The sequence below is a fragment of the Cyrtonyx montezumae genome, unplaced genomic scaffold, assembly GCF_038088225.1.
Source record: "Cyrtonyx montezumae isolate F1298 unplaced genomic scaffold, pur_monq_1.0 scaffold_13, whole genome shotgun sequence".
Lineage (NCBI taxonomy): Eukaryota > Metazoa > Chordata > Aves > Galliformes > Odontophoridae > Cyrtonyx > Cyrtonyx montezumae.
The window spans coordinates 22,855,440-22,968,637 of record NW_027071859.1 but is presented as its reverse complement, the minus strand read 5'-3'; the positions used below and the strand labels follow the sequence as shown (position 1 = coordinate 22,968,637).

Genomic DNA, 113,198 nt, shown 5'->3' with positions numbered 1-113,198 from the left:
TGCTACAGTGTCCAGTGTCCATGTGTATCTCTATCCATTTATTCCACATTAGTCTCCCCTGCAGAGCTTGCAGTGCTTCTTTAAGTAGACAGTGCAAAAGCTAAGCATTCCCTTGGATCTTGAGATACAGAGTGAAACACTGCAAGATGTACAGGAATTGTAACCTGGCTGGTGAGAGCTGCATGGTTATCCCGTTACCATTGCACTCATTCTCTCTCCGTGTAGCCCTTCTGTTTGCAGAGCTGTGGTGAGAGAAGGGAGTACTTAGAAGAGTTGACAGCTGCTGGATGGGGAATACTGGCAGCACTCACCTGTCTGATGTGGCCCTTAGTTGCAGTGGGGGAAGAAATGCTGATATACTGATGGAAATCTTACTAGGAGCACCACTCTTCTCTACCATGTAGCTGTTACTAGGGCCAGAAAAACCTATCAGCAAACTAATTTACTCTCTGGAATAGACTATCTCATCTGTTTGGATTCTACTTCCTACTTCACGTCTACAACAAATATGAGGCTCAGTGCCCTTGTTGTGTATCCCTTCTTCTACTGCTTGAAGATTGAGTATTGATGTTTCTATCAGTAAGGAAATTACAGGGTTGACTGGACATATATACCTAGGTGCAATTTAATGGGTTGCAGTATATAAGACATCTGAGAGTCCCTTTCACCCTTCAAATATAAAGACTAGCTCTCTGTGTAGCATAAAAAAACAGGTGATGCAAAGGGCTGTAGTTGCCTTCTATAAATAAGACAGAGTGAATGGTAGGAGAAAAAAGTGCTGCTTATATTGAGTGATATTACTGTACAAGAAGATAGGTGTAATCTGATCACAGGTGAACTGCAGTGGAAAGCAAACGGAGAATGATAGTTGGGAGCAGAGCCTCTGGCAGCTGCCAGCTCCTCATGTGTCACTGCCCTCATGAAAAGCACAGACTATGGATCCCCAAGCATCTGGAACAGACCCAGCAATTCCACTCACTTCTTTGAGTAAATCCCATGTTATGTATACAAATACTTCCACTGTTCTTCTTTAGCACTTGGAATTTTTGCTTCATATGTATAGAACTTCTACTAATGTTTGTTAACTGAGCTGTACAAAAGTAAACTTGTAAGCAGAGGTAGGCAAATATTCTCAAGTGAAAAGTTTTTCCTTGTTTGTTCCAAAAAGGAACTCTTGTCAGAAAGGAAACTGAGTGGGAAGGTATTCACCAGCTGGATGAAGAATCATGTGGTTCTTTGTGTGTGGGAGAGAGCACCAACCCACAGCTGCATGGGAACCAAATTCTCACCTGGGTTACTGTGATCAATGATCATAATAATCTCTACTTTTCCATGCCAGTTCCTGCAGGTCCTGGAGCGCTGATGAGGTAGGCAAAGGTTGGTGCTTTCAATTTGTCAACTCTTAAGTTTCATCTGAAAATGAAACAAGGTATTTTAGATTATTATGTTTCTGTGAAATTGAGAACATTTCCCACACAAGTCTGTATTTGAGTTCTACTGGTTTCAAGCAAATCTTTAGGAATCTAGTCCTGAAATGCTTTCATTTCTGGTAATGCGGGATCCTTTCATATCATATGGATTAGCTACAAGATGTGTTCCTTTTCTTATTCTCTGATTAAAAACTAATGTATCAAGGTACTCAGAATCAGAGGCTACTTTTGTGGGGATGGTTGATCACCTGAGTGGACATCCCAGGCTGAAGAGCTTGATAGGTAGAGCTCAGTAATTAGTTGTAATACTAAAATGTCTGAAAATGTGAAAAAATTATCTATTTGAAGAGTGCACTGTTATACATCGATATAAGATTATATGAATACTTCTTGCAAGCTTATGTAAAGTGTGCATTAGTGGTAAAAATTGTCATTGATTTCAAGGAGAGCAAAGAGAAAAATCTTAACACTGGCTCCAAAGTCTTCAAAATTGAGAGGAACTTTTCTCAGCATTCTAGCAATTTATCCATCTGTTGTGCCCTTATGCCAAGAAATACTGTGTTTGGGAGAAGTGAAATTTCAATTTCCAGTAAAAATATTTTGATTCTGCAGAACTTTATGCATACATAACAAAATGTTCCTCTGTCTAAATGTTTAAAACAAATGTTTATACAAATTGTCATCTGTTAAAGTACCCTGAGAGCCCTGGGCACTGGGTGTTGACAAATGGAAACTCATTTTCACCATGAGTGTACTAGTGGGAATTCTTTTATGGTTAAGGGAAGTTTTCCAGCACATCTCTGAGAAGCAGCAATCTCATTTGCCATGCTAGATCATCATGTATGCTTGTTCACTTCGGTTTCGAACAATCTCAAATAGCCACAGGATATTTTCTCCACTTTCCCCCTCCTTCCCGTGAGTTCTTAGAAGTCTTTCTGGAATAACTTACCTTAATGCTGTGAGGGGAAATTCCAAATTCAATTGGAAAGTTCTGTTTTCACATCGGCATTACAAATGTTGTCAATGGTCTCTTCACAAAGTCAGCCTGAATGTCCTCTTGCTGTTCTCATGCATGTGGAGTTCCCTGTCGGCCTGGCCTTGCCTCCAGGTTTTCCACACCCATTCAGGTTCAGAAAGACAGACACTCTGGGACCACGTAGGGTTGTATTCACCTGCCCAGGTGCCATGTTGATACGAACTATACACAGTTAGCTGGCAGATGCCTTAATCTCAGCCAGTGTGCAATCTCTTTGAGAAGCAGCAGCAAGTTCTGTTGCAGTGCTAGAACTGCTGGTGATGTGTGGTTTGCACGAATCCTGACCCATCTTTGAGTCTGATCTGAGAGACTCAAGGAGTTTGGGTATCAAGCACTTCTCACCAAGAAACAGTGGGAGCACAGATACAGTTAATTTAGTATAAAACAATTTTTTTTTTCAGGAATAAAGAAATATGCAGAATTTAGGAATTAAAAAAACCAACAACTCCAATCTCTGTGTTATACTAGTTCACTTCTAAAATTGCCTTTTGTGCTGTTTAAGTTTGTTGGAACAAAATGAAAGTACACTGGAAACCAGTGTTCATTTCATTTATTTGTTTTGCTCAGATAATTACATTTCTTCCAGTAAGTGCCACATAACAAAAGGCAGCATGTTCATTGTGTGCTCACAACTGCTGTGGGCCACGTTTCAGTGCTGAACTTATAAAAAGAAAAAAAGAAAGGGGAATAAAAGGCTAGGTTAAATGTGGTCTGTCAGAACATAGATATTCTTTGTAATTTCTTTTTCAAAGGGAAAATAAGTGTGACATTTAAGTTATTGCTATAAACATAATCAGATGTACATATATGCATAAAAATAAACCTAGCCAGCCTGGGATTTTAAATGACACATCATCATATTAAAGTAAGAAATGATAGAAAAGGAAGTAAATAATTACATGTTTTTAAAAGAAATTAAGTACGTGACAATTTCTACAGCAGATTTATGAGGAATAATAAAACAGAACCATAGAAAAGCACTGATTTTGAAATGCTGGAGTCTGGCAACTTTTGATTTACAAGCAGAGAAAAGGAGGATTTTGCACGCAAAAAAAAAAAAGGCAAATGAAGGAAAAAAATGATAATAAATTACAAATCATGTACGCATCTTTGATAAATATTTTATGTGGAGCAATTGTAGAAGAAAACTGAAAGGGCTGCATTAAAGGTTGGGTGTCCTAGTCAAGATAATGGATAGGGGCGCCCTCAGCAGTGACTTCCTTACTTTCTATATTGCTTGTCCGTTGCTTCATGGATTTGGAGAAGCACACGTGTACGTTACATGCAAACAGATGAATAAAGTCCTCAGGGTTGTTAGACCTAGAAATGCCTGTGTGCTTCAAGCTAGGCATGTGTAAGTGCTTTACTCATTTGTGTGGCCTTTTAAATACTGGAATAAATATTGTCCAGAGCGGTACACAGGATGCAGTGTTTAGCAACAACTTTATCAAGCTTATAAACTTCTGAGCTGGGATAAAATTATCGTGTGTTCGTTGCTATTTTCTTCCCGTGGATAGGCCGTTCTTTATGTGAAAGTATTTCACTACAGACATAGCTGGGACATCATAGTCTGCAAGAAAAACTCTCTCATTGAAAATATTAATTTAGGTAGTGCAGCTAAGTCCCAGCCCTTTTCTGAAGGAAAGCAAAACAAAACAAACCCCCGAAAATACAACAAAAAACTATAACCTTTTAGGCAATGTAGAGATTACTGGGAGAAATAATGAAAAATTTGTATGTATAATGATGCCGGTACTGAAAAGAACATTTCCAAATGCTTCCAGCTGTTAGAGATAATAACTGTGACCTAACATGAGGTGCTGATCTCACATACTAATAAGTTAACCATTAATTAAAATACTTTTTTTTTTTGCTTCAGATTTTGTTTTGAAACTACTACTAAAATGAAGTTATTCAAACTTTCTGAGGGAAGCATAGTAAAATTCCTGGTGAACCAAATCACTCAGTGCTGAGTAACTCGCTTTCATTGGTATAAACACCTTCAAATTCATCAGGCAGAAATTCAGTGGGCTCTGGACAAGGTTTTTGAAATAAGTGTTGAAATTGAAGAATGGAGACAAATCAATTCATTTTAAAGAAAACTGACTGTCTGTACAGTACAAATAGGAATCATAAAGATTCAAAGCAACAAGCTGAAAGTACACTAGCTGCTGCCTGGCAATGCTGTTGCTCATTCTTTTTTTTGTTTTGTTTTGTATGTTAAATGTAGTCCAAAAAATTACTGACAAGTTTGACAAGTAACTTGAAAGCTAAAGGAGTGAAACGTTACTACAATATTTTTAAGACAAAGGAAAACATCCCAGTGTGGCTATTAGTGCCATAATATAATGATGTCTTATTTGTTTTATCAATCTAACAGGCTCTTATAAGCCAATAGTCACAGGAAAAAAATGGGATGGATAAGCAAAAGTGTCATCAGTGATTTACATCTCTGATGGCGCCACAGATTTATTTGATGGCATTCCTAGATAAAGCTAGAAACAACTTTATCGTGAGCAATTTTCCATGCATTAGGGAGAGGGGAAAGTTCTTTCCTGTTCTCCCAGCAGTTTGTGGTCGAAACACGGTAGTCTGTTTAAAAATTTGTTCAGAAAAAATATACCTATCATTCAGGAGACTTTGGTACCATGAGGAGCACACGTACATTTTACCTGCAAATTTTGTTTTTAGCTATAGAGCTCATGTCTGTCTTCTCCTTGCTGTGAGCAAGGCAGTGAACTTACTGAACTTTCTCTTTTCTGTGCATATTCATTCTGAATGATATATTCTGTCATGAGATACCTCCTTAAGCTCTTCAAGAAGTTTGAAGCTCAGTCATGTATGGATGTCAAGGATAGTCCCTTGTGCTTGTGCTTCATCTGAGTCTTCATTTCACTCACAAAAGAAAATAGATGCAGCTTGTTAAAGTGCAAATATTTCTGAGTATTTGGAATATCCAGTTCTAAAGAATGTATTTTAGGTGTTAATACACAAGATCAAGTTTGTGATCTTTCTAATTTGAAAGCTTGCTTAACTGGGGGTTTGGAGTAGATGATCTCTAGAGGTTCCTTCCAACCCCTGCAATTCTGTGATTCTGTGGTTAACACAAGGGGGCATCCAAGTACATGTACCAAGGACATGTATCAAGTCATGTTGGCTGAAAGGCAGTGCATTACCATTCCAATGGCTAATCATATTTTACGTCCTTCAAGTGTGACTCTAATTAGAAACAATACAATATTTATGTCTTCCTAAGTAAAAATCAATTCAGAATTTGGAGAAGAAGAGTGTATAATAAAAGCTATTCAGAAAGAACGGAGTTGACATTGTTCCCTGAATTATAGTTGAATGAGCATTGCAGACATAATTCCCAGGCCCCTCAGTACAACGAGTGTCTCTCCTGTAAGAAAAAAGTTAACTTCCAAGTCTGCTTTCTGGATGAAGCTGTTTTGCTGTTTTTGGTGGCTGCTTTTTATTTGTTTGTTTGTTGTGATTATCTCCCTTGCAAATTGGCCAATGGAGAAATATGTGGATAGGAGCAGCAGTATTTCTTTGATGAGTGAAAAAGTTGTGTCTGATTTCTCACTCACTTGTTTTCATCTCCCCCAAATACCTCAATCTGGATGTGGATTCCTCACTGATCTTATATTTTCTAAACTCTCTAAGTTAATTTGTTCAGATTCCTCTTCATTATTTTATAGTTTTCACTCACATGTTTCCTGAAATATCTTTTTTTCGGCTTCAGATGATGATCAAGATTAAGAAGTTAATGGTACTTTCTAAAGGAGTTTTTCAATATCATTCCTATTTCCTTCTTTTTGAGCTTCTCCTAGTTGCATTATGACCTGAAAGATATAAAGGGCAATGTACTTTGGGTGGTTCTGCTTGAACAGAGGGTTAGACCGGATGGCCTCCATGGATCCCTTCCAACCTTAACCATCCCCACAGTTTTGTGTTTGTTTTGTCATTATGTAGTGTTTTATGTTTTCTGTATTATGTCTTCTGATGTGCTTTCTACTTTAATAATTTCCAATCATATTTGAATTTTGGCTGTAGCTGAACTATGAGTTAATGTTTTCACAAGTGTATAAAAATAACTATGAGATCTTCCAGGAGCAATAACAAATTCAGATGCACCTCTGTGTATCTGTGGTTAGGCATTTTCCCTACCCTACATTCATTACTTTTCATTTATTGAATAATGACTTTCATCTTCAGACAATTCAATTTCCTGGTAACTCATTCTAGTGAGAAGTTTTAACTTCTCCATTTAGTCATTTTTTTAGATTTGGTGATCATGAGTACGTGTCATCTGTGAACTTTGACACATCTGTGAACTCAGTCCATTTTCTACATAATTTCTGAAAATGTGGAGCAGCAAGAAAAACCTCAGAGTAGATTTTTCTCATCTCAGTGCATTTATTTATTTCTGCCCAGCTTTCTATTTTTTAACCAATTGTTGATCTCCTGGAAGATTTGTTCTCTTGGTGCATGGTAGTTTCTTTTCTTTTGTAGTAATAAAGGATTTTGCTCAGAAGCTTTGAAAAATGTGGCATCCTGTATTCTGATGATCACGCTTACCTGCATACATATTATTTTTTGTTGTTGTTGTCTTGCCATGATTTAACATTTACAATTTTAATACTTTTTCCTCTGGTATGATATCAACTTTCTTTAAACTGTCTTCTTTTCAAATACTTTATTTTCTCTTTTTCTGCTATTTATCTGTACTCTTTTTTTTTTGTTGTTGCCTCTTTTGCTGAGAGCCTAACCTGCTGTTCAAAATCAAGCCTGCAAACCCTTATAAATGTTTATTTTGTTTTATTTTTTTTCAGTGAATCTTCCTGTTCAATTGTTTTCTTCAAGAAATTTCAAGTTAAAGTAGGAGTACCTCTAGGCGAAGAGGAGAGCTATTTTTCCTTTCTGCATACTGTTCTTGTAGCTACATTTTCATATTTGTCCTGTGAATTAGTCAGGAAGTTCCATTGCTACTTTTCCTTCTATAGATTTTCTACACTGATTTTGGCAGTCATATAGTCAAATATTTCTGAGGGTTATTTTGAAATTTCAGGATTGTTTTTTTTTTTTCTTCCCAGAAATATGCTTTAAGCTATATAGACTTGTTGAAAGCATGAAAATAGTAAACAACATTTTCTCCATGGAATACTTTAAGACTTCCGTGTTCCACAGTTCACATATTCTATAAAGTATTATTGTTATAATCCAAGTATTATGACTGCCTCAGAGAATGTTTAAGCAATTAACCTATCACATTTCTTCTTTATTGCAATGTGCAGCATAAAAGACCTTAAATTATATATCTAGGGGATATAAAATTTAGCTCTAAATGTAAGTTTTCTGTTTGACTTGAAGATACACTTAACAATATTCTGATTTTGAAACTGCTCGTACAAAACAAGTGTGAGAGCATTTGATTCCTGGTCTAGACAGAAGATTTAGAAGGTGGGCACCCTACCTTAATCTCACTGTCACATGTTTGAATGCTGATGTTAAAGAAGCTGCTTTGAATAAGACACCTGACTGCAGTACTTGCTCATGGTGTTGTGCTCCTACCATGTTACCGATGTGTACTTTACAAAGTAAAAGTAAAGTATGAGTGAAACAAGGAGAGGAAAAGTAAACTATGAGTGAAACAAGGAGAGGTGGAACTCCTGGATAGCCTTGTAGCTGGTATTTAGCTGGGAATTTGAGGGCAATGAAGCCTAGGAGAGTGCTGAAACTCCTTCCCGAGTCAGGCTGTTCTGCCTGATTTCTGTGTTACAACAGATGCTGCTGCAGTGGTCTTGTGGATGAGCTCCTGCTGTCAGGAGTTTGTGTCAGGCCTGGCTCCAGCAGGGATCCTTAGCTGAGAACAGCCTAGTCCAGGAGTGTTTCCTGCTCAAGAAATAGACCAAATGCTGTTTCTTTGTACTGCTGGCATCACATGGCTTAGAAGTCCTTGGCCATTCCCTCCCAGAGAACCTGAATCCAAACCATCTGTGTATGTAGTTAAGGGGGGTCCTTCCCCTCTCCTAGGGCAGAGTGGGAAGCCCAGGAAGCATGGTGTACCTCCTGGGCCAGAGGTTATGCTTGGAAGTAGCTGGGCCAGACACAGAGTGCTGAAATTAGGCCAATAGCTGCCAATGAGGCCAAAAATATATCCTTGGTACGCCTATGCATGGATAGTGAAGAAAGACTTAAAATTTAAACACCAGATCAACTTCACATTAGTTTTTAAGGATCAGTATAATAAATGTTTGGGTAACTTCAAAGGAGAAGACAAGACACTGGTGTGGCCAAGCCTCTTCCTGGATCAGGCAGTGGCCAGCTGGGGAAGGGGAATTTTGGGATGCTGGGATTCAACCAAACCATTCAATTTATTGTTTTGTGGGCCTGGCCAGTGCTGTTGCTGGACAAATTCCAGCCCAAACAACACCAATTAACAACCATTAACACCACTGTAGTATTAAGAATTAGGTATTTTATTACAGCGCTAAGGGATATTTCCACCTAACGTAAGTAAGTTATATACATTTGGTAGACATTGCACACCTATGCCTGTGTGTTTGGAGAGTGACCTGTAGTTGTCTTGAGATTTCTTCCCCACCTCTACCATTCAAACCTATTTGATCAGTTAACAGCAGGGCTAACCTCCTTTCCTGTAGGCTAGATAGATAGTTCTGGTGCAGACCTGTTCCACAGTGAAGCAGGGAATCACTTTGGCTGGTCAGGGGAATCCTGGCAGAGGAGGGAGCCTCAAAGATCTGCCAGGCACCATTTTCCCTCTGAGAGCAGCTGACAGAGCGGTTGATGGGGCAGGGCTTGGTACAGTGGCAGGTATTTAAAAGTAGCCAAACCACCCCTTTTTGTCTTTCCTGAAAAGTCAAATGCATCAACAAGTAAATGAATAATTGAGCTTACAATCCTCCAGCAGCACAGAGTTCAGCAGGGCCCATTGGAGATGATGTGTTTCTTTGACAAACCACAATGATGGGGCATTAATGACAGCCCATGTCAGGGTGGCTTGTACTGAGGGATCCCCCACAGAGGCAAAACACTTCCCAAAAGAAGCACAGAGAAAAACAGGGAGCCCCAACCCATCCTATCCCTCCCAAGTGAGAAGAGTAGAGCCTCTGACGAGTGGCGACTCTGAGATGGTGTGGGCAGAGCTGAGAGAAATGGTGACCAAACCTCTGTATATATTAATGCTGATCCCAGGGAACACAATGACCCAGGAGTTCTGCGAACAGGATGGGCAAACAGGGCATGGCGCGGCTGCTGGTGTGGCTGTTGATGTACCCTTTTGTGCAGCTGGGGCAAGCAGGGCAGGCAGGCAGACTGCAGTCCTCTTCCCCACTGAAGAGGTCAACCTACCTAATACTGTTCTCATCAGTGAAGCTAGGCAAGCCATGGTCTCTGAACGGCTGAAAGCCATTACCAAGAAGACTGTTGCAAGTCAGATGGAGTGCCCGTGAAAACATGTGGCTGTCTGGGTCTGCAGAGAGCGCCTAAATCTGTACTGGGATGAGTGCCAAGAGGTGGTGAGGATACCCTTATGTGTGATGTGAGCAGGTGGACAATCTTCTCTGACTGGTAGCACAACTACAGGAGCAGGTAGAATGATTAAGAAGCCTCAGAGAGTGTAAAAAGGTGATTGATGGAGCCATCCCCTTACATCCCTGCAAGTGAGGTGCAGGGAGAACACTGCAAGTAGCAGTGGATCCCCTACCCTCTATCAGCCAGGCAGAGGGAGGGAACCTGGAAGACAAGGAGGGATAGAAACAGGTTGCCTGGGTTCTATGACCACTCAATTATGAAGTTCACGCTCCTGGAGGATATCAGATAGGCAAAGAATAAAATCTCAGGAAATCAAGGCCCTACACTTGTATTTGTTGAACCTCAGGAGGTTCTCCTGGGCTTGCTGCTAGAGCCTGTCTAGGTCTTTCTGGGTGGGTCTTGTCCCTTGGGAGTTGATGTCATCACACAGCCTGATGTTATCTGTAAACTTGCTGAAGGTGCAATTGACCACTGTCAATGTCATTGATGAAAATGAGCACTGGTCCCAGTACTGAACCCTGACGGACACCACCCATCACCAATCTCCATCCAGACATTGAACCATTGACCACCACTCTCTGGGTATGATCTTGCAACCAGCTTCTCGTTCATTGATCAGTCCACCCATAAAATCCATATTTTTCTAGTTAGGAGAGAAGGATGTTATGGGGGGACAATGTCAAATGCCTTTCTGATGTCCGTATGGATGACATCAGTGTCTTTCATGTCATAATCCAACGATGCAGGTGCACCTTAATAGAAGACCACTAAGTTAGTCAGGCAGGATTAGCACTTCGTGAATCCATGCTGGTTGTCTTGTATCACCTTTCTCTTTTCCATATGCCTTAGCATAGTTTCTAGGAGGATCTTCTCCATTATATTCCCCAGCACAGAAGTGAGGGTAGTTCGCTAGGTCATCCCTTCTACCATTCTTAAAAATATTTATGACATTGCCTTTTTTCAGTCTCCAAGGAATGTATATGATACAGAAGGGATGAGAAATTGAAGTAATAAAGATATTCAGGAGAAACAGAAAAGCGTAGAAACAGAAAAGCTGAGATAATTTTAAAACCACTTATCAGTTGTACCAATCAAGTATACATGGAGATGACAGATTAGGAAAGCCTCCTTTCATTGACCTTTTGTATTATTGGAGAGCACTGTACCATCATGCAAATCTAATTTTCTAGCTGTGATATTCTTGTGGGAGAAGAGAGGAGGAAGATAGGAAGAACTAGACTGAACTTAGCCCTGGGCAAGTAATAAATAAATGAGATGGGTTCCATATACACCTGTCAACGGTTTATGGGCAGGTTCGGCCCAGTTCCGTGACGATTGGTGCGGGGGACCCACGGACCCACGCCCCAGGAAAGGGGAAGGGGGAAAGGGAGAAGGGAAAAGGGAGATGGGCCTAGGAACAAAACAGCGGCAGCGATCTGAGGAGGAAAGCTAATTTACTAAATAAGATATCAGAAAGCAAAATAACACAATATAATACAATATAATTGGAATTAAAGCTAATAAATCAAATAAAATGAGCAAGAGAGAGTCCGATAAACCGAAGGCCTTACGCTAACGCTGAAGGCGGACGGCAGCGAGCACCCACTGCTGAGTCGATCCCAAAGGAAAGAGAATGTCCCGTGACCGCAGACAGTTTTTATCTTTTCCTCTGAGCGTAAACACGTAAGAACGCAAAGCATCGCAAAGTCCTCTGGGGAATGGAGTTCTTCTTCTCTTCTGAGACAGGTATACCTGGAACTATCGATGATCCATGGAGCTGGAACATTAACTCTTTAACTCTAAATGCACTACATGATGTTATGATGTGGAATACCAGTACCAAAAATCATAAAACCATGACATTCCACCCCTTATTCCACATCACTACATCATGTTTGATATATATGTATAGAAGAACAATGATTAACATGCATTAAATACACACACACACAACATATATAAGTATATACATGGAATTAACGACTGCACTCGCCCAACATCAAATTCCCTTGTGGTACACACTGAACATCCCCATTCTTCTGCATCACCCACCAAGTGGACCCAGGTCCCTGAGCAAAAACAGTTCCACGGAGAGGTTTACCCTTTCCAGAAGCTGGAAGGACCCAAACTGTTTTTCCCAACATGTTCTTTACATGTACTACAGGGACCTTATCTCCCTCTACAGTAGGTAGAGATCTGGATTGGGCAGGACCATCGCGATTGATGGATCCTCGAGTGTTGACCAACCAGGTGGCTTCTGCCAAATGCTTCTCCCAGTGCTTAAATGTTCCGCCACCCATTGCTTTCAACATGGTTTTTAACAACCCATTGTACCTTTCAATTTTACCAGAAGCTGGTGCGTGATAGGGGATATGATAAATCCATTCAATACCATGATCTTTGGCCCAAGTATTTACAAGAGAATTTTTGAAATGAGTCCCATTATCGGACTCAATTCTCTCTGGAGTGCCATGTCGCCATAGGACTTGTTTCTCGAGCCCTAAGATGGTGTTTCGGGCAGTAGCATGGGGTACTGCATATGTTTCAAGCCACCCAGTGGTTGCTTCCACCATGGTGAGCACATAACGCTTACCACTGCGAGATCGTGGCAAGGTGATATAATCAACCTGCCACGCCTCCCCATATTTATACTTTTGCCATCGCCCTTCCTGCCAGAGAGGTTTCATTCTCTTAGCTTGTTTAATTGTGGCGCATGTATCACAGTCATGGATAACCTGTGCAATAGCATCCATAGTTAAGTCCACCCCTCGGTCTCTAGCCCATTTATATGTTGCATCTCTTCCTTGATGGCCAGAGGTCTCATGGGCCCATCGAGCTAAAAATAATTCACTCTTGTGTTGCCAGTCCAAGTCTGCTTGAGCCACCTTAACTTTGGCAGCTCGATCTACCTGATGGTTATTTTGTTGTTCCTCAGTTGCCCGGCTCTTAGGAACATGAGCATCTACATGGCACACCTTTACAGCCATATTCTTTATTCGGGCAGCAATGTCTCTCCACAGTTCAGCAGCCCAAATAGGTTTACCCCTCCGTTGCCAACCATTTTGTTCCCATTGCTGTAACCACCCCCATAAAGCATTTGCCACCATCCATGAGTCAGTGTAAAGATAAAGCACTGGCCACCTCTCTCGTTCAGCAATATCTAAGGCCAGCTGGACAGCCTTTACCTCTGCAAATTGACTTGATTCTCCTTTTCCTTCAGTGGCCTCAGCAACTCGTCGTGTGGGGCTCCACACAGCAGATTTCCATCTGCGGTGCTTACCCACAATGCGACAGGATCCATCTGTGAACAGGGCATATCTCTTTTCATTGTCTGGTAGTTCATTATATGGTGGGGCCTCTTTGGCACGTGATACCTCCTCTGCTGGTGTTGTTCCAAACTTTTTACCTTCAGGCCAGTCCATGATCACTTCTAGGATTCCTGGATGACTGAGGTTCCCCATCCGAGCTCGCTGTGTAATCAGCGCAATCCACTTGCTCCAAGTGGCATCAGTAGCATGATGGGTAGAGGGAACCTTTCCCTTGAACATCCAGTTCAGCACTGGCAATCGAGGTGCCAGAAGGAGCTGCGTTTCAGTACCGATTACTTCGGAAGCAGCTCGAACCCCCTCGTACGCGGCTAAGATCTCCTTCTCAGTTGGAGTGTAGCGCTCCTCAGACCCCCTGTACGCCCGACTCCAGAATCCAAGGGGTCGGCCTCGGGTCTCTCCAGGAGCTCTTTGCCACAAACTCCAAGTGGGACCTTCCTTTCCAGCAGCAGTGTAGAGGATGTTCTTTACATCCTGTCCCGTCCGCACTGGCCCCAGGGCCACGGCACGGGCTATCTCCTGCTTAATTTGCTCAAAAGCCTGCTGCTGCTCAGGGCCCCACACAAAATCATTCTTCTTCCGCGTCACCCGATAGAGAGGGCTCACAATGAGACTGTAGTTTGGAACATGCATTCTCCAAAAGCCCACTACACCCAAAAAAGCTTGGGTCTCCGTCTTACTAGTGGGTGGAGACATGGCAGTGATTTTGTTAATCACATCTGTAGGGATGTGACGACGTCCATCTTGCCACTTTATACCTAGGAACTGAATTTCCTGTGCAGGCCCTTTCACTTTGCTTCGCTTGATAGCAAAGCCAGCTTGCAGAAGGATCTGGATTATTCTCTCTCCTTTCTCAAAAACTTCTCCTGCTGTATTGCCCCACACAATGATATCATCAATGTATTGTAAGTGATCAGGAGCACCGCCCTGTTCCAATGCAGTTTGGACCAATCCATGACAAATGGTTGGGCTGTGCTTCCACCCCTGGGGCAAACGGTTCCAGGTGTACTGAACGCCCCTCCAGGTGAAGGCAAACTGAGGCCTGCATTCTGTGGCCAAAGGAATTGAGAAGAAGGCATTAGCAACGTCAATGGTGGCATACCACTTGGCTGCTTTTGACTCCAGTTCGTACTGGAGTTGTAGCATGTCTGGCACAGCAGCACTCAGTGGGGGTGTGACTTCATTCAGGCCACGGTAATCTACCGTCAGCCTCCATTCTCCACTGGCTTTACGCACCGGCCATATGGGGCTGTTAAAAGGTGAGTGAGTTTTGCTGATCACTCCCTGGCTCTCTAGCTGACGAATCAGGTTATGAATGGGGAGCAAGGAATCCCTGTTGGTTCGGTACTGCCGTCTGTGCACCGTTTTTGTAGCAATCGGTACCTGTTGCTCCTCCACTTGGAGCAACCCCACAACAGACGGATCTTCTGATAGGCCAGGCAAAGCAGACAGCTGCTTAACGTTGTCTGCGTCCACAGCAGCTATTCCAAAGGCCCATCGATACCCTTTGGGATCCTTAAAATATCCCCTTTTGAGGTAATCAATACCAAGTATACATGGAGCCCCTGGGCCAGTCACAATAGAATGTTTTTGCCAGTCTTTACCAGTGAGGCTTATTTCGGCCTCCAACATGGTTAACTCTTGGGAACCCCCAGTCACCCCAGAAATATAGATTAAGTCTGTCCCTTGGTGACTCGAGGGCATTAGAGTGCACTGTGCACCAGTGTCCACCACTGCCTTATATTTCTGTGGTTCTGATGTGCCAGGCCATCGAATCCACACAGTCCAATACACTCTATTATTCCTTTCCCCCACCTGGCTGGGGGGCAGGGGCTATTGTGGCTGGTAGGTACCTCGCTCAGTTCTGAAGAAGTACCGTTCAGACAGGAGGGTGTCTCGCTTGGACTGGATGACATCTTGTTGAAAACGGAGGTTGTCTCGCTCGGTCTGGAGGGTGTCCATGTTGGATTGAAGAGCTTGTTGTTGAGACTGGAGGGCATCTCTCTCAGATTGGAGGGAGTCTCTCTCAGTCTGGAGGGTGTCTCTCTCGGATTGGAGGGCGTCTCTCTCGGATTGGAGAGCTTCTTGTTGAGACTGGAGGGTGTCTTTCTCTGTCTGGAGGGCGTTTCGCTCGGATTGGAGGGCGTCTAGATTGGACTGGAGAGTCTGATTGTCAGCTAAAAGACTCTCTTTCTGGATCAGGAGACTGTCCCTTTCGGCTCGGAGACTCTCTCGCTCTATTTCAGAAACTCTATGCCTCTCTGGGATAGTATTGAATAAGGCCCGGTAAGCATAAGCCAGACCCCAAATAATTTGGGCCTCCTCAGATCTGTTTGAGCCGCAACATCCCTGTCTCAAATATCTGCTTAAGTTCTCAGGATCTTGCAGGTGTTCAGGAGAAAAGTTCCATGACACCGGTGATGCCCATTTCTCTAAAGTCTCTCCTAAGTCCCTCCAAACTCCCTGCCAGTCAGTATTCTCTGGCTCTGGGGAGGGTTTTCTCAAAATAGTATAAATACAAATACTGAGTAAAAGTACATTCAGGGAGACTGATACCACAGTCATAACAAGCATTGGATGGGCTTTCAGAAAACGCATAATGAATTCAAAGGAGTGGCCAGGAGTCTGTTTAAAAATCACAAGTTCCATAGAGTTAGCAACTTCATCTGGAGTTACTCCCTCTGGAACAGAATGCCACATCATATACAAAAGCCAGGTAGGTATTTCCATCAGTGTTTTTAGTTTATCATACAGAGACCAAGCTCCATGGATCAGACTGGCAAACTTAATTAAGTCCCAGTACGTTCTGAGCATTACAAGGGAAAAACCGATGAAATGCAGTCCCTTTAAGACCAGTTTAAAAAGAGAAAGCATTTTTTTTTCCTTTCTAAAACTAGCTGGCAGTACCCAAAAAGTTTACAAATATCCCAGGACAACTGGCAGTACGCCCAGACTTCAAGGTCGTGTTTTGCCGTACAGCACCTGCAGTACAGATAAGCCTGCTAACGAGAGACAGAGATTCACTCTAAAAGTATGTCTCTGCTTGGCTCAGGCAGCTGGTTTTGCCCCACGTTGGGCGCCAAAATGTCAACGGTTTATGGGCAGGTTCGGCCCAGTTCCGTGACGATTGGTGCGGGGGACCCACGGACCCACGCCCCAGGAAAGGGGAAGGGGGAAAGGGAGAAGGGAAAAGGGAGATGGGCCTAGGAACAAAACAGCGGCAGCGATCTGAGGAGGAAAGCTAATTTACTAAATAAGATATCAGAAAGCAAAATAACACAATATAATACAATATAATTGGAATTAAAGCTAATAAATCAAATAAAATGAGCAAGAGAGAGTCCGATAAACCGAAGGCCTTACGCTAACGCTGAAGGCGGACGGCAGCGAGCACCCACTGCTGAGTCGATCCCAAAGGAAAGAGAATGTCCCGTGACCGCAGACAGTTTTTATCTTTTCCTCTGAGCGTAAACACGTAAGAACGCAAAGCATCGCAAAGTCCTCTGGGGAATGGAGTTCTTCTTCTCTTCTGAGACAGGTATACCTGGAACTATCGATGATCCATGGAGCTGGAACATTAACTCTTTAACTCTAAATGCACTACATGATGTTATGATGTGGAATACCAGTACCAAAAATCATAAAACCATGACAACACCACACATACTGGTACAGAATGTGCATCACAACAGCCTTGGGGTATGTGGTCTCTTACAAACATCTGTATTTTATGAGCTAGTACAAACTAATTTGGGGCATGCTAGTGTTTGATGCTGGTTGAACCAGCTGTACTTTTGGTTGCATGGAATTCTGTAGTTATTTCCTGTCTAATTTATCTTTGCTGTTATCGAATCGGGTCATCAAATGAAAATATGGTGGGTGCTCAAGCCAACTGAAAAGAATAGCTGCTGTGGTCCAAAGCAATAGTTAGCATCCTTACAGGAAACCTAGTTGCTGGAGACAGCAGCAAAAAGCTTTGTCTTTCTTTGTATGTACCTAATTATTATCCGAAACAAATTCTACCTAATTTGCAAGAATTCACACAGTAGCATATTTTGGCCACAGACTACTCCAAATTAATCATGGCAGATCAAGACAGAATGTCTTAAGTCTGTCAGAGTCAAAAGAGTCAGAACATCATGATAGTCAGTCAAGACCTCTACACATGCTGAAGATTAATTTCTTTTAATGTATTAAATTCTTTGCTACTTTTCCTTCTTACTTTTTTTCTTTAATTTTTCAAATACATTGCAGGCAAAACAAACTATAAAACTACGTAGCATGTGTTCTTCCAGGCATTTTAAATTGCCAGGAACCATCTAATATCTAGCCAAATTATTTGCACAGTTTGCTGAGTTGGAAAAAGTACATGTAACTGACACAAAATTAAGCAGCTTCTGTGGGCTGCTGATCTTTGGGGATTCTTACTTGAAACGATTGAGCTAATAGAACTACCACATGTGTTGGCTACCAAAGTGCATCTTGTTACTCATTGCTATGTTCATTGCCTATGGAAACTTTTCTGCCTAATGTTAAAACATGGCACTTCTTTCTGTAAATATTGTAAGAGTTGGAAACTTCCTTAGTAAGAAACATTATTATAGTCTCCAGTCATATTTTAAGATGATGTGTTCTAAGTTCACTTATACTGTCTCTCTTAAACATGTAATTATAAATATATGAAACATTCCCTGCAGCAATGGCAATGTGTGTCAAAGTCTGTTTCTTCGGTTTTTTGGTACTCTCTCATGTGCTTTGGTATTTCGTAATTATCACCAGAATCTTTGAGGAAAACTTGATTTGCAAGAAAATTATTTGGATGATACAATCCATAGTGATATAGATAACTTGTCAAATCCTTGCTACAAGGTTGCACAATACATAACACTCAGAGGATGTGGAATCAGACAAAAAACTACAGAAATCATTAAAATCCGCATTATTCAGGCTCTTTTCAGGGAACACAAAAGAAACAGCTTTTTCCTCATTGATTCCTAAGCAAGACAAAACCTAATCAGTGGAAAAACTGGAACTCTTCAGTCTTCTAGTCTTTCTAGATGCTCTAAGGAGCATCTGTCTATGACTGTTCACCTTGTATTGCCTTTTATCCAATTTAATTTATTTTTAAGGTTCTACCAAGTAAAAAATGGCAGTTACTCAGTCTTCACTCTTCATTCACATAAATATGAATCAGAAAAGAGCATAAATACTGCCATGCCGAATCAGATCAATTGTACATTTTGCCTTTTGTTTTTTGCCAGTAGCAGACTCTTAATACAAATTTCATAGAAATAGATTGTGCTTAACATGCTCATTTTCCTGGAATAAGTTTTTAGCAATCAGTGCTTGTAAGCTTTCCTACACTACAGGTCTCATCTTGAACTATCATACTGAGTAGCTTTTGACTAATTTATTCTCCAGGAGAATGAATTTTAATGCCTTTTTGGACCTTCTGGACTCCTGACCTCCACAACATTCTATGGTAATGAGTTCCAGAATTTAATTTTACATGAGTTTTAATTATGTGTAAAAAATGACTTCCTTTGTTTGTTTTAAACTTTCTGCCTGGTGAATAAATTGGGTAGTTCCTGATACTTCCAGTAAAAATAAATAGTAAATAGTGCTTCTCTTTTCAATTTCTCCATGTATTTCATGTTTTTGTAGACCTCTATTATCTCTCCCTTTTGTTATTTATGTCTAAACCAAAGGGACTGTCATCTCTTCCTCCATTAAAATGACTTCACATCTTTGCTCATCTTTCTTTTCAAGACGTATAAAGATGACAAGGTTAAGGTGATGATGCACTTGGTGATAATAACTCATACTAAAATGACAGTGACCCCATTTCTTTTCCATTTTAGTTGAAATTCTGACTAGTCCGCTCCTTCTGAATATTGTACTGTCTTAGAATTAGTTATTCCTTTTATCTACACAATTCCTTATATCTCTAGACCATTCAAGTTCTATGACAAGTGCATGGCTTTAACTTCAAAGATTCTTGTTAAATTTCTGTTCTGGAATTACTCTAAGATCTTTATTTTCCTTGCCCCAGTCTAGTAGCAGTGTATTTATCTATGGTTATGTTTGTATCTAAGAATTACAGAGTGTAATGTAACTGCTAAATGTTCTCAACGGTCTGACGCAGTCACTCCTAAAGCTAAACTGTTTTCGTTACTTGCTTAGATAAGAATAGGCTACTATTGCAAATAGCTGATTAACAGAATTCACACCCATAGAAAATGAGATTTCTGTGTCCAGCTTTGTGTCATGCAATAAAGACATCTAAGTAACCTGATTTGGAGCTGGCAGCTGCTTTGCGTGTCACCATCACTGACTGAGTCAGACATAGGCATGTGCAGAAAGAGTTTTGGGAAGTGATAGAATCAGAACTTCTGCTAAAAGTGCTGTGCACAGAGAAGTAATTCAAACTCCATATGTTTTATGTTTGCTTTTGTTTCCAAACACGGCTCTCATTCTTAATCAAAACAATCATAACTTCAACAAATCCTGTTTTTATCACATTTATGCTTTTGTCCTCTTTTGATTCAATGTTGCATTTTATGATGTAATTCAGTGATCCTTTTCAATTAACATTTATTGGGTGTATAGAAGTTAATCTGTGAAGGAAAGCAAATGTGTTGTTGTCTCAGTGACATTAAAATATACAGCTTGTCAGTGTGAATGTGAACCTTTTGGGCTTTGGTTTCTGTTATATTTCCAAATCAGGTTCCCTTGGTTTCTTCAATCTTTTGGTGATTTTTGGTCAATTCCATCTAGTTAGGAATAAATTTTAAGTACTCTGGAAATTGGACTATGTTCAAACTATAAAATAATTCACAGTTTGGTATGGTATTTATAAAAATCTTACTTTGATTCAGCTAAAATTGGGTGTATTTTTCTGGAATCTGAATACCTGTGTTCATGGGAAAAAAAAGAAAAAAAATCCTGTCTGTTTCCATGAAATCAGGTAGAGTGATTTTCTTCCATTCTGCATTATAAAATTAACAATGTTCAGCAATTAATTGAAATACGAAGTCTTGTAGCAGTTAGTTGATGTTCTAGTAGGACCAAACTGTGATCTTAAATTGTTCTGTGCCTATGAGGCAAACATTTTGTGCACCTACCCTATCAATATGAATCTCTCCTTGATCCTCCTGCTTTATGTAGAAATAACAGTGACCATAGAACCATAGAATCACTCAGGTTGGAAAAAACCTAATTCTAACAACCCTCTGCTAAATAACATATCAAGCTGAGAAAATATTTTGGAGAGGAAAATGTAGTTCTCTCACACATAGCATATGGAATGGTTTACTTTTTGTATGTTAAAATGTTTCTGGCTCAGAAAGAGATGTCATAGGCCAGCAAAAGATCTAGACAATTTGACATTACACCTAGATCTGAGGGAGGGTTTGAAATTGCAGAAGTTCACAGTAGTATGAGTATGTTTATCTCAGTGGAGGTTTTCAGCTCATCCTTTTAAAGAGTTTCTGAAACAAAAAACAAACCCCAGAAACCTATAGTCTGTGTAAAAGTGCATGACTTGCCCCTAGAATGAGGCTTGGATGTGGGCAGGCACAAGGAGCTGAGGAGCCGAGGCCACTATACACTTGAGGGTGCTGCTACTAGTGAAGATGCAAAAGATCATGAAGGAAGGACAGATATAAATAATCATTTAATTATTTTCTGTCTTTTTAAGTAAGTTCTTTGATTTAGAACAGCTTAGTTCTGAAACAGACTTAACAGCTAACACTCAAGAGTTTTTTGTGCAAACTTCTTTCAGTTTGCATTGTAAATTGCCTGTGAGACATTATTTTCTCAGCTATACATGCAATATTTATATTGCAATTTTGTAAAGTTAATGTTGATAAATGGTTTTGCAGAGATTGTTGCTGCATGTGATACTAACAACCTCTTAAGTTTAAATTAAGAGGATGACAGGTCTGTTTCTTTGAAAATATCAATATCTTATATAAAAAGATTTCAAGGATTTGTGATGATAATTCCTAAGTACTTTCAATTAATATTCTGTAGTAATTATTTGAGGTACTCTTTGAGATGAAGTCTGAAAATGAATGCAAACTTAGTTGAAATGAATGATCACAATATTTTAATCATTTTCTTTCAAAAGGGACATAAACTTCAAAAAGCCTTAAGTTAAATGACATTTATCTTATTAGACAAATTTTAAGAGAAGTATATAGACCCATACAGAAAAATATATAGACTTGAGTCTTGTCAGGTTCAAAAATTTGTAACTTTTTTTTCTCCATTAGTAGTGATGACTAACTTATTATTCATATATTTGCATCTAAGCTATATATTGGAAGACTTTGCTTCAGTTGAGTCCTGGGTAATTAACTGAAAGATTTCTTGAGGGTGGAGTTAAAATATACTGTTCTCAGAGGCATTACTTGATTTCCTGCTTTATGTGAACATAGAAACAACATGGGTAAAATTTAACACTTGTCCAGGGAAGCCTAGAAATTTACAAGTCCATAGTTCACAAAATCACCTCTGCTGTGGGAAATAAACATTATCTGAAAAGTAGAGGTGGCCTGTACTTCAGTTTTTTCCTGAGTATTTCTCAGGGATGTCAGTGTTTAAAGTAACAATACTTACGATGGGATTTGCCCAACTATTATCATTTTACTTAGATCTTACTCTTACATTAATTTCTTACAATTCAGAATATTTTTAATGTATTACTTATTGCAAAACGAAGAATACCCCTCAGCTTCCAATACTATGCGATGTCTCATGGAATTGTAGAAACATCTAGGTTAGAAAAGACCTTCAAGACCACCAAGGTTAACCATCAAACTGACCTACTGACTCCCGTGACTAAGCCATGTCCATTGCTGATACACTTACATAAGTTCATAAGTTCATAAGTTCATAAGTTCATAAGGTTGGAAAGGACCTATAAGATCATCTAGTCCAACCATCCTCCTATCACTATCTCTACCCAACTACTAAATTAAGTCCTTAAGCACCTCATCTAAACGCTTCTTGAACAGTGCTAGGGATGGTGCCTCAACCACCTCCCTAGGCAGGCCATTCCAGTGCCTGACCACTCTTTCAGAAAAGAAATGCTTCCTGAGGTCTAATCTAAATCTTCCCTGGCGCAACTTGTGGCCATTCCCTCTCGTCCTGTCATTACTTATCAGGGAGAAGAGGCCTACCCCCTCCTCACCACAACCCCCCTTCAGGAAGTGGTAGAGTGCAATAAGGTCTCCTCTGAGCCTCCTCTTCTCCAGACTGAACAATCCCAGCTCCCTCAGCCGCTCCTCATAAGACTTGTGCTCCAGACCCCTCACCAGTTTTGTTGCCCTTCTCTGAACACACTCCAGGGCCTCAATGTCCAGGGACAAGTCTCCAAGGGACAGGGACTCTGCTACAGCTCTGATCAGCCTGCTCCAATATTTGACCTTCCTATCTATGAAGAAATTCTTCCTAATATCCTACTGAAACCTTCTGTGGTGCAGCTTTAGACCATTGAAAGGTCTGTAGGTCTTGAATAGCACTAGGTGTCTATGTAAGGACAGTTAAATGAAGAGTTTTTTGTTGGAAAAAAATGATGCTTTCATTTATTTTAGAGAAATAGCTTATATGAGAAACAAAATCAGGTGAAACACTGTTAATTTTTGAATTACTTATTTTTTTCCCATGTCTTTGTCTGTACTCTCGACAGGAGCTTCTGGAAAATAATGAAGCATTTATCCTTCAAATGCATCAAAAAGAAGGGTTTGACTTGAATGTTATATGCACAGAAGTTACAGCCTTATTGCCTTATCCGAAGTCATCAGAGTATAGCTGTTGCTATTTCCCAATCAGAGAACTTTCTAGGGAGAAAATACTTGGGAAACTGATGGAAATTCATCTAGAGTCCTAGGAAACCTACCCCAGCATTGCTGCCTAGTCATTTCAGTTGATATATTTGGTTCCCCAATAAATTAAAGCAGTTGGAAAGACTCCAGTAGATTCCAATGGGATTACCTCAGGCAACTGTAAGATTGCAGTAGGAGTGATGAGCTTTTGCCTAAAGTAGAATTTCTTTAGAAGTCTATATAAAATGGTACAATAGAATCTAGGAGATATTCAACTTAGTGACATATGCATGACTTCCTCTAAGTATCATCATTGCTGAATACTAAGCAGTGAATGGAACTGAGATCTAATTAATATTTGATGCTTACTGAAATGAGTAGGTGTAGAAGTTTTGTAGTATAGAGGTGCTAGAGAGCTGATAAGGGCACAGGAATGCAGCTATATGCACTGTAGTAATCTCACTGACACTTCTAGGATTTTATTTTCATAAGATAACCATTTTTTCACTAAATAGACAATTGCAGATGTCACTTCTATTGCTCGTAAGAAAGAAAAAAACCACAATCTCAAAGCAAGTCTCAAGAGTTCTTCACTGAGTGCTGTGTTAGACTCTTCACCTCTCTGTCTCTGAAGCCATGAATCAGTGCAGACTTCCCATGAGCAGTCAAAAATACTTCACAACATGTAAATGATATGTTAGAAACAATTATCCACTATTCATTTTCCCTGAGGTTTTCTGAGCCTTTGCACTTAATTATATGACCTGCCTTATTGAACTCAGTGAGACTACAAGCAAAATGTTTAGGATTGAGCCATTTGTAATAAGTTTGGTCTTTGGGGTTTTCTCATTGACTTATTGCAATTTATAACATGCTGTAGGTTAGGTAATATTTAAAATACTTCTGATATAAAATATTAAAAGATGAAATTGTGGTTTTGGACTATTACTGGCTAGAAAATTTCAGATTCAGTAATGAATGTCCTGAAATCACAGTCAATCCAGCAAGTAACCCCATAGGAGCACTCATTTTCTGGCCAAGCATTAGTTTTTCAATACTCACAGTTTGTGTTCACATTTAGATTTTCCCCAATGGATAATAATTTCTAACAATATGGATTTATATTTCTATCTTTCCTCAGGGACTTTCCAGCTCTCTGAGGAATGCCATGAAGATGTTTTACTGGATAAAAGCATGAGTTGTGTCCCCTGGGGGTCTGTACTGGGACAAATGCTCTTCGATATCTTTATCAATGACATTAACAATGGGATTGAGTGCACCCTCAGCAAGTTTCTGGATGACAACAAGCTCTGTGGTATGATCAACAATCCCAAAGGACAGGATGCCATCCAGAGAGACCAAGACAGGCTGGAGCAGTGGGCTTTGGTGAACCTAATGAAGTTCAACAAAGCCAGGTGCGAAGTCTTGCTCCTGTTTTGTGGCAACACTCACTGTCAATACAAGCTGGAGGACAAATGGATTTAAGAACAGCCTTGCCAAAAAGAACTTGGGAGGTACGGGTGGATGGTAAGCTGGATAAAAGGCAGCAATATGTTCTTGCAGCCCAGAGAGCCAGCCATATCCTAGGCTGCATCAAAAGAAGTGTGGCCAGCAGGTCAAAGGAGCTGATCCTGTCTATTCTACACCAGTGAGACCTTACTTGAAATACTTTGTTCAGACATGGAGTTCTCAGCACAGGAGAAACACTGACCTGTTGGAGTACATACAGAAGAGGGCCACAAAAATGATCCAAGGGCTGGAATACCTCTCCTACAGGACAGACTGAGAGAGCAAGGGCTGTTCAGCCTGGAGAAGTGAAGGCTCTGCTGGAGCACTGATACTGGCCATGTGAAGGGGCATGGCCAGCCCTGGAGAGCACAGGGGCACCAGTGTGACCAGAACTCAGAGTCCACCCCTCTGTAAACTCAAACCTACTTGGAGATCACCTTCATTTGGAGTTTCTAGTGAACCTTGATCCTCAGAAAGGCTAAACTTTTCCTTCTTTACTGAATTGTGACGGCTACCTTTCTTGTGAGATCTGAAACTGGTTAAAGGCAACTATCCTTACAGGGGCTATAGGAAAGTAGGGGCCAGATTGTTCAGCAGGAAAAGGTTGTGATAGGATAAAGGAAAAAGATTTCAAACTGTAAGGAGGGACAGTTAGATTGGATGTAAGACAAAATGTTTTTTATAATAAGAGTCGTGAAGCACTGGAGCAGGTTGCCCAGAGATCTAGACGTCTAGTTCCTGGAGATGAGTTCAAGATCAGGCTGGACGGGCTCTGGCCTACCTGACCTCACTGTTGATGTCCCTGTTCATTGCAGGGGAGTTGGATCAGATGACCTTTAAGCGTCCCTTCCAACTCAAATGATACTATGATTCTATGAGAAGGTTAAGTCATGAATGACGATTGGTTTTTTCAAATGATTTTGACTGCAGTGGTCCACCATGTATGAGCGTATTATATTGTGCATAGAGAATTAGACAATTTCATATCATGCATGCTGACTGTGTAGAATCAGCACTGACAATCTTGCATTGTTATTTGTATATGGAAGTGCTTCAGTTATTGCATTAATCTCCTATTAGTTTCTTTTCCTTTTTGCCAGGAAGCATGATTTTTCTTATATGAATTACTATTATTCTTTTTTTTTCCAACACTATTATTTTGTTTAGCTAAATTTTGAGGCCCTCTTAATTATCTAGAAGAAAATCTTGGCAAGAAACAAAACAGATTTTGAATTGCTTTTCAAAGTCCATTTTTACACCCTTTTAAAAAGACCAAGAAAATATTTCAAAGGAGTTCAAAGAGAGGGAGTAGAACATTTGGTGCAGATGTGACTTTATGACATGTGCCTGGAAATGAATGGTAATGCAGAATATGCATTTTGACTATCGAATGTAAACAGCTTTGTTTCTTGTTGTTTTTAAGGTTGTTTTTTTCTCCTCAATTTATTTCATGGCATGTGTTGTCTGAATTTCAGCAGATGGATGGACTATGGGCTTTGAATTATTTAGTTTGTTGTGTGACATTAAATCTGTGATGAGTGTTACACTGATAATATCCTTAATTACAGCTTTTATTCTGTTGCAATTATTTTAATAGATTATGTGAAACTTATAATATGAAGTAGCTATTGCAATGCAGTTGGATGTCTTGCATATTTGTGGGTTTGTATTTAATAAAAGCTGAGCTGATGCTGCGGCTTTGAGGCACTGAAAAATTCTGTCTTCTGTTGCTCTGCCTATTTGGCATAGTCGTCTCTAGGATCCTCATGAGATATTTGTCAGATATCATGGTAAGACTGACAGTATACCATATAAGACTGATTTTATTTTATTTTTCCTAAGTATCCAGACTAAAGAATAACACACCAGTGCTGAGCTTATCTTCTGAATTATACATCCTTTCTTCTCTACTCAACTTCTGGCAGTCAGTGGCTTAGGGATTTCCTGGACTAGAGACAGCATCTGGGCCATCATATTTTAATAGCCATTGGTGGAACCTTTCTCCATGAATTTGTCTAGTCTCTTTTTCAAGTCCATTTATGTTTTGGCTGTAGCAACATCCTGTGGCAATGAGTTCCAAAACTTAATTATGTGTTGTGTGAAAAAGGACTTCCTTTTGTTGGTTCTTAAATACCAGCTATGGGCGAAGTGTGTTCTCTGCTGAGTGATAACATTGATTTTTTTACTGCTCTGGGAAGCAATCACACCCTGGACAATAGATGTTCCCAGTAGTAGTTCAACGTGGTTATATGTGAACATCAGTGAGAACAGTGACAGGAGAAAAGAAGCGTGCAGTGGTTCCAAATTTATTTGACTTTGTTCTGTCATTAGGTTACATGTGAGAAAGTGATACACTTAGATAGGAACTGCTCTGCTGGAATATTTATTGATGATGTTTAACAAAGTGGACAAATGTTTATGGAAGGCTCTTCCTTTTCCCTTGCTTTGCAAATGAACTGAAATACAAACTGAAATCCACTGTACATGGTTATATGCAAGTTTCCAACTCTGTGCATTTAACAACACATAGTTAAGATATTAGGCACTAAACACTTGTTTGCAACACAGAAAGATTGTTGTCTGGCCCACATAATGTACTTATACTCAATACTTCTGTTACTAACCATGTTTTATTTGGTTAAAATAAATTATCTTCTCCATATACACTGAAATAATTAGAATTGCTGTTTGCTTTGTCTTTTTACTTAGGTAGAAAATAAGAATATAGGGAACTTTAACACCATATTAAAGAAATCAGTGCTTGAAAGCTAGGAAAAAAAAAATTACCTCGCTAGATTTTCATATTCTTGCATTAATATCCCCAAAAGAGATTAGGACAAATATATGTTCTGTGTTTTGTTGTTGGTTTGTTTGTTTTCCTGTAGCATGTCTAGTTAATTTTGAATTGCATCAAGTTGTTTGTTCTTTAAGCTTGCATCTGCAGAGCAATCTTATATTTTTCTTTTTTAAAGAAAAGTACAAGAAGTAGTTTTGTTGCAGAAGTAGATGAAGGTCATTATTTTCACCTGGGTTTTGACTAGAAGACTAGACTGAAATTTCATAGGGCTGTCACCAACTGAAGGATTGTGCAATCAATTTTCATTAGATTGAACATTTATGTTAATACAAGCAAATACAAGCAAATACAATACAGTTAATACAAGCAAAAGCTGACCACAGAAGTGTCTCATTTACTATCTGATTTGAAGGAAAAAGCAGGTAATGCTTTACATGGCAGTGACAAAGCCTGTCATAATATCACTAACCCATGGAAGTTTGTTGAGCTGAGGCCATGAAAATGCAGCAGATAGATATTCTATATTACTGGAATATGTTTTGGAGCAGACATGTGGCACTCTCTATGCTGTTAAATTGTAGACATCTGACTCAAATACCTAAGTTAGAGGGCAGTCTGTCATCTCCTATACAGGAAACAGAAGAGAAAAGAAAGTATTCAAAGAATTTTCTAGATATTCTTCAAGCACTTGAACCAACTTCCACAGTTTATGCTAATTTGGGAGGTCAGCCTGCAATAGCCTCAGTACAATTTAATTTAAATTTCAAATGCAAAATAATTTCTAATGATTTCTTTTCATCCCCTTTTTTTGCTGCTTCATAAGAGACCAGCATTCCTCTTGCTTGTAAATCATTCATTAACAAAGTAAGTTGTTCAGTCTTGTTTTCTTTTTATTTTTTTATTATTAGTTTGGAAATGTTACATTAATTGATCAAAATGGAAACTGCTGAGAATTGTTCTCCAAAACTGGCATTATATGCATAGGTCTATTCATTTTCCTCATGGTAAACAATTTCATTCTAGTGTTAAACTGAAGTATTTTAATAATGCTTGCTTTCCTGTGTGATCATTGTAAGCTGGCATGTATTGAAAATTATGACATTTACTTTACCGATTTACCAATGCAACTGTCTACTGCAAAAGGAACTTATAGGCAGAACCTCAAATGTAGCTTCCTCTTTCTTATCCAGCATCTCCCTTTGGAAATGTGGTATAAAGAGCCTGTATCTTCAAGTGTGACAATTGAAAATCCTTTTGCAATTAAAATGTGACCCCATCTGTACAGACACAGCTGAGCTCGCTTAGACAAATTGGCTTGGATGGTGGTAGCAGCCTTGATGCCACAGAGATGACACCACAAGTTGCCTTCCCAGGTCAGCTGCTGGTCAAATGTGTTTCTTTTGGGAGGGATGCTATATGTATATGTATAAAAGAGCTGGTTTATTAATATTCCCTGCTTTTGTTTCTTTGACCTAGACTCTTCCTATGTTCTTCTAATATGACAGTGCACACTAACCCATTAATATCAAATTGATATACAACTGAAGTTGTTCTGCTGTTAAAACAGGAGCCAGGCTCCCTCTGAGGCTCTTTAGAGCTCTTATTGCACATCTGAAGGCAAAAGTATATCCAGAATCCCTAGAAAATATTGAAGCATAGAGAGAACAGAATGTATAACTTATAGTTTAAAAATATTTAACTTTTACATAAAAACCACTAAGTCCCTATATTAGGAGGAGTAAAAAGGTAGAATGACACAGAAAATTTATTGGAAAATATTTGTAAGTATTCAGGACAAACTTGAAAACTTCTATCCATATGGACAACATACGTATACAGTAGATGAAAACAAGATGCATTTTCCAGTGACCAGGCACATAAAATTTATTCATTAAATGCATTTTCTACTGATAGTTGTAAGATATATTTCTTAATGTTGATGAAACACAAAGTTATTTGTTTATTGGCTGAACTAAGCAGATAGAATCAGCACCTGTAGTAGCAAAACTTGAGATGGTATCCCATATGGCATCCTTTCTGAACCCAGTTTTCTATTACTTGTATGAGGTTGCAAAGGAGAAACACAGTAAACAAAAAACTTCATGTTTATTAATGTTTACTAAAAATGGAGGAAAATGAACACAATGGACAAAATGTGTGTTTTGTTTTGTTTTTAATAGTGACTTTTTCTTATTCAAGTAGTAGATAACTCAGTGTTTAGATTTTCCTTTGAAAGGTTTATGTCATTTTGTAAACTGCTGCTTTTACAAATGTGTCATGACTTGATATGAACATCAAGACCTTAATAATTGTATGTGGAATGACCTTCTGAATGGAAGATGAGTTTGAAGACATGATTGATCCCTGAGTTATCATTATATTTAAAATGTACTTTGTCATTCTTAGCAGACTTTTAAATTTTGATGTTGTGGCTTATCCTGACAGGTAGCTCAGCACTATACAACTTTTGGGAAAGGGGGAAATGGGGAAGAGAACGACAACAACAACAAAAGAACAATTTAATTTGAAAAATAAGAAAATAAATTTAAAAATCTTAACAATAGTAATAAAGAAAACCTGATGCACCACTAGCTGACCAGTGCCCAGCTAGCGATGTCGTCACTCTGGCCAAATACCCTGAGTTTAATTGCCAAGCCTGACACCACATGCCATGAAGCATCTCTTTGGCCAGTCAAGGTCAGCTGTTCTGGCTCCCTTCCCAGCTCCTCACTGTCCAGGCAGCACTAGAAGTTGAAACATCCTTGGTTCTGTGTAAGCACTGCTCAGCAACAACTGAAACATTGGTGTGTTATCAACACTATTCTCATCCTAAATCCAAAACACCACGCCAACTGTTATGAGGTAAAACTAACTCTTATCCCAGCCAAAACAAGCATGTTTGATTCTTCCATTTGTTGAAGGGTAGTGTTGCATGACCTAAAACTGCTTCAAGCAGAGACAAAAAGAACTGTTGAGTTTTAATCCATGTGATCTGCTGCCACATGAGTAATGTGGAGAATGAAAGCCTGGAACAGGACAGGGAGTTACACTATTTTTTTTGTATATTGTAAAACAGTGTTTACACTCTTGGAATACTAAGGACACTATGTAGCAGTGAAGCAGTTTCAGAAGGAAGCTCGTCTCACTCAAACTTTTTAGAGAGCTTCAGGTGACCATTCCTATATTTTTCCATAGGGTACAGAGAGATGCCCACTCCTGACTTCAAGCACGCATCCATGATTTTTATTTCAAAAGTTAAGACAAATAAATATGGTTTACAATTTTCCATTGCTTTCTTAAGTGGATGAAGAAATTTTGGACATGGTGACTTATAAAGGAATTTTGTGTGCGTGTGTGTAAGAAGTGCGTATTTTAGGTGGACTTGAAATAACCAGAAAGTAATGCATACTCAGTAAGCAGAATAAGCAATAAAACCTGTGCTTGTGGTGGGAGAAAGTAGTAAGAAAATAAGACCTGCAGTTCTTCAATGGAAGTGTGGAATGTGCTGTAACAAGACACTCTGAGCAGTGCTTGCAGGAAGATAAAGCAAGAATTCTGTTTTTATCTTGAACATGACACTAATAAGGGTAATGATATCACAGCCCTGATCAATGCAATTCTGTGGCAATCAGGGTTGTGATGTACGTGGGTGGAGCTTATAAAAGCTGTTGAAATATAGGCAACTGAAATTGCACAAAAATAGAGCTGTTGTGATAAGCAGCACTAATACTAGCTTTTAGCTGGGTGACTAAGATGGGACCTTTGGATGAGACAAGAAGTATTTTTCTAGTGATTGCTGTACAAGACTGACCCTGGGAGAGAGGTTGGATCCACACTTACTCTCTGATGATACTTAAGTCCCTGCTTCTTATAGATAAAGATTACATGAACTGTAAGAGAATGTTTGTGTCTGGAAATGAAACCCCAGTTCATGGAACAAGCATTTGTATGGACTTTTCTTCCTGAGGGAGAGTGTGATTCTTAGTAAGTCTGAAGACTAATTTCAGTTTTCTTGCCTGCTGAAAGAACAGGACCAAAACCAATGCACTGTATAGAGTTGAAGAAAGGAATGTTAAGTGATTAACTGTTATTATTTAGGTATGGTAAGTAATCAAGATTTTTAGACTTAAGCCTTCATTCCTATGATTGTAAAACACACCGCCACCATGAAAACATTGTGCCAGTGTGGCCTAGCTGTTTGCTATGTTAAATACAAGGTGTGAGATCTAAGAAACACTTATGCATTCAATGCATAAGTGCTTGTTAGAGTTTCACGTATGCCTTTCCATCCTCTGTTGGCCATTACTACGCACCTTCTCTGGTAATTTTTTAGAGATCAAAAGGTTTAATATGAGTATGAATGTAGCCCTGTTGACTGACTTGCTGATTTATGGATGAATGTTGTTCTAGTATGAGTCTTCATTCTGAGCATCCTTTAGGTTAGACTTCTTTAGAAAATCTCAAAGTATCCACAAGACAGTTGCTCATATCTCAATTTAAGCAAATGAAGTAAGCACTACTAAAGATTGCATTTTATAAAAAATACTGAAATTCAAATTCTACCCTGTTGACCACTGAGAATTCAGATGAAGAGACAAATCTGTTCATTGGTCAATGTCTTCTTGATTGATCTCACTTCAGTAACAGGCGAATAAGTACAGACCTATAGGTCAACTACTCAGCAGTAAGTGGCAATGATCTAACAATCTCCACAGAACAGTTTGTTCAGCCATTTTTAAGAATACATTGCCATCTGGTGTACAAATTTTTGCACTTGTCTTAACTATTTGAAATATGTCCTTGAGCAGAAGAATCTTCCATTCTTTGAAATTTACTTGCTGGAGTCAACCTATTCACCTCAGTGAAATAAAACCTGTTATACCATTCAATGCCAACTGTGTCATAAAGATTTTCTGAACCTCTGTGAGTTCATGCAATTGAAAGAACACACAAAAACTATTACAGAGACTAGTTACATGCAAGGACTACTAGACCCCATTTGACTTAAATTTCTCTCATTTTATTGAGGAGCTAGGAGGGTTGCAGTGTTGTTACTGGTATTATCTTGTGGAAGGGGAAGTTTAAAAATAAAGGAATCAGATCTTCAGAGCAGATTTTAGGGGATTTATATTAAATAACAGTTTGAATCCTAATGTCTAGTTTGATTATGTTGCATCTATGTTCATAAAAGTCAAGGTTAACAGCAATTATTGGATAGTTAATTTCATGTGATCTTCTACTAAGCATCTCAGATTTTTTGTTAGACCTTCAGAATACCTGTCTCTTCTGTCAAAAGTTGGTCATGGGTGATTTTCTTATTATGAAACCTGGTAAAATTGGCTCCTCAGATATTACATTTATGATGTGGTAGGCATCGTACACGGATTTGCCTGCTAGCATAATGCCTGTTTTTATTCAGAAGTGCAAATAAATGGAAATGTATTAAAAATAAAATCAAACACCCCTCAAGCCTGGTTCATAACTCACTCCCAAGTGATTACAGTCTGATAAGAGATAGAACAGTCCCTATTTCAAGCTTAATTGTGGGATCAGTCCCTGTTTCACACTTAATTGTGGGATCAGCTCTGAATTTTAGTGTAAAGAATTTTTAAAGGATTAAGTTTTTAAAAGTCGCATTTTTTAAAAATTATTTCTAATTTGTGTAAATTTTAATTAAATGAATAGACTTTATCACAGTGTACTTGCTGCTCTGTGCCTTTATGAAGTCTAGCACAATGGGATCCAGTTTTCCTTGACCATGAAAGACTACCATGCTAATAAACATGTTTAATGCTAATCTTCCTTATCTTGGGTTTTTGAGGACCTCATTTTCTCTTCTCATGGAATCTGAGGAACAAGCACATGAGGTTACTGGGTCAGGCTCTAGTCCTCCTAACAATGAACACTGATTTGTTTAATGTATCTGTCAGGATTTGTTTGGCTTTACATAATTACTTCCAGGCTTATCTATGATAACTTAATGGCTTACTTCTGCTGTGACCTCTTTGATAAGGTTATATATTAAAAAAAAAAAAATCACCAGTTACGTAAGAGGATGTGGGCTGTATTTTAAAAGATATTTACTTGATTAAATGGTAATTAAAAAAAGAATGTAATTAAAAATACAATTATGCCTAGCTCTTGTTCATTATGACTCCTGTGAAGGTTAAAGATCAGTCCATGCAATTGCTTATAGTGGTCATTAGTGTTTATGACATGTAAATTACTACATGTAAGCACTGCACAAATAAAGTACGACAAAGTAGCTCTTGTTGTCCTTTTTGAAAAAGTTGATGTCTAAAGTAAACTTGCACTTAAATCTCTTCCCATCTTTTTGTCCCAAAATTTCTCGCTACAGTCAGATTGAAACTTACAATAGTAAACTGACTCTTAATAAGACAGTGATTTTCAACAAAAATGAATGTTTTGGCATATATTGCTAGGTTACTCTGATTGTTTTAAGTTGTGTTTAGGGATAATTAATACTTTAAGTAAAGTTAATCCCTGCAGTATATGAGGATATAAAGATATAGTCTCACTCTTGTTGGAAGATGGTGAATGTTCACATCTCCTAATGAAAGAAAGCAATGAAAGAAGGAAGGTTCCCCAGACCCCCAACCTCTCTACGACTACTTTATCTCATTCCTGTTAAATTAAACTTTGCACCTGATTGTGAGTGAGTCAGGAAAACAGGAAAATAAACATGCTATATTTAACTATAAATGTGAATAGGAAAAACCTAAAGCTGTCTAGTAAATCATAAGAATCAAGAAAAAAATGTCATTTCGTGATTAAGTGTAGACATTTATTTCTGCTTCCTCATCAGGATGATTTGCAACATTATCTCTAATTTTCTGATTCACATTATAATTTTTAAATAAGATTGCAGTCTGTGTTTTCTAATATACCCATGCAATCATGGTGACTTAATCAAGGAATAAACATGCATTTTGTTTTCTCACTGAACTGTTTTTTCACCCAAGACAGAACCTAACGCTGGAAGTCATGAAATCTTGATGTCACTTTAGACACTTCTTGGTCAATTTTAATATATTTGAAAAGAAGTCTTATGAAGCTTCAGAACAGATGAGAACTGATGACAACATATTTAACAATGATCTTGGAGACACAGCAAATTGTAATGATATATCTATACAGAATCTTCTTGCATGCCTGTAAAAACCTTCCAGATTATGAAATGAGCTTTTTATTTTTCATGGCATTTTTTAAAAACTGTGATTATCCTGTATAACTTCCGGGGAAAAGAAGTTTCTTATCTAGTCACCTCATTATGTTATCTGTGCATGGTCGTGATTTTTGATTCTCTGTTAAAGATTTGTAATCAGTTTTGAATGGCAAGGTAGTTCAGTTCAATTGTGTTTGTATTTTCAAGCAAATGAAGTTCTTAACAGTCCAATAATGCTGAAAAGAAATGAAAACTAATTTTTGTGACAGTTCAATTCTATACATAAACTCTCTTTTGTCTTTTGGAAATAGAGTTGGCTATGAATTCATCTTATTCTATCTTCTAAAAGCTTGAATGCTGCAGTGCTGTTTGTGCCAGATCTAGATCTCTCCTCATCTATATTTCTTTCTCTGGAGTTAAAAGTTGTGCTTCATACCAGCTGCTTTAGTAGCTCATGTGTAGTTGTTTTTTTTTTTTCCTTTTTCAGCCAGTTAAAAAGAGCAAACAGTAATAAACACCCATCATGAACGTGGAAGATTGGTAGTTCAGTTTCTGTTCTATATCAAGGATGAGCTGTACCAGCTGTAGCAGGTATTCGCATGCCAGATGAATCTCCCAAACATTTCTGTGCTGACCTTTGGCTGTAAGTATGCTCTGAACAATCCTGTAGGTTTAAGTTCCATTAACAAATTGGGTGTTTTCTATAATGTTAGGTCTGTAAATGACAGCAACTGCAAATTGCTTGAGAAACTCCATAGTAGGAAGGGCACTTTCCTGGGTGACTGAAGAGGACTGCAGCTTTGAGATCTGAGCTAATTCAACTCTGGCTATCCCCTTCCTTCTTCTCCTACTTGTTTTCTGTTAGAATTATATGGAGTTCAGATGTAAATATAGAATAATTTGCTTTACTTCTTTTACCATTTGGAAATTTGGCATGCAGGGCAGATAATACACATCTGAATGTTAACTGCTAGCACTGGAATGTAGCTGAAGCCATCCTGTGGTGTGCTCCCTGTGAATGTGCATGCCCCCAGCACTACCCGAAGCAGGATCACTACTGGAAGGATCAACCACTGCATACTCAAGGATGTAAAGTCCAGAGGCCTGAAGCCCATGTGCTGTTGGTAGGGATGCAGGGTCCTCTGAGGGGTGAGATGGGGGCTGCCCCTTGCCACACATAGCTGGTTCCAGATTGCTCTAGTGCAGAGCATGGCTGTGCCTCACAACCAAGATGGCAGCATATTTGAGAAAGGGTACAAAAGCAGAGTGGGGCACAGAGGGAGAGCCTGAGGCCAAACGAAAAAGCAGAGATAACAGCAAAATCAGAAGAGTAGGATGTGCTCCATGATGGACCAGGCACACCCCTAGAGGGTCTGAAGGCAAAAGTGGACTCACAGCAGGGCATGGGAAAAGTGAGAGAAGGGAGCCACAGATAGAAACTACTGTGCATTGACCCCAACCTCCAAACAATCATTGCCTCAGAGAAGGCATAGACACTCCTCTTTGCAAAGACTCTGTGGATTTGTCATTTCCTTTACTGCTTGGATGTGGAAATGTGGAGAAACACTGCTGGAGCTCTCTAGTTCTGTTGCTTTCCTCCAGTGAAGGTACCCAGGCTTCCAAGGCATATTAGAGGTCAGGTTTGTGATTGCATCTGTAAATACAGTAATACATTGGTTTTCTTTGGACTGAATAGTTTAAGATTCTCAACTCAAGCTGTGCTTGAGTAAATATTTTTAAGTTGGGCATTCTGATTATAATAACCTACAAACAGCTAGGAGGCTACTTGAATGCACAGGACCGTTATTCGGAAGCCTGTGAGAAGTTTTGCCCACTAGATGGCAGAAGATACTTTGGACCAGAATATTTAGCAATTCATACCCAGATTATCAGATTTAAATCCTCTTTTTGATCCAAAAGTGAGGAGTTTCTATTTATTAAAAGTATATTTTGTAAGACGTTAACCAGATTCCCTTGATTACATAGGTCTGCATTCTCTGAATTATTGCAAACAAATGTTAGAACATAATCAGAAAAGTTTGACTACAAAATTCACTTGTATTTATGTGGCATCAAAGCTACATGTAGCTTGGAGAAATTTCAGTATGAAATAAATACACAGAAAACACAACTGAACCAAAAGATGTTGCAGAGATACAATGAAACTGATACAGATATTATCACTGCAGTCTTTCCTTTACAATGTGCATCTAGTTTTGAGACTGTATGTACAGTAAACTATATGTATTTTAAATCCTTTGTATTAGGTAGCATATCAAGTTGTTGTATGACAATTTTTTGCAATAATTGTTATCACTAACACTTTTTCACGGAGGTTCAATTCAATGTGGCACTAGTAAAGTGCTGTGACAAAGCAGTAGATCTTATTTTGCCAGCTTTTCCTAGAGCAATTGCAGATTCCAGTAGCTGGAATCTTCCCTGAATAATGCTGCAAGTATGCACTGCATGTATGCATAGAAACCTCCCCTCCCTCTAGCATACATGCATTATGTAAATATGTATCTATATTTTGATTTAATTTTCTCTAAGTGCTTCCTCAGACTGCCAGGCAAACACTGCAGTTGCTAATGCCATTGTTTACTGTGGATATTTTCCATACAAGTTTGGCGTCGGTAACATCTGCAGGCTGGAAACACCGGGAAAACCCAGCTACCTCTCAGGCAGAGGGTGAGATAATACATTCTGAGGAAAGCAACAAAAGTTTCAAAGACTTTCACTTCAGCACTTACCCCGTCGTTTTATACCTACAGAACAGCTGAACTGCTGAGCATCTATAGGAAATTTCCAAATAGGAAAACACTCGGAGTCCATTTAGCTTGCATTAATTAGCTAATACTCAGCGAATGCATCTTGGTGATTTTAAATGTTTCCTATACATTATGTAAACTGCGAATTATTGAGATGAATAGAATCACCCATGCTTTTAATATTGCCTTTTAATATTCCTTCAGATTTTCTGAACTGCTTCTTCAGGGCAATGCTTTATATCCTGGCTCTGCCTCAGGCTGAACTTTGTGGAAATTTTTGACTGAGAAGATTCAGTCATTTCCAAGAAAGCTTAGGGAAAATGAGTTAGTTATTCCATGTTTTTAAAAAAAATGTCTGAGATATTTTCTGTGAATGACTCTTGCTGTCTGATACAGGGTAAGAAAATGCAGTTTGGAGTCAAAGTATGACTTTTATTATTCATGGGAAAATCTGTTTCAGGCTTATTCAAAACCACTCCTTGCACAAAGGCAATATATTCTCAGTATTTTCTCCCTTGGTTTTAGTAGATGATGTCGACAGAGAGCTTAATTAGACACTGCTTGTTTCCTTGTGCTGGCCAGAGACCGAATGCATGGAACTATGGCCAGAGATACAGAGAAGAGAACAGTGTATTCATCACTCCCAAATTCAGATGCCTGCATCTGAGTTAGCCACTGTTACTTGCATAGGCTTTCTTAGACGCAGCTCATTTAAGTATCTTTTAAACCAATAAGATGAGGTGCTGCCAGAGGAATAACCTAGTTCAGATATATGCACATATTTCTAAGCTAGATGAATCTGACCTGTTGACTTGTGTAAGACAGCGAGATATGCAGTTCTGAAGAAGGCTGGGTATGAACAGGGTGAATGTTCTCAGCGTAAATTAATTTCAGGTACCTTTTCTTTCTTGATAATGATGATTTCCTAACAGTACCTGAAAACACCTCCATACTTTTGGCATCAGACATTGTTCCTGATAAATACCCTGAAGCTACCCAAAGATTTCTGAATTATTAGCTAGTATCAGCAAGAACAAAACGTGGATGCTTTTATCAAAGGATATTCTTCCTTATACAGAGTAATTTGAGGAAGGCCATTGTGTAACTTTAAACTACTGCTACAATATGCTGATACAAGCAAATAATTACTTTTTTAACTTAGTAGATACCTCCCTTTATTCTGCATGCTATTTATTATGTTTTTTACACTCTTCTTTATTCATCCTTTTATTCAGCAAGCAATACAAACATTGTCAAACTTGGTTCCCTTGTTTTGACTGATGTCTCTTTTGTAGAAGCAATATTTTATATTAACTGTATTTCTTAAATGATCTCATCCTTGTTTTTTCAGCTGGTGTTTTCAAGTCAATTATTTCACAAATTACATATCTCAAGAAACAACTAATTTATCAATAACTTGCACTGTAGAAATCAGTTAATAGCAGTTAATAGAAACCAATTAAGCTAACTAAATATTTTATTCACAAGCTGGAAGGAAGTTCTCTGGACAGTGTAACACTGCTCCTCTCTACACTGCTTTAGGCAACTTTTCCAGTGATATCTGTAACATAGAATTGTATCATAGTCTAAAAATGTCTTTCTTGTGTATGATTTTTTTTACACACAAGGAAGAATTTTGTTTAAATGACTGCCTACATGATATTTTCCTCTTTTTTTTAATATGTATTTTATTTTTTTTTCTATATGCCTACACATAAAACAGAGGGGAAGTGTTAAACAAAGGCAGTGTTAATAGTTCCTTCTGTGAACTAGCTTCTCCAGATGACAGTTGCAACCGATCTGAGACATACTAGAGCTCCATGAAGGTTAAGTCTTCCCTGACAGAAAGCAAGGAGCAGCCAGTAACTCCGCTTTGTGGTTGTGGTTCTAAGCAGGTTGTAATGCTCTTGTGGATACCATATAGATATTGAAAGAAGTCTTACACTTGAAACCAGTTAAAAAATCAACTATGCCATTTGGGGGTAAATTTGGGACTATATTTCCTTTGTTGTTGCTGTAAAAGATAACAGAGTACTCCTTTATATATACGTTTCCTGTCTGTCTCCTATAAAAATCTTGGCTCTTAGTTTGCTTTCATGTTAGTAGAAGAAATTAGTTCCAAATGACATTAAGAATCAAAGAAGCTCAGCAAATTAAGGTGCCTTGAAAAATCTGTCACATAAATCTAATATAATGGATTGTTAAGTCTTGATAGCAAAACAAACAAAAACAAAGTTCCGCCTCTGCTAAAATTTCAGTATGGTGCTGGAATGGAAGTAAGAGCTTCCATGATATGAAAAGGAATCCTGTTACGAGGATAAGTAATCAACCACCTGGGAGAATATAAAACTAAAATGAGAGGTGTCCACGGAGACACAGCAGCACTGCCAAGCTAAAGATTTAAATCCAAATAAAATATTACAGTAGTCTCAGGTGATAGCATCCATAGAAGTTTGGACTTCATTAGGGGAATTGAAAAGCTTAGAGCTGTTTCCAGTAATAACACTCTATTTAGTTGGTTAAATTAAAGCCAAACTAATCTCCTTTCCATGAAGTGTTTGAGCAAGCTGTAGAAAACTCTCCCATCAGGATCCGTGTAGGAGGGAGAAGTCTCATATAAGTAACAGTGCATGACTGAACTCGAAGTCTGCACCAGCCTGGCAGTTGCCATTTGTACTTTGGTGTGGTCATATCTCTCAACATATTAAGCAAATCTAGGACCTCTCTGTTTCATCCTTCTGCAGATCTTATAAAATCAAACTTCTGGAGAGTGTTTGGATTCAAAAGTATCAGCTTTAGTCTCGTAAAGAAAGTGGTGAGTTCACAATTTCAACAGAAGCTGATGGAATTTGGTTTAAAGGAACTAGAGTAAGAGTTTTCCTTTTCATGTGGCATCCTCTGTGTTTTTTTCATGTAGTCCTCAATTGCTTAGAAAGATTCTTAGGAAACATTTAACTAGCCAGACTTAAAATGAAGAGGTGACTTTGAAGGAACTATTGATGTAGGAAGCAAAACAAATTCCACACATCACAAATCACTGAAAATAAACCAAACTAAGCAAATATCATACTTCTTTGTAGTTCAGGGAATACCAAAGAGAGAAAATGATTTTGTACAGTGTAATCCTTCAGCAAAGCCTTTCTTGAAAAATATGCTCACAACATGTTAGTCAAATTATAAATACCAGGGTTTATTGGTGATTAAACTTAATCAGTGTCCATCTCAGTCTTTGTCTAGCTGGCATTAAGCAGCACTGTTTCCCTTCATTCTTTGTAGTTTTCCATGACACTTCTGAAATAACTCTCAGTGATACAAAAAATGTGTTTTCCAATTTCTCTAGCATTTCAAATATACATATATTGCCAGACTGGATAAATAGTCCATGTTTAGATTTACTGAGAATTTTACTCTAGATAACATTAGAGTGTGTCCAGCAAATATGAGATCGATGTCATCATCCGCTGAAAGCCCAAACACCATGTTCTGTATACAGAGATTTGGCAATTACATTAAAATAAATCTTGAAAAATATGAAGTGTCTGTTGGCTTTTTTCATTACTTACTGTATTCTACAACTTATCCTGTAAATTACTTAAGAGGAATTGACCTCATTGAATTTCAGCATGTATTTGAAGGGAGGGCTTTGCTGAACTGGGTGTCTTGCTTGTGCATAAAGATTTACTGTGCTTTTGTTATATTATTGATGTTTCTTATGCTCGTCACCTTTGCTTTCTATCTTAGATCACTTCTGACTTTTAAAATTATCTTCGTTTTGGATTAGAAGTGAGTAGTGTAGAATTTCAAATTTCAAAGCGATAAGGGTCCTGTGGAAATTATGTACGGGAGGTGAGAGAAATAAAAGATGGGAAGGTCACACAGAACTGTCAAGAACCAAACTAAAGAAATTGCCTTCTTAAATAAGTGCATTTTAACATGAACTGGCTTCTTCCTTCAGTGTGGTGCCGCCACGTCAAGAAATGTCCAATGTGATCCATTCAAAGCTTATTGGAAGTTTTTGAAAATGTGCTAAATCTTCTCAGGCTTGAGGATGGAGTTCTGCAAACACATAAAAATGAACACGGCACCATTAGGGCTGCAGACTCCCAGAAGTGCTGTTCTTAACTCGGTTATGTCTACTTTCCATAGTAGGATAGAAGATTGCAGACCCATAGCAGGAATGCTTGTCTGACTTAAATTACTCCCACACTACACACATCTATAGGCTGTGGAGTTTAGCTGGACTACATTGTTAGTAATGGAAAAATTACTGATTTTAGGTTGCTTTTCTTCAGATTGACAGATGAACATTATGGATATGATTATACAGTTGTGGAACAGACCGTAGTTTTTTCCTGGGTCATAGATAGACACCTAAACTAGAGGATTCTTCTGTACATGTTGAACTTAGCAGTTAAGAGAGCAGAAAGGCTCATCCTGATGAAGTCTCAAGTAGCTTTCACGTGTCTTTAAAATATATGATGATAAATATCTTTGTAGACTGAGTAGCTGTGGAGAAAAAAAATAAATTATATAAGCAAACTTAATTGAAAATAAAATTTTTAAAAAGGAAAAATAAAAGGAAAAATAAAAAGCGAGAAATATCAATGATTCAGCTGATTTTCATGTCAAATGTAGGTTTATTTTTATTTTTATTTTTTTCCCCCATAGTTGAGGATATTTATGCTCTTCAAAGTACCTTGTGTTAAAGTAACCCATGTTGTATAACACCATTAGACATAAGGGTGCTCATGTAATCACTGTTTTACTGATTTAGTAATTTGTTGCTTAGCTAGTACTGTCTTGCTTGCTTCATTCCATACTTGCTTTAGCACTCATTCCAGATAATACATATTACTATTAAACTGTACACACTGAAAAATGATAAAGAACCTAAGCTAGCACTTCAGGCTGAGAAAAAAATATGCAGAAGATTTGCTCCTGAAAAGGATGCACTCTTAGACCCTAAATATTCACAAAAGTTTTGTTCTCTAAAAATGGATTTTCTAAAAGTAATGCCTACTATTTTATTATGTTGGACCACATCAGAGGCAGATGTTGGTGGTAGGGCATTAGAGGCTGAGAAATCCCACAGTGAATTACATTTTATTGTCATGAGAAAGATGGCAGCAGAGGAGCAGCCTGATAAAATGGTGACTGATGTGGAAGTGCAGATGAAGAAAAGGTATGTCACTGAATGCCTCCATGTGGAAAAAATGGTAATCGTTGACATTCACTGATGCTTGTTCAATGTTTACGGAGACCAAACAGTGGATGTGAACACAGTGAGGAAGTTGGTGGTGCGTTTCAGCAGTGGCAACAGTAACAGTGGGTCACCTCTGCTGGCACAGATTTTAATGAGTGCAACATGTAGGCTTTTGTTCATTGCTGATGAAAATGCAAATCTCATCGTGGTGACTGTGTTGAAAAATAGTGCTTTGTAGCTGAAAATTTGAATTATCAAATAGTGTTACTGTGCTCTAAATAGGAGGCATTACTTTCAGAGCAACCTACATATAAAATGCTTTCATTTTAACATTCCTGAAACTGTTAATCAAGGAAATCAGATTGTAATTAGAATATAGACAGTAAGCATGTGCTTAATGCATATAGCATATTTGCAAAACAATTTGTTAATTCACACTTTTTTCCTATTGCATACAGAGTTGTGTTTTGGTTGCTCTTTTTTATTATTTTTATTTTTTTATTTTTAATAACCATGTATAGTTCTCTTAAACCATGAGAGTCTCTTTGGAATAGAAGCCTGTTTATTTTATTGTGCTCTGTTTAGTTATTCTAAAAAAAAAAAAAAAGTTACAGACATATAATTGTAGCCATCTGTTGTGTTTTAAGTCCCATCTAGCCCAAAAGTCAAAAAAGTCATGGCAACGACTTATAAAAACAATGGCAATAATATGAACTCACTATGGTTACTGGAGAACCTTTATTTCTCCCCTCAAATGAAGTAAGTTTCCTCAGAGAATTATTTAATGTTTGATTTATTTCTTTATTAAATTTGCCCACAGTATGACCAGTTTCTCTATCAAGATTGTCATATAGCTGTCTCCTTATAGTAAATCTGTATGTCTCCACAATGTTGAATTCTGTGATTATACAAAACCAAACTCTAAGGGAAGCCACAGTACTTGCCATATATTACTCTAGCACAGCCATCAAGTAGGATTAAGATTGTTTAAGAAAATTTATTAATGGAGCTGAGTAAAATGTATCATATCATATATTTAACCCATACCCTGACAGATATAAAATTCATTATTTATGGATTTTAGATATTTGAAGAGTATATTTGTTTTATTAATTCACAGAGATACTTGGTAAAAAGACTTATCAGTGAATTTCATCAAAATGTCAGTGACTTTTACAAGAGGTTTTTAATTAGAATTGTTACTGTATTTTGCTGTCTTCTAGATGTATCTATTTTGAAAGTGTACCACAGTCATTGTAGTGAGGAGTGGTTCACTGTGTACATACAGGTATTTGTAGTGTGAGCAGTAAATACCACGCTTGTGTTGAAAATGACCTCTAGAGGTACTGGATAAAGTCAGATGGATGGATGCTTTCTGCTACTGCAGATTACGGCCAAAGTGTGTTTAATTTATTCCTTTTTCTGTATACTGATGGAGGAATCACATGATACAAATACATGCAAATTGTTTTTTCATAATAATTCCTACATCTACCTCCTGCTAAACAGAAATGCTGAAGTGCATTTGGGAAGGAGAGCTGTCTGTTTTAGTTGAATTACAGATCATCAGATTCTAGTGGCTGCTAACTACCTGTTAAAGTAAGGGTGCTTAGGACACAAAATGTACAATAGCTCTGCCGGTCTCACTCTTTTGAGTATGTAGGTCCTGTGAGACTCATGCAGCGCCCGTCATTCGGCAGAATGGATACGATCCCAGGCCACCTCCGGTCTAGAGGTGATCCATGGACGAAAATGATGTTTCCTCCAGGTAATTGAGCAGTGGGCACTGCTGCATGGACCCTATGAAATTTCACCGCAGTCTGCAGCAGGGAACTGGATTATTTCTGTAAAACCAAATGTGGCACTGTAATGGTGGAGCTAGGAGAAAACAGAGTTTGGTTTCAACGTTTTTAAACCACCTCATTTTGAAATAATAGAGGTAAGTTAATGGTCAGTGTATGCAGATATTCAGTTAGCTAGCAATAATCTTACTGGCCAATAATTCAAATTCCTGTAAAGGAGAGGTAAAATAGGAAATGCAAATAACAGGGTGTGTGCAAACTACATTTAAAATAATGTCATGTGTTGGCCTATTTTTTCATCTGTCATTTATTGCAGTAAGGAAGATGGTATATGAGTGTCTCTGCCTTTACTTGAATCTTTTGATAAATATGTGTACTGAGCATGGTAGTAAAATCACACTCACTAGTACCTGCCCCATACTACACTGAAAGTGGTGGTGTGGACTTGCTTTTACAAGTGAAGTTATTGCTAACATTCTTTTCTTCAGGAGTGTACAAAAATATCCATTCTTTTGACCTAAAAATTTCTTATTAATGGAATGATAGCAACTGCAAAATTTGGGTCAAAATATCGACTATGATTTCCTTTTTCCTGAAAAGCTTACAGTGAACAATTCTTTGTGTGATCAGATTTTCTTTTTTTTTTTTTTTTTTTGAGTTGCAAAGAAAAACTTTCCATACAGTATCATTTTCTCAGCAAAATGACTCATTGGAGTCCTTCCCTTTTTTAGTTGTCCTACTTTTTCTTTTATCAGACTTCTAATTCTCTCTCATTTGAAATATTTTTCCTAGATATTAATAATTATTTCTTGTTTGTGTGTGCATTTGAGTCACTGTCTCTTGAATCTTAGTGCTTAAAGTTATCTGCAATTGAGATATTCCTTTTATTACTTTTTATTAAATAACACAGTAAGTGAAAATCAATTTATTTTACATAATTCATATTAAGTAGCCATTTATTTGCTATTTCATTAAACAAAACTTTCTCAAGCTTCTTGTATTACTACATTAGAAGCAGTCAGTGTGCAAAAGTAAGGCATGTTTGTGGCTCAGAAGACAAAAGGAGCATGAAACTGGAAGGAAAGTGTGCCAGACTCATGTCTGATCAGTAGTGCTGTTGATAACCTCATTTGCTCATCATCTGCTTGCAGCTGGGACTACGTTATGCAACTGCAAGAGTTTCTGATTTTTTTAATACTGTGTCATCCACAGCAAAGAAGAGAATTAATTTTAGAAAAAAAGGAAAGATCTTAAGATGTTTGTATTCAGTTTGTGAAGCTCAAATACCAGTGACACCAATTTAAACTTAATTGGGATGTTTGGGGATGACTTACTTAAAAGCAACCTTATTTAAAAAAAAAAACACAAGTATTTAATACTCCTGGAAATCAGTGATTTAAGTCTCTAATCAGAGATCTCATCTGCTAAACAGGTGGTTGTACAAACCATTTGAAAAGTATTTGCAGGATCAAAATATCATGGTTGTGTGTTGTAGTGTTTGGAATTTCAATTTGTTATGAGCTCCTCTTTCCCATTTCAGTTCTTTCAGCCTCTGGTTAATATTAATCCTGGCTAATGGTGCAAACATTCTGGGTGTGATGCAACAAGACATAAAAGCTTGTTCATAATCTGAAGTATTCAAGTCATCCTTTTAACTGATAAGTATGTGATTAAGTGCTCTGCTGGAACTCTGCCAGAGGACATTTTACTGCTAGCTAGAATGAATTTACTCCCGCACTGTATCACACGTCTTTAAATCCTGCTTGGGACAAGCCTTCCCTCTGCAGGATAGAGCTGGTACAGTGTGGACTGGACTTTTATCACACTGAACAGCCTGATGGTGTTCAAACCATCTGACAGTGCTACACAAAAAGAGACAGGGATCATGATCTGCAAGTAAATAAAGAAATCAGGCCAATTTCCACAGTTTGCATGAAGCAAACATCTCCCACTGACTTAATTAGGTGCCCTGCCTGACTATAGGCTGCATGATTTGGCCAATGTTTCCTATCATTCCACTGTTATGACAGAAGTCACCAGAATAATTCCAGCTGAGAAGCAGTCGTGCTCCATGTTTTGACTGGAGGACAAATGGAGGTCTGCTGCAGAATCTGCATGCACATTTGCAGCGGCTAATGATATGACATAATCGTGTTGCTCAGCTCCTGTGGAGCTTCCAGATTTAATGACCCTTTTATTTACATGACATGAGACAGAAAAGGCTTCTTGTAAGGTAAACAAGATGAATCTTTTTGTTCTTAGCTCTTTTATACGTCATATGTAAAATTCTGTTTCAACAAATCCCATAAAAATAGTATTTTATTTCAAAACCCTTAATCTTTTATTCTATTTGTTATACATATATATTTCTATCGTTGATATCTTGCAGCAGAGATTTGGTTTCCTGTTTACATATCATTCTTAGGAGACCGATACCAAATTCTGGTTTCTGCCAAACACTCATATTATTTTTAAGTATCTCTCTTCTATTATTGAATACACTGAATCTTGACAACAACTCAAGTTCAAATTACAAGACACTTCAAGCAGAAAATTTCTGGTTTTCAAGGACTTTGACACATTTAGCTGTTTTCCTGACCATAGAATACAAATTCATCCTTTTTTACTTGCTTTTTCTGGCACAAATTTTGTAGATATTATTTCTGAAATTAATCTTCCTTTTCAGATTTTTTTTCTTTTTTAAAAGGGCTTATTCACTCCTCTTCTATAGCAGAAAATAACAAACTGACGAGGTCAAATATACCCTCCTAGGAGATGGACTTTACTGGTTTCTGCTTTCACCTTTGCAAGCATCCCTTTCTGGGAATTAGAAAAAGGCCCCAAACCTAAAAACATGTGGAATTGATAAACATGATGTCAAGGCAATCAGTTTAGTCAGTTTGGATAAAGGAGTCAGATGATGGGGCTGGTGTTTTCTTTCTTTTTTGTTGTCACACACAGCCTGTTCATTGGTCCCTCATGTTTCATGCATGATGAAATATATGCAAGGATCAGATAAAGAGGTGTTTTAGCATATGTCCAACGGGAGAAAAATTATATAACTGAACCTACAGTAGCACTTAATGCAATAATTCTCCATCACCAGTCCTCAAATGTATTGGCTTTTCTAAATCCCCATGTTTGTGCTGCATGCTCATTCCTTGCTCTTACCTCCACTCCCTGCCTGCACAGCATTGGGTGCCTCTCCCCCTGACATCTTGTTCAAGGGTACAGCTCCCCTCCTACTGCATCCCCCGATCAGGACTTGCTAAAAAGAGTCACTACCGCGCTTGAAATCTTACCTTTCAAGCTTCTCTTCTTCTTGAGATTAAAAGCAGAATGAGAGTCAGCATTCAGAAAATCTTCCACCACTGTGTCTACTGGATTTTGCTGTTCTTTGGACTTCACTGGACCTTGGCTAGTTGTAGGTATCCTATGCTCACACTCTCTAGTCTTTCCAGTCATCCTATAGTTTACTGCTTGTTCACCAGTATTTCTGCCTACTCTCGGTTGCTGAAGAATATTTTGCTCACACAGTTGAAATCAATGTCACCTAATAAATATCTGGTGAAGAGTGATACTTGAGATATTTGAAACCTCAAAAATAGATTTTGGAGGAAGGCCTGTGATATAATTTCTTAGTGTTTTCTATTGATTTTCTTGCTATTTTTCTCTCTTACATTTCGCTCCATTTGTTCTCCAAGGACACAAAATGAAAACAAACACCCCATTTCCATTTTCATTCAGCTGTTTGGCCATTGTTATAGCTCTTTGGTAATTTAATACAGATAGCTGTTTCAGGACCCAAAAGGAAATCACAAGACAGTGCAATTATTTTCTTCTTAATTTTTTTTTTTCAAAGCATGCAGTGATAGATTATCTCCTCTGCTCTTTTTCCTGTGCTACGCTTGCAAGATACAAAAGGCAGCAGTCTTGCTGAGTGTCCTCTTGGCAGGAGGCACACACTTCTGCAGGAGGAAGCAGGGAGAGATCTGCTGGTAACACTGACTCCTTTATCTCTTTCTTAGCCTGGGAGTGTGTCGGAGAAAAGAAAGGAAGTGACATAATTAACTTTGATAATCTCTCTGGTTGGTAGATGGGCCCTGGAGAAATGTCTGAGTAGTGTTTGTTAGAACAGCATAATTCCAAGGCCAGTCAGAAATAAGGTAACTAAATGAACTATTATTAATGTGACCTAAATCCTCACTGTACCAATTCAAGCCAGGCATAGAAAAAGTATGGTGAGAAACATAGCCTTTTAGTCTTGACCTGCTTCAGTTTGTATTCTGCTTTTGGAGTAAAAATATTAAACCACGTGTTCATGTGTATGTGTGGCGTTAATGCTGTGTCATGTTGAAGTACGCACATGCTGTTGAGAACTAGTTGGTTTTGTGCATATCATGGTCCATCTCTGAATATCTAATTACCGGTGCGGTTTTCCTGTCAAAATGAAATACCACAACATTTGTGGAACATACATGTGAAGATTTGACACTGTTTGTGGTTGTTGGCCATGCATATATACACATTCTAACACCATTAATCCACCTGAAAATAAATCAAGAAACAAATGTAAAGCCCCAAAACTCACAGAGCTTATGAGGCAAGCCACAGGCAGCCAGCAAGGATCTAGCCATGCCTGCCAGTGAGTGAGGTGGGAGCTGTGTCCCAGCTCAGTGGCACCAATAGGGGCAGCAGGCTGTGCAACATGGCACTGCGGAGCTTGACATGCACGGGATTCCTTGGGCCCTGCGGCCTGGCTTCAGGATGCTGCTGGGTAGCACTTGGTGTAGGTTGTGACTGTGGAGACTGGGAGATGGAGAAGTCTTGGTCAAGAGGAAGCGTGGTGGGCGTCCATTTTGCAGCCTGCACTTGTCTGGGGCACAGATGAAGAGCATGCTTTTGGATTTAAGGTCTGTGTGGGACAGATTAAAGCAGATCAAACTAATACTGTAGTATTATACTTCCCAGAGACTTAAACTGTAAACCTTTTCTGATGAGGGGAACAAAAATCTCCATTAAAAAGTACAGAACAACTGAAGTCACCAAAAGACAGTTAATAATGACCTATAAAATGCATATGATCTTCCAGTGAACAATATAAAATTCATTTAAAATATTTAACAAAGGAAGACTACTACAGGCAAGAGTCTCTTTTACAAGAGCGTCCTGGCAAGAGGGGTAGCATAACAGTCAATTATTACAAACAAAATCCAGGTTTCTTAATTAAAATACAAAATACTGGCTCTGCTGTGTTGCCTGTAATAAGTTATGTCTTGAGAAGACTGTAATTATGCTGGCGCCTGCTAGCGCCGCCATAGTTAAGTCTGTCACCATTTCCATTATAAACTCCATTTTTGAACAATTTATAACTTAGCCATAAAAAATAATTTTGGATTGAAACTTGGCAAAGAGGTTCTTAGAAAAAACTTCTATTACTTTTTTTTTTTTTTTTAATACCAATAATCTGTTTGGTCATCTTTTAGTTTTTTGAGGAGAAAACTAAACAAGCCAGAAGTTTTATGGCTTTGAAGCTTTCTGGCCATTCTGTAGTATAAATATACTTTCTTTTTTCATCAGCATCAAGAGTATTCTTCATTGCTTGGAAGCGGGGAATCTTAGCTCTTTGAATGTCCATAAATACAGGAAAACAAACTTTAGCATTCCTTATGGAAATAGTGAAGACACGTTAACATTACAATGAATAAATGAGAACAGACAGAAATTAGTTAATCCTGGGCCTCAGAAGAAATCATTGCAAAAGGTTTCTTTTTGTGAGACAGCTTAGCTCCCAGCAGAGCCCTGCAGCACCTTCTTGTGCCAGAGGAAGACATAGCTGGAACCAGAGGCAGCAGTATCACAGAGATCTCAAGTGGAGAGGGCCAAACCTGAAGCTTTCTTAGCAGCCCCTTGTATATGCTTCTTCTGGAGGTGCTCACAGGGCATTGAGTAAAAGATTTGTCAGAAAGTCATAGAATGTTCTCAATGACTTGTTTCTGTGTACTTTTTATCATCAAAGATAGAAAGAAAACAATGAGCCCTGAACATACTGGACATCTGCCCTGAAAAAGGGCCACGCGAAGGTATACCTGTGTACCTGGGCTATGCTGAAGCTATTCTTGTTAGCATTATTGATGTAACAACTAAAAAAACTACAGAAGTTCCCTGTGTATCATCCTAACCTGAGCTATAAATGAATGAAAAACAGTTTATTTTTATGACCCAAGGCTGAATTTCTAGAGAGACAGATACATTCTTCGATGAGTAATACTGAACAACGAACAGTAAAAATCCTGAAAATATAATTGTGAAACTACTTCCCAAAGGAAAAAATTGTTCCACAGTCCCAGTCTCCATCTGTAGCTGTCTTATAATTTACACGGCTTTAGTAGAATTCCTCTAGGACATACCATTTGTTCCAAATTAAAGGTCTGAATGCTAAAAAAGGACCACTGTAGGTAGTGAACGTAAAGAAGAGAACAGATGGACCACTTGTATGTCTCTACATTATTTAGATTACCATGCAGTTTTGGATGCAAAGGTTATGATCTAAATTATTCTTTTCTTGCCTAAGCCTGTTCACAAGGGACATGAATTACTCTAATTAACATCATATAAATCCTCTTTTCAAAATTCCAGCCCCATGAAGGAAAGATTAGCAGCTGAAGTGATCTTTTAATGTCAATATACAGAGTTTAGTACAGAGTAGGTAAATGCTTTGTCTAGTATTTCAATTTTTGCCAGCCATTGTAACAGAGCACTGAGGAAGACAAGTGAGTTTTCTTGGTTGACAGCACAGACGGTCTTTTCATGTTATTCCTTTGCTTTGCCAGCTTACCACACACTGGTATGAATAGACTGTTTGTATTAGTAAAATTTGGCAACCGTTGCTTACTGTTGGTTAAAAAAAAATTCATCATCTGTGGCAAGTTGTAATCATTTTGTTAGATTAAGGCAATACTATGTGCTAGAAGGGAATATGGCCTGAGGAGAGAAATTCAGACAGGCGTTATTTCATTTCAAAGACTTGTGTTATGGCCACTGCTGCCACATTGCTCCTGCATGTTGTCTATTTGAATGGATTCTGCCGCTGAGAATTCAGATATTTCTGTGTTACATTACACACTTGCCTGACCCAGTTTGGTTGCTATCCTGTTTGGGGTTCTTGAGGTGATAACTCAGAGCAAACACAAAGGATGAATTCTTGTTTTTCTGAATAAGGTAGTAAGAAAACAGTGCCAGCACCTGTTACTAATATTACTGTACCATTCACAAAAATTTCAGGTATTGTATTGATCATTCTTAGTCAAGCTCAGTGTTGTCTCTTCCATTCAGCATTCTGTAGCTTGACCGTTGCCAATTCCTTAGCTGGATCAGAGCTACACCCACAATGGATCATCATGCATTAATAAGTCCACATAGAAAGACCAGTCGATATACACCAAAGACTTCAGGGTGAATTTAGTCTTTGTCAGTGATCCCATGCACATCTTCTACAATCCTCTTCAGATAGCAAGAGGTGACTGGTCTCTCAAAGACTGCATGATTCATGGTAATGCTCATTTAATTGAATGTACTGGAGAAGCAGCTCCTCTTTTACTGCCTGAGAGGCCAGCTGATCCTTTACAAAAGGTAAACATATTTCTAAACAAAGGAAGTCTTTTTAAAAGGAGAAAATAAGATCTGTCTGCAGATATATGAGTAGGGAGAGAAGAAACGTGAAGGACAGGGAAAGAGTAAAACAATGGGGATGGTGAGGGATAAAGAATTGAAGTTTAAAAGCTGAAAAGAAAGGCTGTGTGGCATCAGAGGCAGTGTATCCAAAAGCAAAGAGACATAATGGGAAGAAATACAGGAAAGAGAGGAGTAGCACATACAAAACAAGGCACAGGAAAGGTATAAAAACAAAACTGCAATTTATAGAATGACTGTGAGACTGTTGCACTGTACAGTTGCCAGTAGAGGTGCTAAAGCCACAGCTATAGAGCTCAGTGGCAAAATGCTCAGGGGAAGAAATAAATCGTAAATTGAGACAGATTGAACGTTTCAAGAAATGAACAATAGTGCAATGCAGCTATTTGAAGGGAATCATCATAGGAGTGAATTTTTAAACTTCTTTGTAGCTGAAAACAAAAAGGCAGCCAGCAAGAGGCAGAAGAGTTTCCCCAAAAAAGCAGAGGGAACAGTATGGGAACAGCAGAAAATTCCTACGGAAACGCTGTAGCCAACAAACAATGAGAGCAGGTACCAGTGTGCAGCTGGGGCACAATAAAACCCTTCTACAAGCTGAGCCAAGAATAATCTTCTTAAAAAGTGCTATAGTTTGCTACTCAGAAATGTTGCTCTTGTCCAACTGTTTTGTATTTGCCTCAGTGCAGTTCTCTTTCTTTTCCTTTTTTTTTTTTTTTCTTTTAACTAATTAGAGGCTTATTGTAAACCAAAGGGGATTTCTGGGAGCTCTTTGGGTTTGTAAATTATGCAAATGACAGCACTCTGATGTTGGATCATATTATTAATTGTATATTTTGTGGTTCATGTATTCTTGAGAGTACGTGTGAAACAAGTTCTTTTTTACTTTCTCAGTCCTCAAACACAGTAAATTATAAAAAGTCTTCAAGCAGATTACAGAATGATTTCTGTATTTTTTTTAATCTTCAAAAATGAGTGCATTGTTAATGCTGCAGACTATTTTGTGCTGAAAGCTTTACAATATTTTGTGCATGTGAGGAACAGAACAAATTTCACAGATAATTATATTTTAGAGCTGGAGTTCTTTCTGCAACTCTTAAAATATTCTATTAAATGCCATCTGTATAATGCCTGATGACTTACCTCTTCAGCTGATATGTGATTTTGCAGGAACTTCTGAGGTTCAAAATGAAAAACTATTTTGCTACGAGAAGCTGATTGGTAACCAAAAAAATTACTCTATAATGTCAGTATTGAACATTTGTATGTAGCAAACTTTGCTTTGCAACACATTCTTCTGACTGTAGCATAAAATAGAAGTGCTCTCCCTATATAATGCTTAGCAATCATCAGGAATATATGTAAAGCGTACAGACCTTGGTTTAAAAACCAGTGGTTACTCTAAAATTGATGTTTGAGAAGCACAGCACAGCTATCATCCTTTTCCAACATGAAGCTTAATAAAGTAATTACACAGAACAAATTTTCTGTTGCAGCAATGGTAGTGTTTCTGCATGTTAAATGATTCCTGTCTTCCAAGTAGCAAACACTGTGAGAGTATCGCAAGTTAAAGAGTTTTATACAAATGTACTATGCTTATAATATTGTAATCAATTTATTTCCCAAATGTCAATTTCTGCAGTTGATGCAGCCAGTTTTCACACTTTGTCAATTATAAGTGGAATTCCCTATGCATTAGGAGACATGTATTTCACTGGTACAGAAAAATATGTCTATTTTTCTTTAACACTCTTGCAGGGTAAAAATAGAACATTCATAGACCATTCAACTCAATGAATTAAGGAAAAGAAAAGCAAAAGATGTCATACATGTTTGTTTTGTTGCTTGGACATTTGGAACGTAGAAATATAGGCACACTTATGCTCAAAAGCTCATATAACTATAGCTGATGTCCAAACCATTGTAAATTCAGCTTAGAGGCAAGTAGTATAGCAGATATGCCTGACAACAGTGTATGTATAAAACGTTTCTGTCCAATGAAGAATATAGAAGACTTGTTTTCTATTTTGTCAGGGAATCTGTAATTTTTAACCTTAGTTATTTTCCTGCTTTCGTGAAACCTTTTTATAAAAGTCATTCTCCATACATCTTTTTTCAGCATTAACCTTGCAGAGACAGCAACGATAGACTTTTAACAGTGGGTCATCTGTTTATGCATTATATAAATGCCAAGTTTAGCTGGTCGTTAAGAGGGAAAGAACCAGCAGAATCAATCAGCTTGCACGTGTATGCTTCAGACACAGACTGCAAAGATCTTGGAAAGGATCTGCCTTTCATTCTTTTTTGCACGTGGCAGACAATCATGGAGACCCACTCTTGTGGGGAACCTCTGCCATGTCTGATATGACAGTAAGGATTCAGTGAGTTACTGTACTCAGCAGCCCTCCACTGATTTTATTTCTGAGTAATGGGTACTGCTCATAAAATCGACCTCATCCTTCATGATTGCAGTGGCCTGTTGATAACAATATTTATTTTCCACTGTTGCAGTTTTATGATCGATTGCAATCCAAGTCTGTTGAGATCTGGATTTCCAGGTTTCACGACTTTAATTGTGATATTTGCTGTAACACTGTTTAGGTTGGTGCAGCTGTAAGAAGCTCCAAATCTCATTCTGCATACATTGTTTAAGAAATTCACATCTCCTTCCTGCATTGTGCTCCCTGCAGTGCCCACACGGTGCTCTGTTGCTGCGTTGCCTCTGGGACCCTGACCCATTATGCTCCTCTGACAGAGATCTGCCACAGCATGAGCTCCCCTGAATGTCATTTTGGTTTTCCTCTTTATTTTCTCTTTTTTTGTTATATACCAGATAAGGACTGGTCAGGTGATTTCTCATGTTGCTTTCTGGTTGAGCATCTGGGGATGAAAGAATGTCAATCTGTGTGTATGTTTCATAATCTGGAATTTCAGTTTTGGATGCAGGGTAAAGCTAGAATCTCTGGGGCATCTTTTTCAAATTGTCGGGTCTGATTCTGGGTCAGTAATTTATACTGACCTCAACTGTTATTTGGATTTGAATGTGTCTGAACATGGCATGAACATGGCATTTCTTTTAAGTTTTGATATTATGCAAACAAATCGGAATAAGTTTTTGTTGTAAAACTTAAAATGTAGATCTAAGGTGACTTTTGAAACTGAACCCCAAGCTAAACTGAATCCAGATAGCTGTGCCAATATATTTTTATATATTATAAAATAAAATATCTTGACATGCTGAAATTGTATGTGGTATGTTTCTTTGGAAGTAAATTGGTTCGTATTGGAAATATGAAATGGGACCTATCAGCTCTTACAGAGTTCTTTTATTCCTCTAGCAAAGGCTTTCATTCTTAGAGCTGGCTATAGCTGACATACATGAGAGATCCACATTAGCCATTACTGTTTATGGAACACAGATTTATTACATAAGGTCACTGTGTTTATGTTAATAACAACATGTTTATTTTTATGCTCTACTTATGGACGTTTGATAGCTCAGTGTAGAGAAGGTTACTGTAAAATAAATCCACTGTATTATTTTGCAGCCTTGGTTGTGGCTCTGTCTGAAATGGCAAGAGCTATTTTCATCATCCATATGATTACTAGGTTGTCCTACCTTGTTTTTATCTGGAATCATGTTTACAAGTTAAAAACATCCTCAAACTTAGAGGCGCTTTTGGCTTTTTCAATAGGATGAGATTAACTAAATACAGAACTGCAGACACTCTAGTGGGATAATATAGGAAGTTTCTATTGCTGGTCATACTGATGGGCTGAGGACTTAAATCCTCTGAGCAATCAATCTACGGGCTTTTATGATTGCTTAGGGAAAAAAAGAAAATATATTGCTGGAAAAGAGAATTAAACCTTGTTACAAAATACATGATGGGCTGATTCAGAAAAGACATACGTATGGTAAAGTCTCATGTATCATTACAACTGTCTGAGCAGAACAAGTGAAAGCAAAACAAAAACGGAAATGATGGTTTTCTTTTAACAGATGGATTTTGGCGGAAAACCTTAATGAGGGAAGAAAGCATATGCTGATTTTGAATGTTTTTCCACTAAGAATAGCAGAGCTTTTTCTAAATAGCTTCATTAATTTCAGTGTTAATCCAACAGGTCTAGTATGAGATAAATCCTTCCTTGGTAGAAGCATTGTATATTACACGTGCTGATTTATGAAAGAGAATCAGCTATAATCTAATGATAGTTGGACTGGACTGTAAATATAGACTAGAAGTCACAATATATGAGAAAAGCTCATTTGTACTTAGTATACTAGATAAATTCTTCCTGGCTTCTTAGGGTGTGACTGTACTTGCTGTCACACTCCCAAGTTTACTCAAGGACTGTGTGATTTGCTGAGTAGGTGCTAGTCATGTAAGGAAAAACCCGTCAGGATGCATTTTATATACCTGTTTTTTTTTTCCTCAGTCTCATGTGTTTTATTAACGTTTTTTGTCCTCCCCCACCCCCACTCTCATCAAAGACAAATCTCCCCAAGATGAGGCAAACTGTAGGAGTGAGAAAATGTGACCACAAACAATCTGAGCGGTATGGAATTTAACACTGTGATATTGTTTTAGTGAGAGGAAAACACAAGTTGCTGGCTCTCATAAAATCCGAAGCTAAATACTAAATGTGAGTGCAGCAATTTTAAAATCTGTTTTTCTTTTTTCTTTTCCCTTCAGTTAAGCTGTTTCTTTCTCCAGTTAATAACAGGTTGCGGGATTAAATCTCAGCTTTTGAAATTTACTGGGAAATGTAGTATAGCAATTTATGAGTCAAAATCTACTTTGAATGAATTATCATTGCAAATTACAATTTATGAAAGTTGTGACTCTGACCATAATTACAGAGTTGGCTATGCACAACTTGAAATCTTACTTGCTGAATAAATTTGTTTTCATTCAGAGTGCATTCTCAGCATTTTTAGAGAAGGGGGGATCAAGCCTAACAGACAAAATTTCCTACGGAGTTTATTAAAAAGGTCACCTTTATTTGCTAATCTTACCTAAAATATAAACACTTCTTGAATTAATGAGATGCTATTTTGGTCTGCTATAAGGGTTTCATATCCAAGGTTACGAAACTATAGACTCCTGAGTAGACTCGCAGGAGCTTCCACATTACACCAAGCCTTCAGCTATCTACATATCCTAAAAATGCTAAAATTAAAAGTGCTTGCTTGGATATTCCGCAAGCTGCCAGGAAAGAAAAGCAGTCAATAGGTAAATTAAGTGCATTACTGTAAATTGGGGGGTGGGGGGAGGGGGGGGAGGGAGGTTTACAGCTTCGTCTGGCAACAGAAGGGTTAAGGACTTTTTTGCTATACCCGTTTCAAATTACAATGAGAAGCCTCTTCTTTCCCAGCAGGGTTGTGCTTACATTAGTCTTTAGATCTCTCTTGAAGAGAGCTGTTATATTTGTGCCTGCTTGAGTTGGAAATAACAGTTAAGAAGCTGAAAAGGGTTGGATGGATTTACAGAAGGTTTTTTTTTTCAAGTAAATTCAAGGCAACACATTAATTTGATTAGTACATGCTTTAGAATTACTTTACACTCAAGCGCTTCAAAAGATGTTAACGTTATCACCAGGCTGCTGGACAGATATGTGTTACACCATCAAGGTACAGATCAAGACTAATCTGTGACTCAGGATTTATCTTGGGAAGAGCGCAAGGTGTACGAAGAACTCAGAATAACAAGGGAAGATAACTCTGGGAACTACAGTGTGTCAGAAGAACAGCTCTTGCTGATACAGCTCCCCACCCAAGACCTGGTTATCTAAGGTTTATATAGGAATGCCTAGGTCAGCTGACAAAATACTGGTCTTCTGCTCCATAAATGCAGAAAAAACGATAACAACAGTGGAAAATTGGAAGTCTGAATTTCAGCTTTCTTAGAAATAACTGCAACCTGACACATTCCATAATATTTAAACAGGGTGGGGGGAGAGAAATCACCAAAGATGTTACGTTTAGAGATGACATTGACATGAAGAATAGGTAAATTTTGTTTTTCAGCCACTGGGAAAGCAGACCTCATAGGAACTCAGGACAAGTAGGAGAAAAGATTTTTTTTTCCTTGTTCTTTTTCTTTTCAAAGATGAACCTAACTGCACTCAAAGCTTTCGTGGGCTTGCTCTGGAATTGCTGGGTTCTGGTGGGTCACGCACAGGGAGGTTTAGGAGACAATCATGTCCATTCGAGTTTTATTTACAGGAGGCTGCGGAACCATGAAAGAAGGGAGATTCAGAGAGAGATTCTCTCTATCCTGGGTCTACCTCACAGACCCAGACCATTTTCACCAGGAAAACAGGCTTCTTCTGCACCCCTTTTCATGCTGGACCTGTATAATGCCATGACAAATGAAGAGGATACTGAAGAGCTGGAGTATACACAGAAGGGATCCATGGCAGGGGAAAGCAGAGGGATGCGCAAAGGATACTCTGCCTCTCCAAATGGATATTCACGGAGAATACAGTTATCACGCATGACCACCCTGGCCACACAGAATCCACCCTTAGCCAGCCTGCACGACACCAACTTTCTGAATGATGCTGACATGGTCATGAGCTTTGTCAATTTAGGTATGTCAAAGGTTTTGTTGTTGTTGTTGTTGTTGTTCTTTCTGCTCTGTTTGACGAACTGTGAGGCTGAACTTGGAGGGCTGAGAGAGGAAAATGTCTCAGCCGGAGCGTAACCTGTTCTAAAACAGCAGGATTGGTCCCTGGCTGCTGTGCCACTAGCAAAAGAAAAGTTGTACTAACGGTGAAGTAGCTACGTTGTAGGTGGCCATGGAAAAAGATTTTTCTCACTGTTTATATAAAGTCAGTTTCTATAACTCCCCTCCGCTGGCTTCTGTTTTCTTTCTTTCATTGATGTAATGAAAATTCTAGCCTTAGGCCAACTAACTCCTTTTTTTTTTTAAATCTCAAAAATCAAACACTTATGCCTATTGCTCGGTTATTTCCCGCACTGTTTTGTTTAAAGCTCAGACATGAACAAACATCAGTTGTTAATATTTTAAAGCCCAGAATGTTATGAAAAGGGAAAAGTTAAGCCATTTCTGGGGGAAAGAAAAAAAAAAAAAAAGAAAAAGATTTCTTAGGTTATTTGGGATTTTTTTTTTCTGATGGTAAGAGTCAGATTTTTATTATCTTTTCAGCTGGCTGGCTGGATTTTATATAATCTGTTTCTGTTTCTTTGTTATTTCTATTTAATAACCACAGACTGTGTTTTACTACACGGCCATGGTGCTCAAAGTCTGCAACGGTTCTTATTTGCTGCCATTAATCAATTAAATAACAAATAGAGAATTAAACACCAGAAACATGCAAGCAAAGAATGCTTTTGATAACTGAATCATATCAGACACAAAACCTGACAAAACTAAATTATATTGGCTTCTGAGTATAATAAACATGCTAACCAGTTATGCTGTGGTTAAAAGAGCAGTTACAGATTTCTTTAATAGAAGGCAAACTAACTCTCATTAAGAAAGCTGCAAATAATTCATGAAATGTATTTACTATTTTTATAAGTACTTTAAATGCTGCAGGACTCATAAAGCTATCTAAAAACTTCTTGTTTGATCTGAATAATAGGAGATTTAATTGAAAACTTCTCAGTAAGCTCCTACAAAATCTGATAAAACCTTGCTTTCCAGGATAACACTTTCTGTAGAAACTTTTTAAACAATGGCACATGTTCTAAAATACCTTCTGATTATCACACATGCTCTATACCTTTTATGTCTACCACGTTTTTAATCCCTGCAGCAGGATGTTTCCAAACATAAAACTCCTCAACAGCTAAAATCTCTGGGAAAAAAAATGACACCCTGGAGTTTAGTTGGCATAATAATAAAATTGCATTTGTTTGGCAGATTGGGGAGGTTTTAATTCTAAGATCTTTTTTTATTAGGGGTAACATATGTCTGAACTCTAAATACAGTTGCTTGTTGCTCTTGCTCCTGAAATAGCAGACTAGAAGAAAATAAATATCTCTGGTTTTGGAAAGTGTGTTACTCATCCTTAAGAGTTACTTCTTATCTCTGCATTTCTTTTATCCTCGGACAACTCGATTTGCCCAGAGTAGCTGGAATACACTCAGTTTAAAATGGCAATGTTACAAAGAAAAATTAGAAATGCTCTGATCTCTTAAGCATTAGGCAAGGTCCTGATCCTGAAAATTTTTTTCTCACTTGTCCTGTGAAAAATCCTCCGTGAATATGTTGCAGACTATTTCATCAGTGGTACTGATGACTGATGGCTGTTAACATGGAACCTACTCTTTGATTTCAAGTAACATCTTTGATTTCAGGAGGACTTCTTGCACTTCACGAGTCTCTCAAGGGTCAGTGTCAGACGCATGCTGCGCTTCCCCAGCTGAAACTCCTCTCTGGGAGGCTGCAAGTTTCCAGTGTCTTATCTTATAAGTTTCTAATATAGTCTCATTTTGTTGGAAAGGTAGAAATGCCTTGAGAATGTTATTAGGAGAAGTTTAAGTCTGTGTATATTTCATCTCATGTTTAGAAGCTGTGAAAAGTAGGGGTGAGTGTGTTATTTTTCGAGTGGGTATGGTTAATAGACTCAATTAGCTTGCAGGAAAAAAAAAGTAAATGCCAGTTTTTGTTTGTGCTCTGTAAAATTAAAATATGTCACAGCTTTTAGTGAGGCTAAACCCTAATTCACTTCAAATGCCCTTCTATGCTTGTTGGTTATTGTGGTTTATCACATATTCCACCATGTAGCGTGTATAAGAAATATTGATGACTGATGTAGATTAGCTTCAACGTTTTTATTAAACAATCCTATGTTTCGGTATAATTAACATAATAACAAAATAAATCATGGAAGCAGGTAACCATTTGGTGTGATTTATGCCACATAAGATTGTGACAGATGAGGGCAAGGTCTTTTAATATACAAGGGGAAAAAATATGCAGTGATAAGTGAATGCTAACGCTGTACCTTAAAATCAATAAATGCTGGTGCAGCACAGTAATAATTCAAAAGGTTTTAGATTTGAAGCCCCAGACAACTTGCTTCAAATTAATCTGCACTGGAAAAACTATTCACCATGTTTATACTTGCACACTATTAATTACAGAAGGTGTAATTATAAAGCTTTATTAATCATCTTGATATTTTAAATTGAAATTTTTGTATATAGTTGCAGCCAGTTATATTATTCTAAGATAAAAACATTTAAACAAGAAATATGTAAATGAGATCTTTGATAAGAATTGTTAAGCATTTAATTGAAAAGACTGAATAGGATTTAAAAAGTAAAGTAAAAAAATGGGCAAGAACAAATAATGTTATAGTAAAGAATAAAAATTGGAACGTATGCATTAATTCTGATAAAAAAATCAACCTGTCAGAGCTGTGAATACCAAAGCAAATTTAAAACATAACCATCAGGGGAATCACAAAATCACTGAATTGTAGGGCTTGGAGCTGCAATTATAAGCCCGGCAAGCAACCACGGAGAAAAACAAGATTGCATTTACTTCTCCTGAAGTTAAAATTGTAAACACCTGCTCCTAACACCAGAATTTCCATTTCTTTCTTTCTTGAAAGATACAGCAAGACAGAGAATATGCCTTGTCCTGTGTTTTGTGCTGTGTGCATTGGCAGCTCTCCATAAATATTGATGACTGTAGCAGAAGAGTTAACTGGGGTTGGTCCAGCAGTCAAAGAATAAATCCTCCACTAAATACACTGGGGTTTTCAAAGATCTGATTATATCACCTACAAGTTCAGGACGTTGTTTTCCTCACTGGGTGTTTTTTATCCTGTTGTTATATTTTATTATATTGTTGCAAATCCCTGACTGTTTAGAGTTCTGGCATCTTCTTTTTGGCTGATCTCCTAAAATGACATATATAGGATACCCTGTACTTCAGAGAACAGAGAAATAATGCTAATGTAGCTCTACTCACTTTTCTGCTCACTCAAAATTTAGTTGAGGAAGGACCTTGTTAAGATAAATGTTAGCATTCCCACTTCTCACCTCTCACCAAAAGAGAGGGCTCAAATAAAAACATATACATGCCTGAGACTGGGAGAAACAGCAGCACTTTTTAAAACTACATTTAAGAAGTTCAAAGACTCAATTTTACATTAGCATCAAAGTGATCATTAAATCCTCTGGACTTGCATGTTTCTTCTCATGCATTTCAAATGTTCTGTATTTTCATTTGTTTGCAAAATGAAATAGAAATAACACAAATAGAATAATAATACATCTGCAACAGATTGCTGCATTTGCTAAGCAAATTTGTTTTCTTTATATTTTTCTGTGAATTTATTCATGCTCTATATATGATGGAGATAAATATATGAAAGCTTTGTGGGTTTTTAACATGCTTTATTTTCTTAGCATCTAAATTAATTTCAAAAACTCAAATGTGAAGATCAGTGTAAAATTTGTCCCTTTGACCTGCCCCATGCTAATTAAGATGATGATTCAATACTATACAGATATTTAGAGTTATAAATTCACCATCAAAACACCTTTTCTTCACACTCAATATGATTCTGTAATTTTAATTGACATCGTTAATAATTAAAAAACATGCTCTCTGTGGTCAATTCTTAAATCAGACATGGAAATCTAAGTGATTATTGCTTATTGGAGGCACAGAAGACTGTTCCTTTTAGTCCAGTTTCTCTACCCCAAGGTCGCACACTGTCGTGTTCTTTAAAACACTGAACAAATACGTAAATTCACGAGATTTACAGTCCATTGTGTTCAGCCAAGAAAGCTAACACGGCATAGCATAACTTTTATAGAGCTCCTTTAAGAATCCTACAGTATATTAATCCACAATGAATACCTGTACAAACATATTTTTGATTCATCTGAGAAAGAAAAAGTTGCTAAATATAATCAGATCTGAAGTGCATATAGCAGCTCATTTCATATATCAACCTAATTCAGTTTCTACAAGACAAAACATCACCAGTGAGGGATATGGAGTGCTAAGCCATAAGATGTTACAAACTGTGGAAGAAAGCTGATTTGGAAGGATACATGCAAGAACGTCTCAGGATCATTAAGTTCACCCCTCAAAGTTTAGGAACAAGCTTGCCTGCTTCCTTCCTTTCCCTCCTTTCCCTCCTTTCCCTCTTTTCCCTCTTTTCCCTCTTTTCCCTCCTTTCCCTCTTTTCCCTCCTTTCCCTCCCTCCCTCCTTCCTTCCTTTTCCTTCTTCCTTCTTTTTCCTTCCTTCCTTCCTTTTCCTTCCTTCCTTCCTTCCTTTTCCTTCCTTCCTTCCTTTTCCTTCCTTCCTTCCTTTTCCTTCCTTCCTTCCTTTCCCTCCTTCCTTCCTTTCCCTCCTCCCTTCCTTTCCCTCCTCCCTTCCTTTTTCCCTCCTTCCTTCTTCCTTTCCCTCCTTCCTTCTTCCTTTCCCTCCTTCCTTCTTCCTTTCCCTCCTTCCTTCTTCCTTTCCCTCCTTCCTTCCTTTCCCTCCTTCCTTCCTTTCCCTCCTTCCTTCCTTTCCCTCCTTCCCTCCTTTCCCTCCTTCCCTCCCTCCTTCCCTCCTTCCTTTCTCCCTTCCTCCCTCTCTCCATCCCTCCCTCCCTACCTTCCATCCTTCCATCCTTCCTCTGTCTGTCTCTCAATACTTCCCTCTCACTCAATTTCAGTAAATAATTTTAATGTTATGTGAATTTCCTTGGCAATGGTACAGTTTTAGTCTGTAAAATGCAGACTTCTAATGAAAATATTGACACAGCCTTAAGTGAAGTCACAGAACTAGCGCTGTTACCTTGCTGTGGACAAAGGGATGCTATTACAGAGATAAAGCTTGTTAAATAACAAATAGACTCCATGTCATTATTTGTGGACTTGGATCAATACCAAGAAAAAATAAGAAAGTATTTGTGAAGCTTTTTAAATGGCAACTAAAAGTCAATACGATAGTGTTTTTCACTCTTTTCCTTAAAATTTAAAGCCAATTAGATAAGAAGGTCTCATTTAATATTTGTATGAAGTGCACTTCACTGGTATCTTGAAATCCTAAGATTTTTATTCCCTTGATAAATTTTAGTCATCCAATCAGTGAGCTGAAATTATTTGTTGTCACCTAGGTACCCAATCAGGCATCAGAAGCAACTTTTAATAATAGAAACACTTTCTATGCTCAAGTTAAATGCTAAGGTAGCTTTTCACACAGGTTTATTTATTTATTTCAAGAACAAAAGAACTTTTCTATGTGACTGACATTCCATAAAAATCCTCAACTGATCTTTACAATTCTTTAGGCAGATTTAACCGATTTTTGTGTGATGACAGAACAGGTTGTTTAGAATTTTTTTTGTTTTTGAGCTAGAAATATTTTCCATATTCCTTTTTGGAATTTTAGTACATTTGTTTCTTTATATTACTTTTTTTCCCTTTAAATCTCTCATGTTGCGTGAACTATATAGTTTTACCTCAAAATAGGTTTGTGTGTAAGCCATAAACATCATCTAACAAAATAATGTTTTTTATAACTGTCAATTATTTCTTTGCCAAGGTTAACACTTAAATTCAAGCAAATTATAGTATCAGCTCAGCCAAAAAAATGTCAAGCTCTCCATTAACTGGGGCATAAAACTGTCTGACTTTTCTTGACGACAGATTTGAAAGAAATTGCAGATAACTGAAGAGAAACTGATTTAGCAGATGGTTAGACGTGTATGGTGAAAAGCTATATATATGCATGCATATATAAATATATATTGTTAATAATATTTTTCCCATTGGGAAGAATGGCTGACCCAGTTCCGCTGCTTCTTTAGAAAGCGCTGCTTTCCAGACTAAACACAGACTTTGGGTGGGGTTGTGGGGTTTGTATGTATTGTACAGTACATATTTTCCCAGGAAAACACAATCTCGAAGTGACTCTGGCTGGCCATGAAAGAGAACGAGGGCGGCTCGCGGAGATGCCTCAGTGCAGAGGATGTGAGGGTGGAATCGGCCCAACATGAGCTGAGTGGAAATCCTCTTGGTTCTCCTCCTAAATTCTACTTTATATGCTTAGATAACAGGACAGCTCTGGCACATATGTGATCTCCTACACTCACTGCTTCTGTCATTATTTTCTCTGGATGTTAAATTATGCAAAGAATTTCACCATGGCTACCTGCCTTCTTATTGCCTGAGTTATGGCAGTAATTACAAGGAGGGCAGTTCCTTTTTCTTCTCTTTTTAGCCATGGCAGTTCCTTTCAGCTTGCTTTCACGAGCCCACATGCTAATGGAGTTCTGCAGAAAATTGATTGATTATAGTCTGATCATGCTAGGTGTCGTCTGGTGTTTCCACATAGCTGAGAATGAACAGTTTATGAAGTGCCAATTGCAGCCTCCAGCTAAAGAAAGACTCCCCAGGGCTACAGGAGGGCTCTAGCTGCTAGCAGACTTCATAATGATTTCCCACACTTTTCCCCATCCTCTCCTGCTTGTCCTTTCCCTCGTCTCTAGCCCCCTCCGCCTGGGCAGGGTCACTGAACTTTAATTTTCTGTCAGTGGCGATCAGCTGGGGAAAGGATTAAAGGGAGAGAAGCGGTGTGAGCAGGGACGGTGCGGGAGATGGTGGAATGAGGGAAGGAATGAGAGAAAAATGGCAAAGCTCCGAGCAGGACTCAGGGAACAGAAGCCCCTGCTCAGCAGGCAGCAGGCTGCGGGCCTGGGAAAGGTTCTGGACAGAGGTACAGTGTATGCTGGGAGGCACTGGTGTTACTGGGAGCCTCCCAGAGGTATTGTGAAGCAGAGCTTTGCACAGACCAAGACAATTACAGAGGCGTGGGGGAGCAGCAGTGAAATGGTCGGAAGAGGAAGGTGTGAGCAGACAGAGAGATGAACAGCAGAGAAAATGAGAATGTCATAAATATGGATAATTTATAATTGGAAGAGAAAATAAGTCTGGACTTGGGTTTCTGTTTCCAGCAAGCCTTGCAGGTGAAGGGAGTGGTTTTCTTCCCAGTCCCAATGGCAGAGCTGCTACCTCACCCCTTAGCCATCTCCCCAGGCAAAACTACTCATTCTTGCAAAATAAAATGCATCCCTCCCCACCTCCAGTATATGAATGCAGGGAGTGCACAGACGGCCTACTAACGTTTATGGTCATAAATAACATAGAAGCTAGCTTTTAAAAACCACAGGTTAAAGGATGAGGGCTGCCATGACGCACACAGAGAGATTGAGATCAGAGGAGAAGCTAAAAGGGGTCAGGAGAAACAATGAATCCCCTTGTTCTTAGTAATATTTATGAGTGCTCCACTGCACCTAAAGTTCATATTTTATTGGCTAGGCCATGGGGTTTCCCCATTTGCTCATCTCTTAAAATAACACCCTTGGTTAAAATTTCCTATAAAACATAGAAGTGCTACAGCAGGCAGAACTTGTCAACCCTGACAACTACATTATGTATGTCTGTGGGTGAGGTACACCTAGCAGGACCTGGTTTGTGTTTGGAACTGGATTATGAATTTGTTTCCATACAAAAAAACGATTGTGAACCAAGCTGAGGAGGATAAGTTTTGCAGTCCAGTTCTCCATTCAGAAACTTCCCATGATTACTAAGAGATGCTCCAAAAGCTGAATTTAAATGTTTAGTTTTCAACTCTCTGAGCAACTGCTCCAGTGCAATAGATTGACATTCTGGCTGCTATTATATAATTCTATAGCATGCGTGGTACTTTGACAGAATGCAGCTTTGTTCACACTGTAATTAGAGCAAAGTGAGACTACATTTTGTAATGAGTCAGAGTGTAGAAAGCTAATCGGGACGGCTAGTGATGGTAAAAGACATATATCCATACCTGTGCAGAAGCAAAATTTCACTTCATCCTCTGAGGTAGAAATGTGAACTGCTGAAATTTTTTTATCTTCTGCTTAGCAATGTTACCCATTCAGACCCCATGAGAACCTGGCTTGTAAATCCCTCTGTAGACTGCATCTATCAAATGGAATTGTTCTAATACTCAAAAATTTGACTGCAGTCAAATAATAAAGCTTTATTCATTTTATATAAAAAAACTGTGATCAAAAAAGCCATGGTCCAGAATAATCATAAGTTAATAATAACTTATCTAGGTATATGCATATTAAATATTCCCATGTAAAAACTTAAGGAGAAATTTAGATGGGATATTCAATTGTAAGGTACTACAAAGTAATTAAAAAAAATTATGTTGGGCTTCTGCAATTTGTTTAGCATCAGTTTCATAAGTAGGAGTGATAAGATATGTCCTGGCAAACCTAGGCTCCGGGAGATTAAAGAGTAGAAACAGTAAATCATTTGTGAGTCTGATTTTGGAGCAGTGGGGGTGGCATTCACTGGTGCATGGTATCTGGAGCAGCAGAATTCTAGAGTAATGATTTGCAAAATAAATTAGTTGAGAAATCATAAAAATGGGCAAACAGTAGTGTGGATAATAAAGCAGAGCAAGCCCAGCATACACCTTCGCGACACCTGTACTCATCACCTTGTGGTAATTTTGGCTGGCAGAAATCCAGAAGGGACTTACCTTTGGGAGGGCTCTTCTCAAGTTGCATCAGCTGGGTTGTCTATCTGACTGTCTGACTGCAGGTTACAAAGTATTGGTGATGTAGAAGGTTAATCTGCTACAAGGCAACCTGATTGCCTTGTACGTGAGGTGCTGCACAAAGGTCTTGCAGTGAGTCTGCTGCATCCCCAGCCTAAACCTGGAAGCTGGAGTGTGAAATGACTGAGGAATAAAAAAGTAAAAAGTTGAAGAGGATCAGAGAATAGAAAGTGGGCCTCAGTTTTTTGAACCACAGAATGAGCAAATAGTTCTGTGTCCATTTTCACTTCTTTGTACTCTCATTCATGAGGACAAGTGTTCTTTTTTCTTTTACTTTGCAGAGGACTATAACAGGTTTTTTTGTTTTTTGTTTTTCCTTCTTGTGCAATCTCTTTTTACTGTGGCTGGCTACCCTATGAAAGATATTGGTCCTGAAAGCCTTGAACACCTTGCCTTTCCTCCCAGTGAGCTCAAGGCTTCGATAAGCCAAGGACAAGAAGTCTTAAGACAGTTTCACAAAATAATGAAAAAGAAATACTGGAATTAAAGCATCAAATTGGACATTTCTGACCTGGTGTAATGCATGGTGAGCATGTGGTTAGTGTAGCTCTAGCTCCCAGAGCGTAGGCTTTTGCCTCTCTGTGGCATGTGTGCATGCGTATCAGTGTGTGTGTGTATGGATTTGTGTATGTAATATAGAAAGCATGTAAATCTTTTCAGTTTTAGTCACTGGGATTTTTTCCCCCTTAAATCATAATATTATTTCCCATCAATACTATGTGGCTTTAGCAGCCCTGACCTTTCAAGCTGCCTGTTTGGACCAGTGTTTATCAGATGACCATTTGACCTCCTTGTTAATTGTACTTAATTACATCCTGTCGTAACATTTTGAAATAAGGAGGAGAGTTTATGGATCTGCTCCAAAGAGCTGAGGTCTAAAACAGCAGACGAATTCAGCGGTATGAGGTGCTGAGTAATCTCCTAGTTAGATCAGTAAGAGCTGTGCTTTGTCCAGTTGATTGCAAAACATAAACTGCTCCTTTTCTATTTATGATCCTTGGTATTTCTGAGAAGAAAATCCCACAGTTTTCTTTATTCTGAGAAAGGCTTCTCCTCACTGATTCCCATCTTGGAGCTTTCTTTAAAGAGTTCAAGGAAGGAGTGAGAAACCTATCAACAGCACTGCGAGGGCTGAAGTTCACATACGATGAGACAAAAGAGATGAGCCACAAATGATCTCTCAGTGGTTTTCCAAAGCTTCAGAGTTCCTTATGCTTCCCTAGCATTGCTAGTTCCCATGACTTTATTGAGACTTGTATGATATTTGGTATGAGACATTCTGTGAGTTAGTGATTTATGGGAACATCTAAGGTTTCATTAAAAAGCAGCAATTATCCTGTCATTGCAGGAAAAAAAAAACACAAAAAAGAAAACAAATCAACACCCAGAAACAGATGCAGTTCTTCAGAATGGGCATTCTAAAGGCACAGAAGGCGACTTCAAACACTCAGTATTTTGTAATGCTTTTCATACAGTTGATGTCTTCTAAAATCCTTAGCGTTGATCATATTGCTTTTCTTCTGACTAAAAATGATATGTCTACGCTCTCTATTGTTATTGTTCCATAGCTCACTTGTCATAAACAGATTATATTAAACATGCTTTCCTAAATCAATGAAAAAATAAAATAAAAGGAAGCTATAAAATATATACGTACATACATACACATCCTTAGCTGATTTAATAATTCATCTCTTTTAACATCAGAACAGTGCCAATGATTACTGAGTGAAAATCTACACCTAGGACTTTAAAAAACACAAAGTAAAGGAATATACCTTTATTCTTGCTTTTATTAGGACCCTGATAATTAGATTTATTGGAGAGTGAAGTGCTGTGAAGAATTGTCTGCAGTGATGAATTACTGCATTATTGTAAAAGATCTATTGCACATCATGAGTCAAACTTTAGATGAATTAGTCAAATTTAGATAAATTTTAGATTTTGTGATGTGCTATGAAGCTCTAGAATGATAAAGTGCTGCCCGTGAATCGCATACTGTGAACTGGATGGAATTCTTGTGGAAGTTCAAAACCTTTAGTAAGTCTTTTTCAGGGAGGAACTGCTAAAGCTGAAGAACAGCTATAAATAGTTGCACTTACACAGTTGAATATTTTTTATATGTTGATTTAAGTTTGTTTGGGAACTGCTGAGTCACAGCATGAACCAATCATTGAGCACCTGGAGAAAAAACCCAGTTAACCCTGGGAACACAGGTGAAGGCCTCTTAGACCTCACTGAAGGGTTGACTGCTACTGAGAAAGGATCTTCTGTTGGAGATTCTGCCTTTGTGGAATTTTTCATTGAGCCTAGATTTACAGAGAAAGGTGAGCATTTTTCTTTTTGTAACACTAACTGGTTGTGCTGGTCCTGCTGCTTACAGTTACCACCTTCTGCAATTAGAAATGCAGAATTTGCTGAACATCTTAGTGAGGTAGGGTTTAAATTTTCTTTGGTGTAAACTTGTAGAAGTTATAACTGAAATTGTACTATTTAAATGTGGTGAATTGCAAGGAGGCATGATTTCTATTTGTTTATTATTATTTGGGTACAAGTATAATGACACAATATAATATTCTTTATTGAATCGGTTTCATATTAAGTATGTTTTCAGAATGAAGTTCTTTGTTTCCTTGGCATGCTCTTCTGTTAACATCATTTTTATTGCTCTTGAGATGAGTTTCCGTTTTAATCATATCCCTTAAAGGGATAATTTTATCACTTCTTAAGACATGGATTTAATAACTTATTTATTTATTTCTGAGGCTTCCTATTGTAAGGAGACAATACTTACAAGCTTATATGTATGTATGTATTCTTAAGCACAGTTTAAATAGTATTGTCTAAAAGGTATATCTGTATAAAAACTAGTGGGAAATACAGAGATTCTTTCTGCTGTAGAGTGAATACAAATAAACTGAATTGATGCTGCAGTTCCTAGAGTTGGGGTGGAGGAACTGATGCCATTAAGACTAACAGTGTATTTCCTCTATTTTTGTTTCCTAACAGTTGTGTTCCACGTTGTTGATATTTACACATATTCATTAGTAAGGTGAAAACACATAGGATGTGCTTGCTAGCATGCACGTGTAAGAGACCTAATGTAATAGGGATTCATCAGGGTATTCAAATCAGTGCAACAGATACATGTGTGAGCAGAAAGCTGGGCTCAGTTGGGACAGTTCTGAAACAAGCTGTAAGAAAAAATTCACACCTTCTCATCATTCTCAACATGCTGGAATGAAGCTTCCTTTATTAACGTTATACTACATTGATCACAGTAAATCCCACTGACCTCCTTTAAACCTTGCTGCTCCAGCTTGTTGTCTTCAGGCAGGGAGTGTGCTCTCAAAATGGGACTGGAAACAATTGGAATAGAATATAACAATTCAACAATTGTAATAGAAAATAGCATTGAAAATAAAATTACTATAAACAGGTGGCTTCTCTCTCCGTGTTCATTCTTAATCTCTGCTCAGAAAAGTTCCCCAATTTTGAAAGAGATTTGTTAGCTAACTATTTGGAGATGGGCTCGGCTTTGTCTTATACGTCGACATTAATTATTCCTGATTTTCTTTTTAAGTCCTTTTAATAATTTCTTCCTCAGTCTGTCTGAAATGATTTACTGTGAGGGATACTCACCTGTTGTTGTGTTATCTATAACTAACCTTTGCTCTTTCACAGTGCAAATGCTTTCTGAGAAGTCTTTTCTTTCTCTGGTAGAGCAGGCTGAAAGCTGCATGGCCAATACAGAGAATTTGCAATTCATCAACACTCAATTAGTTCCTGTCCTAGAAGAGGGTCAAAATATTATTTAACTTTGACAACATTTAAGTTTCTTTCAGGAAAAACACAAGTGTTTTTTACTTCTCAGTGAGGGTACCTATTCAGTATGGGGGATTGTTTGTAGGTGAAATAATCTCTCCACATGACAAAATTAATCATAATCAGATTAAACCACCAGAGCTGTAGAGGAGAGGGTGCAGTCCTAATCAGTGTAAGAAGCCATTCAAACCATAGCTAGCTCCTAAACTGGCTGTTGAAACGTGCCCTTTGAGAGTGGCTCAACACCTCTGTCCACTTTCCTGGCTCCTCTTCCTCCTCCCATCCCTTCCACAGCCACAGTACCTGGATTCCATCCCTGCTGTGCTTCTGGCCTCGTATCTGTTTCCCAGGATGTGGGGTCTCCAGACAGGCTGTGTTATGGGCAATAGCAAGTAGTTGCAGTGTGAACCTTCAAAACAAGGCTGATGACTTATCTAAGATGAAATTCCAACTTCTACTCTTCTACTTTTAGGGTAATGACTTCATTAATACAGAGATTAGCCCAGTATACATAAAATATAAATATGAGCCCTGTTGAGCTAAACTAGGAAAGGAACATGGCCTGAGATCAGACTTTTTAAATTTATGAATGCTGTTTGAAGCGTAGCATATCAAAATACTTTTTAGTTGTATGTAATAGGCCTTTCTTGGCTCTGAATGAGATGTTCCTGTGGGCTTCCTTCCTTATCATTGTTACAGCTGATTTTTACTGAATGTTTAGTCAGTGTTAATGGGTATGGGTAATATTAAAACACTCAGATGTGAATACCAGCTAAGCAGAAAATAGTGTGTTTAGTCGTATACAGTTCCATGTGCAGAAACACCTTCCATGGATGCTCGTATAACAAAATTCATTGCAGGAAACAGCTGGAGCTTTCTCGACAAAGTGAAGAAAATGGTGATGGTGAAATTACTTGTCACTGTTGGGTAGAAGTGAGCAGCAGAGGGTTAACATGAGCAGGAACTAAGAAGATGTGGGAAGATAGAATGTGCTTTAATGTTTAGTTTTACTCCCCTGCCAGCTGGCCTATGATGATATATGACCTTTCACCCTGCTCAGAAGTTATGCTCCATCTGTATACTTTTACAGTGTCAAAACAGTTATAACTTACACCTATTTTCTGACCATTGGGTCCCAAAGGTATAACTTTTGTTCCTACTCATTTGCAGCTGAACTCAAGAGCCATTTCTTTTTTCTGTCATTTGCTAACCTCAAGGTTGTGTTGATCTGACATCCTGACTTTCACACACAGTCAGAAACCTGGGAATAATTGTTAGTTTTCTTTGTGACAATTTGTGATTAGAGAAAAACAAAATTGCATACAAATAAAAATGGAAGTCTATTGACAGAAGATATCAAGATATGGTTGTTTGCCAAAGCAATGACAAAGATGTCATTGAAAATGCAGAGAAAATAAATAACTCCTGGTCATGGTGCAATAAGGGTTAGGTAATCTATCTATGTATTAGCTCAGAACTGGATATCTTCTCTCTAATCTGTTCTGCTTTTTCATTGGTGAAAATCATTTTTACTTCAAACTGAACACAAGCAAAAATCTAGTGGTTATGCATTTTTAAAATAGATATTTGAGTGCCTTTACAACAGTACGACTTAAGAAAATCATGGGCTCCTCCTTGTTCTGTTTGTAGCAGCAAACTGCACCCCATCATAATTTTGTTGCCTTCCCCTAGGCATTTGTTTGTAATGTCTCCCTCTTCTGGCAAACACTGCTAAATGATTGCCCAAAATATGATGTCTGGGTAAGACCTGTTACAGTTATTCGCAAAAGCTATGATCATCTGGGCGTTCAGCTACTAAATTTATGGAAGATTCAACTGAGATGTGTTCTGTCACAATTAATTGAATTAAAAAGGGTGCATATGGAGTGTGGTGTGTGGGTTGTTTTTTTTTTTTGTGTGTGTGTGTGTTTTGTGAGTAGAGAATCATCATAGATTGCATAGGTTGGAAGGGACTTTAAAGATCATTGAGTTCCAACCTCCACATTATACTGTAGAGACTAGAAATAAAAAATGGATTGCAAAGAATGGCTTTATCTACCCTTTGTATTAGGACTGTGATATTATCCAGGCATAAACTTTCGTGGTGTTGTTCACTTCCAAAGCTCTGTTAAAGCAGGAGTTGTCCAGTATTTTTATTCAGGTTACTTATTCCTACTGTTGCATTGGCCAGCATCAGACTAGCATAAGAAAAGCAGGGTTCTGCTTTTCCACTTATTCTGTATCAACAACTGAAAACCTTCCAGCATTTAATTATCACTGGAGCAGCTGCAATGTAGCACTTGTTTTGACTCACTGAGCAAGTGCACTTGACTTGGAAGACACAGAAAACAGTAAATTGAATGAATACCACATGTTTACCAGTGAAATTTTCAGCAGAATATTGGCTATTGAATGAAGACCAGCAATTTAATTAAAACAAATATTTTGTCCCGTATTTTGGTCTGTGTGAAAAGAAAGGCATCATAGGTACTCTCGTGGTGTAGAGAACATCTGGGAGATTATACTTGAGAGAGCAGAGCTCAGTTACACCTCTTTGCTCCAGGTATACATATTGTACTGTGGTTATAAAAGCTGCTGGAAGGCACTGCTCTATGGTATCTGGGAAATCTCTCATGCTCACAGGGAATGCTGTAAGCTTTTAACTACTGAGTTTTAGTTCTTAAAATTATTCCAAGAACATATGCAAAAAGAACATTTATTTTTTAATATGTCTCTGTAAATGCTGCTATTTGCCTAGTCCCTGCCTACTGCTTACTGAAGTTGAATATATGTAGGAAGATTTTGAGGGAATTAGAAAGTAGGCATCACATCATCTGAAAGTCTACCTTAGTAGCAACTCCAAAACATTCAAGCTATTCATTGTTAATTAATATGAATCTATCTAATCTTATGAACTACAACAGTAAAGTAGGAACTTAAAATTTCAGCAATAGAACAGTACTTTTCTGGTCATTCTCAAAAGTTGTAATACTAAATATTTGGGTAAGGTCCATGAATATTCAAACTTAATTTTGTTATATATTTTATGGAAACACTTTTTTTTCTGTGAAGGATAAAGAATGAAAAACCAATGTGTGCTTGAAAAAAGCCCAGGCAAAATATTTTTATTATTATTTTAAATTACAGTTTTAGTTTTCACTCTTGCTCTAAGTTCAGTTGCAGTCACTGAAACTTTTCTTATTGACTTTATCTTGCCTTGAGTTACTTTGCAATTCATAGGTTTTAGGAATTCTGTGCAATTATAGAAGGGATACTCCACCATTAAAAGCCTGGATTCAATAAATGATAGATGATTTTTTTTAATTGCAGCTGCCACTAACTGCATAGCATTTCATCAAATAATTTTCGAACTGTCTCTAATTTAGTTAACCAAAATACCTAAATGTTGCTCATTGATGTCAGAAACTGACTGAAAATACTTTAGTGAAATAACTTCAAACGTACAGCAGTTGAACTTGCCTTAGAGTATGACCTACCAAGCCTTCTCCTTTCTGTTTTAATAAGAAAATATATATTTTGTAAAATGGATTTGCATCACTCTTTCAAAACCACATCTGTAGGTCTATAATTACTTTAAATACAACCATCCTATAATAATAAATACAGAGAAACTAAAAAACACAGTACTGCAGTAATACTTTAAGTGAACTGTTGCAATGAAAAAAAGTAGGGTTTCTGGAGATTTACACCCCTCCATCTCAGTTAAAGAAAATTCTCACTGATTACAGAAATTGTTTAGCCTCAGCTAGAAAAGGATCAGAATGAGAAACTGAGCTATGACTCTGATGATGCATTTGGTGTTTATGTTATTACTTGAATGAAATGCAACTCAAGAAGACTGGTAATTTTGTGAGCACCTGTTGTCAACTGCCTACATTTTTCACCTAAGGTATCCCAGTATGACTGCTATTGGAATCTAAGTACCAGCTGATCCATTTTGTGCAGAGGTAAGTCCCCAGAAGATCTTGGTTCAGAAGGCAAATTCTGAACATAGCTAAGGCACCTGGGTAGTCATCACTGAACCCTTTGCAATATTTTTTCATCAAGGAACCAGATGACAATGACAGCATCTTTGTTCACTTTTTATTTCTCTAACAGATCATTCAACAAAGAAACAGGATGTGGTTTTGGTTTCTGTCTAGATCTAGGGTGAAAAATCAGAAGAAAAATGATATTTTAAGTTTAAAACACCTACTTTTCCTTACTAGTAGTTGCAGAATACAAATGGGGATCCCAGTGCTCCCTTTCTCAGCTGATGAAAATGGGCTGCAATGTGAAAAGAACTGCAGAATACCAGGTATTAGAAGAACAAGCAAGTAGGCATATGATTCTGAAATGCTGTGGTTAAAATGCTCAGATTGTCTAGTAGATGTCTAGTATCAATAAAATAAATTTAAAAAACAAAACAGATATGAGGAAAAATGTATTCCTGTTATTTTTGCCAACTTCTGTGTTGTGTTTGTGAGTGGCCCAGGATGTCCCACTACTGAGCTACTCAATATTCTGCCAGTCAGGATGTGGTCATTGAAATTAGCTGACATGGGTTAAAATGTTTGTTGAGAAAGGGCTATCTCTTATTCCTATGGTATGGAGCGGTTGACTAAAGGGGAAAGGTAGATAAACTAATCTCTTCTTATTATTGACTGGTGTCAGATAGTTGACTCTCCACATACAGAAGTGGCTCTCCAGTGACGATATCAGGCTCTGAAATCTGAAACATTCTTCTGAATGCAAATGACTATGAATTTTGACTTCTAACTCAAAATAGCCTTGATTGGGGTTCTTATAACTTTATGAAAGTGGTTAAATCTTATACAAATCAATCAGCATCACTTAAGAAGAAAAAGGGAATACTTGACTTTTGTTTTAAATTATCACTGGGAGAGTGTTTTTCTTTACACTTGACCTTTAAAAGTGCACTCATTTTAAGAGTTTTCTATAAGACTACTTTTTATTTGAAGATTAACAGATAGAAATAAAAAACTGCCATGTACTTCAACAAATTGTGAATTAGATTTTGCATTTTGAGGAGTAAAAAGAAGAAAGGTGTATTTGCTGAGTGAAATTTAAATAAAATATCTTAAAGTTAATATTTTTCTTCAACAGTATAAAAGCCTGCAAAAAATTACAGAGATTTAGCATTTATTTTCAAAAGTCTGTTTTCTCATCTCCTCAGCTGAGAATGATGTTTTGCTGAATGCGGTTCTTAAATTCTGTGATGCACTTTGTTAAAATTTTGGCATCTGTCATATCAAAGAATCTTTCACTCTGCTCTAGGATTGCATCTTTTCTCTTGTCAACACATCCTATGAAACATTTTTTGCCATACTTTGTAAAAAGCATAGTCACTAACATAGTCTGATGTTTAATAGTGGGAGAATGGGTTTCTAGGATTAGAATGCTGGAGAGCAGAGCAATGAAGTAAATAGCTATTTGATGTCTGTCTTTTCACAGTAGCACAATAGCTAATTCCTAGGGCCTCTGACCTTTTAGTGTCCTGTAACAGAGTACTTGCATTAATCTGTTGCTTATCTGTCACCTACCACATTTGATATTTCCAGCCTCTGCTTTCAATTATCAGTCATTAGAGGCAGCACTGAGTAATTTCAGGAGAAAATGCCTGGAACCTTTGACCTGTTTCTGTCAGATAACCACAAGTGTTCACTGTAGATAAACTATCATTTCATTATATTCAAGATGTAAACAAGTGTCGTTTGTAGTGTATCGGCTTACTGTAACCTTTATCACCTTGAAGTGATTAAAACTGACTGGTTTACTTAGTGCTCATACAAAGAATCCAAAATTAAACAGTGAAATTCAGAGAGATTAGTGCAAATGGCCCCTTATAGTTACACGGTCTGCAAGACCTCTTCTTTGCCTTGGCATGTATATGTAGTGGTTAAACATTAAGTTGATAAGAGAAGCTTCATGATTCATGAATCCAGTTGGGATTCTTGGACCCTACCTTGCATAATCAGCTTATTATAACCCGGCTTTGGTTTGCTCCTTACTTGCTTAAGAAACTTTCACTTTGCATATATGTCGCCACATACCAACCTCTTCAGGAAAAGTGAAACATGTCAGTGGGGAGCTAATTGGCAATGAAAGAGCACACAGAATAGTCCCATGCACTACAACATAAACTTCTTACTAGCACTTTTTACTTTTTTTTAAGCTCAATCAACAGTCAATTAGACATTTGTAACTGAATTGGTAATACACTGTTTATTTACTTCACTGTATGTCCATTTATGTCCTTTATATTTTTGTTAATGGAAGTTAATGCATAATATTTTTTCATTTAAGAGAACTTTTAGTTCAAAATATCTTTATGGTGTAGACTTGCCTTCATTCCTTCTGGACTGGGGAGAGTGTTAATACAGCATGAATATTTCATCAGTGAGCCACATGGGTGGAAAATATCATTCTTTCCTATCTTACACACACAGGTGTTTGTGATATTCCCCTGAGCTATGATTGCTCTGATGTAACCACAGTGCTGAATATATTAGTTTCAGGTGGTGTAAAAATACCAGTACAAAAAGCTGATGCTCCTGACCAATGTGAGTAAGTGAAGAATTTTGTTATCATCAGCACTGACTCTGATGTAGCAGTTCTTTTTAATTAGAGAAGTTATAGACTTCCAATAGTTAAAAAAGGACTTCCTGATGTTCTGGTCAACTGGTTTTTAGATGCTGTGATCTGTCCCACAGAGATGCATTTTGGCAGATGAACTAAACAGAGCTGGAATGACATGAGAATGATCTGGAAGAACTTAATACTTCAAAATCTTGAACTGTATTTCTCAGACTGCCAGTCTTGGAAAGCTGTCACACAGAAATAGAAATACTTAAGACATGGTGCCCCATTGTGCTTTAATGCCCTTTCAGAAATGCAGAGGACCTGATAGATGTCTTACTGTGCATTCAAGGTCTTCTCTAACAAAGCATTTATTAGATGCAGCAGAAAGCTCGATTTGTATGTTATTTTCTGCATGCAAATACTCAGTATTATTAAATAACATTTGTCTTCTATAATTTTTTATTCTAGATGCTAGACAATACTGCAACATGATTATGATTGCTTTTTTCCAGTCTGCTATATAACATAAAATTGTAACTTTTCTAAATACAACAAAGTTGTTCTTGTTTTGTACGTTGTCCTACAGAAATTTACAGTTTGAGGTTCTGGCTTCAGTGTGGAGGGTGGGACTTCCCTGGACTGGAGATTTTTTTCATGGATTTTTAGTGCCTGTTTTACACACCCCTTCATTTTTGGAGCCTATTGCTGCGCCTGGGCCCTGCCTTGCCTGCCAATTCTGTCCTGCCAAGTTGAGGCCTAAGGAAATCTTGAAACTGCATCCCTTTCAGATGGCAATGCTGTCTCTTCATTGGGTATATATGGATACATAATATCAAAGGTAACTGTAATTTGAGGCTCAACAGACAAGGGCTATCAGCACTCTTTCAGCAGTTGTTAGTGCTCGTGAAAGAATCCCATCAGTGGTTATCTCACTGTGTCATAGATGCTTGTGTCCAAATTGTAGTGTACACGGAGACTACTGCTCCTTCCAAACTAATGTTATTAATTAGAATGTACTTGTAAGAAACTAGACAAAAAGCAACCTCAAACCCAAGTAAAAACAGCTCAGGCCAGGAGTACTGGCATTTAAAAGTTTTATTCAGTCTAATTCTCCAGCACTTACTCACAGCAAGTTGTGCTTAGTTACACATGAAAGCTGGTAAATACTTGTTGAATAAATACTAACACAAGATACTGTTGCTGCATTAATTCTGGCTTTAATATATTTTTTTATTTGCTGATTATGGACGTATCTGTTCTAAGTTAGCTCAGCAATAACATTAGAAACTTGTGTCAGACTACGCTAGAAAAATCCTCCACAGTTCAGTGCATTTGCATATGCTAATCTCTGCCAAGTTCTCTCAGAAATGAAAGGCTTTACATGTACGTTAAAAAAAGAAGGCAAACAGACCCCAAACCTCAAGCTAGATCTCTGTATATATCTCACAGCTTAGAGCTGAGCAGCAGAGCTGCTAAATAGACTGTATCCTGTTTCTCTTCAGCAGCAGCCCATTCATCTCCAGGTACAGAGCAGCCCGTTTACATGCTTCTGCCTCTTTTCTGTTTTACTTTTTCTACACAGTGTAAGATGGCAAACCCACGTAAGCTAAATACACAGTTGAGCCAAGTAAACCTTGCAGCTAGCAGACAATTTTCTTTTTGTCAACCAAGAGAAAGGTCATTTTCACTGAAGACAGTGTGTTCTTATAACCTCTCTATTTTAATTTTGGTGATTCGTAAGGCAGTGTACTTTTCTACGCTTTCAAAAAATAATTCTCATGAAAGCGAAGATTTTGAAAGTTTTGAAAGGATGAATGTGAAGTGTTCTGTAGGGATCCAGCTACATGGCCACAGGTGACTGCTGCTCTGAAAAAGTGTAAAAGCTTTTGCTCCAGTGATTCTCATTTTAACACGTCCACAACTATACCCTTGAACAGCAGTCCCAAAACACAGCTTTTTTCAGCATATTTCTGCTTTGTATGATTACATATGCATTATAATAACATTATAATAACATGAACAGCATATGTACACAAGTATGTATGCATTGTGTGTATGTAAAATAGTGTCAGTGTACACATAGACATAAATATGTAAGTATAAATATAGTGTAATAATGAAGGCATTTTATCGTTTACAGATAAAAGGTAGTAATCTATACCTACACCTTTTCAGAACTCATGCTGTCCCTCCCCAGGATCTGAAGACAGTTATTACCAATATGCAGTCGGAGAGCAGGTGTTGTAGGAGGGAGCATTTAGTGGATCTGGGTGCAGTCATCTCTGTGTGTCAGGCTTTGTCTACCGTCTGTCAAGTTATGAGGAAAGTGAAACTTCTCTGCTGCTGCAGGGCCTGAGCACAGCTTTTTCAGAGGTCAACATTACGTTTCTTGAAAAGAAAACCGTGGATTATTTTCCTTTCTGCATCTGTAAAATCTGGCACTCATCTCATGAGACAGTCACCAGCCAGCACTGGGCCCTGTAGATTCCCTTGCAGATAGTCCTTTGTGGGAGTGGCACCTAACTCAGGGTCAGGACCACTGCAGATACATGAGCAATCCCCAGAACAGTTGTACACTGAAGTCAACTTATATCCCCATCCACCCCTGACCTGAGGGAAAAAGAGATTCATTGTTTTGGAACTATGGTGTCAGAAACATCAGCAGTGGCCCTGGACTGGGGTGCAGGGCCATTTTGCCTCAGCCCTGATTCATAGCTCCTTCTGACCACCGGTACGATGACGGTGATGCCATCAGACGGCAGCATGTGTTAATTCATGTGGCCATTTCTTGAATATATGGCGGTTGTAGTGCACTTTAGCACTACTTCAGAATTTAAGAGGGAATGGTAAGCACTCCCCTCATCTGCCTGGATATTAGTGAAGAGTAGCATTTTCCAGTGTCAACTATTTCTCTGATATTACTGCTGCTGTGCTTGCAACTAAACTGAAGTCCTAAATCCTTCTACAGCTTTAAGTTTGTCCATATTTCTAGTTACTTTACAATATGCCCTCTTTCAGCTTTTTTTGATACTCTTTCCACTCTGGCTTCTGGAATTTGTATAAAAGCCACTGAAGGTTTTTCCTTTTGAACTGAAGACATTTGGCTTGTGGAATTTCCTTTAACTGGAAGTATGTCTGAGCTTGTGGTTTTATTATTTCCACAGTTTTATATTGTCCTGTTTGTTTACTCCTAAACACGGGGAACACTCCATTAATCATGGGATATCGGTGTTCACCACTTTAATTTGCATTCAATTCTTTTTCCAACAGTTGAAAGAGACAAAGACTTCTCCCACCAGCGAAGGCACTACAAGGAATTTCGGTTTGACCTCACTCAAATCCCACATGGAGAAGCAGTGACTGCAGCTGAATTCCGGATATACAAAGATAGAAGCAACAGCCGGTTTGAGAACGAAACAATTCAGATTAGCATTTACCAGATCATCAAGGAGTATCCCAACAGGTACTATGTCGGCATGAACATATCATGCCTGAAGTAATGTTCCAGATTTCTATCTGAGTTAGAGAGGTGATAACTGATCATAAGCGTGCCCTTGGCAAGGCATTATTACTGTCGCTGTGGTTTGTGTTGCATTAATTCCTAGGCAACGTCAACAAAAACTGAGCAAGAACAAAACTTATCTTCAACATAATTTATTCCAGGTTTATGGAGTTGCATTTCCAACCTCACCAAACAGTCTGCCCGTGCACAGAGAGGGTGAGGGTTCATGTTCTCAGTGAACGAATGGTGGATTCGTATGCACAGTGTAAGCGTCTGGATTTGGTAAATACACCATTTGCTGACACTGAGGTACTACAAGCCAAGATTCAGCTAGCTCCTTAAGGGCAGATAGATTGTTCAATTTTGCTGACTTTTGAAGGGGCATGGTTTTTTTTGTTGGTTTTTTTTTCAAGTGTGTTTTAGTTCTGCAGAATGTAATTGAAAGATTGAATCAGGCACTGCCTTTAAGATGACATACAGACTTAACACTTGCTGCTTACAGTAACAGAATTAAAACAAATATGACATTAAACATGAGCAAATATCTGATTCTGTGTTTGCAGAACAGAGTGGGACATATTTCCAATACTGTGCAAGAGCCATGTAAATGACCAGATTTGACAAGACAAAGTAGATAAATATCACAACATTCCCATTAAAAAGTAGTAGCAATTCCAACATGCTTCTGAAAAAAATGACATGCCCACAAAGTATCAGAGTTTCTATCTAGATTGGTGAACATTTTAAAATTAAACTGTTAGTGCCTTTTATGTCTGAGCAAAGTGAGAAAGAAAAATTGTTATGAGTTAAATAAAAAGCTCCCTCATCTTGGAACAGATAACACACTTCTGTTCTGGGAATATCTAGGAAAGGCAATGGAAATGGCAGAGTAAACTTGCAAAGCATCAAACTCTCTATCAGCAGGTAGCTCAAATGCTGGGCCAGAGTTCAAATCTCTTTGTTGCTCCCAGAACCTTGAGCTTGTACCTTCCAGGTGAGATCTCTGACCACCAAATTATAAACATTTTATGGCTATAAAGTGGACTTGTTTTATGTTAATGGAGCGGAACGAACAGAAGGGAAAACACTTATCCTTCCAGAGTATCTTCTGCTTTCTTACTACATTGTGCAGGAATAGAACAGTGCAGGATATTTTTTTTTCCTCTGTGCTTAACTTGCAAAAGTTCTGTTGTTGTAGGTTCCAAAAGAAACTTCTTGGAGGAAAGAATGAAACTGGAAGGAAAAAAAAAATATATGTTTGAAGAGCATAGGTCAAGCTTAGGATGTTGAAAGCTCTTTACTTACAAAATCAACAGACATTTTTTTAAGAACAAGTGGGAAAATTAGCTTTCTAATCCACTTTAATGGGTTTCTTTGTAGGTTTGTTTTTGGTCTATTCTATTATAAAGAAGGCAAAGCCACTTACTCCTCCGAACCAAGGTGAAACTTAAGCATCTGACTTGTTAAATGACAGTTGTCTATATGAAACCACTGTATCTATCTTATTTTAGTATCTATCTGCACATTTCTAAGATAGTAAAGTAACATTTCTATTTATAAACATTTTACGAATACTTATATATTTCTATTCACTAGCCTAATAGCCCCTTGTGTTCTGATGGAATCATGATGTGGGAAGGATGCACATGCAGTGATGCACCATCCATCAGCTTTTCCCTATTATAAATAAGAAAACTTCAGACTTAGTCTAATGTTCAAGCATTTTCCTTCAGTCTCCACTCCATGTAGTATATGGAGGTGAGAGATTTAACATGTTGGGACTGGAGAAGACCACAGCATCCATAGTGGTCATATTTCAAACAAGGAACTTCACCTACTTGCTTCTTGGTATCCCTGGTCAGAAGAGCTCCTATGCATATTTTATCACTGCAATAAAGTTAGTTTTTGTCTTGGGACCCAGACTTCAGTGGTGTTTCTCATGACTTGGTCACCTCAGGTTTGTCCTGTGTCCAGACATGAGATTTTTGGTGCAAAAATTTCAGATTTAGGTGCAAATATTTCTGCAACTGCAGTGTGCTCTACACTCCTGCTAGAGTCATACCACATAACTGCTTAGTTTGACCCTGGCCCTCCACATTTCTTTGCTCTGAATGGCAAATAGGTGTGTCCAGAAGGATTCTGCAATCTTTTATATGTTCTGCTATGCCTATGGGTTTATGGTTTCTGTGTTGCAGACTTCGTAGTTTCAGACATTCTTCTGTCTTCAGAGTGGCTTCTGAAATGTGTGCATTGAAATCACTCGGAGTTTTGCTGAAATTAGTCTTTGAGATTGAAATTTTCTGTTTGTTCTAAGGAAATATGTAAAGCACTGCCAATGGCAAGGCAAGTTTTCTATTCAATCCTGCCAATGTACTCCTACCCTGATCTTTTCTCATGACGAAAGTAATGTGCTCCAACAGGCCAAATCCTTGTTCATGATCTAGTGGCAGCTAGCCACTAATTTAACTAAACCCCAAGGATTCTTCCCGCATTAGGGAATCCTCAAGTGGCATTAAGATACTAGAGCAGCTTTCTGGAATGAGGCGAGAGGTAAAACAGCATTATGGGGATGGCCTATTACATAGTAGTGGTCAGGATTCAATCTGGTCAAAATCTTTGCTGGCTTTCAAGGCATGCAGAGATGGTTTATTCCACCTTCACTTTCCTAAATGACCCAGGAGATATGGATCTTAGACATTCTACCTGTAGTCTCTTTGCTGAAATTCTTGACTGTGATAGCATTTCTGATATAGGCAACTGGTCAACTGAGACCGGACTGAGATTACTACACTTAAACAGCCTCCATAAAGGTAAAACCAATCAGCTGTATGCTGCCTGAATGTGCTCACTGTTGCATTTCAGGCTATTTACGACATAATGCTTTACTTTTTTATTATGTGTTGTGGACTATTTTTAAAAAGAAATATATATATTTTTAAAAATTAGAGCCAAAATTTGCAGCTGTTTTTCACTTTAAATGTGATTTTTGTTTGTTTCTTTCTTTCCATAGAATAAAGGAGAATTTTAAAACTGAAAATATGGTGAAATGTGATAAGAAATTTCAGTATCATCAGCTAATGGTAGAATACTGAACCCAGAGCAATCACTGACTTTTGAAGAGCCAGATTTTAAGTCAGTATTTATATGAGTTCTGAAAAAATTCATTATTTTACTGACACATATTTTTGATTTCTGTAGTAAATTACTGCTAGATGGGCTAAAACATTGGCACTGGTCTGGAGTTTTTTTTCTCTATTTTACTATTTTCTCTTGAGAATAAGTTCTAATTTTCTCTAGGTACTCACAGCTAATTTTTAGTTTATTTGCCAAGTAAATGGATAAGAACAATCTGCCTGTTCAAGTTTGTTATCACAGCCAGACCCTAGCAGGAAGGTGAACACAGCAATGCTAAGACAGAGCGATGTGAGTTTCTGCTGCCATACAAAATAATAAGTCATGCTGGGAAGAGATCCTCAGGGAGAATTTGTTCTTTACAAAGATTTCTCAGCTACCCTGTTATTAATATTCTGATTTAGTGTATAGATATTGTAAGCACTGACTTTTGAGAACTTTTTTATCATTCACAGCAAAGTTTGGAACTAAAAGAATATAGATGAGAAAATAATTGTGTATACCAGGAGGAGACAATAAAAACAAGAAATCATGGCACTGCAATATTGTAAGACTTTATATTTCACATAGTTCTACATTTTCCTATTAAATTTACTCAATAGTACAAGAGATATTTACAAATAACCACCATAAAGCCTGTTGCATTCAGAATTAAACTGTTCAGTTTTAAAGTTCTGATAAAACTGCTTATTAGAGAAAAAAAAAAGGGCATTTAAGACTCCAGAGAGAACTATTTATGAGCTTGTGGTACGTTGTTAATTTGTTCAGCGCTAGAGTAGCCGGTCAGGCTCTTTTGACTCGTAATACTGTTTTCATGTTAGCTCTGGAGGGAAAAGGTATGTTTACTCCTTGTGTGGCCATTCACACTGTTCTACTGGAATGCAAGCCATAAGTGCTCAGCAAAAGTTTATCCTGCAAAGGAAGGCAAAAAGGATGAATTTAAAAAAAATGCTGTCAATTTTATTAAAAATAAATAAATAAATAACGATTCACTCATTGCTGCTAAGCTCTTTGACCTGATTCTGCAACTGTTTCTCACGTACGGCAAACATACGCTTGTCTGAGCTCATTTGGTTTTATTTTCCTGTGTGTTGAACTAACAGAGTTACAAGAGCTATACGAAATGTTTTTTCAGAATAAGAGCTTTTCAGTGCGTGTAAAGTGGTTAGTCTAGATAAAACTGTAAATTCCTACCATGTCATTGTGATTAAGCAGACTAAGATTACTGCGACAGGAACATCATAATTCTAAATTAACTTATGCACAAAGCCATTTCTCGCTGTCTCTCTTACCTCTTTAAACATACATTCATGCTGGTAGTGACACGACTCCAAGGTCTGTGTAAGCCAAGTTTGCCTTGACTTGCACAGTCAATATGTAGAGTAAAACATTTCTTCTCGTGCATTGTTTTTTTGATTACTTTTTATAGCAGGGAAGGGAAAGGTTTATATAACAATAGACTTAAGTTTAAAAGGCAAAATGGAGAAAACAGTTTTTAATAACACATGCTGCTTTGTTGAAGCATGTAAAGTGAAACTGATGAGAGTTAAATATCTTGTTTTTAGTATTGCTGTTGCCATAAATTATCTGTAATACAGATGTGGTTCTGGAACCAATTGTGTCAGGAGATATGTGAAAACAGAACAAATAAACGACCCATGCTAAACATTTAGTAACACAATTATACTAACTCCCCTGAGCAGCCCTTCTGAATTACTGGAAAATTTTGTGGAAACGAATTTGAGAATATACCAGGGAACTGAGGGTTAAAATGTAATAATTACATTACTGAATCGGTATATAATTTCTACTTTGATATATAGACTTATTTTCTAAACATCTGTACTAATGTGAAACTGTCATATATTCATGTTTTGTTATATGATATCGCTGCTGTCATATGATATTAATAACAGATTTTTTAGCCACACTATGCCTTTGAATTTTAATTGAAATTTGAACGTGATTTTGACATTTTCTGTCATTTACACTGGATGTTTTATAAATGTTAATCTTCCTGAGACATTCTGGTGCTGAAAGATGAATCCTTTATGCACAGTCTCAATTATATATTTTGTGTATTCATACCAGGAACGAGATTTTTACATTTTCCAGAACTGCAGTTTTTACATGCAGGATCATTTCAGCAAGGCATCTGAGGGGAATACCTGTAGTATACTTAACAATTATGTGCTGGCTACAGCATATGCCCTGCAGTGTCGTGATGAGGAGGTGTCGAAGGATTATTCATTTGGACTGGAGAAAGTTATTGTCAGCAAGGAAGTTAGGGAGAAAAAATAGTAATATTTGAATGTCATAACTCTCTATTTTCTTTAACTTAGGGATGCAGACTTGTTCCTGTTAGACACAAGAAAGGCTCAAGCTTCTGATGTGGGCTGGTTTGTGTTTGACATTACTGTGACCAGCAATCACTGGGTGATTAATCCACAGAACAATCTGGGCTTGCAGCTCTGCGCTGAAACAGGGGACGGTAAGACTATAAGTATAGACCATGTCTTCATATACGCTCTTGTCATCCTCTTGCTGTGAATTTTTTCTGGATTGGTGCTTTTCAGCTCTACTGGGAGGCAGTTAGTGGCAGGTTTATAAATGAAGAACACAGTCTTGTCCTGATGTAGCCATGATCTGGAAACTATTTATTGTTCTTAATTTTATACAATATAGCAATTAAAAAGCTAACTGAATCAAGTAAAATTAAATGACGTTTGGGATAAAAGCTGTTACATAAAAAATCAGGTTCCATTTGACTGTTCTTCTGTTGATGATTACATACAGACAGGAAACAAGCAGATTTGGGAATTTTTGGTTTATTAAGCTTCTAATGGTCAAGTATGGAGAAAGTTATAAAACAACTACAGGACTGGACTGACTTCCTTGCCAGTAATACTGACATTGGAGAAAGGTAAATAATAGGGTAATGTGGAAATGGATTTTCTCTCTCTCAAAAAAAAAAATTAATTTCAAAATATTTTTACCCTGAAACATGTCAAAACTTTGAAAACTTTAACATTTTAATTAGCTAAAAAATAGAAAGAATCCTATTAAGTCTCAATAATACCAGGACCAATTTTTTAGGACCAATTTACTAGACTAGTACATTATTCACAGTTATGCTGTTTATTAAAAAGTGAAAATGCCTCTCAGTGCAAAATATGTTAGAAGAAGTGTTCTTTTTTAGGCTTCTTTAGAAACTAATAAAAAGAGAATTATGTGCATTTTTTTTTTCCTGTGATGGTTCACTTAATCCGCGCTACTTTACAAGCAAACTTTCAGATTTAGCTTTCTTGTCAAAAAGCTTTTCATGCCAGAGGTCAGGGGATCTATGATGCCAGCTAATCTAAACCTTAGCTGACATAATGTTAATGAGTAGCAGAAGAAACCCTGGTGTAAGAATTAATATATTTTTTTCTTCTGTCTTTGTTCTGGCTACATTTTCTCATTGGTTTTGATCTGCGTTCTCCCCCAGGCTCAGCTGGGCTGTGAACAAAGCCTCTCAGAATTTTCCAGCAAGTTCTCTGCCTGCTGGAGAGTTATGCAAAAAACTGCCGTGGCTCTGATGTCCTTCTTCAGTCATGATGCTCAGAAAGGCTTGAACCCAGGTGGACAATTTCACCTAAAATTGACCAGAAAGTCCAGATATAGCCAGCAGAAAAGAAGACACTGATCCTAAGTAGGCCACCATGCTGTTGCTGCATTCAACAAGTCTTCATATGCCCTGCACCTGGCCATAGACTGTGTGGGGAGGCAGCCTGGTTTGGTTAAGGCCAGTTTTTAGCCCTTAAAATTTTGGAGAGGTGACACTTCCGTCAGGCAACCAAATGAAGTGGAATGGCTCCTGGCCAGTTTTCAAGCTCCAGAATAAAGTCCGTCAATGACTTTCTTTTTCTTTCTTTCCCTCCCTCCCTCCCTTCCCTCCCTCCCTCCCTCCCTTCCCTCCCTCCCTCCCTCCCTTCCCTCCCTCCCTCCCTCCCTTCCCTCCCTCCCTCCCTCCCTTCCCTCCCTCCCTCCCTTCCCTCCCTCCCTCCCTTCCCTCCCTCCCTTCCCTCCCTCCCTTCCCTCCCTTCCCTCCCTTCCCTCCCTTCCCTCCCTTCCCTCCCTCCCTCCCTCCCTCCCTCCCCTCCCTCCCTCCCTCCCTCCCTCCCTCCCTCCCTCCCTCCCTCCCTCCCTCCCTCCCTCCCTCCCTCCCTCCCTCCCTCCCTCCCTCCCTCCCTCCCTCCCTCCCTCCCTCCCTCCCTCCCTCCCTCCCTCCCTCCCTCCCTTCCTTCCTTCCTTCCTTCCTTCCTTCCTTCCTTCCTTCCTTCCTTCCTTCCTTCCTTCCTTCCTTCCTTCCTTCCTTCCTTCCTTCCTTCCTTCCTTCCTTCCTTCCTTCCTTCCTTCCTTCCTTCCTTCCTTCCTTCCTTCCTTCCTTCCTTCCTTCCTTCCTTCCTTCCTTCCTTCCTTCCTTCCTTCCTTCCTTCCTTCCTTCCTTCCTTCCTTCCTCCCTCCCTCCCTCCCTCCCTCCCTTCCTTCCTCCCTCCCTTCCTTCCTTCCTTCCTCCCTTCCTCCCTTCCTCCCTTCCTCCCTCCCTCCCTCCCCTCCTTCCTCCCTCCCCTCCTTCCTCCCTCCCCTCCTTCCTCCCTTCCAAATTCCTTGCTTCTGAATTCCTTCCTTCCTTCCGAATTCCCTCCTTCCTGTTTTTTTTTCTTTCCTTTCTTTTCTTTCTTTCTTTCTTTTTTTTTTCCAGGAGAATCAAATGCAGAAATCCTTGAAAATTAAATATCCATGAAAGGCACTCATTAAGAAACCTTGGAACTAGCAATTTGTTGATTCTAGCCTCAAACTTATATTCCCTCAGTAAACAGCAGGAAAGTTTGTATAGTTAAAAGAAACCTTTAGGTTAATACACTGAAGAAATTGTAAAAGAACAGTTTATGTAAATATTTTCCCTGTCTTACTCCCAAGATCAGAAAGGTGATAGATAATTTTGTATTTTAAATGCCAGCGTCACAGGCAGGTTTACCTTCTGCACCTTGCTTATTTTAATTTCTGATCGCAGCTGCTGAAGAGAGGAGGGAATTCCCCTTTCCTCACTTTCTGTTCCCCTTTCAGTTTATTCATACAAGAAGAGTGCCCTCCTAGGGACCAAACTTTTCAGAGCTATCAGGAAGACCTGTGTTATACTACTTCAGCTTAGTATAAAGAAAATCATCCTTTTATGCTCTTACAATTTTGTTCTTAAAGCTCTGATTATTTTTATTGGGTTGCTGTTACTTCTGGAAGCTATTAGAAACACCTGCAGCTGAATGACATGTTTGTGTACAGAAAAAACATGAATTTTTAAACTTGACCCACTATGCAGTCAACTCTGTTTGCAACCCAGGGAACCCCACCCACCTTTCCTGCAACCACTTCTCAATGAATACCCAAGGGACTGATCAAAAGCAACAGAAAAACCTGCCATTGGCTCAAAGGAACTTCAGGCCATGTGTGTCTGACACACATTTCTTGATGCCCTCAGCAGTCCATTTTGTTAATGGAAGGTACAGGAAGGGTGTCCCAAAAACTGGAGAACCGTTTATGATAAGACCTGCTCCATGAACCTTTCTGTTGCAACAGGCCACTAAACTAAATTGAATTCCATTAAGTCGGAGAATTTATGTTTGATATATTCACTGGGGCAATGGCTAATAGTCTGTAAATACATAGTCTTTTTTTTCAGATTTATTCATAGAGAACTTTTAAAATAGGGAAACAGTAATTACTGAGACTCCAGGGTGCTACTATATTGTTATCACTATCATTAATAATAATCTTTCTTATAGTTATCGTTCACAGGGTTTTTAAGCAATTACTTGTGGAGATACATTTCATTGGTAATCCCCAAAGAAAGTACATAAATACTAATAATGTCTATGAGAGGAAAAAAAAAAGTAGCTATTTGATACAACAGTGTGATTTAAAACAAAACAAAACAAAAACAGAAAAGAAACCAACCTTGGAGAGTTTCTGGTTGTTGTAATTCATATTTTTTCCCCTATAGAAAATGCTGAAAAAGTACAAAAAGCCACATGACATTGGAATGCATTTTCTTTTTTCTTTAAGACGGTATTTGGTATCATACGCACCATTTTAGCATGGAATGTAGACTTTTTCTCTTAATGGGACATTTTATTTTGAACAGTAAGAATAAAGGTTTGCATGACACATATGGAAGCTGTCAACATATAATGCACTGTTTCCCTGGGGCTGTGGTAAATTAAGGATCGGGTTTTTTGATTCTCTTTTTTAATGTCTCCTCTACATTCTGCAGCATCTCCTTTGGCTGGTTCTCTCCTTTTGACACCAAAACTCTCCATGGTGTTTAAAATGAGAGGTGATCATTTTCACACTGATGGAAATGCGGGTGTTAGAAGAATTACAGCATAAAGTCAATGCAGATGCAGAAACAATTTGAAAAGCTCCATGTGACACTTCTTCTCTATGTATACCATATGCCTCTTAAGACTTAAAACATGTTCCAGTGAATCAGCACCTTTATATTAACATTTTTATAATTAGACATCACTTCTAATGGAGGAGTACAAAAGCTGCAGGAGTCTTTTTGTTGCTGTTTGTGTCATTGCTGAGGAGAACTTAGCATTGCATATGGAAAATGGGAAAGGAAGAAAGTGTGTAACAGTGGCTACTGGTGATCTACAAAGTAAAACAAGTCCCAGGTACTTAGATCTCAATACAATATTCTGGTTAACTACAGGCATGCATTTCTGTGTATTTGTGTGCCTTTTCCTGAATCACTTGGCCTCTCAGTTATTTTTTGTCGGGCTGTGCATCACAGGGGAGAAACTGGGACTTTCTTTGAGAAGTCCAAGTCGATTAAGGTGACTTCTATCAACATGTGGTCCTATAGCAAGTTTCCTTAGGCATTCTTGCTGTTCGAGGTAGGCAGGAAACAACAATCCTCAGCTCCCCGACTCAGACTCTTCAGCTATTTCTTTTTAACACAGAACAAAGAGGAACTAGAGCAAAAATAGGTTTCTTGATCTAAATGAAGACTGAAGAAAGCCAAGTCTTTATCCAGTGCATTTTTAGGTATGTTTCCCATGGAAGGGGGCTTGGCTCCTACTCCTGAGAGAAATACTTGGGAGGTCCTTCTCCAGTGATAATAGAGGAGATGATGGAGACACTTTTTGTATCTTCTCATCTCAGGCTGGGTCTTTCAAGGTCTCTGTCTCCTGTGAAGGCTTCAGAGAGGCAGTAAAAACGAATTGCTTTCAACCAATAGCAATCTATGCCAACACCCTGGCTTTTTCAGGTAGTCGGCTTCATACTTTCACATTCTTGGTCCCACCTTTACAACATTCAGTATTATCAGTCTCATCTCAAGGCTGCCCCCAGTCAGTCTTAGCACCTATCTACATGCCCAAAGTAGCTGACAGGCTCTCCAGAGGATAATGTTGTGTTGTTATACTCAAGTCCCTTAGTGGAACTGATATTTACAAGGCAAAACATCATAGTGATTTCACCTTCATTAGTGTCCTTGCAGTGGGGGAATTTAGGATATCTATATATACATATATATATAGATTTAGGTATATATGGACTTTGGCAGGCAATAGCTCTGCCTAAATTCTGAGCCATCTGGAAGCCATATAGCCATGTTAGCACAGCACTGAACCCAAGCTAATATATCCTGCCCCTCAGCAGGTTTTATTAGCTTGGGCTCAAGCACTGCCTAAGTACAGCAACATGAGTTCTGGTTCAGAGCTGACTTTGGCCAAAGTTATAAGAGTAAATTAAACATGCTCAGGAATACTGTGGGGCACTGTGCTTTGCTGGTGTGAAGTGAGCCAGAGGAATGACTCTTAGCCTCCAAACAAGGTGACTACATGGCACCTGCCCCTGGGAGAGCCCGGGGACAGTGCTGCGGAGACAGTGGGACAGCTGGTACTAGCCATGAGTATTCCAGCAGTGCCCTGTCACCCAAGCAACATGGACAGTCCATCTCCAGTACCTGGAAGTGAGCCTGGACACCCCATAACTTAATCCAATAAGTGTAAACCGTGTTTTCAGCTGGGTCAGAAATACCATGAGCATTTTCTTGCATCTGCTGGTAACAAGTGATTTGAACATCCCATGTTAGTATGGGCATGCTTACTGGAAGCAGGAGTATTGAGAAGGTGGGATGGGCTCCTGCTCCTCCTGCAGCCAACAGTGCATTCAGGTCCTGATCCTGTTGGCATAGCTATGCAACAAACCTCTGCCCTCCTCCCTAGGCAAATGAAGGATACTTCTAAGCACCAGTAGTTGAGTTAATTATTAATTAGTTATTTATTAATTAGTGTTTTTATTTATTATTAATTGGTATTGGTTCTCATTTTCATTTAGAACATTTTTAACCTTATTCTTTGGTGAATGACCAGTTAATCTAATCTCTACTTGTTTTATTGACTTAAACATATTTTTAACTGCAGAAAACTCCTTGGACTCTCACAGATGGTTCACAGTTTAAGTACATTAAATTGAAAGGATAAATCAAGTACTTAGGAAACATATTTGTGTATGATTACATCTGATTTTTTTGTGTAAGCATACACAGTACTGACACATTCTGCTGCATATCATGGTTCATAACATGTTCACAAACAATCACAAGTGCTTTCTTCAAGAGCTTTATGAATTATCAAAATCAGCACAAAAAGATATGCGAAATTCCTTCAAATAAACAGAATAAAAGTAACATTTTTAAGATTTTAGTAACAAAAACAGGATCCTTAATTTTGACTAAAGCTGAGATGACTAGGAAATGCACAGCAGACCATTGAAGACCACCCATTTTTCAGAATTCCTTATAGACTTCAGGGAACACAGAAGTCAATAAAACACATGAAGATTGTTTCAAAAGCTGTATTTTACATCGGGATAAATGTTTCCTCCAAAGGAAAAACTTGCCTAACAGTTTATGGAGATAATACAGTAGATACATATAAATACTTTAGAGGCAGAGTATTGGGGATACCTTCCTTATAAATGGGCCATCATACTTGTGTTGTTAGCTTTTATCTTTTTAAAATAAATCTTCATTTAAGCTTTTATAGCCAGTCCCTATCTATATTCTTTTGATTCTGTGAAATCCCATTGCTCTCAAGAGCGCTGTTTAGGCCCAAGAAATCAAACAAGTTTCTGTCTAATTTTGAAAACTACTTTATGATCTTCCAGAGTCAGAGCCTCAGGAGAGTTTTTGCTCAAATATCAGATGTTATTGGATCTTATATACTCAGAATCTTTCTCCAAGAGGCCTTCCCCAATCCTTATTGTAGAGATCATTCTCCACAAGAAGAAAACCATCGATGTGACACTGGAATGTTTTTGTTGTTTGATTTTGGATTTTTTATTTTTTATTTTTTGAGTAGATCAGAAGTTCTCAATTCTATCTACAAATACACAAAATTATTACCAAAATAACAACTGTGACCTAGAAGTAATGGCTAATCTGTAAAATGTGTTTTGTGGCTTGTTGAACACTTCTGAAAGTAAATAAGTCCTTGTTTTTCATAACAAAATGAGTGTTTTTTTGCAGTTCGATGAGTCAGGACAAAATAACGGATCTTGGACTCACTCATTGTCCTGTGCTGCCAGTGTAAATCTGGCCAAGAAGCATTATGGCTGAAAGCTTTCGCAAAATTAGTGTCTGCTAAGTGCCTTACATAAAATATATACTGCCTGAGGAAAGAGAGCCAGGTCACAAATCTCACCACTGTCGCTGGCATCCACACTGATGAGCTCAGAAAAAGTCAGGATTTTGAATGTCATGAAGAACGTGGTGATCTCTCCAGGTCGGGATTGCAAGACAGATTGTTACTGAAAACTTGAAGTGTTCTTGCAATTCCATTTGGAGCAGCTGGGGGGAATTGAATTTTTAAGATGGAACTCAATCAGTTTATGAAAGGAGTTGTATGTTGCAACTTCATGTGGCAGCAGAAAACCACACAAACAAGTCACACAACAAATAGCTCCAGAGTGTTGATCCTGCGGGTAAAAAAGCTTACGAAATTGTCAGGATTGTTGAGGAAGTATCTTTGAAACTGATCGTCATGGTTATTTTTGAACCAGCTATTCCTTTACTATAAGGGCCCAGAACATTGAAAGGCAAATAATTTTCATTCAGTTCAGTAACTAAGCCTGGAACTTTCATACAACCTTATCTGCAAACTGCTAAGGGCACTTTACTATCAAATAGAATAAAAGCCAAAAATAAGATTAAATGCCAAGTTAAACAAACACATCTTGCCAAGGACTCAAAATCATATGAATAAGGACTAAGGAGTATAGCAGATTTGGGACATAGTGCTTGAAATGAGTTTTTAGTCTCCAGTATACCTGTCAATATGGAGAAGAGACAATAAATTCTCATAGCAAGATTGAGAAGCACGTGCCAGAATGTGAGGAATATGAAGGCTCTAGACTGTCCCTGTATGAAATCCATCCGTTGCACTTATTTATTTTTGCTAAGTGTAGTGTAAGTGCAGTGGCTAGGTTCAGTGAAACTGACTGCTGGTTGCTTACACAGTGTGTCTACAGGCAGAAAAAAAAGATCATTGAAATCACTGGGATTAAAAATACAACGGAAATATAAAAGCAAATCAGTGTCAAATGCTTGAAGACATTTGATTCTTCTTCAGAAATACCTGATTGGCAGAGATACACTTTACCTGTTTGCTTTTACCAGCTGAGCTTTCCTGAAGCCTGATTTTAGAAAATACTGGTCAAGTATTCCAGTATGGAACAACTGTGCTGGAGACACCTCAGCTTCTAGTTGTCACTGAAGCCAAGAGAAAGGTTTTCCAAATGTTACTAGAAGTGATGGACTAAAACCACTTACCAAAATGAAGCCCATCAATGCTTCTTGCTACAAAGACCAGTTCAAGTTAGGGTAAAAGAAAGGTGCATTCTACAAGGCTATGGCTTGGAGATGGAGCTCCTCCTATGGCTGAACTCTTGGTGCTTTTCAGAGTTGGGTTATTTTGAAATACCTCCTTTCCAGAAATAAGCAAAGCTTTTTGTTCTTAGCTTGAACGAGATCTCCCCAGTGTCCCACCTACACAACTCTTTTCCATTTTTTATCTTTAATAAAGGATAGATGTTCTGTAAATGCAAACTTTCTTTTGCACAGAAGCTACCTAAAATGAGACGGTATATGTGATTTGAATTTCCAAACCAAACAGTTCAGAGATCCTCCTCAGAAGAAATATAATGTCTCTAGGGCAGTGTATATTTTGATTGCTTTGTCTTCTGGAAGTTGGAGTTAAGCTAAGGTATATGATTACCTGAGAGAGAAAAGTTTAATGACAAATCCACTGAAGTCAAAACAAGTTTTCCTTTTGACTTCACTAGGAGCAGATTCAGTACACCTACTATTCATGAAGTGAATAAAATGGGTCCTAAAAACACAGGCTGGCTGCTTAAAAGACCAAGCAAATAAGGGAATAAAGTCACATAAACTGTTTCTCTGTGTAAAAAGGCTGTGGGTTACAGGCTTAATTTTTTATGGTATATCTCTATACCTTGAATAACTAAGTAAGCCCTAACTTGTGGAATCTTAATAGCCATCTCATTGCTGAAGTCTAAAGGAAACCCAGAGGAAACTTAATATTGAAAGTTGTTTTAAAGGGAGTTCACATTGGTTTGAAGGATATTTTGCTTCGCACACAATATCCACCATTGTAAATTCAGAGAACTTAGATTTCAATTCGGAAAACCTACACACATCTTTACAGCCCTCAGTATATAAATCTAATAGTATTCTTAAAATGTCCACCAGCAAGGTATTAATCTCTTACAGATAAAATTAAAATTCTGAAACTCGTTGGAACAAAAAGTAAAGAAAAACAATATAAATATTCTCTCTAGAATTGAGGGGAAACCTGGAAGTTTGTGGAAAGAGGTTGGTTTGTCCACGAGTTGTAATGAATAGAGAATAGCCTGTACAGCTTTTCATATCTGACTTGCAACATATAGAAATTAATGTTACTGAGTTATTTAATAGTTACATAAATAAATACATGAAAAGAAGAATTAAAGAAACAAGGCTAAAAAGCCATTTAAAATGAAATCAGAAGCTTCAACAAATATATTTTTCCCTTGCAGTCAAAAAAGTAATTATCAAAATTGTTCAGAATATGTTGCCAATTACTCTACTCCATAACTGCTAACTTTCTCAGTTCTTCTCTTGCCTTTGCTGGGCTCTCTGTCACTGGAAACATCTTAAACCAATTTAAAGTGCTACACCTGAATAAACATGTTGTAAAAGTGTTTATGTATTGAAGTGGGTCAGTTCAAGGTATGGTATTTGGCTGGAACTTCTAATTTCTCTTTTTACTGCAAAAAGGCTGCCAGAAGGAGGAAGTCTGAGCTGAATTAATACATTTGTTACAGTGGAAGTAGAATGGAAACTACTTTAACCACAAATCAAACTGCCTCTTTCATTTACGCCAGTGATAGAGTTTTTCTAAGAAATATAGACTCTGGCATGCAGCCACTGTACGTTTGTGTTTGAAAAGGAAACCTATATGCTTATTTCTATAAGGCCGATTCCTATGCTTATTTGTAAGTTGTTTTTCAGGGTGACGGAGCTAACAGTGTTACAGGTTTGTGGGGCAGATGCTCCTTTGTTGTCCGCGTGACGACCTTTCCAGGCAGCTTAGCGGAGTCTCCAGTATGGTGATACCACGCAGGCGGTGCCGGTGCCCGCACCTCCCCATTTAAAGGACCTCCGTGTCCCCCACCCAGCACAGCTGCACAGCTTCACATGACACTGTCTCATTTTCTGACGGTTGAAGGGCTCTGCATAATACACGTATGCACAAAAGCGTTTATGCTGCCAAAATAAATTCTGTTAAGAGCAAGGGTTTATTTGCTAAAATGTCACTGATGCAATTTCAGTGAGTTGTTTTGCTTTCTTTTCTTTTACTGAGGTTTAGATCCTATAATATAGTGAGGTTACCACACAGTCCTGGCTGAACAAATATTTTAAAGAAATATGCACATCCCTCGGGAACAGAACCAGAGTCAATAATGTCCATATATCAAATCTTGTTCTCTGGAGTGACTGAACTCCTTCCTACCTTTACTACTGAATGAACATCAGTTTGAGTAACACTGTACAATATTTGTTTTTAAAGTAGAGGTATATTTATTATCCACAGTTCTCTTTGCTGCATACTTGCTTTGGGGATATAGGGTTTCATATCTGACACCCAAGTGATGCAAAAACTAGATGATCCTTCTGATAGGCTATAGACTTTAATGGACCTCATTATTTTTTCACTTCTATAGACGTATACACGAGACTGAATTAAAATATCCATGTATTGAATAAGATATGTTGTGTATGCAGATGACAATTTTATGCAATGACAAACTACCTGAATTTTTTGTCTTTTAAGTTTTCTTCAAAAAAAAGAGGTCAGCATTTCTTGTTGTGTAACTTCAGAACTGTGGACAAAATTCTTATCATGCTTCAGTCAGAGGTGGAACTCCCGCTATAGCTTCAGGAGGGTTAGAACCCCACCTCATGTATGCAACTTACAATTTTCATTGCTTTATAGGTCGAAGTATCAATGTTAAATCTGCTGGCCTCATTGGAAGGCATGGGCCCCAGTCAAAACAGCCCTTCATGGTTGCGTTCTTCAAGGCAAGTGAAGTGCTTTTCCGTTCAGTCCGAGCAGCCAACAATAAAAGGAAAAACCAGAACCGCAACAAATCCAGTAGTCATCAGGAGTCTTCTAGGATGCCAAGTGTTGGGGGTAAGACAAAGCTACTAGTCTGTGATTTACTAGCCTCTTCACAGTAGTTATTTCACCTGCTCAAATGCAGTAGAGTCACAGCTGCTCATTGGCTGAACTGTTGGAAACTGTTCCTGTTCTATTTCTGTCTGCCTCTACAGCTTTGCTTAAACCTCTTTTATGTCGGCTGTGAGCATGATATACCCCGCGTGAGTCACTTCACCTGCATGCACTGGCTCTTGACAATGTATTCTGGAAAATGTTGTATCCAAGCTTGAAACTTGTCCTGTGTAACAGGCAGCTGGATGAGATCCTTGCTGCACATGAAAATGAGGCAGAGAGAAGAGCTGACCCCCAACTACTTCTCCAGAACAGGAGTAGTAGCTCCCCATTACAGCCCAAAATAAATTATGTTCCAGTTCTTTCCTGAAATTCCCTTTTGTAAAAACACTTTGTAAATATTCTCTCTTTTGACCAAATAACTGCTTTTCAGGGACAGGATGTGAAAATGTATCTTTCTAGAAGTGTGCAAGATCAGTATCAGTATATCAAAACCTCAGTGCAAATGCAATTCTTAAGCTCCATCTATAAGCAAGCAAATTAGTATCTTATTGTAGGAAGAATTCAGCCTTGGTGTGAAACTCAGCTATTTGTGGACAGTCATTATGAGCATTATGTGCTGCTTTAACCCATCTCACAACCTCAGAAGAAAAGAAAAAAAGGCACATTAGAGATCCCTCTCATGTAACGTACAAGCTTTCCCTGATCCTCTGTACAACCACAAACTGCTATTTATTTGATAGAGAAATCATAGAAATGATTTCAATAACCTATATTTCTGAACTTTCACAAGTAAATCACAAGGTTTATGTAGTGATCTACTGGAACTAAATCCCATTTTAAGGTTAAAAATGAGTAGTAAAATATATTCTGAAATAAAAGTTTTGTTCACAATCATTGTTACCACTTCAGTAATGTACTCAGTTTCACTTATGTATGATTGATATGTAGAGAAATACATTATTGTTTCTCTAGTTTCAGTGGTGGACTTGGAACGCAGTAATTTCTAAAGTAGGTGACTTAGAGGGAGGCATGTGTTCCCTCTGATGATCCTAGGTTTTGTAAAGCCCCTGGCATTTGTAAAGGTACCAGGGATATCTGTTTATAACATCAGTGGTGGTTGTGTTGTTGTTGGTTTGTTAGTTTGCTTTGGAATATTGTAAAGTTTTCTGATAGTGTATCTGCATAATTAAGAAGTCAGTTAGTCATCCCAGCATAAGAAGGGCAAAGAACTCTTTAAGCAAGTGCAGATATGGCCAAGGAGCTGGAGCACCTTTCCTACAGAGAGAGAGGCTGAGAGAACTGGGGGTTGTTGAAGGCTTTGTTATAGCGGCCTTACAGTATCAAAATGGGAACTACGGGAAAGTTGGAGAGGGAGGGACTCTTTATCCAGGTGTGTACTGACAGGATAAGGGGAAATGGTTTTATAGTAAAAGAGGGTAGATTTACCTTAGATATGAGGAATGAATTCTTTCCTGTGAGGGTGGTAAGGAACTGGCTCAGATTGCACAAAGAAGCTGAGGATACTCCATTCCTGAAGGTGTTCAAAGCCAGGTTGGATGGGGCCTGAGAATGATTTGGTGCAGGGCAGCCCTTCCCATGGCAGGGGGACTGGAACTGGATGACTGTTATGGTCCTTTCCTGACAAAGCCGTTCTGTGATTCTATGATTCCATAAATATTGTAAGGGAGTAATTGTCAATTAAAAAAAAAAGTATTCTTTTGTTATCCATTATTTACGAAGTTATATATATGATGATATTATAAAGGAACACTCACTCCTTGTTAATTGTTTAAACTTCTTCAGTCATAGCTTCCAGGAAGACCTGTTCCATGATCTCCCTCACAGAGGTGAGGCTTACTAGTCTGTAGTTTCTTGAGTTTCCTCTCTACTCTACTTACAAATGAGAGTGACATTTCCATTTTTTCCAGGCAGTGAGGAATTAACCTAACAGCTGTGACTTTTCAAATGTGATGGAGAGTGGCTCGACAACTACATCAGCCAGGTCTTTCAAGATCTTGGAACACATGTCAGGGAAAAACTTTGCCCTTTTCCACCTATACACCAGTCCCATGGTGCATTGTAGCAGCTTTCTGGAGAAAACTGGTTTCCTAGTTCTGCACAGCTTCCAGTAAGGACCAGTGGTTTAGAAGTCCAATTCTTCTCTTCATATTTAAACCTAAGAAAAACTCAAAGAATACTGCCCATCATCTTCCTCAGGGTGGTATGTGAGGCCACACTCAATTCTGATTTACCCCCTTGTGCAAGAGACATTTAAAGTAAATGACAATGATGGGCAAAAGTTACCATGTGATGTATGTCCTAGTTTCCACACTTACTCCATAACCTAATTCCTACTGCATGTAAGTCAGACTTCAACAATGACGAATGCAGCTAGATTTTATATAGCCAAAGCTAGATAGGTAAATTACCATTTAAATGTTGCAGGGTTCAATTATATTTCCCTTTGCATGCTAATCCCAAATTTACTTCAGCCCTTCCTTCTTTTTCTCCTTGCTTTCCTCCATTTCTCCATTTTTTTATGTTTCTTTTTCCCTCCTCTTTTTTCCCCTTTCCTTCTTACCCCTTGTCTTTTGTTTCCTTTATCTCTTTTCTTTCGCATGTTTCTGGACCCCAGCAATTAGCTTTACTAAAGTATCAACACATCAAGAAGGAAAGCCCTGCTAACAACTCAGTTCTTCTCTTCCACTGAAAAACACATTTTTGAAGTATTGATAAGGATATACATAAACATGATATGGAGAAGATAAAATCTGTATGCATCAGTTATTATAGTAGCTAGTCAGATATTCACAGATTTGGCATCAGCATCCTTGTATCATTAAAATTGTCAAGGGAACATGACCTTAATGTAGCACATTCAGACTGCACCTGCCTGCTGTGCACAAAGGTTTGAAGTGTTTATTACTTACCCACTTCCAGTGTGGTTGAACTGCATTTAAAAGGAAAAAAAAAATAAAAACAATGGAAATTTGTTCCCAAAGTACTTCATACAACTCCACTTTAAAACAAAGTCTGGCTTTATTTTCTTCTTTTGAATGTTACCTAAAAAGAGTTACAATGGAATTGGCACTAGAAAATATCCATATGTAAATACTGAATGATGATTCAAACTAGGAAGTTCAACAGTAAACCTACATAATATTTTGTCATAATGCAGTGAGATAACAACAAAAAATTATCCTTAACTATGCATTTCCTGGGATTGACATCATGTGTACTTCATGATAGTATATATATGTAGTTTACATTTCTATTTTCCTTGCAAAAAAATTATTTGAAATGCTTATATTTTCTTGCTCTCCTTTCACAGCTCCTGCTTCTCAGGGCTTTGGACTATAACTACAGTCCCCAGAGAGCATGGGAACAATGCTTCTTAGCCACGATACCTATAGTTTTGATTCTTGACAGAGTAAGCATATGGGCTTTGATGTTGCAGTGTGTGAAATTGGATCCTTGGCTCCAGATCTCAGTATAAATGTCACATTTGATACCTACATGCAATGTTACATTACACGCAACTTGTATGAAATATAGAAGTCAATGAAGGAGTATACATTTGCCTAAGTTAAACTTCCTTTGTAAGTGTGTGGATTCACATCTTCATATAAACTGCAGACTATTGTATCATGTAAATGACTAGCCCACAGAGCTAGCCAGCTCATCATGGAGAACGGAGAAGTTGTTCAGGTACAGTTTGGCCTTCAGAAATTCCTGCTGACTATTTCAAAACACCTTCTTGTTCTCCATATGCCTGGTCAAGATTTTCAGGAGGATTTGATCCACAGATTTCACAGGAACTGAAAGATGGGTGTGGTATTTTCCATTTGAGAATCATAAGAAATATTCCTCAGTCATAATGAACACTCAAAAATGGCAGGGAGTAACTTTCTGGTGATGTTAATCAACTCATTCTCCACCCTTAAACTCGTGTCTTCTGCTCACATAGACTTGTATATCTTTGATTTACTTAAGTGATTCCTAACTCTATTTGTTTAATTGTGTGGATAGAGTTTCAGTCACTAGACTCAGGAACTTGGGTTTACTGAAGGCAAATCTTGCTTTTAAAGCCAAGGTAGATAAGGCACTGAGTACCATAACCTTTTCTGAGTCCTTGTCACTAAACCACTGGATCTGTACTTTTCTTAATTTTTAAAGTACAGTTAAAAACCTCCAAGAGAGTGAGTGAATTCTAAACATATATGTAAGCTTTTCATTCAATTAAGCTGTAAGGAACCTTGCTAGATCTAAAAACTAATTCTAGAAGAACCTCCTTCTCTCTTCTACAGTTTCTGTGGCATGCCATGGAGTTCCTCCAGTCAACCAAAAGCTCTGCCATATTCTAGGGTACAATGAAAATTGACTATTTTTTCATTTTAGGTGAAAAAACTCTCTCCTTTAATTTTCCAAGAACTAGTAAACAAAGATCATCTTATCCCAGCTTCAAGTTTTTCTAGTGCTAAGAACTGTTCAAAAAATACTTCTCCCTTGTATATCTGAATGACACTAAGCCAAAACCAGGGTACTAATGGGATAAAGGGATGAACACACCAACTTCTTTTCCTGTTGCTCTGGGACAGTAAGGAACAAACACTGCATTTTCTCAAGGCTTAAGGTTGTTCTGGAGAAGCAAAGGTGCTAGGTTCTGCATGTCCTTCAATCCTGATACATCTCTCACTGCCTGGAAATATTCAGACCTTTATAAAAGCAGCTGTGATTATACTCATGTACATTATTAGATCTAAAACTACATAGAATCTACTGATTAATGTTTCCAGAAAATATGATTTAAGAAAGAGAACAATAGATGCTAACATGAAAATAATAGACTTCTGGAAGTCTATCCTATTTTACATTGCCTTTATGAATAGTCCTAGGAGTATAAATGTCACTATGCTTTGAACAGTTTGGTCAGGAGTTCAAAAACAGCAATCTCTTTTCAGTTCTAACCAGGTTTCTTAAAACTATTTTTATTTTCTTCCTATAGATTATAACACAAGTGAGCAAAAGCAAGCATGTAAGAAACATGAACTTTACGTCAGTTTCCGAGATTTGGGATGGCAGGTATGGTTATAAATTCTGTTTCCTATCAATGCTAACTGGGACAGTTTAATTTACAGTCCCCCAGTATTTACAGTATGTTTTCCTCATGGTAACTGGTATTTTACTGATGAGAGACAAATTCTTTAAATGCATTTTGAAAATAAACCCTATCACTATCTCTCTACCTTTTTTTTTTTTGGTGCTGTTCTCTCCAGCATTTTTCAGATGTTACTAGCTTTACAATATTAATACATTCACTGAAAGATAAATCTGAATCATTACTCAAGATCTGTACAGGTCTGCAGTAAATGAAGCCTAAATCCCCACAGTTGTTAGTAAAAAAACTTCTGAAATTTGCCCTCAAATTTTCCCTGCTCCATTCTTCTGTGAATCAAAGAAATTTCACTGGGTTGGGGTCCATAGACAATAAGAATTTAAATCACTGTTCAGTGGTCTTTAAAAAACCAAATCCCAATTTACATAAGTCCTACAAAAAACTCTATTTTGTAAAGTAAAAAGAAAGAATATACTTCTAGTAAGGGGACATAAAGACAGAAGTAGACTTATGATGAGGAAAAGAAAATAGAGAATATTTTAGATGGTTTTTGGCTCAACTCAAATTCTGATTTTTGTAGTATGTTTATCCTTAGAAAAACCTGAAGAAGTAGTAACAGTGTTTTCACAAGATTGCTGAGCATTAAGTATCCTGTCTGCAGTGACAGAGCAGGATTGTGGTATTGACTTGAGTTCAGGCTGCTGAACAAGTGAGCATTGTCTGTCTTTTTCAGGTATCACCAGTTCTTTCCTTTTTTTTTTTTGTTGAAATGTGAAATTCTGATATGCCCCATGATACACAAGGCTCACAGATCAGTCAGTCAAGGTGGTCATAGAAAAAAGAAAATCTTTTTTTTTTCCAGAGAAAATACTTGAAAAATCAAAGTTGCAGATGGAGAAACAAAGCAACACAGTATAATATTTAATCTGTGAGAATCAGGATGGAATAAGATAAAAAGAAACAAAAACCATGGAATAGATTATCTCACTTCTTCCCAAGGCAAATCCATTCCCTTTGCCTAGTAAAGAAGGAATTCAGCAAACTAAACACATTGATTTGTTAACATTTTAATATATTTTCCTTCGTATGTTCTTTTCCCTATACAGTCTGTGTTGCTAGACATTCTCAAAATCAGTGATTCAGTGGCATTCAACTGAGTAATCTCTAGTAACCCTTAGTCTCATGAAATATTACAATTAACAGTATTGAATGTGTTGAAGAAAGAGGATACATTTTAATTACTCTTATTACACAAAAAAAAGCAGTTAAGAATTTCATTCTGGGAAGAAAAGTATGCTAATAAATATGTTTGGACCTTTGATTCCCATTACAGCCTCATTGGTTGGTATTCAGTACAGTCTAATTTAATTTTCATTATAGTTTTGCAGGAAGAAAGCAAATACTTTTATTTTTTGGCAAAAAAAGTATATTAACATGCCACATTCTGAAGTTCATTTTGTCCTTGGACAAGCCTTAGATAGTTTGATCTAGTTTTACATTCTCTGCATGAAAAAAAATAAAATTAAATAAAACAGAGTGAATTTATTTGTTCTGATTTTAGGACTGGATTATTGCACCAGAGGGCTATGCTGCATTTTACTGTGATGGAGAGTGTTCCTTTCCCCTCAACGCCCACATGAATGCAACAAACCATGCCATTGTTCAGACACTGGTATGTCTCTCGCCTGTAATACACTTCCCTATTTTGCACTGTGTCCTGGCACAGGGCTTATCCCTTCCTCTCTGCTTACCACCAGTGGACTCTTTATTTCTGTGAAATTACCCATTTTTAAGACATGATTTGATGATAACACTAGAGAACAGATGAATTGTCCAGAATGGCCAGTGTGATAGATTTCCCTTCAATTTCAAAAACAATAATACATGTAAAGATTGTGTCTTATTATTGAAGAATCTTGTAGACAGGAACCAAAAGGGGACTCTGGTTCCCTTATTTTTTTTTTTTCAGCTTATAGAAGCTCCATGTTAACATTTACATGTTATTCCTTCCAGAAATGACATTTGGCCACTCTGTGGACCTCTGTCATCAACTGTTGGCAAAAGACGTAAAATGTAATTGAATGTGAAGCTTTGCAAGCAGATGCATTTGCATGTAAGAAATTGTGTTCAGTCATGCCTGGCTAACAAATACAACCTATAAGTGTGTTTGGATTTGCTGCTCTGCCTGGTACATATAAAAGAATTGCAGCCAGCTTTTTAAAGCCTCTGCCAGTTCTTGTGTTAGTCCTGTGCATCAACCAGGGTTGCCAAAAGGATGATCTTAGTTGGATCAGCTCACAAGGCCTCCTCCAGCCCACAAGAGTTCAGCTACACTTTGGTAAACACAGCAGCTTCGGAAATCAGGACCTTTTCAATTCAGTGCTACACGTCTGATGAATGACCATGATTTTTCAAACGTGCCAGCTGAAGAATTGTCTCTGAAAATCATTAGTATTAAAAGATAGTTTAAGAAATGGAGGAATGAGATACAATAAGCAAGGAAGGAGTGGGAGTATGAAATGATAAGATAAAATGGTTGTCATTCCTTATAAGATTCTGGAAATGTCAAAGCACTTACTTGACTGAAATGAGAGAAACATAGTTTTGTGATCTTTGTTTAAAAAAAAAAAAAAAAGACAGAGCAACTGGGCTTGAAATGCCTTTTCCCCTTCAGAAATGGGCAAACCGAAAAAAAAGAAAAAGAAAATAAATTTTTATTTTCCCTGATTTTTTTCGATGAAAAACAAACTTCGCTTTTGAGAATTACTATGTTACTTGAGAGGGATAGTTTTAGAAACTCACCATGTGCTGAGACCATTCTCTTTCCATTCAACTTCTCATTTATGTACCTTCCCCAATCCCAGCCGTCAGTGTAACATTATTCCTCTACCCCAGAACTGATGCCAACAAGATTCACAAAAAGAAAAGTCAGACGCTGGGAATATATAGAATTGAGGTAAGAGGTTCAGGTGAAGGGGAACAATAAATACGAGCTAACAGGGACTATAGCAGTGTACATATGAGATGATGAAGAACAGAAACCATGCCATCTTGAACTGAAAAGAAATAGGTCTGCAAAGCAGAAGTTTATCATAATGTAAACATCACCCACAAAATTTGCTAATAACACTGAGATCCTCAAGTTAAGAGTTCCCTGCTACAATGATAGACCTTTAAATAAGAGGTGGCTCAGTGCTATTTTCTCTTGTTCATCTACTCTTTCAAAAAATGATTTATTTCCTATGTTTAAGAAATTTTCATAGATCGTCTACTTTTTAAAAATGAGATACTTAGATTTTCCTAGCTTTTTATGGCCTTTTTGGAATTGTATGTCTCCCTCTGCATGTACTGTACATGTGTCCAGTTGTGCAGCCAAAAAATCAAGAGGCTAATTAAATTTTAACTGCACATAAATTAGATGAGATAACAGTAGTTGAATGCTTTATGGTTTAAATTATGCACAATTCAGATTTACACAAGGTGTGCACATGGGGATGGTTTGAGAAGCAATTATTCATGCACCCCACCCTAATCCAAATGTAATCATCTCTCAGCCATACTGATTACACCATTCTGAAAAAGCCCACTCTTTGGGTTGGGAAGTGATTGTTCCTTGGTACCCCTCCAAACTTTACTGACTCATTTTTTTTTTCCTCTTCTGTAACAAGCATAGGAGAAATGTTGGTCTAGTACCTCTCTCATCATTTTCTGAGGCTGAAGTTAGGTAGGCAGAACAGATACATATACACTACAAGAAAGGCTGTATTTAATGAATTACATTATCTCTCCTCTCTAGTCAGCCTCTAAAAGGCACTGGTGTAGAAATGACCTCACGATCATTTAGTTCACGGCATCAGCAGGTAGACTCACACTTTCTTCCAGGTTTTTGAAATTCTACCCTTTGTAGATCACTCTTTGCCACTCAGTGGTCATTTTCGTCAAGAGGGTCTGCAGGGCTGTGGAGCTGGGGAGGCAGGGGCTGGTGGAACCAGGAGTTGTGGGACAAACATCTGCTCAGACATGGCATAGTCGTTCTTTTCTCCAGTACTTTGCTATTCATTTGTTAAAGTGTTTTTAAATGTGTGTCTAAACCCTTTCTAAACTGTTTCTTCAGGATTTATTATTGCTCATTTCAAAAGACCTTCTCATGGTAACAGTTATGTAAAAATCGTTTCCTGATAGACTGTTCTCTGTTGTCTGGCAAAGACTCTGGGCTTATATCACTGCAAGACAGATGGCTCTAACAGATTTACAAAGACTTAACATACAAATGAAACCTATTACTGCTGAAGTCTTCATCCATGCCTTAATAATCTCTTGCCCTCTCTATTACAACTCCCTCCTTTCTGGCCTCCCCAGTTTCCAAGTCTTCAGCATGTGCAGAATATTACATCCAACCTTCTTTCAAGTACAAAGAACTTGCATTTCCCCCATTTTCAGTTATTTCCAGTAGATCTTGTTCATTCTGGGATGCTGTTCAAAACTGTTTTTCTTCTCTTTAATGATTCATTGGTATATTTCAGCCTAGTATACAGAAAGCCTTCTCTGTTTTGGTCCTTTCCCCAAACTTCCTGTCCAGCTGGCACTCACCTTACAAACTGATATTGACTTCAGTAGAAGTAGAGCTGGATGCACAGATACATAGATAAGACCTTAAAATACACTCATGCTGCCTGAGAACACACATCTTACTCTTTCATAGACTGAAAACTGTATTTCAATATGAGCCTTTGCCTACACAGCATTTGCTTTCTGTCACAACTTTCCTCCATGCTGAGACTCTATGCAAAAAGGCATTTTAGCACATGCTGGAGTCTTGGTGAGACAAGGGACGTGAGCATGTGCTTCAAGTTAAGCATCATCTTCAGCAGAGATGGTACTAACATATGTGTTTTCCCAAACTGCAGCCTAACTTTGTCTCTTTGCTAAGTTTCATGTGAAAACCAACTTTGTATCTTGGCCGCTCCCCCTCACTTAAATTTCCATCTGCTATTATTGTATAACACTGCCCGCACGATTGAAATCAGAGCAACATTCTGGAGGTAAGCTCTGCTTTAAAGTCACTAACTGAGGAAAATCTGCAACCACAGAGCTCTCCGAACTGCAAAGACATGTCTTGTACTGCTGTTGTCCTTGTAACTCTCCTTTTGATACACGAGCTATGTATTTATCTGTCTTTCAGGTTCATTTGATGTTCCCTGATCATGTACCAAAGCCATGCTGTGCACCAACAAAACTGAATGCAATCTCCGTGCTCTACTTTGATGACAGTTCCAACGTTATTTTAAAGAAATACAGGAATATGGTGGTGCGTTCATGTGGCTGCCACTAGGATGAAAAAAGTAATAATCTAAAGCAGAGGGCTTTATTCAGAACTGTAATAAAGTCAAGATATAAGCCTTGCTGATGGGAAGGCCGTTCTAAATTTATTCCATTTCATGTCATCTCTCATTTAAATGTACAGTATAATGTATATAGCAGCTTTTATTTATTTAAAGGTATATAGTTTCTTTTGTACGAGCAAAATTTCAAAATCATTTATTTTATGGGTCACCTTACTAAGCAGTAGAACTTCAGAAACTAATTTTTTTGAGTTTAACATACTGGAACCTATGTAGTATCATTTCCATACTTTGAAGTAAAACCTTTGTATTGTTTTTTTTTTTTTTTTTTTTAAGTTAGTAACCCTGGAACTTTCGTAACTGCTTCATATTGTTTAAGGAACTAAAATGCGTTTGGTCATATTGTGCCAATGAAAACTGTGGAGGGATATTTATTTAGAAAAAGACACAGAAAAAAAAAATAAGACTGCTTGGCCAAACATATTTTTTTTCTTTTAGAAGTTCTGCTCCATTAGAAAAAGTGAAATGTTGAACAGTGTTAAAGTAAATAAACAGTAGATAGAAAATAGAAGTGAAGAGATTGCACATGTAAGTATTTTCTTTAACAAGAGTAAGTGAAGGAGCGTGCTACTTCTGGGCCTGTGGGCTGCAGGGTTTGCAAAAGGCTCAGAGCTTTGGGAATTCTGCGAAGACAAACTCTAGCCTCCATATCTGACCTTCCAAGTTAACACTAAACATCGAACAACAAAGTTCTTACCTCAGTTCACATCAGTCCATTATCTATCACAGCATGTACTGCAGCAAATGTTGTTACAGTAAGAGCACAAGGTAAAATAAAACAAAAACCCACATAGGCCGTACCGTCACATAGGTGAAGCTACCAGATACTTGCCTGTGATAGCGGCTCTTCACGTGGAGAGAGGGCAAATACCATTCATAAGAAGCTGCTGGGTAATTTGCAACCTACTGTTAGTCTCATCTTCTTTCCTAGCAGGTTTAGTTTAAATGAGATGTAAGATGGGATAGCTTTTTTTTTTTTAGCATCAATTTTTATAACGTTGGAATTTCTTAAATCCATACAAATATTTTTTCATTTCTCGACATTTTTGGCCTGAAATAAAATCCTTTGGTCGTGAATTTGTGTAGTTTGTAATGGCCGCATTGCCATTCTCTCCACCAGAACCCATATGCTTATTTTGAATTGGACACGTTTGAAAACTTTTGAAACCCCTTTCTTCTAGCATTATGAAAATGAGAAAATTGAAACTGTTTTCTCATTATTAAATGGCAAACCATAATAAGTTCTTATCTTGAACTACCTTGATTAAAAATGCTTTTTAACAGTTCTCAAAGTGTTGTTAACAAGTGAACAGTACATACCAGTTTCTCCTTAGACAATCTATCTGTGTAGATGATGATTTCAGTGGTTATTTAAGGCACATTTCAGAAAACTCAGATTGATAAAATCGGCACGTGTGTGTGACTGCATATGCATGTGAATGTGCAGCTGTCCTTTTTGCAGAAACTAATATATTTTATCTTGTTACTGGAGTATTACATACATCTTTTTATGCATACACACAGCAGTTTTTTGAAAAATTATCAGTTCTGATTTCTGTCTTTGGAACTCTTAACTCCTTAATACAAACAATTCCATTTTATGCTTCCATTTCTGCTTTGTACATCTATTGCCAACACATCTATGTTTAGCTGCAGTTCATGCACAGTGATTTATATCAAATTATCATGTCTCCAATTTGATTAACATTTTTGAACAACTAAATAAAAGCAGTTAAATTCCTGAGTTATTTTCCAAAAATGTTCAGGTTGCTGTATAATTTGGGCAGGAGGATATGCTTTGTAGAAGTTGATTTTTTCTAAATAGGATTTGATGAACACTACATTTTGGGTACATTAAGTAATATATTTTTAAGTAATGGTGTACCATTTTGAGAATAAGAAACGGAAGATTATTGTTATATTATTCTATAAAATATGCTTTTGGAATATATTTCTATATTTTGAGACATAATAAACCTGTAATACTACTTCATTCTGCTGTGATTTTGCTTCTGAGGTGTGACAAAATGACACCAACTTCATACCTTATTTTTAAGGTAAAAGCAAGAGATTGCTTTGAGTTATTCATAGATTCTGTTGCAGTTCATTTTTATTACAGACATTTTGCAAAATGACTTTTGTTATGCCTTATGATATGTCCTGTATGTTTTCAAGCTGCAGCTGGTTGAACCGTCTACTCTATTAATAAATTTCACACCTTGAAATCATACCTCCAAACTGCTCACACTCAAAATATACTAGAAATACAGAAATATTTTTAAAAATCTCCTTAAATACCTAACTAATCATTCCTCTGCTAGAAAGGAGGGATATTGGCACCACACTCAGCATGCTCTGAATAAGGTTATGTATGTATGCTTTCATATGCGCTGGTTCAGGTAAACCCTTCTCCAAGACTACACATTTCAGGGCTTTTTTGTTCTTTTCCTACATCCTATCAAATATCTGATTTTATATACATTTATACATAACATATGCACATATAAATATACATATAACATGTATGTAAATGTATTAAATTATATTATCATATATATAATTTGTACCCATTTAATTGCTAAGATAATTTCACTACCACTTAATATGCTTGAGACTTTTATCCTTTTTAAAGTTGCTTAAATTTTCTGGATCCTTAACATCTGGGAGAAGTCCAAAGAGTTAAAAACCGGAAACATAGAGTAGTCTGTACAAATCAGTGTTTCATTATGGGCCTGAACATCTCAATTTTCAACTTGCTCATAATGTCAGCGCTACAGCTATATGTCAGCTATACACTGTTGGCCAAAATCAGATGTTCATAGGATGCTACTGGTGACAATTTCTATGGCGTAGAAGAATTCTATGAACCTATGAACCTATGAATTCAACTCAAAGTTGAGAGTCAAAGCTGAGAGGTATAGAGCATTCCAGCAGCACTTATTTAATTTTCTTTTAAAAATGCATAGTCCTGTGAGACCTTACGAAGACAAGCTCTGACTGACCGAAGTGCAGAGCTTTTGTAAATTCTTTGGTCTGCTATGCTGTGAACCACATAAGAGTCTGCCTTCAGTTTGGAATTTGATGGGCGTCTCTGCTCTGTCTGGATGTTCACTTCAAAAAAGTATTTATAGTGTCAAGTATTTCTGAATTTGGCTAGAGGTAAGAACCTTTAATTAGTCAGAGAACAGGTGGGAGAGACTTGCTGATAGTCAAAAACATGCTTGCTCAGATTGCATTTGCCCTTTTCTTCTAATGGAAGATCGAACTAAAAATTAAATTAATACAAAGCCATCTGGTAGCAACATAGCAGCACATCCAATCACTATGAAACTCAACTAGAAAAACCTCTGAGGAGCATAGCCATGGATGTCTGTGAGCAAAAACGATGATCTTGTCTGTTCTTGTTCTGGAGCGTATTTCTGGATGTTTATCCTGACTGACATGCTCCTTCTGAGCCTATGACTCTACTTTCTGCAGGGCCAGTTTTCATTTTTAGATAAATTTGTGTTTGTGTTGAGTGATTAGGTAGGTAATATAAAAGGAGCTATGTGAGAAGTTCAGATATCTCCAAGAATAAGACACCAGTCCTGTGCAGCTGCTAATTCTGCATGCTATATGTAGCTGTAGGACTAGGAGTTGGAATTTTGTCTTCATATTATGATAGAAGTCAAATGTCAGACAATTCAGGGATTCACTGTGTTAAACATGTACGTGGTGCAGTAAGTTACATCTCTAGTGTAGACACTGGAAGTGTGTCTTTTTTGAGGGACGATACATAGAAAATGCACTTTTGGGTTACAGTTCACCTATCTTTCCACAAAGTGGGTTCAGAACAGTGGCTGTGCTATATACATTCTCTGAGCAACTGCAGGAAGATAACCACTGTCACTTCTCAAATACCACTGCAATGTGAAATTGCTATTTTTTTTAATCATCACGGGAAGTCATACACTTTTGTTTTCTCAGCCATTTTCCTGGAAAAAACTTTTCTGGATTGATGACTGCATATTTTTCTGTTCCATTTTTTTCTCACTT

The 113,198-nt window shown here is 37.9% G+C and overlaps 1 protein-coding gene across 1 annotated transcript; it reads left to right on the top strand.

Moving 5' to 3' along the window:
- Positions 1 to 57,689: 57,689 nt before the first annotated feature.
- Positions 57,690 to 111,535, top strand: BMP5 (bone morphogenetic protein 5). Its single transcript, XM_065730803.1, has 7 exons — positions 57,690 to 58,730; positions 81,438 to 81,630; positions 87,144 to 87,292; positions 98,406 to 98,603; positions 103,651 to 103,727; positions 105,323 to 105,433; positions 108,944 to 111,535. Exons 1-7 carry the CDS (start codon positions 58,247 to 58,249, stop codon positions 109,091 to 109,093), a joined length of 1,362 nt encoding a protein of 453 aa, XP_065586875.1. The 5' UTR covers positions 57,690 to 58,246; the 3' UTR covers positions 109,094 to 111,535.
- The last annotated feature ends 1,663 nt before the right edge of the window (positions 111,536 to 113,198 follow it).

What these genes read in the sequence shown, in the direction of transcription:
- BMP5 (XM_065730803.1), top strand. Translation starts at nt 58,247, where the DNA reads ATGAACCTAACTGCACTCAAAGCTTTCGTGGGCTTGCTCTGGAATTGC. An exon ending in CTGCGCTGAAACAGGGGACG is followed by an intron (nt 87,293 to 98,405) that starts GTAAGACTATAA and finishes ATTGCTTTATAG; the next exon opens with GTCGAAGTATCAATGTTAAA. An exon ending in TCCGAGATTTGGGATGGCAG is followed by an intron (nt 103,728 to 105,322) that starts GTATGGTTATAA and finishes TTCTGATTTTAG; the next exon opens with GACTGGATTATTGCACCAGA.